Source organism: Oryzias latipes, chromosome 15 (assembly GCF_053564925.1).
Source record: "Oryzias latipes strain Hd-rR chromosome 15, Olatipes_Hd-rR_3.1".
Taxonomy (NCBI): domain Eukaryota; kingdom Metazoa; phylum Chordata; class Actinopteri; order Beloniformes; family Adrianichthyidae; genus Oryzias; species Oryzias latipes.
The window spans coordinates 20,715,208-20,837,913 of record NC_136251.1 but is presented as its reverse complement, the minus strand read 5'-3'; the positions used below and the strand labels follow the sequence as shown (position 1 = coordinate 20,837,913).

Here is a 122,706-nt window from a genome sequence, read left to right as displayed (position 1 = left end):
TATGTATGTATGTATGTATGTATGTATGTATGTATATATATGTATGTATGTATATATGTATATGTATGTATATATATATGTATATGTATGTATATATATATGTGTATATATATATATATGTATATGTATATGTATGTCATCATACTGTACAAATGCTGCTCCGACCGAAACCACCTATTAATGTTTTGTGATTTCTCTCTGTTTGTTGACAATTATATGGCCACACGCCAGAGTTTATGTTGTTCAAATTCATTGTCCCTATTGTCTAACACTTTCCACTATATTACCATCATTTTCTCATATTATTATTGTATTTTATTTTTGTAATTATTTTCTTTTTCTTTTCTTTTTTTTCTTCCGCCACTCATCTTCTGTACTTTTATGCTGGTTTAAATGCTGGACCCCTGATAATAAGCAGCTGCTTCAGGGATGTCCATTTTTTCCACATTTTGTATTATGAGGGGATTTGTTGCTTTTGACACATTGTGGAAAAATAAACTAAACTAAACTAAAACAAAACCCTTGATGAAAATTAGAGCTCAGAGAAATGTGCACTTTGTCTTTTGGTCCCCACAAATCATTGTGGCTGAATGTAAATTATTCAACAGGTTCAGGCTATACTAGAAACCTGAGCATAATTTGCCATAAAACAACACAGTAGTGTGGACAGGCTGGTAAAGAGTGATGTAACATGCTACTCCGGTGGTCACAGTTTAACTTATCAGGTCAGTGGTCTCATGGTGGTCTTGTACATGCACCTCCTAGATAATACAAGTTGACAGACCATATGTTCTGCTGAACCTTCTATGTCTGCATTCAGCTATGACTTGTTCCCCTACAGCATCAGTGGTGTGTGACTGCCACCTAGTGTAGTTTGAATGCACAAACATGTGGCAATCAACCTGTCAAAAGGCTTTCACAAAGGAAAGCTATCACTAAATTTAACAACATATTAGCACATTATTTTCAGGAGTAATTGCTGTAAGTTATATGGTGTCCAAACTTTAAATGAGAAGCTTGAGTTACAAAGAAAAGAGATCGCTTGCAGCAGGTTTAACATTACTGTTGCAATGCTTTTCCTCTGACTGTAGTATTTGTATGCAGTAAAAGGATACATGACTATCTCACCACCAAGTCATTTATCATCTTCACCTCTGTGGTTTTCCTATAAGTTTGACACAAATAGGGCAATGTGATCCACATGCTGCGCTCACTGGTAAATTATTGATTGTGATGAAACATAAATGAACATGTCCATTACTTCTAAGAGTATTGTAGTTGTTTTGCTTCATTTGCCACTTGAGGATAATTACTTGCTTCACATCTTTGAGAGTGGCATGACACAGTTTTAGGTAGACAGGCTTTTAGTTAATTTCATTAGCCAGTGATAAGAGATGGTTTGAATCTTGCATTTCAATACACTGTTCATAAAAACTCAGCTCACTCACAAATTGGAAACACAACTATTTGACTGAATCTAGAATACGTTTCAAAGTTGTGCAAAAGAATTGCAGGTCAAATTGGTAACATCTGACCATAATAGGCGGTTGTGAGGACTGAAACGTGTTCTCACTTCAAAGCCGCTTGTGCTGGTAAATGCATCTTTGATCATTTCTGTCAGCCAATATCAGACTTGATAATTTCTTAACTTTCATCATATTGTAGTGGCGGCCTGCCATATGAAAAGAAACATGGACAAAAAGAAATGCTCCTGCTGAGCCCTAATTAGATCAGGGGACCACGTCCCACAATCCCCTGCTGCTACAGACCTACAATGCACATGACCGCCACTACATAATGTTATAAAGTATTTTCCAAAAGCTGTAATTGAATCAAACTTTAAATTGAACTTAAAGTTTAAAATTTAATACAAACGCAAAATTAATCAAACTATCCTGACTCTTCCCTTAGCAAAAAAGTAGTCTCATCTTCTTTTTTTAACAAAAAATTGCACATTGGAAAGAAAATAATGTCTAATAAATTGTAAATTACCTAGTCATTCTAACATACGTTATTCTTGTAATCTTGTGACAAAGGAAATCTAATACAGGGTTTCTTTTCATTGTCACAATCTCCACGTTCCCCTAGTGGAACCTTTCACGGCTTGGTTAAAGTAGTGGCGGGACTGTTATTGCCGACGCACTGACCTTTAACCTCCGTCTGCTGGTTAATTGTTTTGATTTCTCACGCTGTCGTTATTGTCATATATATTTTCTTACCAGAATTTTTTATTAATGTTAAAACGCCGTATCGTTGACGTTTCGCTCAAACTATTATAATGACGTATCTGGCAAAGTCCAGAGTTCCTGAAAATGCTGATGGTTTTTCTGCTATAAGCTAACGTTAGCCTGCAGGCTAACGTAACGCACGTATCTTTGGTAACAACCATGACGACGAGAAGGAGCTCCGTCTAGAAGCGAGCGACCAGACATCAGATCGTACCGATTTCCTGTTGTACATCATTGACTTGCGGGATTATCCTTGTTTTTTGTCAGGCTCGCTAGTAAACAGAATCCCAGACCTCGTTGGTCTACGATTAAACTGCCGAGTTTGACCAGGTTAGTATACCTTAGGAATAACAAAAGTAGTTCGCTTTTTATTCTAAATGTATTTGTTTATTTTGACATTTTTGGAACTATATATATATTAAAGTGATGGGTATATTAGCGATTCAGATGTTTGTTTCTCCGTAAACAAATGCACCTTGATGTCAATGCCAGGACGTTTTTTTTGTTTTCTTTTCAGTGTAGTTGGCGTTTTGTTCAATGGGGGAGGAAAAACCGGATACACTGGACTTTGTGAAGGATTTCCAGGAGTATTTGAGCCAGCAGACTCAACATGTCAACATGATATCCGGCTCTGTCAGCGGCGTCAAGGAGGCTGACGAGCTGCCAGCAGGTATTTATTTGTTTGTATCTGCTGTCTGAAGCTATGTATGCCATAGGTTCATAGAGGCTGTCATGGGGAGTGTTAGTTTTTATTCGTATTCAATTTCAGTTTTTAGATAACAGCCTTTTTTTTTATCTCTTCCACAAATTTCTTGTTCAGTGTTAAACCCTTTGTTTTAGGTAAATAAGCTGCATGCTGGTTGTAAATTTGGGAGTTCTTCTTAGGTGAAGCACTTTTCAAATGAATACAACTAAAATAGTTTAAGATTCAAGATTCAAGAGGTTTTTATTGCCATATTCTGCGTAGCTACACAGAGTAGGAATTTGTTTCAGTGCAAATGTGCAACATAAAACAGAAGAACAGTAAGCAACAAAATTTTTACACAATGGACAGAACAAAAATATAAATAGAGTCAGTAGTGCAAGGAGTGTCAAAACAGTGCAGACTGAGAATGTTCAAGGTGCAGGTAGTGGGCTGGTGACTGGTTGGACATTGACGTGAAATTTGGGGGGGGGTTACAGGGCGTTTAAGAGTCTGACTGCAGAGGAAAAGAAACTGTTCTTGTGTCTGGAGGTTCTGGTCCTGATGGACCTTAGCCTCCTGCCTGAAGGGAGTAGTTTCAGTAGGTAATGTCCAGGGTGGGAAGGGTCGGCAGCTATCCGGCCTGCACGTCCCCGGGTTCTGGAGACATATAGTTCCTGGACAGATGGGAGGCTGCAGCCGATCACCTTCTCTGCTGAGCGCACAATACGCTGTAGCCTGTTAATGTCCCTGGTTGTGGCACTAGTGTACCACACGGTAATGGAGGAGGTGAGGATGGACTCAATGATGGCCGTGTAGAACTGCACCATCATCTGGGCCGGCAGCCGGGCTTTCTTCAACTGCCGCAGGAAATACATCCTCTGCTGGGCCTTTTTGAGGAGAGAGCAGATGGACGGCTCCCACTGGAGGTCCTGCGTGATGGTGGTGCCGAGGAAACAGACAGAGTCCACAATGGTGATGGTAGAGTCTGTCAGGATGAGAGGGGGTGAGGGGGCTGTGACTTTCCTGAAGTCCACTATCATCTCCACTGTCTTCTGAGTGTTCAGCTCCAGGTTGTTGATGCTGCACCACGAACCCAGCCGGTCCACCTCCATCCTATAGGCAGACTCATCATCATTAGAGATGAGTCCGATGAGGGTGGTGTCATCTGCAAACTTGATCAGTTTGACAGAGTCAGGCTTTTGATTAAAGCTTTTGATCTTATTCTTCTCAGGAGTCGATAGAATGAACCTTCATAACTCGTGACTTTTCAGTGCCTGCCTTTCAGTTTGCTGAGTAAAATTGGTGAAATAAATCCAAACAATCTTAATTCTAGACGCATTCATGCATGTTTCTTCCAAAACAAGCAGATCTAGGTAACGTTGTCTTTTACAATACAGTACTTACAGTGTACTTAAGTGGTATTTACATGGTACTTATTGTATAACTACTGGGTACTCACAGGGTATTTTCATGGTACTTTTTTATGGAATTTACTGGGAACTTACAGGGTGTTTACATGGTACTTTTTATGGGACTTACTGGGTACTTACATGGTACTTGCTGTGTATTTATGTGTATTATATATTATATTGTGTAGTATATATTAAGTACCGTACTGTAAAAGAAAGCGTTACCCAGATCTATTAGGTTACAGATGTTCCTGCTTGTTCTCTTACTAAACTTGCACTTGTAGCCTCCTATTGGCAAAGCCCACTCGATCCAGGCAACCGATTGGGCAGGGATTTCATAAAAACAGGCCCCTTGAGGCTCAGAGTTTGGCACATACGCTTATTTTTTAGTGTCATAAACTATTGAATTGTCACAAAGTTTTTTGTGTTAAGAATAAATCCTATATTTCTTTGTTTTACTTCTTTTTGCGACCCCAAATACTCCTTGTCCAGACTGTAGTCAGAATGGCCTGGATCACCCTTCAGTAGACATATCGTTGGAGGACAACTCTGGGATCCTGGTGGACGGTTTTGAGAGGACCTATGATGGCAAACTCAAGTGCCGCTACTGCAACTATGCCACCAGAGGCACAGCACGACTCATTGAGCATATCCGAATTCACACAGGTAATTGTTTTCAGGCATAAACTGCGATAGTTGTATTACACCTACGTTTCAGTCTTTTCAGTCACACTTCTCAAGATATCTGCATTTCATTCAGAAAACAGGGTGTGACTCTTTGTTTATTCGCATGCTTCCATCACTGTTTCCTTTCTTTGGCAGTTAACTAACAAAAACTGATTTTGTTGTATCGGACAAACAGGAGAGAAACCTCACCGCTGCCACCTGTGCCCATTTGCCTCAGCCTATGAGCGCCACCTGGAGGCCCACATGCGGTCCCACACAGGTGAGAAGCCATACAAGTGCGAGCTGTGCTCTTTCCGCTGCAGCGACCGCAGCAACTTGTCGCATCACCGGCGCAGACGCCACAAACTCCTACCGATGAAGGGCGCTCGGTCACTTTCCCATAAGAAGATGCTAAGTGTTTTACAGAAAAAAGCTAGCTCTCTGGGATACGGACGAAGGCTCCTCGTCAACTTTAGCCCCCCATCAATGGTGGTGCACAAAGCGGACAATGTAAACGACTTCTCCCACGAGCTGCCACACCTACACCAGGAAACCTATGATGATCAGAATCGAGTGGTTGAAGATGAACTCTCCGCTAATCAAGGTCATCATCCTCGGGATATGGTGATGGATAATCCACTCAATCAACTGTCCACCTTGGCAGGCCAGTTGGCCAGCCTCCCTTCGGACTCCCACGCTCAGACTCAACCTCCCATTTCTCCGGGAGCAGATTCTGTTGTGGACGAGAAGCCGTTCCTCATCCAGCAGCCACATCCTGCCACAACTCCTGTGGCTGTCACGGCCAGCATGACTCATGCTTCTTCCTCTTCCCCAATAACCCCAGAGCCCCGGGCTCCACCGCAAAGTAACTGCAGCCCAGGCGGTGGGCCGTGCAGTGAGCACAGCGGGCGCACCAGCACTCCGAGCATCTCCAACAGCCAACCCAGCACGCCCGCCCCAGGGCTGCCCACCCCACTTCACGATCCTCACATGCTTCATCACTGCCAGCACTGTGACATCTACTTCCCAGACAACATCTTGTACACCATCCACATGGGATGCCATGGCTACGAGAACCCATTCCAGTGCAATATCTGTGGCCACAAGTGCAAGAGCAAGTATGACTTTGCGTGTCACTTTGCACGGGGGCAGCACAAATGAAGGCTCAACAAGAAAGAGAGAAAATGGACAAATTTGGTTTATTCCACAAAGAAATAATATTTATTGTTTTTTCACTTGGCCTTTTATGTAGCTCAGTCTGTGAACAGGAACTTGTTACCACATGTCTCCATGTTTACAGTTTTATTATGTAGTTAAAGGTGCCCATTCCAGTGTATTATAACGGAATAATCAGTGTTTATGACAGATCTATACTGTCATCTACTGCCAGGAACTTAAAGGCATTGATTTCACAGAAAGTCAAATGAGCTTTTAGAGTAGCTTGTTGGGTTATTTTTTTCTCAATTGCTTTGAAGGGGGAAAAAACACTTTGAGCCTTACTCTAAACCTATAAAGTCAACAGATTGGAAATGTTCACAAGTAATCACATCCAGATCTCATTTTTAGAAGCTTTCCTGTTGGTAAAAATGAAGAGCTTAGCTAACAGAAAAATCAAAGTATATTAAAAAAATGAAGGAACTAGTTATCTTTTATTTTCCAGTATAAGTGACCCTCAACTGTTCTGGAGAGACACCTTTTTGATGCTCTAATGATATGAACTTGAACTGACTGGCCTTGAGTGATGTTTTTTTTTTTTCAAATATACATAATGTTTTTTGCCTACTTCAAAGTTTATTTCTTTTGCAGTGCCTAATTAGTCATTGTCTTTATTGTCAAAGCTGAAAAGGACTGTTTCAAAAATAATAAATTTGATATGGTTACAATAAAAAAGTGGATGAGCCAAAACCTTCTGAACGATGGACTGGCTATTTTATTAGTTTTTTTGCTTTGTTTTTCTTTCTTGTGAATTGGGCCAAAAATCTCCTGCTGCTGAGAGACGAGACTTACTCTGCGTGTATAACATCGACTGTAAAATCTGGCCAAACCTTTCCATCTGTAACAGTTTATTTTTATTTTTTTGCCCTGTGCTCTTGTTTACTGTTCTCTTTGAAGCTGCTATATGCAGCCATCTTTACCGTCTGTAAAGATGTTGGTGTGATGTTGCGTTGGTATCCAGCTTCTCCAAGTTTGAGGACAGACTGAATATGTCTCATGTAAAGACTTTTTCCAAAATGCCACGTAGCTGTCCAGTTGCCACGTTTGGACTTTGTGAAAATTCCCACCAGTCATCTAAATCTGTGCTTTAAAAAAAATACGGAGTATTGTTTCATGAATAATTGGATAGATGTTCTGTGTCAAATGAGTACAATTGTATTGCAGTGAAACTGCTACTTTAGCAAGGTCGTCTTTGTCTTGGCTCCTGTTGTCTGTTGCTTAGCAACCCATGTTAATGTCTTTTTAGATGCATGTCCTTGGTGCTGTTCTTGCAGTGATGGGGACATTGGTAACAGTTGCCTTATGCTCTCTGTGTGGTAGATTCATGAAAAATACTAAAGCCTTCTCACATTAAGATCTCGAATAGTAAATTGTTCAATTGTGAGATAAATTCTGTTGACTAATTTCTAAGTGTTTTCTAACCTAACTTTGCCTTAAGTTTTTTTTTCTTTCATCTTTTTGGATTAAAAAGAAATGGATTGAATAATTATTTTGTGTCTTTTCTGTTTTCCGAGTTTGGCAAAATGAAACACAAAAACGTTTGTTTTTTGTTCATGCCTTTAATCAAGTTAAAAGAAAGTAGAAGAAGAATAGAGATGGTGAGTATAATTCAGTGTAATGGAAAGTTGATTGAAGTAGACTGCAGTGGAGTTAAGCCTCACTCTGCTTTTCAGCCCCTTCCTCACCTTTAAGCTCTGGCAAGGACGATAGAAAAAATCTTATTCATTAGGTAATGAATGTTCTCTATTTACATTTACAGAACTTGTCATTTTTGCAAACTGACCTTTAAGCTTGATGGGACCCACAACCAGCGTGTGGCTGTCGTGGTTCGACCCCAGGCTTCTTTTGTTTCGTCTCCTGCAGCCACGGCGGCAGCGGGAGTTGTAGTCGGAGGCAGGACAAATCAGGACTTTGCATTGGATGTACACTTCATCCGTAGCTCGGAGGAACTGGAAGGCCTTAAAGCTGAAACGGGCCAGAGGTTGAGAACCACTACTAATGGAGTAGTAGGTGCTGTCAACAGGACATCTGAGGATAAAACATATCCCTGTTAGATGAAAAATAACCCAAATAGGCCAACTTTTTTTTTTCTTCATGATTTAAGATGAGCTATGTGGGAAGGAAGGGGGCATTTTAAACTTACCCATCTTTAACCAGGAAGTAAGGTCTGGAATAGAAGTCAAAAGGTGATGGAGAAGTCACACAGGTGTCGATGAAGAGTACCAGAGAGCTGTCACCTCTTCTCAAGTCCACTTGGACGTACAGGTTTTCGTTGACGCTTACTTCATACGGAACTTGGGTCACCTGAATGTGTGTGAAAGTTTGTCTCTCTTTACTGGAATTTTTCTCTATACTCAGAGTTTTCAACCCACACCACAAACACACCTTATTGTAGAAGCTGCTGGACGTGTAGAAGTCCATGCTTGTGTTGTATCTGCCTGAGCCGGTGATGGTGGTGTTCAAACCGGTATCGGCAACAAACATGATCTGGGAAATGGAGTCCTGCTCCATTATGCAGGTGACGTTCATCTTGAATTGAGATTGCCGTGTGATCTCTCCATTGATGGAGGAGTAGGCGTAGATGTTGTTGGTGTACACAATTCTGTCATTCATAACCTGATCAATGTAAAGTATGTTAGAAAATATGTTAAGATTTACACATGTTATTTTTGAAGGAGAAATATTTTTAAAAAAATGTCATAAATAGCTTACATCTCTAACATTGCCGCAAGTGTTGAGCGGGAAACTGAAGACCACGTTGTAGTAGGAAATTTGTGGCCGGCAATAAGGATCCCTCAGATACAAACTGTGGCCGTCGTAACCCAATGAATTTAGATAAGAACGGTCCAGGACAATGTGCATGCTGTCTGAGGAGCAATCCACTCGACCTAGTAGAAGAAAGCAACACAATGCCAAAATAGTCTTTCATTTTTTACAAGAACAATCCCTAAAAGATTTCTAAAAATTGAAAGAAACTGGTGGACATATTCATGTTTGATAATTTTAGGATTAAAAATATATATTTAAAATATAATTAAAAAAAATATTGAAAACAAATTGAATAAAGTTGTAAAGGGAAGTTTAGACTAAATTTAGAAAGCTACTTTTTTTTTTAACTTTTTTTTTGGTTTAGGATCCCCAAGTATTTATGGACTATGTCTGTAAAACACACAGTGACACTATGTTATTATTTGATGACAATCAAAAGTTTTTATATTTGTGTGGCATGCTTAACTTGGTTTAAATGTGTTCAGAAAACCTTGCACAATATTTTGTCAAGAAATGGTGTAAAAAGCTTATTTTATTTTGTAAATATTTTTTCATTCAAACATTACGATTCTTAAAGATGTTTTGCAGATTCTACAAGAAGAAGAAGTCCATCGTTGAGGAACAGAAGCAGGAAAACCATCTTCTCCATGCTTATATTCCTGCAGATTTCACGAACTTACTGGTACATCAGATCCTCTGGTTGTCAAACCTCAAAAAATTAACATGGAAGCCATAAAATTATGCTAAGTTTGACGTGTGAGAATTATGGTCAAAGTATCCTCAACTTAACTTGAAGAAATAAAAGTGTTATTTTCTGATTTACTATCTTAAAACCATCCTTTTGTTACTTTTGTACATGTTTAACTGGTGAATACCCTTTAACTGTTTCTATTTGCACCTGAGTTTGGTTTCAAAGAGCTCAAGAACTCTGCAGTGAATCCTCGGGCGACCACAGAGCCGTCGGTCTGGAAAACGACGGTCATGTAGTTGGAGGTGGAAAAGAAAGCGCTCAAGCTGGTGTTGTTGTTGCAGACCCTTCCCAACTGTGGCGAATGGATCGACGGTCCATCATAGACTGAGATGTGGTCACAAGAGCAGCAGTTTTCCAGCCTAGGAAAACAGGAAAACGATTGCTTTTGTATCACAACTTAAATAATAAAAAATTAGTCTTTGTTTTTTAAACATCGGGCTTACTGCAGGAATGTGAGGGCCAGGTAGATTCTTTGGTCATGTGAAGCTCTGAGCTGCCAGACACAGTAGCTATTGTCGTAATAGTAAGAAGGATAATTAGGGCTGGAAAAGGTGCCAGAGCCGAACAACGAGCCTCCGCATGGTCCTAGTCAAGAAGAACAGTTCATTGCAAAGAGCCACAATGTCATTGCAGAGGACAAATTGCACAGAGTCCTACCTGAAGGTGAAGGTGTAGATGCTGCACAATAAGCTGTAAAAAAAAAGAGACATTTGTGAAATTCATTTTCAGAAAGACTTTTTAGTTATATACTATGCACATTAAATGATACAATACTTACAGTAGTAGTCATGACAGCAGTTGCCGTAGTGCTCACAGGAGCTGTAGCAGGAACAGCTTCCCTGATGGCTACCGCAGTTGTAGCGACATGTGGGCTGAGCTGTAATACAGACAGTTCCAATTTCTTAATAGCAGCATGAACAAAATTTGGGTTTATTGATGTGACATGGCTAATGAGCATTTCATACCTGTCGTGTGGGCAGGAGCTGTCTGGCAGTAGTCTGAGAAAGGAGGTAAACAATTACTCATGCAAGACCATATTTTGTGCAAAACTTGTAATGCTTCATACTGTAAATGGAGATCAAAATGATGCAGGCTAGCAGATAAATTCTTTTACAGTAATATGTTAAGACAAGCAAAGGCCATTATAAAGTGACTTTTTTGTTTGTTTTGTCTTTCTTTTTGAAGCTGGACTCTGGATGCTGTTTGTATCCAGACATAGGTTGATAGTAATTCCGTTTGCAATATGAAATTGCCAGACAAACAGTAACTGGTTCAAAATGTCTCTAAATAACAGAATTAGACTCATTCTTGCAACATTTTTCTGTGCGAAACTAATGTTTGCTCATTGTGTGTTTTATTTCAAGAAATAATATTTTTTATTTTCAGATCTTTTTGGGCTTAATCAACATTATTAGTTTATTTAAATATACAGCAAATATTTGTATATAAAAGTGAGACATTTTCCTTGTTATAGTTTAATGCTTTTGTCTATTTGTTTGGTATACTAAAAATGGAGACTATTATTATAATGATTCTTATTTTTGAATATGAATGGCCAAATTGGAGATGTGGAATCTGATTACAGTAAGTCAATAGATTGGTGTTTGCTTTGACCTTTGTCTTGCAGAAAGGTAGAAACCCTTCTGCTTTTATCAGACACCACACAATTTAAGCTTTTCGGTCTGACACGTCATGAGAATGCTGCTTTCCAACCTAGTGGTCGCCCTGGTACTGTTTTTTATTTTTATTTTTATTTTTTTACTGCATGTTTATGTTGTTTTCTGTGTGGAGTTTGCATGTTCTCCCCGTGCATGCATGGGTTTTCTCCGGGATCCGGCTTCCTCCCACCGTCCAAAAACATGCTACATAGGTTGATTGGCAACTCTAAATTGTCCATAGGCGTGAGTGTGAGAGTGAATGGATGTGTGATTGAGGATATTCCACCCTGCGACAGACTGGCGACCAGTCCAGGGCATCCCTTGCCTACGCCCAAGTGGCCGGGATAGGCTCCGGCAACCCCGTGACCCCGAAAGGGAATAAACGGTTAAGAAGATGAATGAATGTTTATGTTGTCCCATGTTCTGAATTTTGAATGACACAATGCTTACTATAGTAGGCTTACTATAGTAGTCATGGCAACAGCTGCCATAGTACTCGCAGTCACTGTAACAGGAACAGCCTCCAGGGTAACTGCCACACATGTCCCTACATGATTGTTCAGCTATGAAACACAGACATGGGTTTTGTGAGATTTCCTGGCATCATTGTGAATTTTTTTGTGTTTCTTTTACCACCTTGTCTGGTATTTCCTACCTGTGACAGGAGAATGAGTTGTGTAGCAGTGATCTGAAATTTGAGACAGAAAAGTACTGTTATAAAACTTTTAATCGATTCTAATTTCTGTAAAATACACATGAAAGTGATCGAGAACAAGATGCATTGATCAGCAAATGAAGCAATTTAAAAAAAACAACTTTATTTTGTCTAAAATGGATGTTTTTGCATCTTGTGTGTAAATCTGTGTGTTTATATTTCTGATGACAGTGTGCAAATAACACATCACTGTGAGGCAAACTGCTTTTCAGCAGCAGGTGTGATCAAAGTGTGCCTGTTCTGTTCTTTAAATGACCCTTACCGTAGTAGTCATAGCAACAGTTGCCATAGTATTGGCAAGAGCTTGAACAGGAGCAGCTTCCTAAGTGACTGCCACAGTTGTAGCGACAAGAAGGCTGAGCTGCATGTGGAACATAGATGTCATTTCAACAAGATTCCCTGATGGCAGATTACGACAAGGTTGTGTTGAGAGTTTCATACCAGTTGTAGGTTCACCGGTTGTCGTCTGGCAATAAGCTAAAGCAAAGAAACAAGTAGTTAAGAACTTATCAACCATCATTTTTGTGTCAAATATGTATGTACATCCTGTGTTTGTCGCAACCGGAAATTTCAAAACTTTACAATAATCTCCAGAGTGCAAAAGACAGTTTTAATAGTGTTAAAAAATTTCATCTTAGTTTTGAAAAGATTTTGATCCTGGCCTGACATCTTAATTCAGTTTGATTTAGTAAAAAAAGAAAAAAAAAATTGCAATAGATATTGCCTCTTATAATTTGTCTCTATAGTACATACTGCATCATACAGTTATCTGAGTGAAGCCAAGTGTAAAAATCTAAGTTTCATTTATTTATTTATTTGTAATTAAATATATTTTACTGCTTTGCTTTGCAATTTGTGTTGAATACTTTTCTGGGTAGTGTCGCCATCTGTGTAGCTTTGAAAGATGTACTGAAAGCATATTTTGTGGTTGAATGTGTAGTGCTCTTATGTAAGGAATAAAAAATTAAAATCAGGTTTACATCTATTTTTTATGAAAAAACAGAAGACTTATCGTTTTAGTATTGCTTTTACAAAGTTTTTGCATGTCAAAATTTTAATTTGATTTTGTTAATAATAATTTGATAAATTTTGATTTTATTTGTGGGATGTGTAAGTCTGTTGGATTTTTTTCTATTTATTAGTATTATGATTGCTATTTTAACTACTGTTTTTATCTTATTATTTAGCTCATTATGTCAAGCACCTTAAGATGCTCAAGCAGGAAAAGTGCTATAAAGTTAAATTTAAATGTTTTTCTGTTTTGTTTTGTTCAGCCTAATTTTAGCTTATTGCAGGTTTTGCAAAAAATAACTAGCAGGACATATATTTCTGAACAGAATTTCATTAATCACATTCAATTACTTTGCATTAATTCATACCCTCGTAGTCCCAACAACAGTCTCCTCTGTCTCTGCACCATGAAGAGCAAGAACAGTTTCCAACCTGATAGTCACAGTTATGTTGGCAGGAGCCTTCATCTTCAGAAAAAAAGATGCAAAAATACATCAATAAAAATCTAAAGGTGAAAACATTACATCTTTTTCTTTATCAACCTCAATAGATTTGTATAAAAATATAAGTAACAGAGTTGCTCACCAACTACTCTGTAGTAGGCACTGAACCCTGAGAAAGTGACAATGCCATCACTGGTGAAGTGCACGGTTAGATGGCGACCAGTTGAATAAAAAATGGTGTTCCTAGAGCTGCAATATGTTCCCAAAAGCCTGGATCCGGTGCTAGAGCCATCATAGACCCGAATGTTGTCATAACTACACTCAATGCTGTGACAAGCATAAGAAGAAAAGAAAAAAAAAATCAGCTTTTACTCTAAAGTACCCCACAATGTACCATAAATAGTTTGCCACCAGACACATCTCACTTTGCACAACATTTACTTACTCTACATTAGAAAATTCCAGCTGCACAATGCCTCTGCTTGGTCTAATGTACCATATGCAGTTGGCATTGTTATGATAGTGGTTTGGATAGTTGGGGCTGTAGAAAGTGTCTGAGCTATTGTAAAAGTCGCCACCACAGGGTCCAACTGAGCCAACAACATCAATTAAAGGGAAGAAGTTAGAATGTTACACCATGGGAATGTGGAAAACAAAATCAGCTTGATGGAGAAAACTTGTATTTGTTTACCTGGTGGAAAATGTGTCCAATCTGATAAACAATAAGAGAGACATGATAAAGAGTCAACACATGAACAGTAGCAAGCAATAATATTTAAATCCCCAGAATATATTAAGTGTGCATTTATTAATGAACCAGTGAAGTAAGATTTTGGAATGATGTTGTTTTTGCATGTGTTTCTTTAGAGCTGACTGTAAAGGTTAACTTTATGTGGTATAAAAGCACAACAGAGTGTTTCAAATGAAAGAAAAAAGAAAGTTTTATAGCCTTCTCATTGATGATGTTCTATTTTTTTGACACAAGGTGAAAAAGACTGTCATACCTGTCACATCTGTAGCTTGCTGGTCAGTGGTTGATGAGCAGTACGCTGTTTGACAAAGGACAGAAATAAGTCAAACCTGCTTTGGAGATCCTCTTTAACAGATAATTCACTAACTTTATATCAAAAAGTGTCAGGAAAAGTAACAAGATCATCGCAAAGAAGGGAAAAGAATTTCAACAAATGTGATAGATTTCCCCTATAAGGCAGTTTAGATTTTTGATTTTTTACACCTTCCTAACATTTTAAAATCCTGAGTTGTCCAAACTTTGTGAAATCTCTTGTTTCTGTTTCTTTTTTTGTTTTGATTTGTTTCACACAAATTAATGCTTGTTTATATATAACAGTAAGTCATTTTTGAGTCAACAGTGGCTACAATTAGAAAAAGGAATTGGCAAAGGATTTTAACCCTTCTGATTTTTATTTTCTTAAAGGGGAGCAGTTTATTTAGCAATTTTTTTAAGAATAAAAACTTTTCCCACCAGTGGCTCGGCCAGGCTCCAGCAACTCTGTTACCCAAAAGAGGATGAATTAAGTATCGAAAATGTATGGATAAAAACATGTAAAGAGCCAATTCACCATGATTTGACACATTGATAGTTACAGAGGAGTAATTTTGTAGTTAAATATAAAGCCATTAGTGTTTGCAATATCCAGTGTCAATGGTAGTGTTTTTTTTTCACTTTATCTTTTTTTAAGAAACTTTAGGTGTTCACCAAGAACCAAAAATGTTTGTTCTGACCAAACAGTTCAAATTAAGTTGCTTTATTAAAAATAAATTTCCGAATCATCTAATTTAGTCTCACAGATTTAATGCAAAATACAAATTTAAGTATGATAGTAAAATCTAATAGTTTAAATATTACAAACAGAATGCATTTGCAAACTATTTTCTTTTCTTCATGCTGCATCTCACAGTAAAAAAAAAAAAAGCCCCAAGCCTCAGAGGGAAAAAGAATTGCCTTTGTAAATAACATTCTTAAGCAAAATGATGGAAAAAGACATTATGAGTCTTTGTATCCTGATCTGTTAAGTGTTAAAGGGCTTTGAGGGACAAAATACTCACAGTAATAATCATCGCAACAGTTGCCATGGTATTCGCAGGAACTGCTGCAGGAGCAGCTTCCCTGGTAACTACCACAGTTGTACTGACATGAAGACTGAGCTGTCACAACACGAAGACATTAAAACTTAGACTAAATGATTGAGTACTTTTCTGTAGAAACACAAACATATAGTTAAGAGAATGTGATACTTGTGGCAGGAGACTCCGCGGTAGATGAACATTGCCCTGCATGACAGATACAAGAAATCAACATTTTCTTATCAGGTGTTTATTTTGAAATTTAGATTACACTGAATTCTATGTGAACACTGCTGCTGCAAAAACTAGTGATGTAAATTGGTGCTTACAGCTGTAGTCATAGCAACAGTTGCCATAGTATTGGCAAGAGCTTGAACAGGAGCAGCTTCCTAGGTGACTGCCACAGTTGTAGCGACAAGAAGGCTGAGCTGCATGTGGAACATAGATGTCAATTTCAATAAGATTCCCTGATGGCAGATTATGACAAGGTTGTGTTGAGAGTTTCATACCAGTTGCAGGTTCACCGGTTGTCGTCTGGCAATAAGCTAAAGCAAAGAAGCAAGTAGTTAGAAGCTTATCATTATCATTATTTTTGTGTCAAATATGTATTTACATCCTGTGTTTATCGAAACCTGAAATTTCAAAACTTTACAATAATCTCCAGAGAGCAAAAGACAGTTGTGTTAAATATTGCAAGAAATAAATAGAAATTTAAATGTGATAATAAAATATAATAGTTTAAATATTGCAAACTGAATGCATTTGCAAACTATTTTCTTTCCTTCATAAAAATAAAAAATAAAAGAAAACATTTTCTTATCAGGTGTTTATTTTGAAATCTAGATTACATGGTACCACTAAATTCTATGTGAACACTGCTGCTGCAAAAACTAGTGATAGTAAATTGGTGCTTACAGCTGTAGTCATAGCAACAGTTGCCATAGTATTGGCAAGAGCTGGAACAGGAGCAGCTTCCTAGGTGACTGCCACAGTTGTAGCGACAAGAAGGCTGAGCTGCATGTGGAACATAGATGTCATTTCAATAAGATTCCCTGATGGCAGATTATGACAAGGTTGTGTTGAGAGTTTCATACCAGTTGCAGATTCACCGGTTGTCGTCTGGCAATGAGCTAAAGCAAAGCAGCAAATAGTTAAGAGCTTATCAACCATAATTTTTGTGTCAAATATGTTTGTACATCCTGTGTTTGTCGAAATCTGAAATTTCAAAATTGTACAATAATTTCCAGAGAGCAAAAGACAGTTGTGTTAAACATTGCTAGAAATTAAAATAGAAATTTAAATGTGATAGTAATATATATTAGTTTAAATATTAAAAACTGAATGCATTTGCAAACTATTTTCTTTCCTTAACAAAAGGAAAAAAAAGCATTTTCTTATCAGGTATTTATTTTGAAATCTAGATGACATGGTACTACTGAATTCTATGTGAACACTGCTGCTGTAAAAACCAGTGATAGTAAATTGGTGCTTACAGCTGTAGTCATAGCAACAGTTGCCATAGTATTCACAGTGGCTTGTGCAGGAGCAGCTTCCCATGTCGTAACCACAGTTGTAGCGACATGAAGGCTGTTCTGGAACATATAAAGGAGCATATAAAGTTGTAGAAATGTGTGACAGTCTGTTATGAATAGATTTGCTTTTGGCAGATCAGATGTCAGCAAACCTGTAGCGGCTTCTGTATAAGCTGTTTCTGTGTAATAAGCTCTCAGCTTTTCGGCTCCAGTTGCACTGGCATCTGCACGAGAAATCGAGAAGACTCAAAATTTCAAATTTCAACCTCATTCTTCTCGCTTTGTTTTCTGTAAAGGGAATAGTTTAGTTAAATTGATTGTTCATTTTGAGGATCAGCAATTCATAAACTAAAAAAAGTGAATAAATAAAATTAAAAAACAGCGGCCACATTCAACCCTGTGGGTTTTCTAGGGTTAAAATCATCTACACCCGTGCTGTCAAGAAAACATTGCCACACAATATAATCACTCTGGTGCAAATTGAATCAAAATAAAAAGCATACCTTGTGTGGCGAGCACAATGCAAAGGAAAATGAGAGTCCACATGATGAACTTTCTCACCTTCCAACTTGGTTGAAATGTTCTTCACTGCAGCTTATATACACAGTGGTAACCCCGTCGTAACTTCATAAAATTCATGATTGACAATAAACATAAAGTTTTATGACTTTGTGATCAATGCTCATGGGAAACACACACTTGATTAAACATCATAAACTGTACATGTTTACAAGGACAGCTGTAAATGAGGACAGGAAAAAAAAGTTTATTTTGAATAGCTTTCTAAGTACTAAATAACCACGCGTTGATGTAAGCATTTATTTACAAAATAAACAGAAATTAGGCTAAATACGAACCCTCAAAAGGTAAAAAGGTATGACTGTCAAAATTTAAGTCAGCTCAATGTAACCAGCTTTACTTTCCTGCAATAACTAATGCACTTAAAGAGAAGTGTTATTGCTTACACTTTTTCTGTCTTTTTTTATTCAATGCAAAATAGAAACATTGTTGGGTTGTTTCTTTGGTTGTGTCGACAGCTTTGACTTCATGTTATCAGCAATTTGAACAATATGGCAATTTGAATAGCACATTCAAATTTGGCCGAGGCCCAACAATTGTTCAGTAAATTTCAGGGGTCAACATTTCTATATATATATATATATATATATATATATATATATATATATATATATATATATATATATATACACAAATTGAATCATGCAATTATACATATCCTTAATCATAAACAGAAATGCATACAGCACACACAGGACATATTGAATCCATTAAATATATTGATATAAAAGTAATTTGTCAACAAAAATTGTATTAATTGCACAAATGGGAGTTTTTCATCTACTTTGTACTTGTTTGTACATTTCTAGCATTTTCTCAAAAAGTGAAACAATCTTTTTTTTTAAATACAAAAGTTTAAAGAAGAGGAACATTCCTATTATGAAGTTTTTAAAATTAATTTTAAGAGTGGCATTTAAAAAGTAATAATTGGGCTCTCATGTTGTAAATAGTTTTACACGTTGGTATCGACTGTCTTCTTTCATTTCCATTTTGTTAGTACTACAGAAACCTTGTTTGAAGAAGATAAAGGCAGAAGTGAAAAGCCCTGGACATGATCGCGTCACTCTTTCTGGTGAGAAAATCTGCTGCAACTTGTTTTGTTGAATCAGGTGTGCGCTGGAAGGACTTCCTACAGTTAAATCACGGATGTTGAAATAAGCAATAAGGATTTCGCTCAATAAAAAACAAGTTCAATATTTGACTTTTACAGCAAAAGTTTCTTTTCAGGACCGGTTAAAGTCTTTTGTGTTTTTCCAACTGTCCTCAAATGTACCAGAGTATTTTTCTCTAATCAGTAAGATATCTGCAGATATGTGTTTATGAAGCAACAGAACTGTTAGTTTTCAGGTAGAGGTTTGAGTTATAATGAAAACATGACTTTTCAGGTATTTCTGTTGATGCCTTGAGTTGCATTTCTTTTAAAATATTTGTAAAAATAAATGTGTTGATCAAGAGAACAAAGGGAAGTCTAATATTGGTGTTGCATACTATGTTTATGTACTATTTCATCAAATTGTCATTTAAGTATTATTTATGCTGATAATCTACCTCATCTTGACATAATACTGTATATCATATTATTATTGTTACAATAACCCTTGTCACCTAACTTATTCTATATTTGTTACCTGTAATTATGGATTACTTTAGCTATATGTATGATATTAGTTTTATTACAGTGAAGGGTCTCACTGTTTAACTTGTGAAATATATGTTTAAATTTCTGTATTCTCATTTAAAAGTTGGCACAACTTTTAAAATTTTTAGAATATACAGTTCTGTATATTCTAACATCCTTATTATTATCTGTTTGAAGGACTAATAGTTTGAAACTTCTCACACGACCTTGTAATTTTGATTATCTAATGTTATTATTAACTTGAAAAAATAGCTTTTCCAGTGTCTTTTTTCTTGAAGATTGGTTGCTCAAAACTTTAAAATTACATGTTAAGGAGTAAAAACATCAAAAAAGCGTTATGAGTAGAGACAGGTTAGCCTTCTAGCCTCTGAAATCGTGTAAGTAAAAGATACAACAAATCTCCTGTAGTATAATTTATTGCAGTATCTGTAATTGTGATAATAATAATGAATTATGCAACAATCGCAATCTTCATGAAACTATTTTGGTTTGGTTACTTGCAAAATTAAAAGGATCATGGGTCCGAAACAAAAAAACAAACAAACATCATTTTTCACTGCACAAATAAACATTGGCAGTATCTGGTGTAATTCCAGTGAGTCAGTCTTAACAGCTATAGTACACAAACTAGGATTTCTTTCAACATCCGACCTTGTGTCATACAACCTTTGTGGTAACCCTTCCTTATCTTTAAAGTTTCTGAAAAAAATCTGAAATCACTATTTGTCTCAGATCAGTACAAAGCAAGTTGTGAGTCAGTGATGACAGCAGAGCCCCTGACTCAGATGCTCTAGTTAATCTGTAACCAGCTGGGTTTAAGAAAGGGAGCAGGGGAGCCAGAAACTTAGTTTGAACCTGACACAGCAGCTGCAAGGACAAAAGGTAAATGCCAAATTTACTTTTCTTGTTACTATATAAAAGCACTTTAAATGTGATGTTTAGAATTCGAGAAATGTTTGTTCCATATATTTGACTAAAGTCTAGGTTGGGAGTTAGCTGTTCCCCCAAAAGTGCATTTGTCTTCAGCTTTGCATGCAGGATCACTTTTTCTCACCTTCCTTAACTTTTTATTTTCCAGAGCTTGGCAAAAATCTCAATCATTTTAGGATTTCTCACTAAAGCATGTAGTATAATTGTGGATGAGATCTTTTGTGACCTAGTTTTACTGATCAGGGACCAAGGCCACGTCTTGTGGCGCATGTCTAAACAGCAGCGAGATGTTTGCTCTTCTACTTAAACAGTTCATCAGTCCACACGTCTCTGTGTTCAAAGGAAAAATTAAAGTACTATTTTCTTTCTGATAAGGATAAGCCTAGGAGAATCTGTTTAAGTTAAAATACATTAAAACCACAAAAAAATGGTTTCAAATCAGTTTTAGCTGAGACTGCAGGGAAAAGGCCTTGCTCTCATGTACTGATCAACAGGAGGGAAAACAAAGATCAATCGATCAGTGACCAGCACAGAACTCAGAGCCCAGTCCTCCTGCCAGAAACCCAAAACCAGACTCAACCAGATTTATTTCTACATTTTAAACTTTGAATTTGTGAGGAAGCTATGCTAGTCAGCTGAAACACCTATAGTGACTCAAAATGTTTCTTCCCATGCAGCTTTTAGACAAAATCAACCAAAAGTAAAATGCAGAGACTACAGGCACCTCTTCTGGTCGTTCTTCTATGCTGCTGCTTGTCGAGAGCCAACCGGGTCTACGTTCACCCCTTCTATCTTTTTGCTGCTGAGAATGTCAGCTGTGAGACCCTGCACAACCAGATCAGCAAGCCTCTGGAAACACTCCCTGTTAGCCCCCTCGACAGTGAAGTCTTAACACCAGACAACAGGGACCCATCAAAAGTGAATCCACAGAACATCACAGAAAGGACAGCGGTTCTGGCTGGGCTGCTGAACCCTCTAGGCCTGAGGATGTATGTTGCTCTCAGCAGGAAGCAGAGAAGTGAAAACACCCTCTTTTCACCCGTCAACACATGTGGCTCTTTATTTAGTTTCTACCTGGGAGCTTCCAAGACGACGGCAAGCTATTTTCTGGTACTTGATTTAGCTTTTTTTTCCTCACAATAAAGATCTTTTTTAAGAGTTTACGTTACAAAAGATTGTTTTTCCCTTTTAGCGTCTTCTGGGCCTCAGTGACACCGACAGAGAGGAATGTTTGTCCATAGTGGATGGACACAAGGTTCTGGGCACGCTACAGAACATTCATTCTTTGGTGGACGATGGACCCAAAGAGAAAATTACCACCCAGGTCTGGGCCTTCGCTCGCAAGGGTGCTCAGCTGTCCAGGGACTTTATCCAAGGAACACAGGACTTCTCAGACTCTTCATATATCAGAGGAGTGGACTTCTCCAACCCTCAGGAGACGGAGAAGTTGTTGAACAGCTTTGTGGAGAAAACATCCAATGGAAGCTTGAGGAACGTCTTTGCTGACCTCAATTCCAGCAGCAACATTTTGTTCCTCTCCTCCTTCAACTTTCAAGGTCTGTCTTTGTTTTTCTATTTCTATTTCACTTTAAAGAAAACATTCCCATCATTTTACAACATAATTACCGTACGACCGTATTCTTCGGACACATAGGGAAGTGGAAAACAGCTTTCCAACCCGAGAAGACTTCCCTGCAGGAGTTTTACGTGAATCCAACAACAACAGTGATGAGTCCGATGATGACGCGCACAGGCCACTACCACTACCTCAACGATAAGGTAAGAAGCAGTACAAGAAAGTTAGTGGCTGCTTTTATGCAGGAATTCAACTGACATGTTTTTGGTTTGCCAACCTGCAGTTGAGGAGGTGCACGGTTCTGAAGCTGTCTCTGAGCAAACAGGCCTACATGATGCTGGTCCTGCCTCATGAAGGGGTCAACCTCAGTGACATTGAGACGGAAGCAAACTTACATACAAATGTTTTTTCTGCCTGGCATCAGAACCTACAGGAAGGGTGAGTACTGTCCTGGTTTTGATCCAGTGTTGAGGCACTTTTAGGAATCATTTTGTTTTTGTTCAGAAATGTAACTTCATTAATCTATTTTTTTATAGTCCATTGGAGCTGTCACTCCCTAAGCTTTCCACATCTTCTGTGAATGACTTGAATGAGCTGCTGACCAACATGAACCCGGAGATTGAGGCCAAGCTGCTTGGCTCTGAGGCCGAGTTCAGCCAGCTCAGCAACATCACACTATTCAGCATAGATAAGGTCAATTTTTTTAAGAGGCCAACTTCAACAAAGCCCTCAGTGTATGTATGTGTGCATCACAAAAAATGTGTTTGTTATGCTCTCAGGCTGTAAACACGGTGCGGTTCGACATGTCAGAAGAAGGAGCAGAACCTCAAGACAAAAAAGAAGCAGCAGGCGTCCCTCTGAGATTGTCATTCAACAGACCGTTCTTCTTCTCCGTCATTGAAGGATACAATAACGCCATTCTCCTCCTGGGCAAGATCACCAACCCCTTACTTTGAAGATGGATAGCAGGATGAACAATACTGTACTCAACTAACTGTATTTAATTATTATTAAAGTATGTCTACAGCTTACATTTCTGCAGGAAATTGCCTTTTATTATTTTTTACGAGCTATAATGATTGTGAGGTTTTACTGAGAGGTGGAGCTCATTAAAGAATGACTTATTGAGAATATTTTATTAATTTTAAGCCAGTATTTAAAACATTACCTCACTGGAGGCTGATGCTTTACAGTCAGCTGAAAATGTAGTTTATTTCTTTTGCAGTAAAAAGTTTTGTACTGTATTTTCCAGTGGGATGGGTAACATGAACCATGGTTGTCTATTTTGAAGGAAAATCTGTTTTTCACTTTGATTTGCAATGGCAAAAATAAATGGATTTTGAAAACTGAAAGTCATTTTTTGGAATTATTTTTAAATGAAAGTGGTGGAAAGAATATAGAGAGAGGACTGGTCATGTGAGTCTATGGAGTTACTATTATTCATAGCGTTTATGCTCCTTTTAACATTCAGGGGATAAAACTCAAATGGAGCACTAGTGCTATTGTACCTGTCATAACTGCACCAAATGGACAACTTTGCGAGAATTAAGTCAATTTATAAATGTATGGAGTGATTTGCACTGGCAGAGAGTTTTACGCCGGATGCCCTTTCTGACATAACCCTGTATTATATCCGGGCTGGGGACCTGCATAGGGAGACTCAGACTTGGGCCCCCTTGAGGCTACGTAGTTAGGCAATAGCGTGAAGAGTCTTCCCTGAGCACCCACACTGAATTAAGCTCATTGCACACCCTGGGAAGCTAACCTGAAACATATTTTTGTAACAAATAAGCATTTATTATAAAATAAAGTAGCCGATGCGAGGGACAAAAACACTCTCCCTTTACAAAGATCTGAACATTTACAGCACAACAGAAAAGCATTTTTCCCCACACAACAGAATCCCATTTTGTCCCAAGCATTCCTCCAACCCGCATTACATTCCACATCTCATCTTCAATTGTTTCTTCAGAGTCTCTGAGGTTTGCATAAAGATTCAGTAGTGTCTGCTCTTGAACTCTCCACCTGTATGATCCTGGAACTATTTTACCGGAGCAGAGTGGGAGGCTTTGGTCAATGTGGATTCACATTTTTACTGGTTCTGTTCGGCAAGTTCTCGGGCTTCTTTGACAAGATCCATCAAAGTGGAAAACATGGAGATGTCCTCTGGCTGAAAACCCATTTTTTGGATCTGAGGCAGCAGAGAGAGAGAAATCACAAGTTACAATCTTTTTTTATAACTTTACAATGGAACAATAGCTGACATTTGTAAGCAGCACTGCCTACATTAAGTATTGCTTCTATTACTTAACTTAATTATGTCTTTGTGTGTTCATTTTTGCACTTACCTGTTCCCCCAAGTATTCCACATCGAGAGCCAGCTGAAGTCGAATCTTGGTGTCATCTGTGGGTCCCCCGTTTGCTCCTGTCGTTGTAGTTGCCGCTGCCCCCTTTCTGGCCTGTTTCAACCGCTTTAAGCTCTCCTCCATCTTTCTTACTGAGCTCAGCACCTCTGATATTGTCTCATAATACCTAAGAACAAGATGAAAAACAGAAGGTAACCCTCTTTCTAACGCTTCAGGAGTAAGTGTGGATGTGGGTTTACAGACTGTGTGTTGGAGCTTACTTCTGCGTGCAGACAGACAACACCACTCGCAGCCATGCTTGTGCCGTAACGGGGGTGACCAACCCCGTGGAGTCGGTCAACAGCTGGTGGAGGGGACGCAATGCGTTGTCCATGTATGCGGATGCACGCACCGGCATATCCTTTGAGAAAGGGGGGGCGGGGGGGGGGGGGGGGGGGGGGTTAACAACATATGGTCTTTGAGATTTTGAATAGTTTCACGTTTTCTTTTATGGCCTAGTAAATGGCCGTAAATATTGGCTGTTTGTCAATTTTCGCACCCTTCTGGGCTTTTTTGTTTTACTTCTTCTGCTCACCATTAAACAAAATTAGTCATTTCTAAAATCAAATTCCTAGTTTGCATTGTAAGGCGGGCAACCATGTTTACCCTGTGTTGATGGTTGTAGTGCTCCGTCACACTCAAATAAAAGTTTATTAAACACTATAACAGGATTTATCATCATAATACAGAGATTAATCAGGAAAAATGAGCCCCTGATTACAAATGTATGGCTTTCAGGGTAATGTAATTCAGAGAACAACAGGCATCATCCTCATGTCACATAATGAAATAGGGGAAAGATCATCTGCTTACTTTATTAGTCCTGCGGTACAGACGTGGGACCTCAGAGGCACTTTTCAGGAAGCGGCAGCAGCGTTCGGTCAGATGCTGCGTCATCCTGGTGTTCAGGGAGGGAATGCTGCTCGACAGGCAAGACTTGGAGTCCGCTAGAGCGTCTGACAAAGAAGAGAAGTCAAAGAGAAGCTTAAATGATGACAAAAGAATCCAATAAACAAAATACTTTTTTTTTTTACTTTTTTAAAAAGACTCAAAACACAAGATCAAAAATATTGTCGCCTGCATGTATAGAACTTACCTTCCACAACACTAAAGTTCTTGAATCCAATGGCTTCTAGGCGTTGCCTGACCATCTCAGAGAGTTGTGGGATCTAAATATCAATTTTGCACATGGAAACAAAAACCAGGACAGAATAAACTTTTGTCCTTTAAATCACAGTATTTCTTTCCTCCTTATTCTGACTCGTAAGATCGTACGGAGTCTTTTATTGCATTTTCTGATCACATTTTCAGCTTTTTTGGTTTCATCTTTTTGATAAATGTTGCAAAGGAAATATATAATCTGAGTTTTTATTTAACCATTAAAAAAACTAGTCAAAACTTGTTGTTTTAAGTGCAATAAACTCTTTCTTTGTGTATGTTAGTTTTGCCTCCACCTGCTCCTGCAGCTTCTGCACATCAGCGGCGATGTAAACCAGCTGTTTAGTGGACAGAACAGCCGGGCTTCCGCTCTCACTGCCACCATCATCCATGGAAGTCCGGCTGGACGTCGAGGAAGCCGAGCTGGGCAGGGGCCTCGCCTGCTCCTTTGGCCCCTCAACGGGAGGACTCTTTGTCAACACCTGACCATCAATGACGTTAATTAGTGTTTGGATTAATTAAAAAGTAGTGACCAGTAGTAAATGATTTTTTTGTTTTACCTCATCAAGAAACCGGGCATATCGTGAAAACAGCTGGAGTGTGAGCTTCCAAAAGCGATGGGTCAAAGGGGGCAGATACACTTTGTCTGCCCAGCACTTCAACAAACAAGACCACAACACTTCAGACACCTGCAGATGGTATGTGCTTCCAGCTGAGAATGAACAGACACGATTATTGTGGGGGTTTTATTTGCTAAATAATGGCTTGTGGTGGAACATAAAGGCCTACCTGGAGCTGCCTCTAATCCATCACTTATGGAGTTTTCCAGCCGTCCTGCTATTTCCTTATACCTAGAAACAAAACAAATGAGTGTGCACAGAACACTGTGTGACAGTTTGCATTTTGAATACAATCATGCTCGAAACACGCATTGGAAATTTTCTGAGTGCTCTGAAAGGCGAAACAGTGGGGGTTATCGTTGTGAAACGGGGCCACTAGACCTTTGCTTTGACGCAGAGCTGTGTATGTTTTTGTACTTTACGCTGTGCGTGGGTCTGTGGGGGCGGTGGAAAATTCCCAAGCAGCAGATAACTTTGTTCCTTTTTCAAGCAGATCAATGACCAGCCTGTCAAAGCCTTAGAGTGGCACTATAATCATTGTTTGATCTATTTTAAACATGTTCCCAGTGGTCTGTTAATTACGATTATGCCCTTATTTTTAGCCAAAAAAACCAACAACTTTTTTTGTTTTCTAGGACGTAGTTTCTGAAGAGCGGCAGTACTGTCTTCCATCATCAGAGAAATGCCACAAGAACCTGTTAACCGTTTAACTACCAGTTTAACCAGACGGTAGAGCAAAAATAGGAAACAGATGAGAAACGTTGTATGTATTACTCCCTCAAGCCAATAGGCAACAGAAAAAGAAAAAAAAGAATTTCATTGATTTTGTCTTGGTTGGGTGCTTAAAGGGTTATAACACCATTTTCATAGGAGTGGGTCCTTATACAACATACAACATACTGCTAATTCTCTAATGTTTTTTCTGTGGTCTTCGACAGACCATTGCAGTAAAAAGGAGTTCTCTGATGACGTGGGCTTCGGCTTCCAATAGCTTTTCTTATTTTTCTAAAAATGCTAACAGGCTGCTTTTATTTTATTTATTTTTTGTCAAATACAGTCTTTTAAGCCCTTGTAGAGATAACTGCCTAGTCAGGGAAAATCAAAGTTTGCAGAAATGTCGTTAAAATTTTCAAATGCTACACTTAGAAAAAGATTTTTTTTCAAATCAAAAAATGGCTGCACAATAATGTCTTATTTAAAACAAAAATTCTATAAAACTGAAATGACAATATTTACCGTAGCTGAAAGTAAACTGGTAGGTTCCATTTGTTGTGGAAGCTGGTATATGATGGGTGAACCCTCAACCTCTTCACGCTGGCCTGAGAGCTGCACTGCCTCTCAAACCGTCGCACAAACTCCATCGTTGCGCTGTACCGCTTGAAAAGGATGACATCCAAACATCATTAGGGGAAACCAAAAAGGATCAAAATTGTGTTTTTTTTCTCTTTCAAACAGGCTTAACCAAGTTACTCTAAAAGCACCTCAAGCATGGCAGCAGTACCTCAAAGAAAATATCAGGGTTTCCAGGGTTGAAGATGTACGCCAGCCTTTCTTCTATTCCTTTTATCATCTCTGGCCACACAGAGTTCACCAGGAAATCGTAACCCGGCACTGTGTCAGCTTTGTCACTGAAGAATAGAACATGGAAAATTTAGTATAACAAGAGAAAAATACGACACTTTTTAGTAAAGGATGCACATTAAAAATAACATAGACAAAAGAAAAAGTGCGGTCATTTATAACACAGGTTTGAAATGACAGAAAATAATGAAATGCTTTAAATCTGCAAACATCATCTCTTAATCACCTGGATATTGTTCCTCCAGTCACTTCTCTGAGCAGTCTGCAGTGAAGAGGAACAAACTCCAAGAGTCTGGAGTACATCAGCTGGAGACCATTTGGGCTGGACTTCACTGCCTCCTCTATTATCACCTGAGAACAGCACAGATTCTCAGATACATTCATTTTATTCCTGCAAGCCGAAAAATTGCCAAATTATTGCTTAACCGCTGTTGTGAAGGTGACACTTGGGTGTTTACCTGATCCATGTACGGTTTGACAAGAACCTGTCCCACCAGAGCTTCAGCATCTCGTGTCTTATCGATGGTAGCATACGTCCTCAGGCAGTGACGCACCATGTCCACGTTGGACGTCTGCAGACCCTCAATCAACAGACCCTCAAGTGACTGCTGCAGCATCGAGGTGATCCCTGCAATACGCTTTCATAGCGAATCAGAGGTGGATGAGCATTCAGAGCTTTGACATGCTGTTATTAGATGGATTCACTTTGTTAGTATTCCATAAGTGCTGCTTACTGGTCTGACTTTATCCAGAAGGGGCATGCCTTTGCTTTGCACTGCATGGAACTGAAGTTGGTTGAATTCTGTAGCGATCCTCTCCAGAATCTGACCTGCTAACAAGGGACTGGGCAGAAACTCGTGGTCAACACATGGATCGAAACATTTTAATGACGTCTATCTATTACAAAGTTCTTAAATTATTGAAAAGAACCAAAGAAAACCAGCAAAATACTTGTGCAAACCATGCCCTGACTCTGGTTAACTTAACCATGGGACTATTCTGGCATTTAACATGTCATACGATTAAATAATAATCTGTAAAATAGTACAACTTCCTGCACTGACAGACAATGAGTTCCCCACCTGCTGAGTTCCAGAGAATTGGATTCTTTGGAGTTCTGTGAGTGGAGAATTTTCTCAATCTTCTCAACTGAACGAACGACTTGAATCAACCTCAAAACACAATCCTATCGTGAAGGAAAAAAAATGCATATATTTAAACTGAATTATTGGATAGTTTCTATATTAGATAATTGAGCAGAATGAAATAATATCAAGTTTTTGGTGTTTTAACCAAAAAGAAAACTCATTTTATTACATGTGGCAATAAAAAAACATGTTAACTTAAAGGTAACAAAGACGACAAAATATGATAAAAAAAATGTGATTTAGTATTGATGAGTTTTTAATCACAAATTAAATCAAAATGTGCCACTAAACCTTTTTCTTTTGTATATCATCCTGCTTGGACAGCTCGTTGTCAATGGCCTGTATTACTTCACTGACACAGGACCGCAGACTCTAAAAGAGCAAAAAGAGCCAGAAACATACATAAACATTAAAACAGGACTTTTGAAAAGTAATTATTGATAATACATACCATGACTTCCTCTCTTAACTGTCCTAAAGGCACAGATAGCTGATTAAGGGCCTTGTCCATTCCCACCTGAGACAAAAAAAATCAGATGAGATCAAAATCCATCCATCCACCAAACTGATGCACTTTTAAAGTTAGGAATCAGTGGGTAGTAACATGAAAAGTGTGCATTCACACTGGATTTCAGAAATAGCCATCGTAGTTTTGTCAGAGTACAAAAACACTTGCAGTTTTCCCTGAGGAGAACCTTTGAATATGCATACAATTTTTTGTAGTCAATTATTTAAAAAAATAAAAAAGCAAACATTTCAACGAAAAATAAAGAAAAAAAATGCAGATGAATAACAGTAGGTGGATACCAAAGGTATCTAGGTTGGTAGGTATACCAAAATTACTGTCCAAAGAATAACCCAATATCACCTAATGTAAAAAATATGATGTGAGGGTAAATGGAAAGTTGGCTAGAATGTCCCATATTAAAACAAACAAGTCTTTGAAAATGTTCTGTCAAATGTTAGTTATGACAAAAGTCGTAGATGTTTTGATTTATTTAAAACATTTTGCTTCTTACATTTTACCCCCTCCCTGCATTTTCTAGTTCTAGGGCTGCCAGAACAGATCAGACAACTTACCAGGTTGGTGGAGAGATTGACAAAGTCTGCATAGTCCTTGTTGATGAGTTCTACCATGGCAGTTTTCAGTAACTTGTAATAGAGTTCCAGATCTTCTCTCATCTCCTCCAGCTGGACCTGCTTCCGACACTCAGCCACAAACTGGTCAACATCAAAGTCATCCTGAACAAACGGAACAAAGGTAGAAACAAACGTGAAGAACTGCGTTTTCGGTCTTATTTTAATATTTAATTCGATGACACACACTGTGTCGTGTCAACAGAGAAAAGCTGCACCTGGCTTGATAATACTGTAAAAAAATAATATTATATTGTTAAACCTAATTGGGCTACGTGTACATTGTGTTCAATACCACCAGCAAAAACAACAACAACAGATTGCTTAATTTATTCATTCACAATTGTTTGAAGTCTTAACGTAATTTAACGACGTCAGGCAATCATGAACATCACATCCTTTAGTTTTGCTACCGGACAAGGTGAAGGTATTAAAACGTGACAATCACAAACTAATTCTCACCTTCATGAAGACATCCTTATCAAAGCAAAGAGAATCTGGTCCCTTTGGAAGATTCATTTTGGATTGTAAAATATAAATTAGGAAGACTTTATTTTTTGTCGGATGAAAGTGACAAGCTATGAGCTAGCTTTTCCTATCTAGCTTCCGCAAACATGGCACGAATACCAACGAAGAAGAATAATGACCAACGCACGGGACCTAAAGCGCCCTCTGCAGCTTGATGCTGGTACTTCAAAACAGTACACGGCTTGGTCGTGATGGTTATGCAGCTGTTGTCTAACACTGATATATGTATGTTTGCTTGACGGAACTTAAAGTGATGATTATGAAATATTTTTTTTGGTTAAAAAAATACTTTAGGCTCTATTTTGACACCATACAAAAAAGTAAGATTTTTTTTTCTTAATTACAAAGCAGCCATTCATAACATTATGTGTGATGGATGAACACACATTTTGCTTATTATCTTTTGCTCCAGAGTAAAACGAAACAATTGTTTTAGAGTATGAATTTTCTCATATATAAGTGTTTTATAAAAAAAAAAATAATAACCTCAATATCTTGTTTACAATTTTGGAAGATATGGACAAAAAAAGGAGCTCACATTTTAACACTGTTTTGCTTTGCTACTTTATAATTGCATTTTTATTTCAGCAATTTGGTTATTTTTCAAAATTTCTATTTTGACCTTCTATAATGCTGTCTTAAGCTTTGTGGTTTTCATTAAAGCCCTTTAAATATCTTTTTTAAATGAAAGAAAAAAAGAAAGAAAAGCGCTTTCAATTTTTAATGATGATCATTAAAAATGAATCAAACTGCTGCAGAAATGACCTAATGTAAACCTAAATATAAATCATATGGTTAATATTGGCTCATTACTGTGTAATATTTATCTTCCAAACCCACTGAATTCCCTTTGGGGTCACAGTTGTTTGAGCTCTTCCAAGCTACTCTTGGGCATATGTGGGGTACACTCTATACAGCTAACCAGTCTGTTGCACGGTCACACGATCGCACATGCTCACACAAACGGACAATTTTGAATCATCAATTAACCTATTAGCATGTTTTTGGACTGTGGGAGGAAGCCAGGGTACTTGAAGAGAACCCACCCATGCACAAGGAGAACATGCAAACTCCACACAGAAAGGTCCCTGATGGGATTTAAACTAAGGCTTATCCCCTGTTAGGTGAGAGTTTTTTGTAGTTTTACTGCAATTCTAAAACTAAACAATTCAGAATACCGTTATTAAAATAAATCCTTATGTTCAATTTGTCAAATAAATACAAGCAGGATGAATGTATGTTGTTCCTTCTGTGCCAAAAATATATTGTCCACTGTCTATGTGACTCCTTTGGGACTCATTCGGGATTTGGCTTCAGTTTTACAGCAGATACCCTTCCTTACTGGACACACAGCATTTGGACTTGGGGCTAGCACTTGAAAAAACCCAAAGAGCACCCCCCATATGGTTACAATGACTCACAGCACTTGGTAAGCCTAACTGTCTCTTTTCTGAGGGCTATCATGGCATAAAACTGCTTAGCTTTCAAATGATTGAGTGTATTCAGGGTAACAAAGAAAATAAAAATTTAAAAGAAAAAAAAAGATTCCACTAAAATATATACAAAAATAAACACATGTCTTTACAGATGGTAAAAGTTGTGTAATTTAATTTATTTATAGAAAACAAAATGAGAGAAAAGCTAAAGAGCAGGAGAATTTAAATTGTAGTCGCAAAATAAATGTGAACTGCTTTTACAGAATGAATCAAATACCACTTTAATCATCTTTTGATTCATTATAAAACCGCTCTCATTGGTATTTTAATTATAATTGTGCTGTATTTAGTATAAAAAAACAACAACCTGTGTCCATCTCCAGTTTTGAGCCAGATGCCAGTTGGGGCGAGGTATAGAAACATGTACATGGATCTGCAAGTGGATGCATCAGAATGGAGCTGAGCAAGGAGCTTGTGGCCTGCCAATTGTATTTTGTACATAACAACTGCAATCTTTTTCAAACTGCATTTTTTTTTCATCTGCTCCTGATTCACCACAATTTGAATTAAAAAAATACTCGGAAAAACTATTTTTATCTTAATTTTTTATAAATGTCCTCCATCCTGTAAACAATGTTACAAGATCATGTTAAAAATACAGAAAACACGATTTTAATTGAAGTGGGTATTTTAGTTGATAATTATATGTAAGGAATCTAATGTGACGTGTGTACTTTATGTGTTCCTGCAAAAAAAACAGTCTAAGTATGAGTAATGACACTGTTAAGAAAAAGGTAACCTCTTTTCACTTTCTTTATTTTCAAATCAGTGTATCAATTTGTACCTGAAATGGGTTTGATGTGTTTTGTAACTTTTATTGCAGCATTCAGTTATTTTTAATGCTTTAAATAAATCAATCATTTCTAACATATTTTATTTTGGGCACTTTCGTGGCTTCACATTTTGCCAGTATGGAGGTTCCATATACCTCTCCCCCTGGTTTGGGTTGAAAGGTGCACTCTGATTGGTTGAGGGCTGCAGGCTTCGGTGTCAGGTGATGCAGCGGCAGAGACCCACTACTTTACTCCCTTTTTCCTCCGTGATAATTGGTCGCTCCTCAACCCGGATGCTGTGCGTGTGGTTTCGTTATCCGTAGGTTTAGCCTCAGTAAAGGGAAATTATTTCCATATTTGCTTGAAGCAGAAGCTCCACAGGGGCAGGTGGAACATAAATCATATTTATTAAAAATAAAAAATAAAAACCGGAAGAGTTTCATGCACTCTTCTGCACAGATCGTGACCAGCAGCTCCGCCGTCAGACGCCGAGGAGGAGACAGGAAGAAGGAGGAGAACGGGTGAGGAGCATCGCTACCGAGAGAGATGGCGGAGTGCGGGAGGAAGGCGCTGTCTCTCCTGGAAGCGGCCCGCTCCCGGTATGAGAGCCTGCAGATATCCGACGACGTCTTCGGCGAGTCCGGGGATGACAGCAGCGACAACCCCTTCTACAGCACCTCCGGGGACTCCGACTCCGACAACTGCATCGCCGAGGTGGGAGAGGAGCAGCAGCCGCAGCACCAGCACCATCATCCGAAGCGAAGCGGGAAGGATGGAGCGTTCGGTGGGGGAGCCGGGGGGAGCAGCGGCGCGGGTCCTCCGGGCTGTCTGTCCCACACGCAGGCGGAGGAGGAGGGCTGGACGGAGACCCTGCAGGATGTCACCGTGCCGCCCTACAACGAGACACATGGTGAGACCACAACTGCACGCACGAGACACTTGATGCAGGCTATTGCATAGATCGGGGTTATGCTTTGAGAATAAGAGCATCTAATGTTTTTTTTTAGGTCATTTGCTGTCATGCAGCTGCATGCTGTGTGGTTTTGGTGCATGTGCAGCCAGTGATGGAGATGCATGACACTGCATCAGCAGTTTGGAAATAATGACAAACATCTTTGATACTTCACTCTTTGGTGCTGTCTTTTCCATGGATGTTCATGTGTCTGGAGAGCAGAAACTACTGGAATGATTAATCTGTTTTATGCATGCATTTTGAAGCATAGAGCTGCAGCATTTGTCATTAGTCTTTCGCTAATTAAGTAAAATACATTTTTTATGCAGAAATGCCATCCTCTGCAGGATTCAGATTATGGCTGTGGCAGATATAACCCAAGCCCCCTCCTGTTGACTTATTCAAACAACTAAAAACACAATTGTAAACATGTCTCGGTTTGCTAAAATGTCATATATGAAAGCATAGAAGTGGATGTTGTTTTATTCTAAAAAAAAAAAAAACACGCCAATAATTAAAAACGAAAGCCCTTGTGTGATTCCTCCTCCTTAGTTTTTGGTTTGAAATTAAAAGTAAACCCATTTTTTTCCAGCCTTGATTATTGAGCCAATTCTGTTAATCCTGCTTTGCAAATATCCGACCCCATGTGATGCCTTGTCGTTTCATCATTATTTTTATATTCAGAGGTGGCTCAACAGGTCACACACAACGTTCTTTATTCACATCTTGAGCTCTCTGAGTTGTTTGCTTCTATTGACTCAGTCTAAGGTGACAGTAGATGTGCCATTTAACTTTGTGTGCTGATAGTTTCGTAACAAACACCTTTACTGTCTATTTGGACAAGCAGTGCTGGTCTGCCATCGGTACTGGGGTGATAATGGCTCCTGCCACTGAGCATAATCTCAGCAGATGTCGAGATGACAGGATGGGACTCAGATTTACCCGTCCCGAGCTGTTAAGACATTACCATATTTATATGAATGTGCACCCGTGCTGAGTTTAAGTGCACAAAGAGCTCTTAACGCTAGACGAGTTACTCTGAGTTGGCTCATGCTGAATTCATCCTTTGGACACTTATCAGCTCCAATGCCTTGCTGTGTTAGTTTTTCATTTTTATCCCACTTCTCTTTGCTGACGCAGACACACTCAGGACGTGACAGCTCCGCTTTTTTTGACGATAGTGCATGATGTGCGTAAATCAGCCACTGTCAGAAGTCTTCAAGTCAGCGTTTTATGACCTGTTATGGGTGTGAGATGGTTTGCTGAAGCAGGTGTGGAGCATAGGAGACATGCTGGTTCGTTTGCTGGTTTCTGAATGAGGTTTTTAGACAAGGTCGGTCTTGAAGGTGATTGGTTTTCCCTGAAAGCGGAAGCAGGAAGTGGGGGCTCTGGATTATAAAGCACACATACTAATGTTTTATTATATAAACACTTCATCATGAGGTTTTAAAGGATTTAAAAAAAACAATTCCTGGTTATCTGAACAGGTCTGCTGGATTATTGCTTTTCACCATATGCAGCATTTTGAGTTTGACTCTTTCTTTTACTCTATTTCATTTCCACTTTCCGCTTAGTGTAATTCTTTGTAATGAAAATGCAGAAATTTAGCATTAATGAAATAGTGCATCAACACATATTTAAATATATCTGGCATAAAAATATATTTTTCTTTTATAATATGCATTCTTTTATGTATGTTTGCTGCAAATAATTTCAAGCCAAATAGGAAATATTCTTATGTAACCAATGCAATCCACTAAGACATTATTTATAAGTTGTCCCACATTCTGTTTATGGGTTACAGATTGGCATCAGAAATGTTTATCCCAGAAAAAAGTCCCCTGTTTTGCCTCTAAAGCGGAAGCTCACAGTTGCCGTCTGCAGAAACCCCTTAATCCCTGGTTACGAAAGCAATTGCGAGCCAGCTGTTTGTCCAGGAGGAGCAGATATGCAATAGTCGTCTGTCTTTTGCAACATGTTGCACTGAGTGATTCGTGAAATTAATACGTTTGAGCTTTTGAATGCTGTGTTTTATTTGCTGAAGCAACACAGGCTGAAATTGCAAAAGGAGAGGATGGAAGCCTCGCTTTCCTCTGTTCACTTATAAAGAAACTGAGCTGCTCAATTGAGCTTGAAATATACTAGTTACCTCACAGGGATCCGACAGGCTCCAGGAAAACCTCTAATTTGCCAGAGTCAACACAAGCTAGGCAGTGCATTGCGTATGTAGTGCATGACTGCAATATTCTTGAAATGTTCCAAATATACCGCCGCATTGGAGGTAAATATCCTATTTGTCTCCACCTCCTGCTGTGATGGGTGGATACTTTATTTACATCGGGGTTGAGGAGGTTGATTTCTCACTGTTGTGTTTAAACCAGTTATAATAAGTACTTATATGTGACACTATTATGTTACAAATGTGTCCTTTTTGTGGTTCTACAAGATTAATGTCACCATGTTTGTGGCTGAGTCTAAGGACTTGTCCTATTCGATTAGTGGAAGTCAACTTATTGGAGGACTCCTAGAATCACTACAAAGTTGTTCACTGATATTGTGGCAGCTCAATAGATGTTTAGGAGTATGACGGGGCACTTTTCATGAGCATTTAGGCGGGACGAGTTAAAGGCATGGCTCCACCCATTTGTCAATCAAATAAACACGCACCTAATAAAAATGGAATAAAACCCCATCCTCTCACTTGTCATGAATAGAAAACAAAGCAAGAAACCATTAAAAAGGTTGTGGAGAATACACTCTACATTTAAAATGGTCCAGGTTGATGAAATTAAATCTGGTTCAATCAGGAATGATGGATTCACTTTTAGTCTGACTTGTTATCAAATAACTTGAGATCTTGTTGGTAAAGGTATAAAGTGTGAGGTAACCACTCTGACTCAAGTTCAGAGACAAAGTTAGGATATAGATAAACAGCTTAAATCGTTTTTTTCTTTTTACACATTTACCAAAAATGAATACTCGAAACTTTCCATGTTTTATTATTTTGGAACGTTCAGATTAGTGAAGAAAACAGTGTAACAGAATGTGGAGAAACCTAGTAACCAGCCAATTGTGTGAGCTGCTAACCTGTTCCAGCCATTGTTTTTTCCAAGCAGCTTTTTTGTTACCTCTCTCTTTGAACACACGTGATCAGGAGGTCCAGATGGTTGGTCCAACATTATTTTGTGGTTGTGGTGCCGAAAAGCATTCACAGATGATTAAGCAAACAGTTTGCTTTTGGAAATGAATTGGCAGTCTTATTTTCTCAGATTCTTTCAACAGTGACACAGATAAGCGCTGTTGAAGCATTGCCAGCTTAATAAACCAGAGCTTTATCGACAAGCTGCAGATGTTTTCTCAACAACTGATTTGACAGGAGCAGAAAATGTTTTGCGCCATTTCCTACGCTGAAGCATTGAGACACTGAAACCGTCTGCAAGCAGAGAAATGCCACTCTGACATGCGCCGCTCTGTGGTGGCTGTCAAGTCGCGTAAACTTACCAACGGCTGCCCTGGGCTTCTGACATTCATCCCAAATACTGCTGTGGCTGAAGAGCTAATTCTGATTTTGTTGTCATGAAGTGTCCGTGGAATAAAGGTTCATTACTGCCCGTGAACATTTACCGGTAGCCTGTTTTCTAGAATATGTCACTTCATTTTCCCCTCTCCTGCCCCAGGCCCCGCTCAGAAGATGCCTGCCACTGCCACAGCCTTGGACTTCTTCCAGCTCTTTGTTCCAGACAACTGCATCCAGAACATGGTGACCCAGACCAACATGTACGCCAAGAAGTTTCAGGAGCGTTTCGGCTCGGATGAAGGCTGGCGTCCCGTCACGGCCCAGGAGATGAACGCCTTCCTGGGATTTGTCATCTCCACCAGCGTTCATCGCTGCGAGTCGGTGCTCAGCATCTGGAGCTCGGGCTTCTTCAGCAACCGCAGCATTGCTTTGAAGATGAGCCAATCCCGCTTTGAGAAGATCCTCAAGTACTTCCACATTGTGGCGTTCCGACCATCTCAAGGAAGCAACCAGGGCCTTTACAAGATCCAGCCTTTCCTGGACTTGCTGCAGCAGTCATTCAGCTGCACATTCAGACCCTCGCAGACACAGGTAAGTTTAGGTTGTAGTTTTTTCACTTTAGAATTTTTACTTTTGTCTAAATGTTTACTAGAAAAATGGCAGGTTCTTAACATTTGCATGCCTGTGCTGAACAGCTAACAAGTCAGTTAAGGTGGCAAAGTTACACCTCATGCTGAAACTAGCATGGTGGCAAAACCACAAGTCTTAAAAGGAAGTCAGTCTAAACAAGTTTACCTTCCAGAAATACAGTAAGTGTGTCCTTCTCTAGAAAAATGCCACAAGAACATGTTAAAAACACCAAAAACACAGTTTTCATTGGAGTGGGTGTTCAAAGACAAATGTTGTATGTGCTGTTCGGGAGGTTTAAGTTTAAGTTTGCAGTTTGTCAGAAAGTTAAACAATAAGGTATTTATTCAAAAATCTAAAACACATCACATAAAACTTTAAATGCGGATTTAATTCTTGACGCACTGCTAATATTACATTTTTTAGTTATGTTTTTCATTTTTTCGCTTATTGTTGGCTGTTTTCTTTTCCAGTATTCATAATAAAAAAGTAATAAATTCCTACAGCTAAGCTTCTCCAAAGCTGTATTTAGCTTGTTATCAGTTTAAATGAAAAGTCTTCACTGGAAGGCCCGCTCTGCTACGCCCGACATCTTCCTTCCAGAAGCTGAATAGCCTCTTTATTTTCCATAACTGCATATTTGACTAAGAAATATCTTCCCGCTGCTGGTACAGTGAGATGGAATGAGGTGGAATGTACAACTTTGCTGTACAGTGCACTCGCCGTTATGGGAGTTGCAGTTGCTGGTTGTGTTTTAACACCTATTTGGACTTGACTACAACATTCAATGTGTCTAAAGTGTTTGCAATGGTGGATTAAAACACACTAATGTCACACAATGTGATTTTATTTCTATTCACAAGTTTTACACGATTTTGATCATATAATTATCAAAAAACAAAAACATTTGTTCTTGTTTCATAAACAAACATTTATGTAACACTGTTTAAACACCAACCAGTGATTGAAATTGACACAGATGGAACTTTTGCTTTAAAAATTGTAAAAAGTGACACTAGAAATGAGCAGAAAAGATGTATTTTGTCTTAAAATGTACAAAAAAGGACTAGATTTGAGGAACTGAATTTACCTTCTGTAAGAAAGATTACGGTAAGTCTGTTATTTTAACCCAGCTTTATAGGAATGTGGTGCATATAACACAGATCATAAAGTTTTGCCAGTTTTGCTTGTTGGAGATACATCAGCACTATAAACAGATCCCTCCTTTAAAGCTGTGGTGGAAGCAAATACAGATACTATCTTACTATCTTTTAAAACCAGTTTTGATCAAGTCCACCAGAAATGACAAATACCAGGACATTGGGGTTTTTTCAAATTATCATAAATGCAAACTATTTAACACTATTTTTTTTTCTTTGCATGTCAAGCAAATTTGAAATGTAAATGAATCACTATAGAAGTTTTTTATCAGCCTTGACCCTTCTGATGTCATCACTTGTTGCTTTTCACCAATGGAGCATTTTTATGGAAGGGTAACATAAGAGGTTCAATCTGATGTGTCAGTGAAGTACAACACTTTGCTATAATTTTTAAGGAAAAGCTACAATATTAGTGATCGATATTGCAATGATGATATCACTTGCGATACATGAACAAATAGCAAATCAATCAAAAACATAATTTCCATTTCACTGCAATAGTTTAATTAAAATAACAGTCAGCATTCCTTAAAATAAAAGGGCTCCATCCGATTGATCAACAATGTGAGGTTCATCTGATTGGTCAAATGCATAAAGGAATTTATTTGATTCGTTAAATACTTCAAGCTACCATAAGATTGTTATAGCACATTTAAGGTAACCATTTATCGGAATTTCCGTTGTCTTTTGCGATATGCATTTTGTACAGCTTGATATTGCTGCTAAATTCGCCAGTTTCTTTTGTGCCGGCCTACTTTTGAGAGTTTTATTTAACCTTAAAAAAGACATGTAAGCTCCACCATTTAATGAAGTCTTAAATAAATAAAAATATATTCAACGTATATTTTGTATTTTTATTTTACTCTAAACCGAAATTATTATTATTATTATTTTTTATGTAACTTTTCTTTCTGGGTCAGTTTTTTCTGCAATTTGATACATTATATTGTGATATAAGGATGTCGTATATTATATTTTCTTTGTATTTGCTATCCGGAAAGTACAGTATCGCTTGCAGACAAAGACAAGACTTGTGCAAATTTGAATCAGCTGCTTTCTCTTAGCAACTCTCTTAGTAGCTTTATTGTCGCATCACAAATAAAACCTGGTTGAGGTTAGCTTTTGTCTGCCTGCTGCACCTTCTGTACTTCACCATGGTTACCCTCAGATATAAAGCTTGCTCACATGTAAAGCAATATCCACTATTTTGGTTTTCAGGTTCTTCACGAGCCTTTGATCGATGAAGACCCAGTGTTCATCACCACCTGCACAGAAAGGGAGCTGAGAAAGAGGAAAAAGAGGAAGTTCAGCCTCTGGGTTCGGCAGTGTACCTCCACTGGGTTCATTTGTCAGGTATGCATGAATGTGGGATGAAAGAGATGGAAATCAGCCAGGTTTCAAATAGATTTCCTGCATTGTAGGCTTTTTTTCTGAAGTTACTTTCAAAAGAGTGGCAAACGTTTCCATTATGCCTGAAGCAAAAAGGAAAAATCAAGGAGTTTCATCTACATATAATTTCAAGTCTCAGTCAGTTCATTTTTAGATTCAGTTCCTAAAAATTCAAATGTATATTTAAATATAAATAATATAATTATTGTGTGCAGAAATTTTACTTTTTCGAATGTTAGAGTTCCCATCAACTCTAGTTTGTCACTGTAAAAATATTGTGTGTCAGATTTTCTGATTTGTTCAAATCAGCCTTAACTGAAACAAATGCTTTGATCTTTTTTTTCAAGTTGAACGTCTTCTGCTTTAGGATAGGATCTGTGTTGTCAGATCTCAGACAGGCAGAGCTGCTCCTCTAACAACCTTGCCCTTGAATGCAACCTCCACCTCCTACACTGGTTGCTTATATAACACCGATAGGCAGCAGAATCACAGACAGGATTTTCCAACTCTGCGAAATTGAATACTTGTATTTAAAACCACTCTAATACAATTTGATGTCACATGTGGTCTCTGGTTTTTCTTGCTTCTGGCTACAGACAGTTACAGCAAGATAATGTTCTGGATCTTCCATTTTGCCATCCACACACATCACGCATCACGCACTCGCATCACGCAAATAGTTTGCATATAGTTTGCATATACAAATCATGAATCAATCTTTGACAGTTCTATTTTGAACCATTTAAAAAAATCGCAAAAATATAAATATTAGCATTTTTTTTACTTAGATAAAAAATGAGTGTAACCAAAAGGGAGATGATCAAAATTTGGATTTAAATCACTCAGTTCGTATTGGCTTCATACCCAAATTAAAGCCACAGAAGCAGCCGAAGCAGCTGAGACCTGTTGATCTCTTCCAGATCTTCCAGAGGTTCTGGTGATATTAAGAGTTTCAGATCATTTAACCCCTGAAGTTGAGAGGTGGGGCCCTTTGTGGATTTGATCATGTGCAGAACATTTTCAAAATCCAAAAGAAAGTAATAGTTTGCAATATTTTATCAAAGTTGAAGAATTGGCAATTTCTGAACTTATCTCTCAAGTTTTTGTGGATGAATTCAAATAATTTGGAGAGCATTTTGCTCTACTCACAAGGGTTTTGCACATTTGGCACGTTGGCGAAAGTTTTCTTCACTCAACTCAACAGGGTTGTAAAAACCACACTTGGGTGAAACAAACATCCACCTGTAAATCAAGTAAATACTGCCTTAAATCTGTGCAAAGCTAAAAGCGCAAAATATTGCAAAAAAAAAATGTGTTTTTATTGAACGAATCTCCCCCACATGAAATAAGAAATAAAGCATTTTATTACCCCCTTCCTTATATAACCTCATATTAGGGTGAGGGGGTGGGGGGTTTAGCCTGCGATGCGCCTTGGGGGGGGGCTACTTGGGAGTGGCCCCCCTCCTATGGTTGCCGTATGGAGTGGGCCCCCCCTCTTTCGGTTTTATTTGCACCTTAGACACGTAGGGTCCTTGGTAGGGGGGGTGCTTGGACATCACTGCCAGCAAGCAGCAGATGTCCTCCTGGCACCCTACCCGCCAATTTTAACCGCACCTTAGACATTTAGGGCCCCTTGGTGTGGAGGGTGAGGGGACATCACTGTGAGTAATCAGGAGATGTCCCCTTAGTGCCCTACTCGCCAATTTTAACTGCACCCCCCTTAGTACACACACCCCTCCCCCTTCAATATATACATTCAAACATAAACACACACACATGCACACAAACACCCTCTCAAACACCCATACACGCACACACATTTTACAAGGAAGGTGGGACCTGGGTCCATCTGTCCCCTACCCCGTCCCTGGTGGGGGGTGTGGGCCCCTTGGCGATGGCGGCCGTGTCCCTTGGGTGCCGGCTCCCTGGGCCCGGCGGTGCTCTCTCCGCACGGTGGGGGGGTTCATATTACACCTGAGCCGGGGGTGTTCGTGTCCCTGGGGGGTGGGTCCTGGTCCTTGCCCCTGGGCGCTGGGCCCCGCCAAACTTCCAACATGGCCGAGCCTGGTCGGGCCATATTTATAACATCCCTTATGGGCCGCCCTTTTTTCCCCGGGGTTCCCCCCTCCTGGGCGGGGGCGGCGGGCCCCTGCCTTGCTCCTACCTGGACCAACCGTGGGCCGGGTGGGTGGCTGCCTGGAGTGCGGAGCGGGTCTCCCTTGGGGGGTCCTGGCTCGTACCTGGGGTCGGGGCGGGGGGATGCCCGGAACTCCTGGGTGGTGGTGGGGTGCTCGTCTGGGGCTGTGGGCGTCCCTCTCCGGTGGGGCCCTGCGTTGGGCTCTTCCGGCGCGGCGGGGGGCTGCTTTCCTGGCTGGGCTGGGGCGGCGCTCTCTTTCCCTCTGCGCCTCCCTGCTCTCTGGCTCTGGGGGCCTCGCGGCGGTCCTGCTGGCCCTGGCCTGGGTGGCGGTCTTGGTCGCCCGGGGGGCGGTTGTTCCCTGCCTGTTCCCGTGTGGCGCTGGGGGAATTCCGGCTGCCGCTGCTGCTGCGGCGGGGGTATGGGTGTGGGGGTGGCTGGGCGCTCCTCCTCCTTCTTTTCACATTCCACCATCCATTTTAGAAGAACATAAACACTCACCTGAGCACAGGTGTTAGCTCACCTTTGCACTAATAGTTTGCATGATTGAATGAATGAAAGATTTCACACTAGTTGGTTTAAAGGCATAAGTATGCGTTCGTGAACACTATCTGTTTTGTGTGCATGTTGACATGTGGACATTTCTGCGGCTAGCAGGTGTGTTGATAATATTTGAGTGTGTGTGAACAGGCCCCGCCCTTTTTGTACTACATTTGAACTGTACCGTAACGATAAACAACCAGTAAACCTGCCTGCTCTATGCTGCTTCATGGTCTTACCCCCCTTCCCCTCCTATTATCACCCTCCTACCCCCCCCTCTCTCTAACGTCCCTCTCTCTTGTTCCCCACTTTCCTTTTCCGTCCGGTCCAACACCAAAGATTTTCAAACATGATTGAAATTAATAAAGTTTGGCCTCAATTACAAAAGGGGTTTATTCAGACATACCTTTGGTTTGTCTGAAGATGAATAACCCCTCTTGTTAGAATAAAATATGTCCAACACAAGAGGCCCTCAGCTCTCATCTGTTTGCCTAGCTGTTGGACAGGACAAGTTAAAAAAAAAAAAAAAAAAAAAAAAAAAAAAAAAAAAAAAAAAGCATTTTATATCAAAAAGATAATTGAGAATAGACTAAAAATGTGTCTGTTTGGTGTAAATTGTACTTTTTAATATAGGAGTCAATTGGAACTTACAATCTTTTCAATCCAGCCTCCATTGTTATTTTATGGAACTGCAACTTTTGGTACTTTCCGATAAATTCAGAAAGCAGGGTTTTGTGCAGAAAACATCTGTTTCTTAGTGCTGTCAAAGATATCAGACTTACCAGATGTTTTTTGCGTAAAATTTAGCCAAAAGTTCCTCGGAATAAGATAAGATAAATTTAGTGGGGAAGAAATCAAACTCATCGGTCCACACGTTGGACATAACTGTCGATCAGTGGTTGAGGATAGAAGAAGCACTGTTTTTGCCAAAAAACATTAAAATATTTGCAAATGTTGTTTTTTTTAACAAGTGGTCTACTACAAATTGATTCTTGAAAATGTTAAGTCAACACATCCAGAGGAAAATGAAAAAATATATATTTTTGTCTTAGTTCAGACTTGCACCTCCAGAGAAATTTGATCAACGTTCAATATCCAGTCCTACTATTTTTTACATTTTAAAATTAGTTTTTCACTTTTAAAGTTCTTAAAAATAACGAAAATAAGATTAAAATTTGCCCCAAAATGTAAAAGTACTCTTCAAACATTTCCAAAATTAATGAAAAAGAAAGCTTAACTGTATCAGTTACACAGTGGCACACGCAACCTATAAAAAGGACTGAGTGAAAGATGACAACATGGACAGACAGAGGAAGAACAGATAGGAGGAGAAATGGGGACAAAGACAAAGTCAGCAAGTGTCATGACTTGCAGCCACTTACTACCACCTTGAGAGTTGTGGTGGCAGCAGTGCTTTGATTTCATGATGGCCTGTCCAACCTCAAACTGTGATAGATTCCTGGAGCAAACAGAGGTACAAGAATACAATGTTGTAAATAGTCTTTACTGCAGCGAGCCATAAAAGATAGATAGCAGGCCGCATGAGCTTCAGGTAAAGCAGATTTTTCCTGCAGACCAGAGCTGCTTTAATGGAACGAGGAGCCATTCTAAGCTCAATATTATTTTTCCATTAGCTTTTCCTTTTAGTTAGTTTAGTGATAATTTCATTAATTTGCTTTATAAATGCCCCTTGTTATCCCACGTGGCCATTACAAGGCAAAGAGCTGTGTGCATTAGGCATTAAAGACTGCCATTCAAAGCCACATTCCATTATACCATCCATTTAACAAATAAGCATTAGCATTCACCGTGACTGCAGCCATTTAGTTTGAAGTCAATCTTTACCAGTCCACTCCAACATGCGTTTCCAATGAGATCTTCTGTGTCTAAATGAATTATGATGGTGAACTGAGGGAGAGAAAAAAACATGAAAGGAGGAAAATGAGTCAGTGAAGCGAATCAATGAGATGCTATCAGCCAGTGGAGTGTGCAGCGATGATAATATTTATACACACACTCACAGATACAGAGATGACCTCTTGACCTTATATCTGCATGTTTGATTTTGCTTAGTCTCAGAAGAAAAGCTAAGGAGACTCAACCTCATAAACTGTTTTTCTTAAAGCAATTTTGCTTTAAGACATTTTTTTACAAAACGTGAGCAGTACAAACTTATTAGGGCTTGTATGTTAGAAGCATTCAACATACAAAACTCAAGGGCCAATCCTATTCCAGCAATATTGTTCCTGATATCTCTTTGCTTTTGGCCACATTAAAGTAAGATTAGGTCTGTTTAAGATCAAGTCTCACTTTAGTTTTAATAGGAAGTGGGCTTGTTTTAAGGAATAAAAATATAAATATTGCAAAGATTCAAGAATTAGAATAAAGGGGTAGAACTCATTCATAAAAGCAATTGTCAAAAAAATTAAAAGAACCCATTAATTATAATGTTTTTCACCCCTCACACACAGAGATCTCTTTTAGCCCACAGACTTTGAAGAGGATTTAGTATTTCATGTATTTAAATTCCTCCATAAAAAATGTGCTACTTCTTTCTCTTTCGGCTTTTCCCATCAGGGGTCGCCACAGCGAATCATCCTTTTCCACCTCACTCTATCATGAACATCTTCTACCCTAACGTTAGCCAACTTCATGTCCTCTGTTAAGACATCCATGTATCTCCTCTTTGGCCGTCCTCTTGCCCTCCTGCCAGGCAGCTCCATCTCCAACATCCTTCTACCAATATATCCACTATCCCTCCTCTGAACATGTCCAAACCATCTCAGTCTGGCTTCTCTGACTTTGTCGCTAACACAGGCAACATGAGCCGTCCCTCTGATGTACTCGTTCCTTATCCTGTCTAACCTGGTCACTCCTAAGGAGAACCTCAACATCTTCATCTCCGCTACCTCCATCTCAGCCTCTTGTCTCTGTCTCACTGCTACCGTCTCTAACCCATAGAGAAGAGCTGGTCTCACCACTGTCTTGTACACCTTTCCTTTGAGTCTTGCTGACACTCTTCTGTCACACAACACTCCTGACACTTTCCTCCACCCGCTCCAACCTGCCTGCACTCGCCTCTTCACCTCTTTTCCACACTCCCCATCACACTGAACTGTTGACCCCAAGTACTTAAACTCCTGCACCTTCTTCACCTCAGCCCCCTGTAACCTAACGCTTCTACCTTGATCCCTCTCGTTCAGACACATGTATTCTGTCTTACTACGACTGACCTTCATGCCTCTTCTTTCCAGAGCAAACCTCCACCTCTCTAGCTGTTCCTCCACCTGCTCTCTACTCTCACTGCAAATTACAATGTCATCCGCAAACATCATTGTCCAGGGAGATTCCTGTCTTACCTCGTCTGTCAGCCTGTCCATCAGCATAGCAAACAAAAAAGGACTCAAAGCTGATTCTTGGTGTAGTCCCACCTCCACCTTGAACTCCTCTGTCTGACCTACAGCACATCTCACCACCGTCATACTTCTCTCATACATGTCCTGAACTACTCTGACATACTTCTCTGCCACTCCAGACGACCTCATACAGTACCACAGCTCCTCCCTCGGCACCCTGTCATACGCCTTCTCTAAATCTACGAACACACAATGCAGCTCCTTCTGACCTTCTCTGTACTTTTCCATCAACATTCTCAAAGCAAAAATGGCATCAGTGGTGCTCTTACGGGGCATGAAACCATACTGCTGCTCACAAATCTCCACCTTCTTCCTAAGCCTGGCTTCCACTACTCTTTCCCACAGCTTCATTGTGTGGCTCATCAACTTTATTCCTCTGTAGTTGCTGCAGTTCTGCGTGTCACCCTTGTTCTTAAAGATCGGGACCAGAACGCTTCTCCTCCATTCCTCAGGCATCTTCTCACTCTCTAAAATCCTATTGAACAACCTTGTTAGAAATTCCACTGCTGTCTCTCCTAGGCACTTCCATACCTCCACAGGAACGTCATCAGGACCAACGGCCTTTCCGCTCTTCATCCTTTTCAGAGCCTTCCTAACCTCATCCTTTCCAATCTCTGCTACTTCCTGCTCCACAACAACCACATCTTCCTCCCTTCTTTCCCTGTCATTTTCCTCGTTCATCAGCTCCTCAAAATACTCCTTCCATCTTTTCTGTACACTCTCCTGGGTTGTTAGCACCTTTCCATCTCTGTCCTTTATCACCCTTATCTGTTGCACGTCCTTCCCATCTCTGTCTCTCTGTCTGGCTAGCCTGTACAAGTCCTTCTCTCCTTCCTTTGTGTCTAACCTGTCATATAGCTCATCGTAAGCTTTCTGTTTGGCCTTTGCCACCTCTCTCTTCACTCTACGCTGCGCTTCCTTGTACTCCTGTCTACCTTCCTCAGTCCTTTCTACATCCCACTTCCTTTTAGCCAACCTCTTCCTCTGGACGCATTCCTGTACTTCCTCATTCCACCACCAAGTCTCTTTACCGTCTTTCCTCTTTCCAGATGACACACCTAGCACCTTCCTACCTGTTTCCCTGATAATCTCTGCTGTAGTTTCCCAGTCATCTGGAAGCTCATCCTGACCACCCAGACCCTGTCTCAACTTCTGCGTAAATTCCTCACAAGTTTCTTCATTCTGTAGCTTCCACCACTTGGTCTTCTTTTCTGTTTTCCCTCTCTTCTTCTTCCTGACCTCCAGAGTCATCTTACACACCACCATGCGGTGCTGTCTGGCTACACTCTCTCCTACCACCACTTTGCAGTCATTAACCTCTCTCAAATGACCTCGTCTACATAGGATGTAGTCCACCTGAGTACTCCTACCTCCACTTCTGTATGTCACTCTATGTTCCTCTCTCTTCTGGAAGTAAGTGTTGACTACCGCCATTTCCATCCTCTTCGCAAAGTCCACCACCATCTGTCCCTCCAGATTCCTTTCCTTCACACCAAACCTGCCCATCACCTCCTCATCACCTCTGTTGCCCTCACCAACATGCCCATTAAAGTCTGCTCCAATAACAACTCTCTCTCCTCTGGGGATACTCTCTATGACCTCATCCAACTCACTCCAGAATCTCTCCTTCACTTCTAACTCACAGCCAACCTGTGGCGCATACCCACTGACTACATTCACCATCACCCCTTCAATTTCTAACTTTAGGCTCATCATCCTGTCTGAGACTCTTTTCACCTCTAGAACACTGTTTACAAACTCCCCCTTCAGAATCACTCCTACCCCGTTTCTCTTCCTATCAACACCATGATAGAACAGTTTGTATCCTCCTCCAATACTACATGCCTTGCTGCCCTTCCACCTTGTCTCCTGCACACACAGTACATCTACCTTCCTTCTCTCCATCATGTCTGCCAGCTCTCTGCCTTTCCCTGTCATTGTGCCAACGTTAAGAGTCCCTATTCTCAAACCTATGTTCCTGCCTTTTCCCTTCTCTCTCTGGCCACGGACCCTTCTGCCTCCCCTCTTTCTTCCACCAACAGTAGTCAAATTTCCACCGACACCCTGTAGGTTAACAGCATCGGTGGCGGTCGTTGTTAACCCGGGCCTCGACCGATCCGGTATGTCTAAATCTTTCTCGTGGATGATTCGCATGGTTATTTTGGCAATTTTTACGCCGGATGCCCTTCCTGACGCAACCCTCTCTATTTATCCGGGCTTGGGACCGGCACAGAAGTTACTGGCTTGCAACCCCTGGCTTGCAACCCCTGTGCTACTTGAGATGTGCAAAATGTCACATCTTTGATGGCCTGCCCTGTTCCATGTGCTTCGTAGATCTACGTGCATCTGAAAGAGAACCAGGGTGCAGACGGTCTGGCTGCACTGAAGAACAAACCTCAGCTCCATAGCCTCGTGGCTAAGCAGCTGTGTCATAACATGTCTGGCAAGAACGTCATCATCTTCACAGGACCTTCCATTACAAGCCTCAGTCTCTTTACTGAATTCAGCAAACAAGGTAAATAAGTCAGAACAGAAGACCTGATTTGACTTTATCATCCTGCATCTGTTGTTCTCTTCCTTCCTTCTGTCATTTGTGCTTTGATGGGCAGAAAACTCTTCATCTCATGTCCTATGTTCTCTAGTTTTTATTTTCAGTATTTTAGCACTAAGAATAGCCTTTTTACATAGTTGGGAGCAAAGGTTGATCATCTTTTGATGAAAATTTGGGCTCTTTAAAACATTTTCTACTTTATCTCTGTAAATTAAACAAGACAAACACCTGAAGTTACTTTTTCTTGCTGTCTGTATGGTAGTTCTAAAGAATTTTTTCCTATTTATCATTTATTTTAATTGAAAAAGCCTGGAAATGGCAAATAAGAAAAACATGTTTATCTATCAAATTGACCTTTTTTACCCTCCGTTTTCCTGCCCGTAAGTAGAACTAGAAGCTCATTCGAGCAGTTGAAGCTGCGACAAGAGAAAAAAACAAGTGAAGGCTTTGTCCAACATTTCCCTCTTTCAAATTTATCTTCCAGGATTAATTAGGAGAGTTAATTACTTTGCAGCTTTTGGATTCCCTTTTTTTTAAGCTCTCATTTGCAGTTCTGAGATAGAAACCGTTTTCTTAATTGAGCACACTTGATTGTTGATTGTATTTCTTTGCAAATGAAAAAAAAAACAGTAAATGTTTTTAAGACAACAAACAACCCTAAAAATTAAAACAGCTCTAATTTACGAACTCAGTTGATCCACTAAGTGGATTTATTTTTATACACTTGACAGTAGTTTACTCCTATATAAGTAAGACGATTATTCTTTTCTCTCTGACTGCAGATATCTATTGCTGTGGTTTGCTGAGCACCAGGAAAAGCGATTGCACTGGCTTACCGCAGAGCATGCTGGTGTGCGGCTCCACACCAGCGCAGCGCGGTCAGTCACGCGTGATGATGAAGGGCACCATGTCCCTGATTAGCTGGTACAACAAGGGACATTTCAGGTTTCTCACCAACGCTTATTCCCCAACAAAACAAGGTAAGGATCATAAAGCAACTCGATATGTCTCAGGTGTCTCATTTCATTAATACCTTGTTGCGAAAAGACATTAATTCCTTTTTATAAGGATTATACTAATTTAAGAATTGCTTGTTTATTCCTATCAGGGAAAAATATTTACAATCTTTTTTCAAGAGAAGACTTGATTATGACATAATGCACAATGATATCCACTCTTCAGCAATCTATTTTGCTGGTTTTAAATCATTTGAAGTGTAAAAGCAAAATCTTGGATTGTTTATACAGTTGGATTTATTTATACGATTTTCTTTGCCACCTGCACGCTCGTGTGGGGAAACCATTCAATTTGTGCAAGAAGATTACATCAGTCATTAAAATTAGTCCCTATTATGCTTATAACTAGAGATTTTCAATAGTTCTGGGTAAAGACCATTCAAGGAATATTGGCTGATTGTTGTCTTTCAAGCATTCATTGTAGACAATACAACAAGCAATGACATATATTGTATAGCAGTCGTTTCTTAAATAAAGAGATACATCGATAAAAAACAAATACTATACTATGTGGAGTTTTTTCCAATAAAATAGATGAAGAGGATAATGATTCTTCTATCTTTGATTTCAGTCTGACTACTAAATTACTAAGAAAGGAAGACATCTCACGTTTTCCACTGATTGTTGCGTTTGTGTTTTCTACAGGCATGATCATCAAGAGGAAAAGTGGGGATATACCATGTCCGTTGGCCGTTGAGGCTTTTGCAGCACATCTGAGCTACATCTGCAAATATGACGACAAGTACAGCAAGTATGTGCAAATTTTAATCTGCCTCAATCCAGACAAAATAAAGTAAACAAATATTCAATTAAAGCCCATTTTTATGACATATATAGCTGATAACTTATTATTAACTTATTAAGACACTCAACATTGAGAAACTTTTATGAAACTTCTAGACTTCTAAACTTAGGGGAAAAGAAACATATTTAGCTGAAAAATAAATACTCAGTTGATCTATAAAAATAAAAGACAGAAAAAAAAATCAATCAGCTGATTCAGTCTCTTGACCTTACTCCCATAACTGATATAAATAATTTCCTGATTTTTTTAGGATTTATTGCAGTTTCAAAACAAAAAACCCTTTAACGTTGTTTTTTTTTTCTCCCACAGATACTTTATTTTCCATAAACCCAACAAGACCTGGCAGCAGGTGTTCTGGCTGAGCATCAGCATCGCCATCAACAACGCGTACATCCTCTATAAGATGTCCGACGCCTACGCGGCCAAACGCTACAGCCGGGCACAGTTTGGAGAGAGACTGGTCAGAGAGCTGCTAGATGTCGGCGACTGTTCCCCCACCCAATAAGGAGGAAGAGGAAGCTGATGAAGACAGGAGCAAAAACACCAATACAATCTCCTTGGGTTTATTTATTCTCACACATAAGGGCGCCAGAATCTATGTCAATGTGATAATATAGAAGCAGTGCCAAGCACCTGTTCTTTTTTTTAATTTATTTGTTTCCTTTTTTTGTGGTCGTGTAAATAGTCACTAACACACAACTGCACACCATGCAATAACAATGAGCCATGGGGGTATTGAAACGCCTCTCAAGAAATGACTGACACACTTTTCACGGCAAATTTGTCTGCAGGAAGCAGAACGACGGAAGGAGAAGGGAACTGATGAAGATTTCTCTCACAACTGATGTCAAGTTAAAACTAAAAACGATGTGCAATTATTTTAACATCAGATGTGTCGAGTCAAAAGGCTACATGTAGCTCAGTCGTTCCACCCTGCAAAAACATCAGAATTCTAACACACTGCATGCATCGGAAATCTGGTTTTTGGTGTTTAATTGTCTAAGTGTGAAAAAAATGTCTGCTCCAGGTGAGTTGCTAAAATGTGTATGTATGTGTTTAGTAAGTGGAATTTTTTTGGGCGTGATATTGAGCTTTAGGATGTAAATGTATGGCATTTGTGAACCACATGTGTTGCTGCACACTGTGTTTCTCATAAGGTGATTGTAAGTTGTGACAAAAACAAAAACAAAAAAACATGGAAAAGCTAGTAAACCTGAAAAACACTCCCATAAAATTAGGGTCCTTTAAAAATGGTTCAAAAATCTGTTATCTTATCATCATTCACTTAATGTTCATATTTAAGAGCAGAAAATGACCTTCTGTGTTGCAAGACAACAAATCCAGTCATGACCATTGGGATTTGTTTGTGACGATTGTGTCACGACCGTGGAGCGCTGCTGGAAAATAAACAAGACCATTTCAATACAATTGCACCTTATTTTACAAAGTAAAATCATATTTCTTACCTATATGAAATCAATCTATTCAGAGAAATCAGTTTCTTCCTTTGCAATTCTTGAAATTGGGTCACGGAAGCTTTGAGACAGCTTTGACTAACGGGCACATAATTAGTCAATGACCCTGAACCTTTGGGTGTGTCAAATCTTTGATCTTTAGACATGCCTCACCTCGGTGGCCCAAATCGAAGGGGGATTAATCCCTCAATCTGTGACCAAGCCACCACATCATGGATCAACCCTTTCTCAACCACGACCACTGGAAGCTCTCTGGGAATCTTTACTTTTGGCTCCTCTCCACTGCAACCCTATTCCATAGAGGAGCCTCAACTTGTTCACCGTGGGAATAGAAGCTTTGACGATTCTCAACATGTGCTCGCTTTTATCAGCATGGCTTAGTGTGTAAATATATATTAAAATAATATGAAGGCGTTTATTGAGTGATTCCCCTGCAGGACTCATGCACTTCCTCTCCAATCACAGTCTTGCACTTTGATGACACTTTTTTTAGATAATTATTTTACTTTCGACTAGAGATATGATTTACACTGTTCTTATAGATCAGGTCTGTAAATATAATAGATTATTGAGATGGTTAATATATGTAAAATCATATCAATGAAGTAAGGTGGATGATTGTAACCAAAATAGAAGGGATATCTATCAGAATTAGAGTGCAGGTATGTGTTTTGTTTACAAATCACAGTGAATAAATGTCCACGTTTTCTTTGTTTGGGAAAGTCAAGATTGTGTTCATTTTTGCTGATTTCAAATATTTTAGTAATACCGAACATTGCTGTTGATGTTGTTGCTCCTGTGTGTGAACCACTGAATGTGTCTAACCACAAGTCCTTGCAGACTAACACTGTTCATCTTCGGATGCACGTCAGCCGTGTCACACGTCACCTTGTGATTTTAATACAACATTTGATAACATGTTACACAATTGTCATCACAGTTGGTTTTAAGTTGTCTGGACTTTGTTGTTAACATAAAAATACAGCAAAGACCATGGTAGATGTGTGGTGTTCTTCTGTATGCACAACTATAAGGTAAAAGAAGCAGCAACACTGAAACATTAAGTAAGGTTTTATGCCTATTTTCAGAAAACAATTTAATTAGCCCTGGATTTAAAAAAATTAAACAAAAAATGTAGAATCTGAATTTATAAATACAAATGTAAGGTTTTATGGTTTGAAAAAGGCAAATTGAATAATGAATGCAATGATTTTTTTTATGCCTACATGCTCATGAAGTAAAGTGAGTTTGGAAAAAAGGCTCAGAACATCAATAGAAGTCTTTTATTTTCCTGATGAATTAAATGGCCTTTCATTTGTTTTGCTGCAGTTTTGCGTTTTGAACAAACTTCTAACAACTCTTTCAAAATGATCACAAGGCGTTTAATGTGGATTTTAGGGTTTAGGTTTTTAGAAGCTCATTAAGTTAAAACATTATTGAGCTGTCTGTGAAAAAAAAAAAGCCACGACAAAAGATAAAAAGGAAAATAAAAAATTGTACAGTGCTGCAAATTGCTCATTCCCCTGTGGGACATAAGCAGTTTGGGCCAGAATTAGTAAGAGACAGTTAAAGAAGCATGGATGTACACTGTGAGAAGAAACAAGGAGGCGGTCTGTGAGTAATTGTGCTTGAATACACAAAAAACAAAAAAAAATGAGTACAAAAAATATGAAAAGTAAATACAAACCAGTGTTAAATCTTTAGATTGTGCGCAAGTGTTTTCTAACAACTCAAGATAAAACTGACCAAACATGTGTCACTCCTGCAAATTTTCTCTGTCGTCCTCATATCACTAAAATTATTCCTTCTGGTACAGAACCTCGGTTGCTTGGCAACAAATTATATATGGGAAGAGGGTCAGTTTTTGAAGTTTTCCCACCACAGATGAAGTGTTGTTATCAGCTCTAATACAGACTGCAGAAGCACTGTAATGTGGTTTTATACTTCTTATCTAGAGCAAAAGGTTCTACATGATAATGCTTTCAAATATTACCGTTTTTTTTTAGCTCATGTGAATCAAAAATTATGGTTCTATTTACATCAAAGCTAAACTTTTAATGGATTTTATGAAAACTCAACTAAATGATTTTGTCCTTCAATATCTAATAGATATCATCGTATTTAGAAAAACTTTAAAAAAAATGTGTACAACCCGTAAAAACTATCCCAATATGTGACATTGTTTTTATTGTATGGATGCATGCACAGAAAAGCAAAAGAACTCATTATACTTTAAAATACTCTTTGTAATTAAGAGATTTATTTTTTTGCTGAATTTGAGTGAAAACTTCAAAAATGCTGCTGCGATAAAGAAAAGTTTTCTAAACAACAAATGTCATATTTAGAACATTGAAGTGGAGCTTTCTACACAGATTCTGGCATAAATCCTTAAGAAAAAGATTTATTCTTTGACGCTCCACAGCAATATTTTATAACAGTAACTTTGCTTTAGAGGCAGGAGAGGGAGAGGATTTCAATGAAAGAACACTGACCCTTTCTGAGGTTTTCTTAGGAATAAGAAACTTAACAAAACCAAAGAACAGTTTTTGTAATAAATAAAAAAATATTATTAGACTGAAAACAAATCAAAACACTCAAAAGAAAGACTATCTTAATACAACTAAAATTAACAGAGCCTCAAAGAGATGAACAGGTGCACTTGAGAAATTTCACAGATTTTTCTATGACTATAAAGACAATTTAAAATCCCAGCTGTAGTAAAAATATTGGATTTAGTATTTTAGGGGAAAAGAAACTAAACGACTACTTTATTACTGAATAACAGCTGTAATTTTAGCTTTGACCAGTAGGTGGCAGCACATAACAATTTCATTATGTTTTTCAAGCATTGGCAAGTTGATCTTCAACATAGCTAAATGAATTATAACCGGTCTGAGCTCCAAAGTGACATTCTAGAACTGAGTTAGTTTTTCGCCTTATTGATGACATTCCTCATAATTTCCTCATAAAAGTCTGGCTGACAAGCCAAAACTGGAGCTAACTGAACATCCAGAAAAACACGGTTTGGCAAGAACAGTGACTTGTTTTCCCATCTGCAAAGTTCAAGAAGCTTTCGAGAAAAATATTATTTCTGTCTCTGGCTGTGTGTGGTGGAGCATGGGTGTGTGCACCAGTAAGTGATGGAGACTTGAAATAGTGTCTCTCCTCAGGCTGAGAGGCCTGAGGAGAAGTTACACAATTGAAAGATCAATAGAGCCGAGTGATGGGCGTCAGTTTCTCTCAGGGGTTCATAAACAAAACAGTTCCCAAGGGCTGACAAACAGGGAAGGCCTGTGCAGAGGAGACGGATAGAGGCTAACCTTGCAAGATCGGTGGGCAAATGATTTAATAAGAAGCCACTGTGTGAAAACTTCAGTTGTGCACTCCTTTTCTCCCAAATAATTATCCATAAAAAAAGGAGCTGCTCATCTTATGTTAGTCGCATTGTTTTTACATTTTTACACCTGTAAAAACACATCAAAAATATTAGGAATCCCCAAGTTTTAGAGTGTCTACCAATGTCATCCTCTCCTGTGTTCAGGATTCTCCGACATTTGTCTTCGACTCTAATTTAGGCCTATATTTATCTTTGCATATTTTTTATTTTATAAAAAGAAAACACTTACATTTCAGAATGTTTTTTATTTTTTTATTATTTTTTTTTTTATAACTTGTCCTGTCCAACAGCTGGGCAGGCAGATGAGAGCTGACGGCCTCTTGTGTTGGACATATTTTACTTTAACAAGAGGGGTTATTAATCTTCAGACAAACCAAAGGTATGTCTGAATAAACCCCTTTTGTAATTGAGGCCAAACTTTATTAATTTCAATCATGTTTGAAAATCTTTAGTGTTGGACCGGACGGAAAAGGAAAGAGGGGAAGAAGAGAGAGGGATGTTAGAGGGGGGGGGGGGGGGGGGGTAAGAGGGTGATAATAGGAGGGGGGGGGGGTAAGACCATGAAGCAGCATAAAGCAACAAGTTTACTGGTTGTTTATCATTACGGTAAGGTTCAAATGTAGTACAAAAAGGACTGGGCCTGTCCACACACACACTCAAATGTTATCAACACACCTGCTGGCTGAAAGAAAAAAAAAAAACGTCCACATGTCAACATGTACACAAAACAGATAGTGTTCACACACGCATACTTATGCCTTTAAACCAACTAGTGTGAAAAATTTCAGTCATTCAATCGTGCAAACTGTTAGTGCAAAGGTGAGCTAACACCTGTGCTCGGGTGAGTGTTTATGTTTTTCTAAAATGGACGGTGGAATGTGAAAAGAAGGAAGGAGAGTGCCCAGCCATCCCCACACCAAGACCCCCGCCGCATCAGCAGCGGCAGCCGGAACCCCCAACGCCACACGGCAGCAGGCAGGGAACGACCACCCCCGGGCGACCCAGCCCGCCACCCAGGCCAGGGCCAGCAGGACCGCCGCGAGGCCCCCAGAGCCAGAGAGGGTGCCAGGGAGGCACGGAGGGAAAGGGAGCGCCGCCCCAGCCCAACCAGGAGGGCAGCCCCCCGCCGCGCCGGGAGAGCCCAACGCAGGGCCCCACCCGAGAAGGGCGCCCACAGCCCCAGACGAGCAGCCCACCACCCCCCAGGAGTTCCGGGCATCCCCCCGCCCCAACCCCAGGTACGAGCCAGGACCCCCCCAAGGGAGACCCGCCCCACACTCCAGGCAGCCACCCACCCGGCCCATGGTTGGTCCAGGGAGGAGCAAGGCAGGGGCCAGCCGCCCCCGCCCAGGAGGGGAGCGCCCCGGGGAGAAAGGGGGCCCACCAGGGGTGTTGTTAACTTGGCCCGACCAGGCTCGGCCACAGTTGGAGACTTGGCGGGGCCCAGCACCCAGGGGCAAGGACACCCCCGGCTCAGGTGTTATGTGAACACCCCCCCCCCGTGCAGAGAGAGCACCGCCGGGCCCAGGAAACCGGCACCCAGGGGCCACGGCCACCGTTGCCAAGGACCCCGTACCCCCCACCAGGGAAGGGGTAGGGAACAGATGGTCCTAGGTCCCACCTTCTTTGCAAATGTGTGTGTATGTGTGTTTGAGAGGGTTCTGTGTGTGCAGTTGTGTGTGTTTATGTCGGAATGTATATTTTGAGGGGGGAGGGGGGTGTGTACTAAGGGGGGTGCAGTTAAAATTGGCGGGTAGGGCACTGAGGGGACATCTCCTGATTACTCACAGTGATGTACCCTCACCCTCCCCACCAAGGGGCCCTTGATGTCTAAGGTGCAGTTAAAATTGGCGGGTAGGGCACTGAGGGGACATCTCCTGATTACTCACAGTGATGTACCCTCACCCTCCACACCAAGGGGCCCTTGATGTCTAAGGTGCGGTTAAAATTGGCGGGTAGGGTGCTGGGAGGACATCTGCTGCTTGCTGGCAGTGATGTCCAAGCACATCCCCTACCAAGGGCCCCACATGTCTAAGGTGCAAATAAAACCGAAAGAGGGGGGGGCCCACTCCATACAGCAACCATGGGAGGGGGGGACCACTACCAAGTAGCCCCCCCAAGGCGTATTGCAGGCTAAGCCCCCCACCCCCTCACCCTAATATGAGGTAATATGAGGAAGGGGGTAAGTTGGGGACAGCACATTTCAGAATGTTTTTTAATTTGTTCAAAGTGTATAAAAATTGAATATTTTACACTCATACTTTGTTTGCTTCTTAAAAATGCATTTCAACTTGATTCAGCTCACCACTACCTGATGATGTACACACCCACAGTAAAAAGCTTTACATTCATGATTGGGATGAGTTTTACTTTTTCAATACCTTTATTTCCCTTTTATGTACCTTTATCCCCCCTCTTTAACATCCCACTCTGTCATTCTTCTGTTTTCTGTCATGACAACAAGAAATGTGCCCAATGATTGATAACCCGTTATTGTAACTGTAAAATGTGGTCAACACAAGAGGCCTTCAGCTCTCAACTTTTTGCTCCACTGCTGGAAATGAAAAGCTAAAAACAAAGGAAAAGTTTTTCATTATGGGGTCAATTAGAATGAAATATAACAAGATGTGAAAAAAATTGTAAATATAGAGAAGTACAAAGATCTTGTGAGTTATCACTTTATTAATACTATTCCATTAGACAAATGTCTGTCATCAATTGGGGTTTTCTGTGTCAAGAAATTTATCCGAAAAACAGTAAACATGCTGACATAGAAACAAGAAACCAGACTGAGAGCAAACCTGAAACTAATGAAACAAACGGCACGTTTGAAAAACAATTTTTTTTACAACTGGGTTTCTGCAACATAGTCTTTGGCCAAACCAGGTGTATATTTGTTTAAACCCCTCCCATATTTAAAAACTTAAATTTGGTTTTAAACCATATATTTTTTTATTATTTATTAAATCATTTTCTTTCTCTGTTTTTGGAGGTCTCGGACAAGACAGAAAAAACGGTGAACATGCATAGATTAGAAGAACGAGGGAAAAGGGTACAGGGCACAGAAAAACAAAACTTCAGATATAAGAGAGAAAAAACTTTTTAAAAATTAGCTTAAAGCTTTACATTATCAGAGTCATAATTAACTGTTTTCAGAACCCCTAGCAAAAAGTAGTCGTCACAGCTATGATGCTAAGGTAGAGCGGTCAACCTCTGATCGAAATATTGCAGGTATGCTTCCTGCCCTGCCCGCCCATGTGTTGAAGTGTCTTTGGGCAAAACACTGAGCCCCACATTGCTCCTGGTGGTTAAAGGTGGGCGCCAGTGTTCAGCAGCAGAGCCATCAGTGTGTGAATGTGTGTGTGAATGAAACTGTGACTGTAAAGCACTTTGGGCCTTCTAGTAAAGTGCTAATTAAGTATATGCCATTTATCATTTACACCTGAAGTTTATTTTATTAAGTACTTGAATATTTATCATGTACATGTAGTGTAGGAAGATTATTATTACTGAATACTACTTCAGAATAAATTGGAACATTTTCAGTTTACAATATATAGATCTATATATCGATATCTATATGTACATAGTATATAAAAAGTAAACTTCAAGTATACTGGCTCACTTTTAGTAGCCTAGACTAAGTATACTTGTTGTACACTTGAAAAGACTACTTTTTGCAAGTGCTGTATTTTTGTGCACAACAGCACACATTTACATACTCAAATGTCCATGCAAACACAAATAGGCATGCACATTGTCTGCATAAACACACACAAACACTTATTTATGCACATCCACACAGACAACTAAACCACAAGCTACCTCACATACAAATACATGTCTACCAAATCTAACATAGACACATTTCGAACATCATTCAGGCGTACAAACATCTATGTTTGTGTAGAGGTAGACTGGCATGTTTGTTCAGGAAAATGTAAGTTACGAGAATGTACGATGTTGTTAGTGAATGTAAAGAGGAAGGTATAGCTCCCCCCTGTACAGAGTCCACTGAATGCATTCATCTATAAAGGTTGTGTTACTGGGAAAGGTGGTATCTTTTGTAAAATTTCAAAATCACATGCAGCCTGTAAGCACACTTTAAATTAAAACTATAAAATGTGTCAAATTTGGAAAAACCATGCTGTGAATTGATTTAGTGGTTGAGAAACACCTTCAAAGACACTTGTAGTTTCTTTACATTTTTTCTCATTTTGGAGCATTCCTTTTGGCTTTACATCATGCTACAGGCTTCTGTTTCCCAGAAGTAAATAACTGAACGTTTTAAAACCTCTTCTTAAAGAGACCCGCCCCAATGAAGGGGCAAGTGGAGGTGAGTTGATATACTAACTTGATCCTCTGAGCTGTAAAAAAGCGGTTGTGAAAGAAGTTTTTGTTACATCAATTTTTTTGTCTTAAGAGTTACTTAAAAGTTTTTTTTTCTTAAAAAAGATTGAAAATACAAAGCAACACATCTTAGAATCTGCTGTTTAGTGCAGTATACTGAATACTTTTACAAATGAAGGCAACATTTTCCTAATAATGTAAGGAGTTAGTAATTTTTTTTAGTATTTCAGCAGTGGATACAGAAAGTCATGCAAGCATTGAAAGAACATTTAAAGCAGATTCTTTGGTTAAATGGAGACGTAGTCAAACATAACAGTAGTAAAAAACAGAAAATTGTTTGGATTTTTTTTCCAAAAAATAAAACATACCTGTCAAAAGACAAAATTAAACCGAAATTGCATTCACTTTAGGAGTTTCAGTAACTGCTAATAACAGTTGGGTGTTGACAGGTTGAAGAATTTCTGGAGTTTTGCTGACATTTGTGCTGCAAGCATAATAAACACCTCACATAATTTATGACATTTCCAATAATTGTCTTTCATGGTAAGTCAAGGTATTTTTATTTTGATCCCCTGCCCTTCACCTGATTCTTGTTGGCAATTAGCACACCTGTTTCCACTTAACCTACTGATGTAAAAAAACAAAAACAAAAAAAACTTCAACCTCCAGTTTCTTTAGCAAATTCATTGATACTGCTCTCTTTCTTTGCTGCTTGTTTTTCTCAGTCAGATTTACAGGTTTTAATTTTTTAGATCTATTTATTTTTTTATTGGATCATTTCTCAAGCTAGAGGTTTTATTTCCAATTTGAAATGATTTTACTTTGTTTCCTTTCATTATTGTTTCTACATCTTAACATGTCATTTGTTAGTTTTTGCTGCCAAAAGACTTTTCTTTGTGTTTTTTTTAAAATAATGTTTCTAAAAACTTTGTTTTGTTATAATTTTAATTTTTTTGCTTGAGCAATTTTGACGTCACTCTTGCTGCTGCAGGCAAAAAGTTACGGGAAATAGGTAAAGGTGACATTTAGGCTTTAAAAAGGTATTTATGAAAACAGAAGCTTTCTTGTTTGACCAGTGTTTAAGCTAAAAGTAGACTCAGTCAGTTGCATTACAGCAACTTTTTTGCTGTCACACTAATAGGGACACTTTGCTCTTTAACTTACAAGCTTTGTAAATAATTTATCTTGCAGATAAATACATTTTTATGTCCCTCATCACATCTCAAACATCGTGGCCACATTTTAAACTTGATTCTGTCAATTTCTAGGACAGTAATCTTTTGGTGGACATTGGATTACATTGATTCTCTCATTGGGTTGTGAAATGTGACATTATTTACACACTCATTGGCCACAAGTGAGTGTGTGAACAAATATACTTTCACCAAAAGGATTCCATTTTTAGACACCATCAGATGGTCTTTTTGCATGTATCAGATGCAAAGTACATATCTATAGATGTTAATTTCAAAATAGCCATGGTTTATATATTAAATATGTGTGTCCATACCCAGTGGGCGGTGATCATTCCATAAAAAGTGTAATTATGTCTGTTTGTCCCATTATCCAATGATTTCCAGCTAATTGTTATTTTTTATTTAGCAATTTTCTGATTCATTTTGCCAGCTTTGAACTCAGACTGGACTATTTAAAAGGGTCTAAGAGCACTATCTATCTGCTTTGAAGATATTTAATCATAGTTTGTTATGAAAACCACCATGGCGCACTTTTTGAAAAAAATGTTAATGATTCATTCCTAGAAATGAAAACAATATAAGTCTGCACCCTAACTGCTATTTCTCACACCTGTAAGAAATTGTGTCTGACAACCTCCTACCAAGAAATATTGAAGTGGACTTCAAAACTATTCTACACGGTGAGATAATTTGCCAAAAATAATTTGCCTCTGGGCAGAAACTGTTACCTATTTGCTTTTTGGGGATTTTCTTTCAGGTATAGTGTGCCTCCCATGGCTTACTGTTCAAAGCCTCTAATTTTTTCTACCCAATCCATGCCAGTTTTGAGGCACGTGCATGGTTTATGTGTTGATATGTTCACCTGCCCTCACACGTGCCAAATGAATCACATGCACCTTTCCAATGAATGGATCTTTTTTTCTCTCAGTGTGCAAATGAAAGGAAACGAGAGAATTTAACACACACCAACGGCTTTCAGAGCCATGCTCCAATAAAACATTAGTCATCTGAAACACAAAAGTCGAGTCACAATGGTGTTTCATGAGAAAACACCTTGCCAAGTGTATAACTTCTGTCTCCACAATGTCTGCAGTCTCCACCCATCCTATGTGTGTAAGGTTATGACATTCTCAGCCCACGCTCTTTTAATCAAGCCTTAACTCCGCTCACACACACCTGCTGTACGCCATTAAGTGATAATCAGTGATCTAATGATTATATTTATGGATTTGTTTTGACATCTTGCCTGCAAAGGTTTGTGTGGCGTCACCTGTGAATTGATACCCCTTTGGGCTAAAGCATCCTTTCATGCATATCTCCTGAAAACAAGAGAATTCTCTCATTAACAGTGCATTTGTGTGTGGCTGGTTACATATTTATTTGTCAAAGAAAGGAGTTGATTGCATGCGATGTACAATGATTAACCCCAGTTAGAACATTTTCTGTGTTGTATTGCAACACTGCTTTGAGTGCCTGAAGGTGAATTGTTTAGAAATTTTAATTTTGACTTGAGTTATGTGAGGCTAGCCCTGATAAGGCCACTGGTAGACTTTTGACACTTGCTAACGGGGCTTTTTTTTAATAACAGCTTTACACAAAGGTGCTGAGAAACTCTCAGCTTTCCAACCAGGTGGCATGAGTGTGAGTGGATCTAACACCTAACCGTCATGTTTCCTGGTGGCTCCCTCGTCTGTCTTTTCCTTTCATGAGCTGTTTTTTTTTTTTTTTTATCGATAGATGGATGTTCTCTCATTGAAACAATGGCTCCCAGCTGTGTGTGTGCGAAGGGAGCCTTTCGCTCTCCCACTCAGGTCACATCTGAACAACAGAGGCGGGTCAAGACCGTACAGATTAGACTATTATGATGTTAGTAGGACTCCAGGGTGGAATCATAACCAGCAGTTATGAATACCAGGTTTCATAGAAAATACTTCAAATGACGCACAGCTGCCAAAGGAGAGCAAAAATGAAGGAAGGAGGGGGCCGAGATGTAGGAAATGTGTGATTCGCAGCTTTTCTGAGCCATGTGTTCGCTCATGGTGTGTAGGTGGAAGCTGCAGCAGGGGGGTTCAGACATGAGACAAGCCCTCATCATATAACACGATAATCTTACATCACTTGGGAAGGAGGAAGTAAGGGGGAAAAAGGTGTAGAGAAAAAGGACCGTGGCTGTCCATCCACGTGACCTGTTGGATGAGTCGAGCACTCACGTTCACACACACAAGCTTTAACAGACGAGGTTAAATCTGGTCAGACGGGTTATGGCAAGCTCTGATTGCCTTTTCGTTATGTTGGAACCACTCACAGAGAATTATGAGCCTAACTTAGTTACAAGATGCTGCTTGTTTGCATCCATGTGTGTTTGACACTTGTGCAGCTACTGCCTTGGGATTTGAACTTAAATCGTCACTGTGTTTAATTTTAGCACCCCATCCATTAGAAAGAGGTACTGCAGAGCCTCACTTTTGTAACAATCCACTGTGTTCCTGTAAAAATGGTGGAAGTTGAAGTGGACACTCCTTCTCACTGCAAATACACATTTGTGACAGAGCTGAAAATAGGTGTGAGCTTAGCCGAGTGCTGGTTTGTTCAGGGAACAACTTTCAAAGTTAAATGTATTTGACCGAAGAAAAGGTTAGTTTACTTTTTGTTTGTTTCTTTACATTTTGCACACATGCTTCACAACAATTTCAAAATTTAACATAGCACTAATATAAGTTAAAAGAAATGATAAAAGAAATCAATTTTTTCAAATTTCTTTCTTACTAATCTTTCTAGGTTTTGAACATACTTAAATGGGAGATTTTCTACTTTTACTGTTATTTTTTTGTCATGTTAGAAATGTAAATTTCCTTGTATGCATGAAGAGTACTACTGATTTTTGCACCCTCACTGCTATGTCCAAAAAAACATGTCAGTTCCAAAATCTTTTAGATTATGTTGTTTTCGTAAAATAAAAATATATATCAAACCCGCTGTTTATTTTTTTCAGCTAATTAATCATTTGTTTCTTTTTCACTGACCTACAGATATGAGAAGAAAAATGTTGAATTGTCCTGTTCATGTCACAGAAAATGAACTTGGTACACACAACTAAACATTATTGTTTTTATTTCCCCCAAAAAAGTTATTATAAAAATATGTTATCAAATTAAAGATTATTTCATAAAAAATTAAAAGCAATGCAAAGAACAAACACTGTTGATTGGTCCACACTAAACAGCTCAGCCTGATGATAGTGGATCTAACCAATAAAAAGTATGTATTATCACTTTATAACTTCAGAACTGAATTAAATGAAATGTACATATTTTTACCAATAAAAACAATCTAAAATGCATTTGAGAGATCTATAAACGTCTGTGCAAAATATTTAACAAATATACACTATATAAATACAAGGCCTGAGTCAGCTCATAGCTGCCAGAGTGGATGTTCAGTCCTTCTTTTGACCTATATGTCAGTTCCATTCAACCATCGGTATCTTCCAAACCCACCGAATTGCTTTTGTTATCACATGACTGCTGGAGCCTATCCTAGCTGTTGTTGGACAAAGGTGTGGTTCACCTTGGACAGGTGCAGGGCCACACAATCTCACACACTCACTCACATTCCCACCAAAGGACTATTTAGAAAATCCACACATGCCCGGGGAGAACATGCAAACACTACACAAAAAGGTTCCAGCCAGCTTTTGAGCCTGGGCCCTCTCACTGTAGTGTCATCCACGACACCACAGTGCAGTCGATGACACTATTTTGGTGCAACTTTAATTTTACTGAACTGACATTCAATAAAATTGGAAGCTATAGTATGCTTTAAGCTACAGCCTCCTTTACACAAATGACAATTTGTCTTGTTAGGTGTTTTTTACTGAGCCCTCCAGGTTGACGATTTTCACGTCAGCCTCTTTAAAAAAAAAAACATTAAAGGAAAAAAAAGTAACCTACAAAGACGTTCAACAGCCTTGAAGTTTCTTAAGTTTCACCTTAATGATTTCTAAAATGACTGTGAGGACAGGGAATACTTTTAGATGCTTTGTCATAATTTCTTTGAACAGCTGACATTAACTGACAATTGAGTGAACTGACCAGTGAGTCATGGTGAATCATATGGGAAAACATTAACTTTTGTTTGCGAAAGACATTACAATGCAGTTATGTAACAAATCAGAGGCATAATAGTGATGAAGACAGTAGACATTCACAAAATATGTTTTTTTATATAAATCATAGAAGTACTGAAATTAATTTGTTAAATAAAAGAAACAAAGACAAAAGTTGGTGAGTAATTGGTGTGACAGTTCCTAATTTTTCAAACTTTTAAATGATTTTTAAAATATATATGCAACTTATTTAGTGATGCATAATTAACAAGCCAACCTTTTATTTGAAGGTTTGTTTTTTTTGTATTATCAACACCAAATGTCTCCTAAAGTTCTTTAAATGCTGTTCTATTGGGTTATTTCACATTGGAAAGAGATGTCCAAAGTCACAAAACAAATTTACTTCAAAATACACAGATTTAAAATATAAAATATATAAACATATACAGTTTTTATTTTTGACAAAGCCTCATCTTGTTTGTTTGTTTGTTTGTTTAACTGTCCACACTGACAGATATTTTGCCAAATTAGGCTAAGTGCTTCTCTAACGGCTGCTTAGGATAAAAGTTTGAGTTTTAAAAGAGATTGGTACAATTATAGAGTTAGACACTTGGCTTCAAAATGATTTGGACTAAACTACAGATACCTCAATATGGAAAAGCTGGGATTTACTAACTCTGTCATTGAAAAAGGACACTACTTAGGATCAAGTTTAGGTCTATAAGGATTTTTTTTCAAGGATCTTATCATGTTTTTTAATAATGAAATTGTTGGCTCTAAGGACTTGGCTTAATTCTCCTTTAAGCAATTCATTACAACAATGAAGTAACAAAAAAACAGAAGAGCTCAGAAGGACGGAGCTTTAAAAAAAAGGTTATACTTTTTATATGTCACCAACAACATTTTTTTTACCATACTTAAGAAAGCCCATTGACACAACTGTGTTGTGATATTGGGCTACATAAATAAAATTGAATTGAAGGAAGCTGTTAGAATTCTGTGGCTTAGTTTGGTTTTTAAGTTATTTTTGGTCGTGTTCTGAGCTGCCCTTTGTCAGTCACTTAAGTTCCAGTTTTAGGTTCATCCTGATCCACAGCTGTCTTCATTTCACTTAATTGCTCTCAGCCTATTTAAGTGTCTGGTTTTCAGGTCATCCGTTCTGATTTTTGTTTCTTCATGTTTGTTTTTTTCCCGATCGTCGTGGCCAGTGGTTGATTTATGAAATGTTTAAATTTGTCACCAACCCTGGTCTCCTGAATTTTGGATCCTACACCACCAACTTCTGGCAGAAGCACATTTTAGATGTTTTAGCAAAGTGGTCAGATTTCTCTACATGTTTTGGATGCTTCAAACACAAAAAAAGAAACAAGAGGGGGTATTGTACTATTAATTCTTGTTCTCATATAATTGACTTTAAAAAAAAGTAAACACAAAAAGGTGTTTGACACAAAAGTAGATAAGGTTGTGTTAGGTTAAACAGCTACAAATGAGTGCTTCAGAAGCAGGGTAACTTTATAAAATAGGATGACATCAGTAAATTATCTTTTAGCATTTTTTTTTTCTAAAAACGTACCTAATGAAACATTTTACAATCACAAAGCAACATATGAAGGGTAACCACAGATAAACTATATCAAGCATTGTTGATGAATGTAGTGGGAAATATTCAAGTGGGAAACAGAAAAAACTTCCAGAAAACCTGCAAAAGTCTGTTTAACAGTTCTGGAAACCTTTTAATACATGATCTCAAATGAAGAAATGATTGATTTTATTTTGAAAAAATTGTACTTGAGTACAATTACAGGCAGTACAGGCAGAGCAAGATTCAGTGGAACAACAAGTGGTAGCATTCCTAAATAAAAAAGGCATTGCAATCAACAAGAACGACATTGAAGCCTGCCATCCCCTAACGAAGAAAATGAAAAATACCCCCCCAGCAATAATAATGCGATTTTCAAATGGAAAGCATAAAAATGCCCTCCTAAAGCAAGGAAAAGAACTAAAAGGAACGAACGCTTACATGAATGAACATCTAACCAAGAAAAATGCTGACATCGCACGGAAAGCACGTTTTCTCAGAAAAGAAAAATAAATACAATCAACGTGGACAACAAACTGCAAAGTTTTCATTGAACTAAACAGCCCACCTGAACAGACAAAAGTAATTGCAATCAGAGAAATGGAAGAACTGGATCAATTTTGATAGAAAATGGCAAAAGTACAGTCCTCTTTAACACAAAAAAAATAATAATACACAACTATGAATGTAGACATTGACCCAGATGCCAATTTCTTTGACTTTGTGAGGAACCACTGCAGTTATTACACAGAAGAAGAATACAATAGAAACACAAATCCTAATCACGAACTCTTAATCATACTTTTCAACAGCAGAAGCCTATACGCGAATCACCAAACCATTGAAGAATACTTGCAAAAAGTTAACAAACCTTTCAAAATAATTGCAATTTCAGAAACCTGGCTAAAGGCAGAAAAGGGCTTACACTTCCAGCTTGAGAGCTATGATTTTCACTATGTGAACAGGAAAAATAAGCAAAGTGGGAGGTTGGCTCTTTATATACACAACAATCTTAAACACAAAGTTGTGGAGAAAATGTCGGGCTGTATTGATGTTGTCATGGAATATATATACGTAGAGATTAGTATGGAGAAACAGAGTAACATCATAATCAGTTGCGTATATCGAGCCCCCGCATCGGACATGGAAACCTTCACAAGTGCTATTGAAAACATGTTTGCCAACATTTCCAAGAAGGTCATATTTATTTGTGGCGATTTTAACATAGATTTGATGAACCCAAACAATCACACCAAAACAGAAGATTTCACACATACAATGTACAGTTTAAGCTTTTATCCACTAATCAACAAACCCAGCAAAATAACAACAAACAGCGCAATCTTGATAGATAATATTTTCACAAACTGCCTAGACAACAGAATAAAAAGCAGACTACTAATGGCAGACATCAGCTACCACCTCCCAGTATTTGCTTACTATGACTGCATTTGCAAAGAAATAAAAGAGAAAAAGCAAATAGTTTACAGAAGAAAACTAACATAGGAATCAATAAATGCATTTAAATCAGAACTACAAGCACAAACCTGGAAAACTGTATGAAAGCAATGATATCAACGCAGCTTATGAAATATTTATGCAGGAGTTTACATCCATACATGACAAAAAATGTGCACTTACAAAATCCTGTAATAGAAATCAACATAATAAAAACCCATGGATGACAACTGGACTGAGAAACGCATGCAAAAAAAAGAACAGTTTATACAAACAATTCTTAAAAAACAGAACTGTTGAAGCAGAACAGCGATACAAAAAATATAAAAACAAACTAACCAGTATCATGAGAACATACAAAAAAGACTATTACACAAAAATATTAGAAAAAAATAAATCAAACACTAAAGAAATTTGGAAAGTACTGAACAGTGTCATCAGGAAACACAAAGAGAAAACAAAGTACCCAGACTCTCTAGTTGGTAAAAATGAGATGTGCAACAATATTCAGGACATGACAAAGGAGTTTAATCAATATTTTGTAAAAATAGGGCCATTGCTAGCCGACGAAATAAATTGTTCAAAAATATCAGAAAAAGAAACTGTCATACATCGCATAAAAAGAAATCTAAACTCGATCTATTTGAGACGCCGAGGCACAAGAAGTCCTTGAAAGCGTCAACAAATTCAAAAACAAAACATCTACAGACTGTAACAGAATCAATATGATGGTGATAAAAAAAAGGTCATTGATTCCATTGTTGACCCGCTAACCTATATTTGCAATTTATCCTTTCTAACAGGAACATTTCCACAAAAAATGAAAATAGCCAAAGTAATTCCATTACACAAATCAGGGGACAAACACCAACTAAGAAATTACAGACCAGTGTCTTTCCTCTGCCAATCCTCAAAAATACTCGAAAAAGTGTTCCTCACGAGGCTGGAAGGTTTTATAGAAAAACACAAACTATTATCCGACAACCAATATGGTTTCATAAAAACCAGATCTACATCCATGGTTACGCAACTAACCGAATAAATTATAAATGGCACTGACAATAAAGAGTTCGCAGTAGGAGTGTTCATCGACCTGAAAAAGGCTTTTGACACTATTGATCATAACATTTCAGTAAACAAACTTGGAACATATGGAATACGAGGACCAGCATTAAAATGGTTAAAAGTTACATTAATAACAGGCAGCAGTTTGTCCAACTGGATGACTGTAAATCATCCCTGCTAAATTTAAGTTGTGGAGTTCCACAAGGGTCAATATTAGGTCCCACACTGTTCATCCTTAACATTAATGACATACGCTTGGTATCAAATGCACTCAGATACTTTTTACATGCAGACGACACAAGTATAGTCTGTACAGGGGAGAATCTCAGGGAAATTGTAAAAACAGTAAATACAGAATTAGGGATACTAAAACATTTGTTTGACAAATATAAACATTCACTCAGTGTTTACAAAACTAAATTCATGATTTTCTGAAATCGCCACATTCCTGCAGATTTAGAAATAAAAGTTGCCTTTGATAACCATGTTCTGGAAAGACTGTCTGAAATCAAGTTCCTTGGAATAATTATGGGCGACAAAATAAACTGGAAACCACAAATAAACCATGTCAGAGCTAAAATTGCTAAAAGCATAGCAGTGTTGGGAAAAACGCTAAAGCACGTTTGCTAATATATTCATCCATAATACTTCCATATTCACAGTACAGCGTAGAAGTTTGGGGAAATACTTATAAAACAAACCTACAGTGTTTATATATCTTACAAAAAAAGCTGTCCGAATTGTTCATGGAGTGGACTGTGGGACACACACAAACACTATTTTTAAAGTTGGGTTTATTGAAAATATGGGATCTAGTGAACTGAAAACAGCTCTCATCATGTACAAAGCCAGATACGACTTACTTCCAATAAACTTACAGCAAATGTTCAAAGACAGAGACGGGAGTTACAATCTAAGAAAAAAACTGAATTTCAAAAAGCAGTGCATTCGAACAACAAAAAAGAAAATGTGTTTATCTAATTGTGGTGTGGATTTATGGAATGGATTGGATGAAGGTTTAAAACAAACCGAAAGTTTACGTGTATTTAAAAAAACCTACAGGAAGTCACCAATAGTACTGTATAAGGCCAGAAACGATTAATTAAACAAAAAATGTGACTTTAGCACAGTTGCCATGCAGAATTGTACCGTGAATGTTTTGTACCCATCTGTAAATAGCGTATACTCCTTTTCAAGCACACTGTAATGTTTTATGTCTTTTTAAACCACTGTGTTGATTTGTCATTTGTTTTGTGTTTGAAATAAAAAAACTAAACTAAAAATAAACTAATTTATTAGAGCTTATTCAAGTGCTACTCAGAAGCACTTGTCAATGCTCACTGTGTTAAGTATTTCCTGAACTAAACAACGTTCTTGGTATAACTTAATTAATTTTACCCCCAAGCTGTGACCTTAGCATTGAAATGAGATCATAAAGATCTAAAAAAAAGGAGTTGTTTAAGGAACTGCTTTACTACGAAGAACGATGGTCATCTTCAGACAGGTGGTTTAAATCATTTTTAGCATTGAGAAAGACAATCTGCTGGATCATTCTGTTGTTCTAATGCTTCCATGGCAAGAAACCAGCTGTGATTAGAGGCAATAACAGGAGGGCTGTCAATATTTTCCAGAATGCAAAATATTTCTTAAATGTCAGACATGCCAAAAAATGATAACAAACTGCTTGGAGTAAATGAAACTGGTTTGGTTTGATTGAAAGAGTTGATAACAAAAGAAAAAAAGTTCTTTCTAAAAACGTTTACAAAGCTGTGTCTTATATTCTGAAACTTTTCGAAAAATGTGGAGCTTTCTAGCCGCAATGCACAATTCAACATTTGCAGAGGATAAAAGATGCCAACTGTGAAGCACGGAAGTGGAGGTATGATGATTGGTGTTGCATTTCACACAGTGTCGACTTGTTGCTGTTAATAAATAAATGATGAAGTGACCCAGATTATGCTAGAAGCACCATTTCCTTGTAGTTTACTACAGAAACTGGGTCATACAGCAGTAAAGTGACAAACCTGAAACTGGTTTGTTTAAAGCAAAAAAGAAACTGTGGGTCAAACCTCCCCCCTTATGATGGGACAATACTACAGCAAGCATTGAACTGAAGTAAATTTGTCCATAATTTGTTCTGAATAATTTGAGAAACAAGAAAACTTTTGTCGGTAATAAAGGTGGCCCCAAAATGTAGTGATTACTAAATAAAAACACAATGAACTTTAATTTTCCCATGATGCCAAGCTTCTATTTCAATTCAAATCTTGCAACTTTTTGGAAAAAATGTGAATGTGAGAAGAACTCTCAGTGAAAATACCTTACCTTCATTTTCCTACTAGTATTTCAGCAGCACAACAGCAAGCTGACATTTCATCACGTTTCATACGAGTGTGTGTTTTCTACAGCAGTAAATTCATGGGGCCCTTTGGGATTTACAGAGGTACAGAACAAATCAATTTAGGCAAAGGGAAAAGTGTTTTAAAGCTGAAGTATGTCATCACCAACAGTACATTTTTACCAACCAATCTATGGCCCATTACTGTATGTTTTTTTTTTGTTTTTTTGTTTTTTGCCCTGTAAAAGTTTTGGCCTTGACTTGAAAACTGGAAAGCACAGGATCAAAAGTAAGTAAAAACGAAAAAGTATAGGATAAAGATCAGCAAATTCAAATCTAAGTAAATTATTATCTTTAAGTACTATAATTGACTAAAAAAATATTGGCATTTCTTTTTCTGTGGTTGACAATGGTAGGCACCAGTGAGACTCCAGCTATGTAAAGTATGACTAACCAAACTATGACTCCAGACTATGTTTGTATTCACTTTTAATCTCTCAGAGCATAAAGCACTCAAGAAATCAGGTGGCAATCATTACCTGTTTGATCAAGGAGGTCTTTAGTACACACCAGCAGTTTACAGTCAACAGCTTTAACTTTAATATGTGAGAGCAATACTTTTCTTTTCTTGAATCACATTTATGATCTCTTGTCTCTGGCTCCACACATAAAGTGTGAAAGCAAAAGGTTTCTGTTGTACTCTCCTAAGGCCCTCTTCTAGGGTGTTTCCCTGGGTGTTTTGCAGGTGCAAAGATATTTTGATTGATACGAAAAAAACCTAATGGAGTTGTTCTTTGAATACATACAGTGGGAGAATCAGCGAGTCAAAGCTTTTACGACAAATTTGTGATAAAATAGATCAATTGTTATCAGAATTTTTTCTCCTTAAATAGTCATTTTCCTGGAAATATGATGACCTATGACTCTCTTTCTGGTTTATGGTTTTTAGGATTTGTCCAGTAATCTTTTTCTTGTTAGTCACAGTTGGTTTCCACTCCCTGACAACCAGGATATGTGTGTATTTGTTGGGACACATACACTTGTAAAATTGTGATCTCATTTTTCTGCTTTTTTTTTCTTCTTCATAAAAGCATGCAAACAAATTTCATCAAAATTTAACTTTTTAGGCAGAGACAACTTCCTAAAAAACAACGGAATAAATAACAGAATAAATAAATAAAAAATTCTAACTATAAAATGTAGACAAATATGTAAGTATCTTCCAGTTTGGGATTTTGAAAATAGTATTATTAGATGTTTGGGCCCTATTTATTTATAGCTTTTTCTATTTATCTAAGTTTTACGGTTTTCTAGGAAGCACGACTCTTTGGTACCACAACTTTTTGATTTATTTACATCCCATGTCCTCTAACATTTGTCAAAGAAAAAAGGCTTGGGTTGAAACCGTTTTGGTGGGGTCAACATTTAGAATGCATTTTTTTTAATGCCAGGAATTAAAGACAAGCAACTTCTTTTTAGTTAAGGCATTTTTTGTTGGCTTTTTACAAACATAAATGCTGTAAGGATGTAAACTTCTCAAACCCCTTCAGATCCTGGCTTGACATGTTCCCCTAAATATTGTGGAAGGAGTCAGAGGTACTTGGTATTGTCCATATGTACCATGAGATATAAAGGTTGGTTGTTTTGTGATAATGAATACCTGTAGTCTTTTTGTTTTGTTTGTTTAAATGATCTTAGAGGAAAAAAGACTACTTAAGCAAACATGAGAGAAAGATAGTGAAAAGGAATGATTGTATTCACTCTCAGAAAATGCAGCTCTTTCCTTTTTTCTCGAACTCTTCCTCTTTTCTTTAAGACGTTTTTACTTTCTTTTTAGTTCTTTAGTCCGGCTCAGGATGACTTGAGCATGACCATTACATTCAAAACTGTCATAAAACCACAATTTAACTATAAAAGAAAACAAAAATTAATGGGACATAGGTGTTTTTTCTTAAGTAATCGCCAGCTCTGTCTTTTTGGTTGAATTATTTAATTAATTAATTTATTATTTTATGTAACCTTTATTTAACCAGGTAGGTCCCGTTGAGATTAAAACCTCTTTTGGAAGGGAGATCTGGCCAAGACACAGCAATTTCTGAAGAAGAAAAAAATGGCACATGAAACAGATTACAATACAATTACATTGCATTAAAATTTACATTAAGATTACTGAATTTTGACACCTCCAATGTCTATTTTTCTGGTGCTCTGAAAAAGAATTATTCAAATACTCTAGAACCACCAATTTTTCATAAATAAATAAATAAAAGTAAAAAATAAGAAAAAAGGTGGAAGAAAAAATGAGCTGTTTACTAGTTTAAAAACATAACGGGAATTTCTTCAATAAACCACAAGTAAAACAGACAATTCATTGGCAGCAATTTATTTCAATTAAATTAGGATTATTAACAGAAAAGTACACAAAATCCTGCCAAAATAAAAATCTATATAGAGTGGGACCCAACAGTTAAAAGTACTCAACCAAAATAATACATTATGAATAACCAACTATTACATTTAGCTGCTGGCAGACTGAAGTCACAGTCTGTTCCCACTAAAACTAGGTTAGAGTTTACTTGGCATTGCAGAGGGGCTATCCACAATGCATAATTCAGAGTCCACAATGAAGTTTAAAGATTTCTTCTTTTCATGGTGAAAAAAGGATTTCTAAGACACACAACCAGCTGGATGTAGGCTGTTTTGATTCCAACAACATGCAGAAACAACCTGATGGCAGGCAAAGTGAACCTCAAGGCTTAGGTCTTTGGTTGGCTGATCAAACTTGGGTGTACGAGCAGGTTGTTCAGGATCTAAGACACCCACGCACACATGAACTCACATGATTACAGAGTAGTGGATAGAGAGGGAAAATGGGAATCAGAAAATTGAGGAAAGCTACCGGAGCTTCCTTACAGTAACTTTGAACCCTTGCACTGAATAATTTGCTTTAATTACCAATATGTTCCTTGTTCCAAAACAGTTTTGGGTAAAAGAAAGCACACACCTTTCCCATGTATTTACCAGTCCTGTCAGACTGGTCTTAATCTCAGCCTACAAAGGGGATTACCAGGAAAAGTCAAAAACTCCCTCAGTTCAAAAAAATCTACCGCTTTCTGTTTCAACTTTAACAAAAAGTCAGGACGCTTGCCTCCTTTCTTTGCCCATAAATGGGCATGCCCCATGGTTAATTTGCTGAATAAATGAAATGAAATTAGTTCAAACCGAAACGTATTGATATCATGTTGAAGTCAATCATGTTGAAGAGGAAAAAAATACAGTTTGATTGTAAAAGGTTGACAGAAATTTCTTTAACAAAAATTCAAATAGACAATTGGTTGTGCGTTGATTGTGCAGTGTGTCACATCTTTTAAACCCTACAATAGTCCTACCTGTGTCCATGTTACCCCCCAAAACATACAATCATTAGCTTACTTTATTAGGCACACCTGACCAACCGTTTGTTAATGCAAATTTTCCATCAGCCAATCACATGGCAGCAACTCAACCCATTTAGGCATGTAGACATGTAGACAACTGGGGAAGTTCAAAATGATCATCAGAATGGGGAAAAAGTAACTCTGAAAGTGTTATTGTTGTTGGTGCCAGACAGGCTGGCCTGATGATTTCAGAAACTGCTGATCTACTGGGATTTTCATGCACAAACGTCTCAAAAGGGTCTAAAAGAGAAAATATCCACTGAGCGGGAGTTCTGTGGCAGAAATGCCTTGTTGATGTCAGAGGCCAGAAGAGAATGGCCAGTCTGGTTTGAAAGGCAAACAGTAACTGAAATGACCACTGGTTACATCTTAAGTAAAAGCATCTCTGAATGCATAACACGTCCAACCTAGAGGCAGATGGGCAGCAGGCCCAGAAGACCACACCAGGTGCCACTCCTGTCAGCCAAGAACACGAAACTGGGGCTAGAATTCACACAGGCTCACCAAAATTGGACAATAGAAGGTTGGAAAAATGTTGTCTGGTCTGATGAGTCTCCATTTCTGCTGCCACATTTGGTTGGTAGGGTCAAGATTCGGCATCAACAACATAAAAGCATGGATCCATCCTGCATGGAATCAAAGCCACAGCCTACCTAAGTATTGTTGCTGACCATGTCCATCCCTTTATGACCACAGTGTACCCATATCCTAATGACTACTTCCAGCAGGATAAGACGCTTTGTCACAAAGCTGGAAGCATCTCAGACTGGTTTCTTGAACATGACAATGAATTCACTGTACAGTACTCAAATGGTCCCCACAGTCACCAGATCCCAACCCAATAGAGCACCTTTAAGATGTGGTGGAACATAAGGTTGGCATCATGGATGTGCAGCCGATAAATCTGCAGCAACTGTGTGATGTTGTCATGTCAATGTGGACCAAACTCTCAGAGGAATGTTTCCAGTACCTTGTTAAATCTATGCCACAAAGGATTAAGGCAGTTCTGAAAGCAAAAGGGGGTCCAGCCCGGTACTAGCAAGGTGTACCTAATAAAGTAGCTGGTGAGTGTGTGCTTACATGCAATCATCAAAAGTGTGGCCTTTATATGTCTTCCCTTTGAATGGCCCATCTGAAAAAGCACATTTCCCACAGATGTTCCAGAACTGAAGAGGACACTCAAAAAAAGAAAACAATGAAGTTCACCTGCAGTGACTTCTACTGTATAAGTAGTTCTCTGTCATTTCTTACAAATCGAACATGAAAGCTTGATTTTTCAACTATTAATCATGGTTCCCAACTGCTGAGTAGTTCACCTGAGGCAACTTCTTCTTTTAGTCAGAGTAGCATGTTGCTCAGAAAACCCTCCTCAGATCCTGATGTTATCTTGAACTTGGAGTCAGCATGACAGCTGTTGTGGTATCTCTTCCATCTCTGATAACAACATTTTCTATTCTGAGAATATTGGGAAGAGTTGATCTTGGACGGCATTGCACATGTGCAAGTGTGCGTCTGTGTCTATCTGGTCTCCCCCCATGGTCACTCTATTGGTCTTCTGAGTGGGTGGTCTGTTCCAAGAGAGGTGCACTGGAAACTTTATACCAACATGTGCACACACACAAACACACACAAAGGGAAACTGGGAATCACACCAACGCAGCACAGCAGAGGGTGGAGCAGGCAGGAGCCTTCTTCCAGATGTGTGACATTAATTTAGTTGATCCCAAACATGAACCGGTAGCTCCCACTCACTCATCACAACTGTGTGGGTGTTTTCAATCCCATGAATTGATGTATTTACTTGTTAATATTGGAGACTCCAAAAATACCAAAAATTCTGTTTCATTCTCGTAACTTTGTGAAGGGTTTTAAACAATGAAAGTAGAATTGACATGAATTGTCTGGTTGGCTTCTGACAGATGAAGCTGTAGGAGGAGGAGTGAAAGATTTAAAAGGGGGAGAAAAGATGAGGAGTGAAGCAGGTTATGAGAACAGCCTCCACTCTGACCTGCGGAGCTGCACCCCTGGACTTCCATGCAACACTTTCCCCCCGTGAAGCAGAGGGGGGATACGGTGCATGGAAAGACAAAGAGAAAGGGGAAAGAAATGAAATCAAATAAGAACAGCGGAGGAGGACACGGAGAGGGGATGTAGGAGGACGGAAGTGGTTGATTGAGTCCCCCCAGAGATTCTTTTGTTTAGATTGTTCTACATTTCACTTCTTTCACTTGCTCCCCTTCTCTTGCCTCCCTCTTTTCTGACATCTGAGGTAGATTACAACAGAGACCCTGGGTTACATTTATGGCTTAAACCAAGAACATATGGTGCTGCGCGCATGTTTGAACACGCTTTGCAATGCAGTAGGATTCCCCTCCGGTCCTCAAGTGTTGGTCAGATTTATTTTCTTGTCCGTTGTCTCTTGCTGGGATATCAAAGGACTATTGTTTGTTGATCTGCAAGGGTGCTGCAGGTTACTCACAGGCCCTGGATGAGAGTGCTTCACCTCTCCTCCACATCCCACTGTCTTATCTCCTTGTGCTTCTTCTGACCTTTCAAAATATGTCAGAGCTACCACAGAAAATCCCAGGAACAGAGGATCTGAGCAAGCACAGGATCCTTGCTTTAGATTTTAAAAGATGAACACTGTTATGCGTCATTTGTTTTATTTAGTCCTTGATGAGACATGTTTTAAAGTCCCTTAGGCTCCTCACTTTCTATCTGCACAGCATGTCTGTGCTTTGATGTGAAATTTACAGAGGGAACATGAGCTGCAGCACCCATTAGTATCATTGCCACGTGTAGGAACATTTTAAGATGGGATCTTATCTTCCATTGATTTCAGAAAAAGACCACATTGTCAGGTGTCAGTTGACTTTATTAGCAATCGCTTCACTCAGTTGAAGAAAAACAACTTTTGTCTTTGGAACGTTTACCATGAAGGAAAAAAAAAATCTACAAAAAAGTTGCTGGAAGGACAGTGTATGAAACAATAGTATTAAAATGAATTTGGACTAGAAAACAAAGAGGGGAAATGCTCCAATATGCTTTGATGCAGGGCATTATTTCCTTTTTTTGCCCTTTTGTTTACAAAAAAATAAAAAAAAAAAATATTTACAGTGCATATATTTACATTAAGGCATATTTCTTTGAGGAGGGGGAGGTGTTTTGATTTCATACGACCCCAACATTTGCACAATCAAATAAATAGATTTACCATGATACATTACAGTGCTATATTATTTGTATGCTACCTGCAGTGAATGAACAAATACAGTTATAGTTGCAGGCCAAATCACACCATCAAACGGACACTCAGACATACGTTAAAGGACAGATTCGCCATTGTTTTTCTATGTACAAAATAACATTAAGACCCAATACAATGAACACATCTGGTGAGATGTGAGCACCTTCTTCAAATTTTGATCAGCTTTAGCACACAGGTGTATAGTTTTATTTATATAAAAAATAATGCTTTTGAGGCTACAAAATAAAAAAGAAGTTGAGAACTTGTATTTTTCATGAAAATGTTAGTATTTAAGTTAAAAGAAAAGAAGAGTTTTTTGCTCAAATTTAGCACAAAAGTAAAAGAAGTGAACTTGTCCTTTAACAGAGCACTGGTCCATGTTTGATTGACTGATAGAGCCAAGATGCTAGTTAGCTGTTTAAAGAATCAAAGAGAAAGGAGAGACTGTTTCTTATATGCAAATGTTTCACACAACACTTGGATGTCTGGGACGTGGCCAGAGCTGAGAAGTTGCACTACAATGAACTTCAAACTATTGTTTTACTGTCAAATCCGGAGATTAATTTGAAAGAAAAAGGGAGAAAAAAAACAGCACCATGAGCGATTCAAATTGCCTAAAAAACACTAATCCCAGCTCTTTCACCACAGAAAAGAAACACATGAACCACAGAAGGAGGCACTTAATAAGGTGGTGATGATTCAGATGAAACTTTGGTTAAAACATTTAAAGGAAGTAAACCGCCGGGTGAAAACATTTGTTCAGAAATATGACTCTGAAGGCTTAATTCAAGCATGTGTATCAAGTACAGCCCACTCTGTCTTAACTTAGATGGGTCCTGCTAGCATTTCTGTGGATGGAAATCCATCAAAAAGACGACCTAAATAATTCATCACTTAATTGCTGCTCTTCAGTATCCGTCCAAGTCTTTCTGTGACTTTGCAGTTCTACCCTGTAAAATCAAAAAATATTCTCCCTCTCTACACTTCAACATTCTCCATTTTCCCTCTACTTTTCGCATCTCCAGATGATAAAAAACCTTCAAATCTTTATATCTGAACAGTTTGGCGATCCAGTTCTGTAGTAATCATGAACTTTCCAGTGGTGTTTGAGATGCACGCTCAAAAAAATAAAATAAAAAAAGCTGAGAGATGATTGATTCTAGTGCAAACCTAAGGATTTAGTAAAAAAACAAAACAAATTTAAATCTGGATTTTCCAGTTATAGAAACACACAAATATTAAGTAAACATGGAATTTGTCTGGCTAGTTTCGAAGATAATCTATGTTACAACAATGACTGATGAAGGTGTATAAATGCTTACATTCCAGTCACACAAAAGAGTCCACATAGACTGGAAATGCATTTAGAAGCTACCTTTTTTGTTATTAATCATGTGCCTTCTTTGTAATTGTCCAAAGTAATCCAAACCAAGACTATTTGAAGATTGTGGGATCAGGATCTGGTCCCTTTCCTCCTCTTTTTTTTTTTTAATTGTCCCACTCTGGTTTGCAAAATATTGTTCAGCAATCATAGTGTGAGAGCACAATGTAGCAGCACCAGGAGGAGCTGTGTTGTCAATGAAACCCACTCTGCAACATTGTGGCTGGGGAGACTGAGTGAGTGCTTGACGTGAGTCAGGATAGTGCTTGTTCAGGGATGACTTTAGTGTGTGCAAATGGTGCTAGTTCTGGTGTCTCTTCATGTGCAGGGCAAGGTGGTCAGATCGGGAGAAGGAGCGGGAGCAGACGGCGCACTGGAAGGGTTTGGCGCCCGTGTGTTTCCTGTAGTGTCGGGTCAGCTCATCGGAGCGAGCGAAACGCCAGTCGCAGCTGTCCCACGTGCAGCGGTACGGCTTCTCACCTGCAGAGAAAAAAAAAAAAGAAGGTCTTAGCGAGACCAGCCAGCTTAAGATGAGCAAAGAAAACACACGTGGAAAGCTGAAAGTCTTACATAATCTAATGATCACCAATACTTAGCAACTGAGCGGGGCTGAGTCAATTCACACAAAGCGATTACAATGATTTTTTAAAGAAAGCAAGTTAATTCCCTGAATTATGCGATTTACAGAGCTGGGTGGAGGAACTGGGAAAGCAGGCTGTACTGAAAACTTCTGTTGTCAAACAGAACATAAAGTCATGCCGTTGTCACTTACAGGCATTCATTAAACACTCAAACACAAACACTGTTCAAGTTTCCCACGGCAATAGGTATGTATTGTCTGCTTTTGCTCCTGGCGTGCCTCTGAATGGTTTAGCCTGTTTGTCTGACACTTTGTATTTAACGCTGCAGGTGGTTTACTGCAGATCTGATCCATCAGGTCACTCTGCCTGACACAGCCTCCAGTGTGTTCTGTGGTCAAGACAGGGGGGTTGAATCTTGCTTAAAACTACATGAAACTCAGATTTTCCTCTGAGGCAAAGAATGTGAACAACTTGAAGTATTTAGATTTTCATACACTTTAAGTGTTTTCTCTGGACTAATCTTTCAACCACAAGGAAAAATGCACACATTTCTTCATCAGTTGAGCTCAAATGCAAAAAATACCTTTTATTTTAATGATAAAAGTGACTAATAAAGGAAAATAATGTTTAGGTGTCAAACACACGACAGCAATCAGAGCCATAACCAGAGTCATAATTATCTAGGATAATGCTGTTCATTGTACATTTGACCCAACAAGTATAAAAACAAAAAAAAAAGTTTGAAGAAAGTCTGCAAATTGATATTTTGCCATTGATTTATAGTCAAGCTTGGTTCCCATATCTACAGGATGTACTTCTATGTTAGTGTAAAAAAAGCAGTTTGACAAACTGCAACTATTAGGGATTCTGCACGCTTGGCATCACCTGCAGATCTGTTTCCGCTTTTTAAATCTTATCAACTTCCTTCATTCTGCTGGTTTAGTGGCAAAACTACTCAAACTAACCTCTTTGAGGAAATGGGGGGCTATACCCTTTATCTTAAATGTTAAAATAAAATAAAAAAATCAGAATTGGACAAAATTCTGGAACTTTTATGCTAACTATTTTTTTCTTTACTTTTTTGTCCTTAGTAGAAGTTCAGGATTATTTGTTTTCGATGCGAGTCACTATGCTAACAGAGCACATTTGCATAAGATAAAATCAAAACTGCATTGACTGTCAAAGTAAAAGCAAGCCTGAAGAGTACTTACTGGGTCACACAAGGCCAACAGGTTTTGCTCTTTAGCTCTAATTCATTACAGTGAAACACAGAAGTGGGAGTGTGATGATATTGGGAAGCATGAGTCAAAGCACTACTGGTTACATTACAGTTCTCTATGTTCTAATGATAAATGTGATCCTTATAAAAATGATGGTTTTACAAGGCGACTCGCACGCTGCCAAACCACACAAGTTCCTACACATTGGAAAAGAAAGAAAAAAAGGGGAAACAACAACATGCCCAAGTATGCGACCTGACTTGAATCTAATGGAACACCTAAAAGGAATTACAGAGAGGTAGAGCAACACAAGCCCTTGAGCAAGGAACAAGTAAAAGAAAGTAGTGTAAATGAGGACAGAACGTTTTTCAATGGATTTACGTCACTGATGGTGTCCTATATTTTAGGCATAAAAATAAAAGTCAAAATATTTTCAAATGACTAGAAGTATTTGAAGATGTACACATTTTCTTAGCAATGGTGATACTTGTGCTACAAAAAAATAATGAAAAAGACTGGTTTGTGACACGTAATGCACGATTATTACGAAAAAAATGTTTCTTTCTTTCATCGTTTGTGTTGTTTTGAACCGACTGTATGAACAGGAAGCTCTGTGGGGGGTGCCAGGAATACCAAAATAAAAGGTGAAAGAAAATTAAGGTTGACAAAATAAAAGACAAACACACCTGAAACACAATGAGGAGAGACAATGAAAAGATGCTGATATGAGAGAAGAAGAAAAGGGGGGGGGGGGGGGTAGAAATGAATACACATCCACTCACACCCATCCTCACACACACACACAAACTGACACACTTACAATCATGGTAATGGATGTTGATGGAGATTAGAGTGGGAACTCCCACTGGGACCCAAATGCATTAGGAATCATCTCATACAGATTACTGACAGGTGTGTGAGTGAGGAAATGCAGTGTGCGTGTACACACTTGTGCATGTGTGTGTATCCCTGTGCATTCAAGCAGCTGAATAAGAGAAGTAGAAAGAGTAACAGACAAAGATAGAAATAAATGGGGGGAAGGGGGTGCAGGGAGGGTTGAAGGTTAAAACACAGCACAAAAACAGAGGAGAGGATGATTAGATGAATGAAAAGAACTGATGGTGTGTGTGTGTGGGGGGGGGGCAAAATGTAAATAACAAAGCAAGACTGACAAAAAAAAAAAAGCTGAGAGGATATGTAGCTGCTGCTGCACAACCATTTATGTGTTGTGCTCTCATCTTGTGGTCTGTAATAACTGCAATAACCACAATCAGCCTGCAGCATGAATGACGCCAGATCTAATTGTTGTGCCATGTTCTTAATGCTGAACTGTAACGCACACGCCCACAGAAAGCCATGTTCGGAACAAGACGTACAGATTTATAAGTAAAACCCATTCCTGTTGAGAGAAAGTTTGTACGTTTGGCTTCCAGATGAGCGAGGAATGTGTAGATATCAACAGAAGCGTTATTTTCTTAGCTGTGGCGAGGTAGGACCCAACACCTAAGCGCTTGTTTGTTGACGTTGCTCATTCGAAAACCAGAACGCAAAAGTGGGAAAGGGGCGATGAAGACCCACTGTGATGAAAATCATGTTTTGAGTGTTTTTCTGATGATGGAGGACATATATAACTAAAAAATTAAGCTTAAAAGTATGTTTCTGAGTGTTTTGTTACTCAAACTGTTGTGAATCAGAGTTGGACAAAAAAATGCTGTTGGAAAAATCTTGTGGGTGTGACGTAAAAGCTACTATGGCAAGCCACAAGCTCCCTGCTCGGCTCCATTCTGATGCATCCACTTGCAGAGAAAAATAGATCCATGCGCATCTTTGTTTTCCTCGTCTGAGCTGGGATCTGGCTTAAAACTGGACAGCCGGATAGCTCCAATATTGCTCGCCATTTTTGTTGCACTATTAATGTTAGGTTGGGGTTGTGGGGGGGCTGTAAGTTAGCAGGAGACATGTAAAAAGAGGGATGATGGGAAAGGAAGGCGGGCTTACTTTGTGCCAACAGACTGGCCAAAGTTTCTAATGAATTTTTACAGCTCTGCAGAAAATGAAAAAGGTATTTTAAATTTGGCTAAAAACAGCATATTTATAAATAAAAGGCCACTTTATTTATATATTAGAAAGATGATCGGAATGGAACTTGGTTAAAACGAGATGTAAAAAAACGAGATGTATAAAAAGGAAAAAGTGTACACTGGGAGGAATGATTGAGGAGTGAGTGCACATGCAAGAATGTCTTTAAACAATTCCTGATCTGGTAATTCTGAGAAAGATGGCACCACATGTCTTGCACTGATCACATACTGAGAGTCATCCCCCTGGCAGAAGTGTGTCACTTCCACCTGTTTTGATGGAATAGTATATTGGGCAGGGGATGGGAATGAGGTAGGATACATTTACACACACATGCCAAGAACACAACACTCTGCCTAGCAACACAGTGCCAGGGCAGGCACTGAAATCTGAGTGCAAAGGGGCAGCTTCATTTTTTTGATGGGTCTCTTTAAAAACATAAATAATTAAAATAAAAATCAGTTTCTGATTGAGGAACATCTTACCCGTGTGGGTCCTGAGGTGGGCTTTCAGGTGGGACGATTTGGTGTAGACCTTCTTGCAGCCTGACAACAGACAAACACACAGCTTAGGCCAAATAACCTGCATGTGTCAGAAATGTACTCACCCAATAAAACCCACTGTGGTATGAGAGAAATTTAAACTAATGAAGAGCAGAAGCCTTTTGGAATGAACGTTTGTGTGTCGTGCAGAAAAGGATGGGATTTTGTGAGGCAAGCGTGATCCTACAGACGAGATTTTATTACACAATTCAGTGAACAATAAGGGCCGAGCAAGTGCAGCAACGCAAGAAGCAGACACTTGTGTGAAATGCTGACCTGTGGAAATGATGGATTTGCTTCATCTAACTCTTCAAGAAGTTAGGCATGTGCTAGCACGCATCGGAGGGCTCTGCTTAAGCTTATTTTACATGCTGCCACAGGCTAACTGACATTACATGTCCTGCAAGTAGCTGCACATTATATAGCTACAGTTTGAGGGTTTTTCATATTTGTGTTTGAGCCAGTTATAAAAAAACCCAAAGCACCTTAACCTGAATGAGCAATCTGAAGTATGCATGCAGCTAGTGTGTGGGAAAAGAAGAAAGATCAAATGACTAAAGCAGAAGATCTATGTAATTAACACACCCCCGCACACAAGGTTCATTCCACAATCATTCCTGTGATGATTTAGAAGCCGCAGCGTGAAGGCAGACTGAGGTGTCCCAACCGTTTAAGTTGCAATAGTAAATGCAAAATACTTTTAGATCTCTCAGCTCAGGGAAAAACTATGACAAACTATTTGCAATCTCATAATGCTATACTTTGGGTGGAGCATGTAGGAAATAGGGTGACCGAAACACCCAAATTCCTTCAAAACAACATATCATTTAAAAAGAAGAGTTAAGGTTTTGAAAATAATCTGCCTGCCATGAAGCTGACCTGCCTGCATGACCGGACACTGACCTGACCACAATGAAAAGAGAAAAAAAAAAGTACTCCCCTAGAGAAGCAATCAACATATACACAGCGGCAGCGTGTTTGGCTAACCTGGATAATCACAGTGGTGAATCCGCCGCTTCTCCAAGTCTGGATTGTTCCTCCGGTTGTAGCGGACAGGGTTCTGTATTGGGGACTCTGTGGGGACTTGGGGGCTAAGCACCGCAGGCGGCCCTTGGACCTGCTTGGGACCTAAAGCGAGGGACATGGACAGGTTGCCGGGTCCAGTGCCGGGTGCAAGTCCAGGAGGACTGCCTGCTAGCTTTGAGGCAATTGTGGCGGCATAGGAGGGTGGAGGAGACATGGTGTGGAGGAGCTCCTTCTGCCTGTCAGGGCTGCCTGGCTCCGAGCTTGGCGGGGAGGGCGGCAGGTACGGCACCTGCTGTTGCAGGAAATGAGGATGGACTTGAGTGTGAGATTGCGAGTACACCCCGTTGGCCATGCTGTGGTAGGCAGGCTTGACAGCCTGCTCTTGCTGGGAAGTAGAGGAAGCAACCGGCAGATCATGAAAAGGTGTGTGAACTGGCGTGGTGGAATTATGCTGTATTTGTTGCTGCTGATGATGATGATGATGGACCTCCATGGCATTGTTCTGATGATCCAACCCAGAGTTCAGGAGCTGGAACAGTGGGCTGCTGTTGTCATGATGGAGGCCATGTTGCTCAAATTGTGACGGCATTTCCTGTTTGACAAACACTTCAGGCACCGAATCCGCTCCCCGGTTGCCTCTTGATTGGGTGAAAACACTGGTGAAGTCTGGCAAACCTGTCAGTGTCATGTTTATGGTTGAGGTTTCCATGGAAACGTTGTGGCCGGATGTTCTGCAGCCACTAGTAGGGGCAGCGTTGGGGCAGAGTGGCTGTAGATTGGGGGAGAAGCAAGAAGGGGCGGCTTCTGTTTTGATTTGCGCCAGCCCAGCGTGGTTCTGGTGAGGGGTGCGAACCTGCTGACTCACACCCATCCTCAGGTAAGCGATGTCAGGAAGGTAAAGATTCATGTTGAGGGTGTAGGGAGCCCCGCTGGGATCATCAGCAAAGAACTGGTCTACGGATGGCGTACCGTCTCTGTTCAGCTTCTGCTGGGTGTCGCCGTGAGCTGGGAAGGGGGGAGGCTGAGGGGAGAGGTATCTGTCCATCTCACATTTTGCCTGAAGAGAAAAAAAGCAAAATTGAAAAAAAAAAAAAAGAAAAAGCTGTTTCCTCAAGAGGCTCTCATTAGCTTCCACTAAACTATTCTTAGGCATTTGATAGAACAGTCATTACTAAAACATTTATCAAGTAGTCATCAATAGGTGGCTGCAACATTCCCTCTCTGGCTGCAAGGCTGAACTCAAAAACCTGCCCTCTGTGAGGCCAACACTCCAAGAAGATCATGCATTTACTAATATGAGGAGACGGTGGATGCCTATGAGACAAAGAGATCATGAGAATAACTTTCTGTTATGGAGATGCAATAGGACATGCAGCAGCAAGATGAAAGAGAATGGGGAAACACCCAAGTCTCCCCGTCCGCTGCAGAGCAGCGGCGGCAGCAGCAGCAGCCAGCAGCAGTCTGGGGATGGGGTGATATTTCAAGCTCCTGATCCCACCAGCTGTTCCATACTGATCTCCTTTGCTGTACAAGTTTTCCACAAACTGAGAAGCGAGTTGCCGGGACATTTCTAATCTGTCCGGAGTCAGTTGTCGTCATCGCGGTATGACGCTGTGAGCCAGGAGGGCACCAACAACTGCTGGCCAACTGGCTGACTGGCACAGCAAACATGCGGCGAGCGCGTCTGCGGGCTCGGCCGCCCTCCAGCTGCTCGCGGATTCCCCCAAATTAGCGCAAAAATAACGCGCTGATTGACATCCCGCAACGAGGCCCATATTTAAAGCGAGGGACCTAAACCGAGATGCCACGCCCATTCAAAAAAATACAAGTGAATTCGGCTACGTTTACCTGCGTGTACTCATGTCCAGCCTTATCCATTTCGGGGATCTTGCAATCCAAGCCGAACAACGCCGAGTCCTCCAGCGGGAATCCGGCCGGCAGGGACGGCTTCTGCAGAGGGTAGAAGGCGTCCTCCAGCACGCCGCCGCTCATCGTGAGTGTTGCGGCCATGAAGCTCCGACGCAGCAGCGTGAATGACCCACCGCGCGTCCTGTTACGCAGAATGGAGGATGGATGCTACAGCGCGAGACGGCGACGGAGTGCGCGTGGCGGAATCACTAACGTGTGCCCGTCGGCAGCATCTCCTTCCACTTGTTCCATTCCTCCGACCTACAGACACTTTTCTATCTCTTGTTGCAGGGCGGAGCCGTCCAGCGTAAATACAGTATGAGCCCCGCCCACAAAGCGTTTAAAAACGCTTTGATCATTCACGCGCCGGCCACCGCCCTTCTTCCCGTCTAATTAACGAGCGTGTAGTTACGTGTGCTGGACTGGATGATCAACTCTCCCTGTTTCTAAAAGGCAAAATGTTCCTTTTTCTCCTGTTTTAACCCGGGATAGATTCCAACGTAACATCAGACTATAAATATCTAAACAACTGGTGCTGGACTGCATTGCAAACAACACACATTCTGGGGAAATGTTACACCACCCCAACCATTAAATCAAATACAATGTAACTTTAATTAATTACATTGATTAAAATATAAATAAATAAATAAATAAATAGACTATCCAATGCGTTTTTCTAAAGTATATAGTAAGAAACACTTTGAAATAAATAATATTAGCATCTTTAAAATTATATAGTGTTCAATGTTTTGGCCTTCAGTGGCTCAGTTTGAAAGGTCTTAAAAGCTCATTTTGCCCTTTTATTTATTTATTGTTTTAAATTTATTTGGTGGGGTGTCAGAGTTGCCAAAATAATAAGAAACAAAAAAAAATAAAAACACAAACTTTTACACTAAAGGCACATTTGAGTGACACATTTAATCCAATGTGTATAAGTAGTGTATTAGCTGAATTGGTCCAAATGTTAAGATGTGGATTATATTGGAACCTGTTTTACATTCATTGTTTTGTTTGTTTTATAAATATCTCTTTAAAAAATTATTATAATTTGTTGGTTTGTTTCGGAATTTTATGCTTATGAAACAAGTATTAGGAGCCATGCGCTAAGAGTTTAATATGACACCAATAAGAACGTGCTCCGAAATAATAAAGGTATGCCCACTATGTCTATATTTAAAGCGAAAGGAGCTTCTGCTTCTGCAAATCAAAGGTTAAGGCTCCTGCTGTGTTGGCGATCTGTAGCAAGCAATACATGAAAACCAACAAAAAAATGAGAATAAGAATAGATGGACCAAATAGACTGGCAACAAGAAAGGAAGATAAATGCATTTTGGGGCATTTGGCAATTTCTTTTCCCTTTCTATAAGGTAATGTCTCTGATTTCACGCATCATTTGGGCAATGCTTGAGCAAGAAGGAAGAAAACAAACCTCTCAGACAAGAGCAAATGTTTGTAATATTGAGTTTAAAAGTTGAGATGTGAAAAACACAGCAGTTTACAATAAAATAAATCTTTAAAAACTAAAACATTTTTTGGTCAGCAAAAGTATTAATAAATGTTTATTTTGGTTTCTGCTTCAGCTTCTGATACCAGTCAGGAACATCCTTTTTAGTCTGAAAAGAAAAGACAAAAGTGTAAGTCAGTGTTTTTTCTAGACACATGCGCACCTATTTGATTTTTCTCATGATTCAACGACATACTCAAAAGCATATCTTTGCTCAGTTGATAGTGCTGAAAGGTTCAAATGGACTAAATGACAAAAAAAGCCATCCATAATTTGTCAGGAGCTCCATTGTCTGAACTTTTGTCAGATCAGGTTGAGCTACAGTGACTCAGAAGAGGGTGTTGCTAATTCAGAAACTCACAAACACAGTGGGTTTGGGCTTGCTCGGTGACTCTGCAGCAGTCCTGTTGATTGGTTTGGTAGCTTTATTAGTTGCCAGCGGGTCTACAGCAGGGCCCTGTCTGGACTGCATGCTGATCAGAACCTGTTTCATCATCGCCAACTCCTGGAATCACACATTGTTTTACAATCTTTAATAAAAAAAAAAAGAACAAACGCTTGGGAGTGTAGTGCAAACGCTGCTATTTGACTTCCAGCTCTTATAACCGTCCCTTTCAAATATTTGTTTTAAAAAAATCTGTTTTGGGACGAACTGTAATAAGTTTAATAGACTAAAGGGGTTTGTAGGAGTGTCAGCAGCAGGACAGAGGAGAGAACCGTGTTGCTGTTCTATTTACCACCTCTCAGGACGTGAGCGTTGGCATGTCACACACATGCACAAGCACTCACGCATCCGCACAAACACACATGCAACCATGGTGGAATCCCAAACAGCCAAGATGAAGAACAGCTGTCTATGACAGTGCACTTACTTTATACAACAAGCGGCTGGCTTGGGGATATACTTACACGCACATACACACACACATGGGTATGTATTCATGTAATTTGAAAGAATTTGTTCAATATTTACTTAGGATTTGTTTGTTTTTTGTTTTTGTTTTTAAAAAAGAGTTATAATCATGTCCAACCTCTTTGGAAAAATGACCAATTGTTGATTTCACACATTCTTTTCTATAATTAAATTGTTGTAGAGTGAAAGCAAATATCTGAGCTCCAGCATCCATAAAAAGACAAACAAAGATTTGGTCAATTTTTCAGAACCATAAGAACAATAAAAGTAAAAACAAAACTAAGTTGTGATCCTGAGTGTTTCCACGGAAATTGGTCATTAAGCCATGAACAGCTGTTAAAGGTAAAATTGCTTCTGGGTAGAGGAAGAGATGACTCATTTCAAACACAGCAGAACGTACCACTGAGTTGCCTTGTTTGATTATTGCATTAACCGATGATTGACAGTTGATTTCATTTTGACTTTACATAATGGTAGAAAAGGAAAAAGAAATGCATTTGACTAACATAGCTTTTGTTTAAAAAATGTGGAGCTTTTCGTGTTTCTTTGCAAGTTCTTTTCTGTAATCCATGAAGAAATAAAAACCTGACAGTTTAAATGACATAATAAATAAAGTAATACAAATAAAAATAACATAATCAGAGAAATGGGTACATCCAGCACCCAAAGACTAAAAGTAAAAGCCCGGATAATTTTACCTCTCTATGGTTGAGAAGTCGCTCCAGGTCGGCGGCCATGTCATTTCTCACTTGTTGCAGGGCTTTGTGTTCCTTCCTCAGAGAACTGGGTTCAAATGTGAAAACAGGCAACAAATAAATCCTACGTGAAAACGTCATGGCACAGGAATTGCCATTACAATTCTTTTCTTTTCAAGCACTTCTGAGTTCTTTTATGTACATCTTATTTCGCCTCAGGGAGAAAATATCAGAGTGAATGCAGACGAAAACAATATTTTATTTATAACTAAACAAAAAGAGAAACAAATGGGAAAGCACTAAGCACAAACATTTAAATTTAGCATGGAGATTCAATATTTCTATAAAAAAAAGTTAAGGAGAATTACAGAGCTCTTCAAATCGTCTGTCTCTGAGACTATGGGACAAACAAGAAGGCTTTGAAGAAAATCATCATAAAGCAGCAGATAGCTCCCCCTCGTTATGCTATAAGATCAGGGGAAATAAAAAAAAAAAGTAAAACATTTGCATTTCACAAAGCAGTCAGGTTTCAGTGTGTGAGGGAAGAATCTCATGTGAGCCTGGTCTGCTCTTAAAAGATAGCTCAGCACAGCCACAGGGAAGCTTCAATATCTCTGACAGACGGGGTGGAGGCTGCAGGAGCTCGACAGCATTCAGGAAGGAGTTTTTATCCCCTCTCCTGCTTGCCCCTAGGTGAGTGCTCTGTAGTCGTGAGCAGCAAGAGAAAACCTGCACCCTGTCTATTTGCATGCTTGTCAAGCTAAAATACAGAGAGCGGGGGCCAGGATTTAGGTCGCTGCAAAGGAAAGCAGTTGCAAACTCCTGCGCGCGCACAAAGACGTGATAACGCAGCGACAGATGACAACAAGAGGAGATAAGGATATAGCAGAGAGACCCACGGGCAGGGGGGCATGGCGAGTGAAGGGCAATAAATGAAGCAAATGTAATTAACAAAGGAGGATCTGCAAGCGTGACTGCATGTGTACCTGACTTCCTCCTCAAGCGAGGAGATGTGTTCCTTCAACGTGCTGATCTGGCCATCTTTTTGTCTCACCGTCTCGATCAGGTAGCTGTGAGGCTGCTGGGCCAGCTGCAACAGGTGGTTGGCTGCAGACAACTGTAAAGCAGGAGATGGATCGAGAAATTTCACATTTATTATTCTTTAATTGATTGAAACTTGCAGGAAACCGCACTGGCAGGTCTGTAAAAGAGGCTCAGGAGGAGGTTTGCATTTTTTTTTTCTGTAAATAAACCATTTTTCAACAGTCATGGCTGGTCAATCCTAATCTCTGATGTCATCGAAGATAACATCCAGTATAGGAAGAGTTTTATCAACAGGAAATCTAACTTTTTTTAATTTAAAGCCTCAACAAAGCCAGCCTGATATTTAAAATTGACTTATCAACAGATAAAGTTAAACATTAAACACATTTTATTGCCTGCTAGTAGTGAATTCAACTGGGTGGGAGGCTTAAAGACAGCAGTCACTTACACAGTAAGTCTGTGTGGGTGGGAGAGTGGTCAACACCCTGCTTCTCTTTAATAAAAGGGAAGCATCATTTCTGCTGTTTTCATTCATACTTCATGAATCATAAGGTATTTCAAGCAAGTCGCTGTCAATCACAGCCGACAGCTGAAAGCCCGGCTTATTTAGTCAACCCTCCACGCTCACTACACTCTGGCTGGCATGTCTCACCTCACCGAGATTAGAAGTGGTGAGAAAAGAGACGGGCTGCCAGAACTCTCATTCTCATTACATTCGGCCTTTTTCCGGGATGAGTTTGAAGCGTTGGTGCACGAGTGACGCACACGTGACTTTACGAAGGCGCACAAAAGATACACACCCAACATTCAGGGCTGATTGTTACAAACTCAGACACGTGGTGTACAAAACACAACAAAGGCTTTTGGTTGTTTGGAGAGAAAAGATAGCCGTTAAGCTTTTTTTGGCTTTATTGTTCACTGCTTTAACAAATGTGACAGATGCAAAAACCAGTTTTTAGATTTAGTGGTGAGCGGTTGAACTTGTCGCATTTTGAAAAGTTTTTACAAGAGACTTTTTTTTTTTTTCAAAAGCAATTTCATTAAAATATAAAAACACCCCCACACACACAATATAAAATGTTTTTCCCTCACTATACATGAAAAAAATCTGCCAATGGAAATAGTCAAATTTGTCCCTGATAAGATTTCTTAAAATAATTAGTGATGTACTGCCCTTTTAAGACAAAATAAATGTTGAAATAAGATAAAAAACGCATATATCTGAGTATGTATGACTATGGTGAAATGTTCTGGGTGAACCCTGTCTTCACCTGATGGTACATACAGTGGACTCCAGCATCCCTGTGACCCCTTACAGGAAATATTGAGTTGGGATAAAGTTTAGATATTGCTCTGGTATTTGGAAATGTGTCACACAGAAAGCATGTATTGCTTGAAGAAAACAAAAGTTTTAAATATTTAAAGTAATTATATTCATACACACTTTCCCCCAAAATGTCCTATTTTAACAGGCAATAATTTAAATTTCTAGACCAAATCATCTTAAAGTAACAAGCTAAGTTTAGATGTAAATGCGTTTACTTTCTGTCCTCTTGTTGTGAAATGAGACAAATTGCATTTTAAAGTTTTCTTTAAATTTTGTAAATTTATTTCTTGAAACAAGACCACTTACCATTCACAATTACTGTTGCTTAAAAAAACAAGATTTAAAGTTTAAAAAAAAACTTTTTTCAGTTGAAATATTGTCTCAAATAAGACGTTTTCAAGATCAAATGACTCAATATTTATTTTCTTAAAAATAAGTCAATACACCTCCCTGAAAAATTACTAGCAAGTTAGTTTTGGGGGCTACAGTGTTTAGCACTCTTGCCTCACAGCAAGAAGGCCCCTGGTTCAAGTCCCGGCTGGGGGACCTGGAACAGAACATCAATGGGGGACCGTTCTGTGTGGAGTTTGCATGTTCTCCCCGTGCATGCGTTGGCTTTCTCCTGGGAGCCCCGCTTCCTCCCACTATCCAAAAACATGCTTCATAGGTTAATTGGTTACTCCTATGTTTGAATGTGCATGGCTGTGTGATTTGTGGCCCTGAGACAGATTGGCGACCTGTCCAGGATGTCCCCTGCCTTCGCCCACGAGTGGACGGAATAGGCTCCGGCTGCATGACCCCGAAAGGGAACAAAACGGGTTTAGAATGTTAAACTGAATGAATGAAAAGTTAAGTTTTGTCTTCAATGGTAAATGGTAAATGGCGTATACTTATATAGCGCCTTTCTTCCTACAAGGACAAAGCGCTTTACAGTCACAGACCCATTCACCCAGTCACACACACATTCACACACACAGTCACACACTGGTGGTCGCTCCGCTGCCAAACACAGGCGCCCGCCTACCACCAGAGGCAAGGTGGGGTTCAGTGTCTTGCCCAAGGACACTTCGACTCATGGGCGTGCAAGGCGGGAATCGAACCTGCAACCTTACGATCATGGGACGACCGCCCTACCGCTGCACCACGGCCGCCCCAAGCGTAATAAGATAATTAAACCAGAAAGTAGACAAAAATACTTGGTGGGATTTGTGCTTTGCATTGCAGTTCCTGGATTCAAAGCCCTTATCTGTGGAGTTTGCATATTCAACCTGTGCATACATGAGTTTCATCCAGACACTAGCTTTCTCACACAGTTTAAAAACATGTTTTCATTGGGATTTTTAGATACTTTTAAGCACCTTTGCCCCCTTTGTTAAGTGGAATAAGCTCACCAAGTCTTTTTATTATATCTAGGATGAAGCAGGTATTGATGAAGGATGGATTTTCTTTTTTTTTTAAGTTTGTTGTAACCAGTTTTCCAAGCTCCTGCTGCCTATTATTTTGGCGTCTTCATGGCTCTGTGGAAAAGCTACCACTTGTTACAAGATTTTCACTCATTTTTCCTTCAAAATTCGGTTTTATCTTAAGTTGTGCACACATGCTCTGATGATAGGCAAAAACTGTCAGCTCTTAAACTTTAAACTCTAAAGTAATGACTGCTTTGTGATGGTGAGGTAGACGCTGGTCCTAATAACTCATTACAATGTTGATAGAAGCCGTTCGGCAGCCAGAACCGGGGTCACTGAGGGAGATTTGTGGTGAAAAGAAAGAATCATTTCTGTAAGCATAGACTTGCAGTGTTTTTATACAAATTAAAAACAAATTAAACTTTATTCCATGTAAATCTACTGTATGGGGTGTACATGTGTGTTTGCACCTCCTCGGATGTTTGCTTGGACTCCGTCTGCAGCCTCTCCAGCTCTCTCCGCAGAGATGTGTTTTGCCTCTCCAGCTGCAGCACCCTGCGGGCCAGGTGGACGCTGCACCACAGCCAAAATGTATGGGAATGGATACAAATGTGGCAACCAATCAAATGTTTTTTTTTTCTTTAACCTAAAACATTAAAGGTTACAAAAATTAAGGGTTTGTACACCAAGCATTCCAGAAAAGTTAACGTCCAAGCAATTTTTTTGAAGAGGATTGCAGAAACTTTAAAAGAAAATTACTAAATTAAATGCATGTTTATTGCAAAACGGAGCACTGACGTTAAAAGAACACCAGGCCTCTTAAAATCTTGAATATAAAGAGAATATTTGCAATAGTATAGATAAAATTAGATTTTTCCCCTTGCTCTGGTATAAATAGACCGGTTATGAACAGATATCACCACATATTCACATTGCAGCTATCATGCTATTAACAAACTTGGATTATTAATAGTTCTGGCCGTCATATTTTCTTGTACAGTCATCTTCTCTGAACTTTACAAAAATAAACTACAGTATATTGTTAGTACTCATTGTAACATCGCACTGCCCTTCATCTAATTGTACATTTATGTGCGGTACGTATCAAATATTATGACACTTTTATATTTTCTCTTTTTTTAAAAGAGAATGTAATATAGAAGCCATGTGACACATTACAATTCTAAGAAGACTATAATGATAAAAAACAAAAAAGGTATCATTAACCTTTTTAAAAAGCAGTGAAACAATCTGTAATATTTTAAAATTGAAGAACACTGGCCAAGAAAATAGAAATTAGATGACAGGGGTTTCTTTGCTTTGTTTTGAGTCGAGGTATATTTTTATTTTTCATCTTTATTTAGTACTTTTTAGTTTGAACTTATTTTCAAAGCTGTAAATGCCAAGCAAATTCCATGTTTGCATTAATTTATAAAACCTCAATATTACAGGAGAAAATTGTAAACATTAAATGTCTTTACTATAAATTGTACTGTTTCATAGATAAACAGGAAAAATGAGGAGCGTTTTGCATACTTTACCTTTGCTTTAGTCTCCTTTTGGCCGTTGTTGGAACATTGGCTCCATAACCGTACGAGAACAAAACCCTCTCTGCCTCCTCGTCATTCTCAACTGGCAACAAAAATGCAAAATTCACATTCTCAAACTGTTCAAAGAAAAGTGAATTTCTTAATATAGTTGGTACCAGCAAAAGATTTCAGAACATTTAATTGTTAAAAGGAAGCGTTCTCATCTGAGTTTATTGTGAAGTCTTTTTCTTTTTTTATTGCATGATTAAGCTTGAATTAAATGTTTCAAGGTGTGTCTTTGTCAGCTTTTTATTGTCTTTCTGTCTTTATAGTTAAGAGCCTGACGGACTGGCTGCTACACTTCAGAGCGTACTTTCAGCCGCCTGCATGGTGACCTGGTCCAGCTCCTGCTCCAGCTTCTCATACGTCTCCAGCCGAGACGCCTGCTCCGCGTTCTGAGCTTGAAGCTTCGCCACCTGCTTCTCAGACGACGTTTGTAGCGTATAAAACTCCTGAGTGAGGAGCTGTGGGCCAAAAGAAAGAGAGGGAAAAAAAGACACTTCGATACCGCACAAGTAAAAAAATGGCTGATGTCATTCTAGATACTAAGCAAAAACAAAACTTAAGATTCCTTTAGATTATTACGTCCATCTTGAGCGAGGAGGAAAAGTGACATTTTTCAAAATGAATGAATTTTTTTGTTATGAGTTGCAACCAGCCTTACTAAAAATAAACCATTTTTACTTTCCAACCTTTGGTGTAGCAACACCTTACAGGCATTGGTTCTTTTAAAAATTGGAATATTTTTAAAAAGGCGCCACATTAAACTCTTGCTTCTACAAAAAAGTTGACAATAATCTTAATATAGATTTTTCTGTTCATACAATGATCAACTGTGCCATTCATTTTTTAAAGTTTGTTACAGAATCGTCATGTTGTATTATGTATGAACACTACAGAGTGCAGAAAAAAAAGGCAGGTAGTCTGTGTACCTCCAGTTTCTTCTGCTGTTTCTCACACTCCACCTGGCACTGAGCCAGGCTCTTGGCTGTTTCGTCCTTCAGCATTTGAGCGCGCTCAGCTTCGAAACTGTGCAGCTTCGTCTGGTTGAGTAATTCTGCTACACGGCTATCGGTGCCCAGCTGGAGCTGACGAAACCTAATGTAGATGGAAGAATAGAATTTTTTTAATGGTTAAAAAAAAGTAGATTTAAAAACAAGAAATTAGGACATTTTGACAGGAAGTCAGATTACAGAAGCTCAAGTTGGACACATGTTTGGCAGTGCAAAACTTAAAAAAAAAAGAAAAAGTTCTGAAGTAGGACCTAAGAGTTTGACAATAGCAGCTACAAAAAGAGTCACCAAGCAGGAAAGCCAAGTCTTAAAAGTTACTGTGCTTCTAAGTACTGCTTACTTTTCATCCCGTTTGATCTCCTCACATACCATCACGCATCAACGGAAAAGGCACTTTTCTCTTCAGACGTTTAAAGGTTGCATGTCTGTCACCAGGACTTCAAATAAAGTAACCACAATGACAAATCGGAAAAAATGCTATCTGTTAGTTTGGCAAAGTTTAAACCAGTAGGTGCAAAAGTTTTGTCATAAACAAGGTACATTACAAGTCCTGTGAATTCTTGTGTTTTCACATCCACTGCTTTATTTATTTCCCGGTTTGACCACGTCATGCATTTCTTTGAAACTATTCATCAAGGTCAATCATTTGCGACCTGAGCTCTCCCCCAACCCTACTTTAGAATAATGTCTTTCTAAAGAGTTCTAACCTACAAACTGAAAATCTCATTTAAGAAAGAGACAAATGATTTACTGCAGTCCTAGCAGTACCAGCAGGGATTTTTTTTTTTTGGGTGCTCCTCCTTAGGCAGCTTTCAGGCATGTACACACAAGCTCCATCAAGCTACGAAGGATGGTTGGATCATATTAATAACTCTCGATTACAGCTGACCTGATAAGATTTCATCATCCTTAGTGCGCAGCCCTCAGCCATGGGCTCACAGTGACAGACGTGTACACATGGTTGACATTTTATGCCTTCTTTTATAAACGTCAGCTGCCATTCAGAAGCGCAGACTCTTTTTTTTTTCTATCCAGAGGTGGTTTGGACAAGTGAAGCAAAAAAAAAAAAAACGAATCAACGGGGTGCTTGCTTTGGGAAACATGACTATACTGCAAACGTTTCTTTTCGGAAACAAGGGTCCAGAGATTTAAGGTCAATCATCTGAAGCCGTATCCAGACTTTCTCTCCCTGATTCTCGGCCCCAAAAATAGGGGCATTGATGGGGTGAGGGGTTAAGGGCTTGAGGCTAGCATCTGTCATTTCTGGCTTGTGATGTGACGCAGAAAAGGAATGTGATTGCAGTGGGGAGAGTGCAAGAGAGAGGGGTGTGTGTGTGTGTGTGTGAGGGTTTATGGAAAGACCAACAGCTGGTGGTTTGGATTCAGAGAAACGACCGGTATGCAGTAGTAAACTCATGACAGGGACACTACGACTACTGCTGCTGCTGCTGCTGGTTTGTGAACATATGTCCATAATTATATCTATAATTATGTCATAAAATACAAAAAAAATGTCATTAAAAACAAAGACTATGTGTTGGAAACACATTTTTGAAGGATGCTCTTCAAAAAAGCACAAATGAATATCATAATCATACTCAAAAAAAGGTTATGAACTCCTTCAGCATATTTCAAAAAACTGAAAATACTTTAGAGTTGAAAGTCAGAAACTCAACTTATGAAGAAAGTAGAGGGCTTTTAAGTTAAATCTTTTCTTAAGATATAGTAAACTGTCTAAAACCTAAAAAAAAAAAACACAATAAAACAAAATTACATAAATATTTTGGCATGCGGACAACAGGAAAATCACTGCTCAGTAAACACAAGCATTGATTTCACATTTATTATTTTTTATGGCACACATTTAAACTTTACAAGTCCATCTATAGAATTACTTCAACAGATAAAATATTTAGTAGCGAATAGTTACACCTGTCCTCATTTGTCCCCAATAATCCGTGTTAAAACGTAATCACAGCACTTGTAGCTGGAATTTTTTAAAGCCCTTTGGCAAAATGACATGGAGTCATCTCGTGTCACCAGTGAAGAAAAAAAAACCTGTTTGTGCCTTTATTTAATTAAAAAAAAGACATATTTCAAAACTCAAAAGGAACTTCCATTTAACTTCAGTGCGTTTTTTTTTTCTTGCAACACAACTTCTACAACCACATCTAAAGGTCAGTGCGAACTCTTTAAACGGAGGCGGTTCCAGTGCTGCCTGAGGTAAAGTGTCCAATCTGAAGCTCTTTGTGTTTCACAATAGAACCAGTTTTCAAGGCGGAGAACCGGTTCTGGAGGGGCATCGCTGCTGAAGCTTTTTTAAAGTCACACCAACTCAAACATTGTTAGCTCAACTACAGAGCAAAAAAACAAACAAAAAAAACAGAGGTGATTAAAAAGCATCTGCACGGACTTGTTATGGAAGAAGAAGCTTGGAGCTGTTTTGCACTCGAGTATCTAACAACTCAGAACAGACTGCAGACTTTTTTTTTTAACACTTCCACTGCAAATATGACATTTAGAAAAACATGCAATTGGGTCCTTTGCGTTTATTGTTTGCACTTGAATGCAACAGGATTTTGAATTTGATCTAAAATATTGTTAAAATCTAAATGAGCAGAAATATGTTTCTTTTTATGAATAAGGTGACCTTTTTGCCCCCTCAGTTCACCATATGACTTATAATCACAGACAAAGGGTTAAAAGAACATTATGAAGCTCCACTAAATGTGAGAGCCCTACTCTTTTCTGTGCCTATCTGCTTTTTAGGCCATTTTCATGGTTCATTCTGCTGCTAAAAACTTCAGAGGGTCGTCTTAAGATAAACTGGGGGCTTCTTCCTCTTGCACACTGTGTACTTTTCCTCGTGTCTACGCATATCTAAGTCATTGTTACAGTTGCTAACATATTGCTCTTGTTTTCTAATATTGGTTCAAGTGATTGTGCGTTTGTCTCTTTTCTGTCTCCAAAGGAGGGATGGAGAACACAAAAAAAGACTTTAAATCAAGATGATTACACCTTTTCTGGCCTTTTTTTTAAAATACCTGGACTGAATTAGAGTTTAATAATCATCTTTTTTGTTTACAACTTACTGGATTTTATTAATCTTTGGAAAAACTTGTTCTTTATAAATAAACTTGAATATATATTCATCTCAGGCAACATAAACAAAGTATTTCAATATATTTTTTTGGAAGAACTAGTGTGTTTTATTTTTTACTTACTGCTCCAGAAGTTGGTCATATCTGGACTGCGTGTCCCTCTCTGCAGCCACCGCTCGCTCTTTCTCCAGCACGGCGTTGTCTCTGGCCTCGCGTAAGCTCCTGTAAAAAAGACCACCAAAAAATGCAGTGTTCCATTCTAATCTTTATTCTTTTGAGGACTACTGTATTTAGATTTTTCTGCTTGATACCTGTTCTCCCTCTCATACATCTCTCTTGAGGTTCTCTGAAGGTTTTCAATCTCCTGGCTGGTTTTCAACCTAATGTTCTCCAACTCTTCCCTCAGCTTGTTCTCATACTCTGACTTATAATGATCTCTGTAGAAGAATAATACACCAAAATGTCAACTTTATAGAGGAAAGTGTGCTATTTAAGTGATGACTTGTCTTAGGGCATCGATGAACTGGAAATATAAGTATTTTATTGAGTGGTGCTACACAGATGCTTAAACACAGTTAAAAACTCCTGAATTTAAGGTATAGATGTGAAAAAGCAGAACTTGACCTGGAAGCTAAATATTTCTCATAGGCCTGTTCCCTGGAATTCTTAGTATCTTCTAATTGTGCCTGTACAACCAAAACAAAAAAAAAAAGATGAGGACAGATTAGGTCATTTCCTCTTGTTACATTATGCTTTTTTTGTATTAGTTAGTGAACTGCACAGACCTGCAGTCTCTCTAAACGGTCTTCTCCATGTGCAGAGCGGATGCTCAGCTCCATGTTTTGTCTATGCAGGTACTCCTTGTCCTTCTGCAGCAGAGCCACAGAATGCTGCAATGTCGCCACCTGGAGGTCGAAAAGAGCAAAGCAAATCCAGGAGTTTCAGAGAAGATATAGACTCAATTTAATCAGGTGTTTTTTTTGTTGTGCACCTCATTGCTAAGTGTGTCTCTTTCTCTGGTCAGTGCTGCGTGAGCCAAGTCGACGGTGTCAAATCTCCTCTTTAACTCTTTCAGCTCAGCTTCAAAGTTGTCCCGCTCTCTACAAACCAAAATGGAGAAAAAAAGAAGAAATGTCAGCCTTTTAAAAATGAAGGGATTTTTCTGGTAAATTACATATATTACAACCAAACATACTTAAAAAATAAAAGATACATTTATTCAAAAATGTTTATTCAATGCCCCCATTTATGGGCCGGAGAATCAGGGAGAGAAAGTCTGGACATGGCTTCAGGAAAGCAAGGTTCCAGTGTTACAGTGCCGAGTTTCCCTGCAGGGATTAATAAAGTTAATCTTAAACTTAAATTGCTGACCTGACTTATTTTCATTCACAAGTTTACAATTGTATATGATTGAATAGATTCTATTAAATATTTATCTATTTTTCCAATTTTCTATTTAAAAACACATTTGTTAGATTTAAAGGAAAGTTTCAATAAAACTAGTGATTTAAAAAGGACAAAGGTGGAACTTTCATGAATAAAATTGCATGATCCTACATTAAATACTGATCTGAAAAATACCGTAAAAGTTTTTAATTAAAAAAAGATTTGTGACTAAATAAATCATTATTGCATTTTCAGAGTTAGGATTTTTTTTTATTCCTGCCTTAGAAACTGTATTACAGATACTGCAATATCTTCTGTAACTGTAGCAGAGTAATTAAGGACATTACTGGCTTTTCTACTGCAATGAGACGACAATGTAAAGTTTTTCAGTCAATCACATCACAAGAAAAGAGCAAATAAGTGAATTTAAACCTTAACTGATGACTTGCAGTGTCAGTGCTTCCACAAATCTACTTCGGTTTAAAGTTAAAACACACACCGTTTCATTTTTGGGTAGTTTTCTTGGCGAAAGTCTCCCTCTTGGATCTGCTGTTTGGTGTCAGCTAACTCCAAGGTCAGCCTCTGGCTCCTCAACTCCAGGTCTGTGCGCAGACGGCGCTCCTCCTCGTAGTTCTTAGGAAACACACACACACTTCCAGATTACTGTCAGCTGCAAAATGACCAACTCCTCACAAAAACTGAACCAAAAACTACAAAACTGCCCCCACATTTAGATGGATTCGATTTCACCTGCTAAAAACCAAAGTTTTACATCCTGTGCAATGATTCAGTTACAAGATTTTACGATTAGAATGTTAACCAGAAACAGAAATGTTTATTGAAGCAGCTGAAGAAACCGTTTTCTAATGATTGAATAGCAAATATGTGACACAAAAAACGCCTCCTTTAGAAAATACACATTCATCAGTTGAAAACAAGGTTGTGAAAAAAATGACATTGCATTTAAAAGTCATCGGGATTTTTCAAGAATGGATAAAAACCAAACTAAGTATAAACATGTGGCAACAAGGATAACAAATGCTCCCATGAATGCACAAAGAACAAAGAAAAGAGTTTTGCATAAAGTATACAAAGGAGGGAAGCTTCAAGTGAACAAAAAAGTGTGTTCATACTTTGATCAGCAATTTGTAGCTAAAAAAAACAAACACCTTCATGAAAGAAAGATAACCAAAACTCAAAAAAATGAAATAAGAAGTGGCAGACAATTAAATTTGTTAAATAAAATAGACCTTGAATGAAAAAAAAGACCCTTTTTAAAGGCGATAATTGTTTACATCGACAAAATGATTCTAGAGAAGTGTTAGACAGTTTGATGTGGAATCAAAGGAAAATTCAATATGTCCTTAAAGTTTACATGATTTCAACTTTTTTGAGGAGATACTGTAAATGTTCTTTAACTTTTCTTCAGTATGATGACATTTACTTTAAGGTAGCAATACTACTAACTGTATTATATACTATAATACTATATTTTGACTCTGACGAGTCAAAAAAGTTAAAAAATGTTCAGAATTTAAGATTGCTGTTTGTCTGTTTGTTTCAGGTGTGTTTTATATGGCTTTATTATTAGATCAGTATCTACATTAGCTGTGATTTCAGTTTTTTTTTAGACAAAATCTGCTCTTATTCTTATGATTCTCCTTTTTTTCTGACGAGTCATCTAGAAATGAAAACATTCAGAAAGGGTTTATTGTAACATTTTAGATTTATTTCCATCAATAACTGGCTAAATAGGAATCAGAAGTAGTGCTCTGTGCTACACAAGTAAGATTTCTTTCTTTTATGCATGATGGAGTGGTGTAGTGGTTAGCACTCTTACAGGGAGAAGGGCCTGGTTGGAATCCCAGCTGGGTCTTGTCTCTGTGGAGTTTGCGTGTTCTCTCATGTGTGGGTTTTCCCCAGACAAAAACATGCTTCATAAGTTCATTGATAGTTGATTTGAAGTGATCCCTAGGTGTGAATGTGGGATTGTGTGCCCCTGCAATTGACTGGCGTTCTGTCCAGGCGATACCTCGCCTTTGTCGAACACTAGCAGGGATAGGCTTCAACAACCCCATAACACTGAAAGGGATTCAGCGAGTTCAGAGAATGGATGGCTGGATGTTCATGTAGGATTTCAGGTGTTAGAAATGATTCTAGAAGCAGAAAAATTCAAATAAAAAAAAGCAGTTAGTTATCTTTAAGCACTTAAACTCATGTTTGCGTTTTGTACCTCTGTCAAAGTCCTCATGTTCGATCTGTGCACGTCGAGCTCATCTGTCAATCGGCCTTTCTGCGCAGTGAGTTGAGCCACCTCCGCTCGCAGGGGAGTCACAGCCTCATAGAAGCGCAACTAGAAAGACAAAGAAGAAGCCGCAGCAGTCAGCGTGTGAAGATCCTGTGGCCATCAGCGGTGTTTTGACATTAAACAAAGGAGGTATGGTCTGATGGACTTACCGCCACGTACTCCTGGATGGAGATTTGGTCATCGGGGAGGCCGCGGAGCTCCTGGTACCTGTCCGTGGAGATGTCCAGATCTCTGAGCAACCTCCGCAGCTCTCCAGCTTTTTCGCCCAGGCGGCGGTTTGTCTCCTCCAGCTGCTGCTGCCTGAGCAAGATGGTCTCCATCTCCTGTTTACGCAGAGCCTGCTGCTTCCTAATGATGACAATAGTCATTATTATAATGTAGATATGCAGAAAACATGTTATAAGTTGCTTATAACTACTGCAAAAGATGCATTTAAAGAACAAAGAAATGAATTGTGTACAATGAATTGAAATATGCAAAAGCAACAGTTTTAGGGTTTAAAATATACTTTTTCTTTATTTTTTTTATTACATATTATTATTTTTTCCAACCTGTTGTCCTCCTGAGCAAGTTTCAGCTGGCTGTCCAGTCTCATGGTTAGCACCTGTTTCTGATGTAAGGCGTCATTCAGCTTTTCCTCCAATTCTTCCACCTAAAAACAGCATAAACCTCAGCTCCAAGAAGCTCTTTCGATCAAAAGTCCATCTTGCTTTTAAAGCCCCTTCTTCCCACCTTAGTCATGTGATCAGCCTTCATGTTATCAATGATGAGATTCTTCTGAGACAGCTCGATTTTCAGCAGCTGGACGGTGTGCAGAAGCTCCTTTCTCTCGATGAGCTGGCGGGTCACCTTCTGGGATCCGTGCCGCTGCTCGTCTGAGGAGGACACATCCTCGGTGGTAGGCATCGTGGTTTCCAGGCTGACATCCTCAGATTCCAGGTCTAGGGAACTTGAGATGTTTGCGACCTGCTTCTTCTTCGGAGGCATTTTTCTAAGGTGCCAAACAATGTTCTGTTCTAATTAAGACAGTAGGCACACCGGTTGCAAATTTAGTTAAGAGTTAATTATCCATTATTTTTCAACATGCTTAATAATAATAACGCGGGTAAAAAGAGGGACAACAGCTAGCTGGCTACAATCTACGGTACACTGTTTTGTTTTTAAGAGTCCCGCCCTAAGCAGCCTTGTAACCGCCAATGGGTGACCTAAAGAAAAGCGTCGATTACAGCGCCTCTTGTGGTAGGAAGTGCGCATTGTCGCCATCAACTGATTGACGCAATGCTAAACTCTTCAGTACTTTCTCCAAACAGATAGATGGCGCTAAACAATTGAACTTAAACCCACTTCAACTGTCTCCGGTTTGCCTTCCTTTACTTTGTTTTCATTGAAAAATTAGTTGAACAACCAAAACCTTACAAACTGTTTGTCTTGTATTAGGTGAAACTAAAACAATCGGCTGTTTTAAATCAATAGTTTTGTAGTAATGTTTAAATTTGTATATATTGAACGAAGAAAAGTGTAACAGTCTGAACAGTCTTTTCTTACAAGCGTTAATGTTTAAACTCTTGGAAACGTTTTTGTCGTTCTACTGAGTTGATTTACACATGTGCAGCGAAGAAATTTGGCATCACGTAAGGTGGTTGGATAAAAAACATCAGGATTTTATGTTTATGGAGTTTTTATTTTCACAATGTTGAAGTCGAAAACATTTGTGAAGAAGACACGGGCGGGCGGCGTGATGAAAATAGTGCGCGAACATTACTTGAGAGATGATATTTGGTGTGGAAGTGAAGCTTGCAGAGAATGCAAACAGGAGTCCACTGTGCTACAGGCAGACGCGTGCATTGAGAGCAACCTGTGCCCCTATCCTCACTATGTGGTCCCTGACACGAATGTGGTGCTGCACCAGGTGATATTATAAAGATAGCAATATTTTTTCATCTTGTTTAGCTTGCCTTTTGTTTTATAACTAGATTCGACTACTCAGATTTGATGTTGGTTTCATTCAACCAAAAGCTACGACAAATATGAATGGATGATATATTTAGACTTATTTCTACATATTACGTTTTTAGTAGTGATGAAGGTCTTTTTTATATTTAAGTATTAAGTTAGATCTAGTAAGTATATTGGATGCATTAGCCATTCCCTTCACATGTCAATTCTTTTTCCTGCAGATCGATGTGTTAGAAGATCCTGTGATCCGTAACGTGATCATCCTGCAGACTGTACTCCAGGAGGTTCGGCACCGCAGTGCTCCTGTGTACAAGCGCTTAAAGGACATGATTCAGGCGAAAGAGAAACTCGTCTACACTTTTACCAATGAACACCACAGGTACAAAGATATCAATTGGTCTTGTAGTGAGCGAGAAGGAGAAAAAAAGTAAATTTAGGGAAGCACTAAGTAAACAAACACAAAGATTACTAGTTATTAAAGACTGAAAACACTTTGTAAAGCGAAAAGTAACATGAAAATTCTGTTTTTCTATTATTTTGTCACCAGGGAGACGTACATTGAACGGGAACAGGGGGAAAGTGCCAACGACCGCAACGATCGGGCAATCCGTGTGGCCGTCAAGTGGTACAGCCAGCATCTGAAAGCAGATGGGCTGAAAGTCGTCCTTCTCACTGACGATCAAGGGAACAAAGAAAAAGCTGAGGAGAACAGCCTAGTGGTGTACAAATGTAATTAACATCCCTCCTTGCTACAATAGTGTTGAAATCCAAGCCTGCTTTTATATTTCATTAGCTGATAACTCATCACAAATATTTGTTTTCTAACATCCTAGTTGATGAATATGTGAAGAACCTGACAGCAAACCCTGAGTTAGTGGATCGCCTGGCTTTGTCAAAAGATGATAAGGTGAACACTGTAGCAGACTATTGGGAAGCTGAACTTATTTGTTTATGGTGCCATATGTTTTCTTATTTATCTTATCTGTTTCTGACTGTTCTTAGGCGGAAATCATAAGCAGTAAAGTGTTGTTTCCAGAACACCTTCCTCTGTCCAAGATCCAATCAGGAATCAAAAGTGGCACGTTCCTCCAGGGCACCTTCAAAGCCAGCAGAGACAACTATCTGGAAGCCACAGTATTTGTCCAGGGAGATGGAGCAGAAAGCACAGAGGTGCACTCGGATGCTTTTCCATGAAGTGTTTTTGAAATTTGATGTTTGTTACAAAGATTGTCAGTCAAAAGCCATTTAGAGACGCGTCCAATAAATTGCTGTTTTTGTTGCTGCCAGGTTCTCATTCAGGGTCTTCAGAATCTAAACAGAGCCGTACATCAGGACGTGGTTGCTGTACAGCTGCTACCGCGCAATCAGTGGGTGTCCCCGTCCTCTGTTGTCCTTCAGGATGATGGCGCTGCAAAGGATGATGACATGGATGAGGATGAGGAGGAGAAAGCGGTGCTTTTTCTTTTTCTTTAAATATATATATGTGTATATTATTTTTAGGAAAAATTGATTAGATTTCTTTCATGTTTTACTTTTAGAATCTCTTTCTATGTTGGTGTGTGCTGATGCAGCACACACACAAAAGCCTAAACCACATATAAAGCTTAAGGTTATATGTCTTAATGACATGCTTGTGTGGATCTGCACAGTTGAGGATCTCAGCAGCAGAAGCAGCCGGAAAACCCACAGGAAAAATAGTGGGAATTATCAAGAGGAACTGGAGGCCATTCTGTGGCATGCTGAATGTCTCGCAAATTAAAGAGGTCCGTAAAACTGCTGCATATGTTTTGTTTAAGATTATATACATTTCAAATTCAGCATGTATTGACAGACAGTGTTTTTCTTTTTTTTTCTCTTTTTCTGCAGTCTACCAGACATCTCTTCACCCCTGCAGACCGCCGTATCCCCCGCATTCGCATTGAAACACGTCAGGCCTCCACACTTGTAGGCCAGAGGATCATGGTGGCAATCGATGGCTGGCCCAAAAACTCCAGATATCCAAATGTGAGCTTGAATCCCTTCAGACTGATGTTTGCAAAACCTAGATGGTGTTTTTTGTATTGGTGTAGGTGAGCTTTACTGACAAGTAATTAAAAATTATGAGCATAAAGAAAATACTTCTCCATCCTTTTTCTCTTTAGGGTCACTTTGTCCGCAGTCTGGGAAGTGCAGGAGAGAAGGGAACAGAGGAGGCGGTGCTGTTACTTGAACATGATGTTCCACATCAGGCCTTCTCTCAGAATGTGCTTAGTTTCCTCCCCAAGATGCCATGGGGCATCACGCCAGAGGTTAGTTGTCCCTGAGAATCTCACACCAAAATGCAGGTTGTTTGGTTCCCGTTTTCTTTGGTGGGTTTGTAAATAAATCAATTGATACATTCGGACCCTGCAGGACATGGTAAAGAGACAGGACCTGAGGCATTTGACAGTGTGCAGCGTGGATCCTCCTGGATGCACAGACATAGATGATGCTCTGCACTGCAGAGAGCTAGAAAATGGAAACCTCGAGGTGCAGATCTTGGGCACACATACTGTCGGTATCAGCACCAAGTTCCTTGCGGTTGGTATCACATTGATAATTCTTGGTGTGCCGTTTGCTGTAGGTTGGAGTTCACATCGCTGATGTCAGTCACTTCATCAGACCTGGCAATGCTCTGGACAAAGAGGCTGCTAATCGGGGCACCACTGTTTACTTATGCGGTAAAGTAAGTAAAGTTATTTTTTTCTTTCTGCCAATACATTTACTGGATGTGTGTGCCGTAAAAAAGAATCTTGAAATTGTAAAAAGAATATAGACTCTTAAAGAGAAGTTCAGGCTTATAATCCTAAAAAAAAGTTGTTTATCTCTTCTTTTTTTGACATTTTAAAAAGAATACAGTATAGATATGGACATATGACAGAGAACACTTGATGTTACCTCATCCCATGTGGAAGCAATTAAAATGTTTTAACTATTGTGTCCAACAGAGGATTGATATGGTTCCTGAGCTTCTCAGCTCCAATCTTTGTTCTTTACGGTCAAATGTGGAAAGGTAAGGATTGAACACACACACTTAAAAATGAAATGAAGTATTTTTTGTTTGTGTGATTGGATTTAAAGTCTCTGCTCCGATAAATATGGAGACTTTCATTCTAGTTTTTTTTGTTTACACCAGGCTGGCTTTCTCGTGCATTTGGGAAATGAACCACAATGCAGAAATCCTGAAGACTCAGTTCACAAAAAGTGTCATTAACTCCAAGGTAAAGTATCCACATCGGTTCCCAAAAGAAAAGAAAAAAACACTCTTTTATGCAATTCCTTTCAAAGGAAATTTTAAAAAAAGTTTTGAAAAACAATGTTTTAGTTATTCTAACTTTGTTTTTCTCTTTTCTGTTAAAATTTGCTCCAGGCATCTTTGACTTACGCCGAGGCTCAGATGAGGATCGATGACACCAACAAGAAAGATGACATCACAGAGAGTTTGCGGGGTCTGAATAAACTGGCTAAAATCCTCAAAAGGAAGAGGATTGAGAACGGGTGAGGAGCTTGAGCCTATTGAGAAGAAATATGTCAAAGCAGTGTAAATGATTTTGGGGGAAAAAAAGTTAAACGATGCAAATAGAGTTTTAACTCAATTCTTTCATTTTTCAGGGCCCTGACCCTGTCGTCCTTAGAGGTCCGGTTCCATATCGACAGTGAAACTCACGACCCCATAGACCTTCAGACCAAAGAACTCATGTGAGCCCTTTTACTTCAATTGCATTTGTGAATAAAATAAAGCTGCTTCACCTATGAAAAATCTGTTACTAGGGAGACAAACTCCATGGTAGAGGAGTTCATGTTGCTGGCCAACATCTCAGTCGCACAGAAGATTTATGATGAATTTCCAGATTGTGCTTTGCTGAGGAAACATCCAGCACCACCTCCATCCAACTATGACATTTTGCTCAAAGCAGCCAAGTCCATGGTGAGTTTTACATAAACGTTTTTTCTGGATCTGTTTAAGTCTCAAAATTAAGAGTTTAACTCAAAAAACTCAAAATTAACTCAGTTTGTCAACAAAATCTTTTCTATTGCAGTATTGCTAATAGTAAGCAGCCGCCCAAGGGCATACAATCATTATATTGTGCTTTCCTTTGCTTTTTTAAACCCTTTTGCCTTTCATCTCTGCCAGAATGTGGAGATTCACACTGATTCAGCTAAAGCACTGGCCGACTCCCTTGATGTGGCCAAAGTGGACGGTTTCTCCTACTTCAACACGCTGCTTCGCATCTTGGCCACTCGCTGCATGATGCAAGCCGTTTATTTCTGCTCTGGGATGGACAGCGATTTCCACCACTATGGTCTTGCTTCACCCATCTATACCCACTTTACATCCCCTATTAGAAGGTACAAAAACATAATCGTAGCCAGAAAATGTTGGGTCTTTCTTTTTTTTTTTGTCTCCACATAAATCTCATCCCTCCTTGTCTGCGTCTCTAACAGATATGCAGATATCATAGTGCACCGCCTGCTGGCAGTAGCCATAGGAGCAGATATAACCTATCCAGATTTGATGGATAAGCACAAACAGTCGGCCCTTTGCAACAATCTGAACTACAGACACAAAATGTCTCAGTATGCTCAAAGAGCTTCTGTGGCCTTCCACACTCAGGTAAACATCCACAAACTCTATTGTAGCCTTAAAAATTCCATTCTGAAATGGGACTAACGATTTCATAAATGTTCCTTTTTCAGCTGTTCTTCAAGAGCAGAGGAATACTGAATGAAGAAGGATTTGTTCTGTTTGTGAGGAAGAATGCAATCATCGTTCTTATCCCGAAGTTCGGCTTGGAGGGAACAGTTTTCTTTGACTCGAAAGACAAAGCCGGTCCCAGCCTAGTTTTTGACGAGGAGGTAAACCTTGATTTCAATTCTTAAATAGTTTTATTTATAGTCGTGGAATTTTCCTATCCAGTACTTTACTGACACCACAAAATGTATTGTTGTGTACGTGTAGGGTCCTACTCTCAAGGTGGAGCAGACCACATTCCACATATTTGATAAGGTTAAGGTCACCATCAGTTTGGATGACTCGAACATCCAGCACCAGAAGATCCGGATGGCTTTAACAGAGCCTGTGGTGAGAACAGACAAGCAAGCCTAAGTGACAAATATTTCTTTTGATTAGATTTATTTTTTATTTTTATAAGAATGTAGTTTAGAAAACTTGATTGATGATTCAGTTCAAACCAAAAGAGCCCTTTTGAAAAGGAAATCTTTGTTTTAGATCCCAGGTGTGAGTGTTGCTGCTCCTGATGTTGAACCTCAAGCCAAAAAACCAAAAGTGGACCACTAAAGTGTCTCCATGGGCCACCAGGACAAGGACACTTCAGAAACAAAAGGACAATAGGACTGGAGGGTTTGATGATTGGAATATTTTTTAGGCTTTGAGTCATTTTCCAAAGTCATTTTGAACATCTCTAAAATAAATGCAGTTTAGTGATTAGAAACAATTGATGTATTGACAATTTTATGGACTGAAAGATGGCAAATTGGAATTATATAACAGAAAGCACAAACGTCATTAAAGGTTGTTTGTTTTTTAGCAACTATGATGGTTGTCATACATGTTGAAGTTGTCCAGGACATGAACAGGTTCAAGTGTGCAGCTCTGCCTTTTCCCAGACTTGAGACTGGCACACAAAAACCCTGGATTGGGCCCTCTTGTAGTTGTATTTAGCAACTATGATATGTATTTTCTAAAAATGTATGCACACAGAACAGATCAAATGTGCAATAAAAATGTTTAACAAATGCAAGAAATTGTGCAAACTAAACCAACAGCCTCAGATCAGAAGCACAGCAGAACGGAATGGGTTAGTAGAATTAACCGTGACCACTTCATTAAATTGTATTTGAGGCCTTTTTGTGGGACCTGAGTCATTGATGTTTCTCTTTAATCTTAGTCAAATATATGTAACCCTGTATGTTCACTTTCAATTGTTAAATAGTCCATTTTTTTAATGGCCAATATAAAATTTTAAATCCTGTAATTTAATTGGCTGAGAGATTTTAGCTATGCTTTCTTACATGATCAGTTAAGAGCTCGCACTAGTCTTTTTATGGTTTAACACAAAAACAATTTTTTTTAACTACCGGTACTTTGTATAGAGAAAGTTTCAGAAAAAAAAAGTCTAGAACTGAGTTGAAGGACTGCAGAGTTTATTTGAAAACACATCAACTAAACGCTTCGTTTCAAAGAAACCCCTTGAATTCACCACAGCATTTGTGAAAAACCATCAGTTACTATGGCACAGAGCAGCTTAAAAAGAAATTCTCAAGTTTCTTGGATTAAAAAAAAGCTTTTAAAAAGTCCCTGCTCCATGTCTCTTGACATATAATGCTGTATGATTACTGTAGAACTTGGAAAATATCAATGATCTCCACAGATAATCGGAATTATTTAACCTCTCAATCATACATGGAATAAAAACATGATAAAAACTTTTCCTTAAACATCAAGAAAGCATAAAATTTCTCCCACCTTAGTTGGTATTCAAGGGTTTTGTCATTTCAACACTAAATATATATATATAAAAAAAATTTAAAAAAAGACACTGGCATTTTACAAGCATTTTACCGTTGTGGAATTTAAAATACAGAATTAATATTTTTGATCCTCTTTTATTTACACCAGTAATTGAATACAAAATGACTGCTGATGTAAAGTAATAATCTTCAGTATCTTACAGCAAGGCTAGTTCTGAGACTGGCATCAAGTATACAAAAAAAGCATTTGCAAAAGTCAAACACTTTTAACCTTTCCAATAAAAATACATCAAAACATTCAAGTTTCACCACAAAAAAAAAAATCATACTCTTAATTAAACTTAGGGGGAAAAAAAACTTTCTTCCTCTTGAAGAGTCCGTCGCAGAGAAGCAAAAAACTCAGTGGTGTGAATACAAGACCTGAAAAAAAGAAGCAGTTTTTAGTTTTAAGCGTGACAGACTGTTTTCTTGAAGTAATTTCTATTAAACAGTAACATTAAATACAATTGCATTTACTTCACAGTGTGTTCTCACTGTGATTCAAATAATGGTGAGATGAAGCCAATTCATTTTTAGGGGGTGCTAAAAGTCCACTTCATGCTTTCTGGTAAGCCTCCCCAGCTAAAGACCCACTCCAAATCGTATTTTGGTGTTTTTAACATGTTCTTGTGGCATTTTTCTGATGATAGAGGACATGTATAAAGAAAATTAAGCTTAAAATTGCATTTTTTAGTATTTATTTAAATTGGTGTGAAGCAGATGGTTTGTTTTATGATTTATTTATTACATAGGAAATATGCTGGGAGGGGCTACAAGCTTCCTGCTCTGCTCCATTCTGATGCATCACTTGCAGACAAATAGATCTAAGCTGGCATCTAGCTTAAAACTGTACGGCTGGATTGCTCCAATATTTCTCACCACTTGGGGTGTGAGGGGGCTGTAACCTCGTAGGAGAACGTGTAAAAGGGGGGTGGGGTTGCTCCGCCCGAAACTCAGAGGCAAATCACTGATGAACTATTGCCGCTGTGCAGAATCTATGTCTTAGAAAACTACACAGGTTTTTATTGTTTTGCCTAAAAACTGCATAATCATAAATAAAAAAAACAAAAAAAAAACACTGGGAATGCTTTTAGAAAAAAAAATCAAAGGATGGTTGGAGAGGGTCTTTATTTATAAATATCTTCATTTTGTTATGTTTTCATATTAACAAAATGTGTTATAAAAAAATCCTACTATAACATCAGAGGTGATTGGTCCAGACGTTTCTTTAGATCAAACAGTAATTCAACTAAGGTATGATAAAGTTTCCAGTTTATGAAAAATATACATTTGTATTAGTACCATTGCGTCACACTAGCTGTAAAAATCAAATAATAAAATGTTGTTCAAGTAGCTCAAGTCATCGACTGATCTTGGGATCCCACTGCTACCAATTTTTTTTTTTAATAGCTTAGGCGAAAAAAAAACAGTCTTATACACGACCTTACCTTAACTTTTGTGTGTCGAATAATAGGGATAGCTTCTTCCACCATGTTAGAGTTCAGGGACTCTTTGCTCTGAAGGTCAGAGCCTAGGCCGTCAATGAGGCTAGCAGTGCCTGCTGAGGTAGTGTTATAGCCGCTATCCACCTGAACAAAAGAAGGGGAAACATTCACTTAGACCTTCATTAAACAATTACAGTTTGTGTTGGAGCAAATGTTTGTTTAAAAAACCTGCATGCTGGAGTCATAGCGGATGCTGCTTCCTTCTGCCAAAAGTGACAGAAACATCTGAGAGCTTTCTGTCCCAGACACATTGCCCATGCGAGAGCTGGTCAGCTGTCCCGAGGGTCGCTCATCTTCTTCCTCCTCCTCCTCTTCCTTGCCCATTTCCTTATCCTCTTCCATTTTTGTATGTTCCACAGTATCCACATAAACTCTGTCACTTTTAGTTGGGTGAAGGTCCTGACACTGAGGGAAGGATGGATCAAAATCCATAGAGGGAAGAAAAGATGGAGAGTCTGAATGTTGGTGTTCTTCTGGCTCTTGACTGTCTTGCAGCTTTGGGTTGAGAATTGGAGAAATGAGTGGAGGGGAAGCCCAGACACGGACTCTAGGTTTGGTTCTGGAGACGCGCGGAGGCTCCTTGTGATGTTGGAGCTGGTGTGGGGAGCAGCTACGAATTGGAGAGCAACCTTCAACAAAGGGACTCTCGTTGCAGGAGCTGACATCTACATCCAGGGGAATAGACAGTGGGGTCACGTTGCATCGCTGTTTTCTTTCAACTAACACGAGAACAGGCACAGATTAAGGATAAAAAGCCAAATATAATCCAGCAATATTTACATTTTTAAAACAGTGAAATGCTCTACCTGAGCCTACAGGAGTGTGTGCAAAATCAGCAAGAATTGGAGAGATTGTTGGGGAACCATGGCCAGCAGGAGATGATCTATCAGGAAACAGAGGGCTGCCAATACTGCCAAGGCTACAGTCCCTGATGCAGCCATGTTGGATAGGACTAGAGGAGAACTGGCCCTTCGTTTAAGAGAAGTAAAGCTAATTTTAGTCATGCATGTCTTCATCTATTTTTATGCAAACATTTAAAGGGGCAAAAGATACTCATTTTTTACAGCTTTACATGATTTCTATCCTATGACCCATTTAAAAAAAAAATACCTGGCAACCCAATTCTCTATTTTTTGACACACTGAAACTTACAGTAGAAGGAGTCGGGGCAGAGATCCCGCATGACAAAGGAGAAGAAAAAACTGGATTTTCTCCCTCAGAGCACATGGGTCTCGGTCCGCTTCCTTGTCTTTTGGTAGGAAGCCTCTCAGCTCGGACATGAGCTCTTTCTGGACTCGGTGGAGTGGAGCTGTCAGAGCTGCTGTAGCTAAACTGTCCATCGAGAAAGAGTTTTCTCCTCAAGGAGGAGGAACTGAGGCTCTCCTGCACTGCATCACAAGCCTCATCGTTACGGTAATATTCTCCTAAGAATAAGAAAGAAATGTGACTTAAAACTTTCATTTCAATGATTCTCCTCTTACATTTAACAGAAGCTTACCAAGTAGTTTTTCCAAATCAAATGTTGAAGGCAGCGAAAGGACCGTCTGGCAACCAACTGTAAGATAAAAAGATGCAGTTTATGGAAAACTAAAGCAAATGAACAAATTTAACAAATTCTAATAATTTTAGATCCCTTCTTTTTTTCTTTTTTTTTAATACGAACATGCACCAACCTGAGATTTTTTCTGTCTGTTCTGCAGCTGTTTCAGACAAGGGACCTAAAACAACAAGACAAAACAACAAATGGTTAAATACACATTAATATTACTAAAAACAAGGAATACTTGAAAGTTATTATTCCAAACAGTTGGATATCTTACTTTTCTTATAAATATGAGGGGCTCTGCGAGTTTCTGCTGCTGCCCAAGGAGAAGGCACTATGGCTCCTTTGGTAAAAAACTTTATTCAGCAAGACAAAAGACATGAGTAAATCAGTAAATTGTCAACAAGACTTCTACTGAATTATTGCAATTTTAAAAAAAGATTGCTTTTAAAGTCCAAAACCTGCTCAATAGCACTCTGAAATTTTTCTTCAACATCAGAATCGGTCCTGAAATATAATAAGAAAATAATTTAGGTATTTAGATCTGCACAATAAATCACAGAGCTATCGCCATCTTGTTATCAGCCTGTGCAGTATGCGTATCGCAGAAGACAGTGCAATAAATCATACCATAAATGTTTACACACATGCCTAAACAATCTTATGGCAGCTTGAAGTGTTTCAAATTCAAAATAGCCTGTTAAGCTTTTGACTAATTGGATGGAGCCCTTTTATGTTAGATGCTTCCCTCCTATCAGGTAAAAGATCATTTGGAGTATAAATCAAGTTATACTGACTTTTATTTTGATAAAACTGTTGCAGTGAAATGAAAAAGATGTATTAGTTGTTTCATGTTTTACTTTGGGTTCATGTATCGTAAGTCACATCGTCATCGCAATATTGATCACCAATATCGCGAGTTTTCCTGATATCGTGCAGCCTTAGTTTAATTACAGTTTGTAATTTGCCAAATATTTAAGACTGGAATGCAATCAAAGATTTGCCACTGTTAACAAAATAAGGGATTCAGGACACACCTTGTCTGGCTGAGGTAAAAAGACTGTCGCTGGATTTCTTCTGGGTCTATGTGCACTGGGAGAAGGCTGGCCATTTCATCAATAGACCAGTTAAATCTTGGAGGGGTCTACAGAAAAGACAAGATATGAGACAAAACTACACAGCAGCCTTAAGACACATTTCTCGAAGTAAAAATTGCAAAACACACTTGCAAAAACCGGTTTCAGCTTGACTGTGTAAATAATATTCAATTTTAGTATAAGTTGTGGGTAAGAAATTAAACTTACAGCTTTACAGGACTTGGATTTAAAAACAGATGGGCTTGGAACCAAGGGTTCCCGGAGATGGTGGTAATCATTTGGACTCTCAAAGGGGTTTCTTATGGAAGGCCTGCCCGGAGTCTCTGGAGTTATCTCTAGCTCGATACGGTCCCCCATCCTGGCTGAAAATTCAAATTCAAGTTATAAAGAAAATGTATTACAAAGTACACTTAAAAACATTTTAAGTGTAAACCAACATGTATTTTTTTTACTCGATCCGTTAGCTAGCTGTGATGTTAGCTTGCAAGGAAAACAACAGTTTTAAAATCAGTTCAAAAACAACATAACACCCATAATTTAATCCTTACCGACACTGACTATGTAATTGTTTTCCGCCCCTGGTACTTACATGTTTTATCTGACTTGGACTGTAAAGCGACTAAATCAAGAGAAAGTCTTCCCCTGTCGACTCCACAGTGGTATTAGGAAGAGAACAATTCAAACGTTTATTTCAATTTCGTCCACGGAGCCAGCCAACCAATAGAATCGTTACAGAAAGTTGTTGAGGACCAATAGCGACATCTGTGTCGTCATTTCCGCTGCTAGTTTGCGGACGGTGCATCAACTTTGATGCAAGCTAAATGCTAATGCGGCATTTTATCGTATGTCAGAATCCGAGTAAAGCAAATATGAGATATTTTAAACGCGGCCGTGTTGTTTAATTGAATTGTTTTCATCAACGTTTTATCAGGGTAACATATAAGCTGTTGTGTATCTGCTAGCAAGTTCTAGCTAGCTAACTAGCGTCATCGTAATGGCAAGTGCAGCTAATGCTAACCTGAACGCAGTCCGGGAGACTATGGACGGTAAATATTTTAACTTGTGTGCACATATTAGCATATTTAATAAGAATTTCAAGATTATCATTAAATCATTCTATTAATTTTAAACTTTTCGCTTTTCCTGAACAGTTCTGCTAGAGATTTCAAGACTGCTAAACACTGGTTTGGATATGGAGTCCTTGTCCATTTGTGTGAGGCTGTGTGAGCAAGGCATCAACCCTGAAGCTCTGTCTGCTGTCATCAAGGAGCTCCGAAAAGCTTCAGAGTCTCTGAAGGTAGAAGAGAAACTACCACATCTCATTACAGACCAAAACTTATGTCCGTGTTTTTTTCTTCTTTTAGTGTTATCGCGAGTTCTATAACCATTTGGAAACCATTTGTTAAGCTTGAGTGTCATTGTTTTTTTATTTTTACATTAAAGTCTGTAATGATAAACATCATATCAGTGTAAATAGTAGTGATGGGTTGATGATGCTTTAATGAGTTTGACACATCTCCCAAACTGTTGACTCTGACATAGTGTTGCTCCCTCTCTAGTGACCCCTGCAGTAATTCTGAAATCATTGCAGGTAAATAAAATAAGAACGGCATTTTTGGTGTTTTTAACATGTTCTTGTAGCACTTTTTTATGATTGATTACATATAATAGAAAATTAACATTAAAACAGCATTTTTGATTATTTCTTAATTAAGAAACCGGAGAAGTCAAATAATGCAGTTTGAAAAACTTGCAGTTGTGACATAGAAACAACAGCCATTAGGCCAAACTCCCTGCTCTGCTCTAGTCTGATGCCTCCACTGGCAGATGAATAAATTTATGTACATTTTTGTTTTCCTCGTCTGAGCTGGAATCTGGATCAAAGCTGTTCAGGTGGATGGCTCAAATATTGTTCACTATATTTGTTGCACCGCTAGTGTGAGCTTGGGGTTGTCAGGGACTCAGTTAGCGGGAGAGTGTAAACAAGGTGTCGCTCGTCCCATCATTAGAAAATAGAGCTGTGGTATTAAAGTATTTCAGTATTTTGACTTTTATTTAACACAAGTTGTTTGATTGATGCCCACATACTAGTGAATCCTTAAACTTGATTTTTTTTTCTCTTTAGAATATTTTCTACTATTTAAATTTATTAAATATTTTATCATCCTTGCCACATCAACCCAACGATACTCTAAGCTTTAAAGTGTAAACTCAAATATTTTAATTTATAATATCTTGCTTTTTTTATGTAAAAATGGCTAAACCTGCAACTAAATCTATGAATGAGAAAAGCCGAGGACTGAAAAACATTTGGCGCATACAGATGAATTAATTCTGTTACTAAACGTCCTGAAAACAGATCCTTATGGTTTGTAAATAGAAATATAGACATGAGTTTATTTTTTAAAGAAAATGTAATTAATTAAATTTTCTCTGAGCTTCAGAAAAGCTCAAATATACTTAACATAAGTCCAGCATTCAATTTGCACTTTTACAGAACTGGCTTTGTCTGGTTTTGCAAAGTGCTTTACAGCTTCTTTCCCATTCACATACACACTTGCTGCAAAACCCAATGATCCACATGCCGAAATGAAAGCTGTTAGACTTTTCATCTGGAGTACCTCGTGCGTAAACGTCAAGCCCAACAAGACACCGACATCTAGAGGGACTGGGATCAAACTGTTTTCTGTGTGATTAATAGACTGCCTTGTGTCCCACCTGAGCCACAGCCACACCATTTCAAACAATAAATCATGATGGTTTATTACTTTTTATTTTCAGGTTTCTGAGAATTGCACAACCTGAAGATGGAATCGGAGCCCATCTGTGCAGGACTTTAATAAGATCATCCCCTGTTCCTGGATCTTTACCAGCTTTCCCGCCTCAATCCCAATCATTTTGACAGTGACTCAAATGTTTTCTACTTTTTTCATTTGTTTGTTGTTGTTTAAAAGAAAATGACTTACATTTGTTGTTTTTCAAACACACAAGACACAGATCTGAGCAGCACTGTCAAGTTTAAGCCTTCTTTTGTTTTGTTTTTTCTCTAAGCAGCATGGATGTTGGGTTTGACTGTCAGAATGTTTTATATCAGAAACATGTTGGACATTATATGTTAAAATCTTTATTGATTTTTTTTTTCAATGTATATTATTGCACTATCATTTTTTTTCTTGGTCATTTATTGGCACAAATCTATTTCTGAAGGTCCTGTAAGTTTTCAATGGAATTGTGGGAAATAAAATGTTACCATCAGTGACCACAAGGGGGAGTTCTAGTCTTTGTTCTCAGTATTTATTTAATTGTTGGGATTTTAAAACAAATACCACTTTATATTATTTCTGATTAAAAAAAACTGTAATATACATTTAAAAAAATAATATTTGGCTTTAGTTTCTTTTTTGTACGTGTCATGGTCTAATTTTGGGTCAGCAGTATAACATAATAACCTTATTTGGTTGGATTTTACAACGGAAACAATCTTTCCTGTCAGACCAGGTGAAAGGGAGAACAGACTTGAAGAACAATGCATAAATACAGAAACAATGGAGGAGTGGCTGCCTCTCCAGCCAACAACATACTTCACAACAAAAAAGACACAAGCAAGGGTCATTCTTTACTGCAGGATATCCTGTAAATCCTTGCTCCTTTATGCCTGCACTTCATCCACCTAAAGGATCTAAGATATACTGCAAACTTGACAAAATAAAACAACTTTGATCTAGCTGTAATAGAGACCCTAGATCACATGTCTAACCAAACACCATTGTTTTGTTTCTCTGCTGTCTTTAGAGTAACTATTCATCTTCCATACAAGGGAAAATGCTGAGATCACAGAACATTTCTCCACAGGCCAATGTATGACCAACCCCTCATCCATACAGGCTCAGTTCAGTAATGCGTGTGTGGCTTTCCCTGTTAGAGACGTGTTTGTACAGTGTTGCAGATGTCTACAAATGAGTAACCCTTAAGCCATCTGACAGTTAAGCCCGACTCCTTCCTCACAGGCAGAGCCAGCATGTGCAGGACTGTGTGTGTAAGCATTTCTGTTTTCTGCTTTGTCTCGCCATCTTGACTGGCGGCCTGCGAGTCTAAATCTCCCCATCGCTGCTTTGATCTCTTAAAACAGTATCTCTCTCCCTCTTCTTCGATACCAGCACCGTGTCAGGCGTGCAGGACAGACGTGGTGCAGTCCTTCTTCTTGACAGTTCACAAACTTAAGCAACCTCAGGTCTCAGTGGGGGGCGAGCGGAGAGGTGTTGATGGAGAAAGAGCCACAACAAAATTTCTTTTTCTTTTGGAGTTATTCAGGGCTTGATTGGCTATTATGGGCGTGGGATTCAGGATGCATTGCTGTCTGTTTGATCTGTTTGGAGGGTTTCTCTTTATCCAAGCGAGTTACTTTGATCTCTCTTAAACAAAATATTCCCAAATCCCACAGTCCTTGCAGAGATTAGCGTCCACATATGCATAAACATCTAAGAGGTGTTGAACTAGGGCACTGGACAGATCACATGACTATATCAACCTAACAGGCAAGCAGGTCTTCACATCCAAACTTCTGAAGGTGTTTATATTCGAACGTCTGATAATTATCCGGGCTGAGGTTTATTTCTTTGATAAATGAGGGCAGTCTCATTTAAAAGTGAAAGATCTGAGTGGAGCTGTTGTATTTAAGGTATGTGCCTCGAATATTTTGATAATAATTAGACTGGTCTGCTCAGAGGTTCACCAAGTTTTATGTTTTCTAAACCTAAATTTGGACCTTGTTGTGCCTACTTTTTGGCTTTTGATTGGGATTTTTTTTGTTGATATTTTAAGATTGCTTTTAGGAGATACTTGTGTTCTGACAAAGTGCACTTAAGCAATCAAAAAAATTAATCCATGCATTTGTGAAACTTTGAAATTAGACTTTAAATTTACCAAAAAAAGCTGTTAAAACCTTTAAAATAGTCTTATCTTCACCATTATATACTCAAAATCATTGGCACAGCAGGATTTCAAGTAAAAATTAAAAAAGAAAATCAAAAATTAATAAGAAAAAATGTAAAGTTCCATGATCAGTTACTTACAAGTTTAGTGTTATTGAAGAAATTAAAGATGAAAAAGATAAAAAAATTAATTAGCACAAAAAGAGCATGATTGTGACCTGACAGTGCTGTCACTTTGGCTTGATAACATTCTTTTAGATTCCTAAAACTTGCTTTGTGACATAGCAGCATTTTCAAGTACGTTTTAGAGTGTAAAAATAGCATTAAAACTATGAAATATTTAAAAATTGAAAAGTAGCTGGTAAAGTACTGTATTGTGTTAATCAAAAGTCATAGAAAGCAGCACATTTTAAGTTTGAATTTAGGTTTTATTTAGTAGACCTGGGCTCATTAGGAAGCTGGTTCTTTCTGTGTGCAGCATCTTTGCTGCCTTTGCTTTTGCTTCCTACAGATCCCAGAGTCCCGCTGAGTCTGTGTGCCACAGGGAGATCAGAGATGTGTTTAGGGGGATTAGAATCAATTCTATATTTAACTGGAAGTCTGTGCAGAATATGAGTGGTGGGTTCAGATCTCCAGATTCCATTAAAAACTCTGAATGAGCTGCAGCTGTCTGTTTATAAAGACTAAATGAAAGACTGGTAAGTGAGTCCAACCTGCAGGAAAAGAAGGTGCAAATGAGCTTTGATGGTTAAACGCTGCTTGAGTTGTGGCCTTGATGCGAGACCTGTAGGTGGAGTCAATTGCAACTTTAAAAGAAATTAACTTGACATTTCATTTTTTTTATCCTTTAGAACCGAACTTATCAGAAATGTTTACCCTTTATTCCTTTTTTCAAAGATAACCTTATTGCATTTGTGTGGCTCTCGCTGCTGTGTCTTCCTGATTATGAGATTTAATTTAATTTTAAATTTGAAATTCTCAGTCAAAATGTCTTATTTTTGCTCAGTTTTAACTTAAATTAATGGCTTTCATTTTTTTTTTTTTGACACATCAAGGAGTCTGTAACTTTTTGGGCACCCTTTTTTAACTTTTTTATTGTTATTAACCAGGATAATCCCATTGAGATTAAAATCCTCCTTTGCAAGGGAATCCTGGCCAAGAGGCAGCCACAGTCAGTTTATAACTCACAGATATATTCAAACAGAACAATAAAAATATAATAAACATGATAAAAAAATATGACAACATAACATTTTAAAATTAAAATACTGAAACATAAAACAGTGAATCTTGAAAATAGTGAAATCGGTGATCAAGAGAAACAATTACCATAGATTAAAAAGTTCGTTTATATATATTTCGGATTTAGTTTCAGAGGACACATGCATCAAAATGCTTTTCCAAACAACTATTATTAATACATTAATTGTCAAAGAGGATTTACATATCAAAAGAAAAATGTGCTTCCATTGTTCTTTAGAAAGTTAATAATGGTATGTATTAAATTTTTTTTAATTTTTTTGTGTCTCTGCCTTTGCCAAAGTGACGTTCAACGCTGACATCCAGTTATCCAGCAGCATGTTTCCCAAAGACGTCAGGTGTGGGTGT

The 122,706-nt window shown here is 38.8% G+C and overlaps 10 protein-coding genes across 15 annotated transcripts; 5 read left to right on the top strand and 5 right to left on the bottom strand.

Moving 5' to 3' along the window:
- Positions 1–2,095: 2,095 nt before the first annotated feature.
- On the top strand, positions 2,096–7,689 carry ikzf5 (IKAROS family zinc finger 5). The gene is made up of 4 exons (XM_004077073.4): positions 2,096–2,558; positions 2,746–2,898; positions 4,815–4,988; positions 5,185–7,689. Exons 2-4 carry the CDS (start codon positions 2,766–2,768, stop codon positions 6,147–6,149), a joined length of 1,272 nt encoding a protein of 423 aa, XP_004077121.1. The 5' UTR covers positions 2,096–2,558; positions 2,746–2,765; the 3' UTR covers positions 6,150–7,689.
- Positions 7,690–7,742: 53 nt separating this feature from the next.
- On the bottom strand, positions 7,743–17,806 carry cuzd1.2 (CUB and zona pellucida-like domains 1, tandem duplicate 2). Of its 3 annotated transcripts, XM_011484373.4 has the most exons (28): positions 17,671–17,806; positions 17,320–17,391; positions 17,129–17,227; positions 16,730–16,765; positions 16,551–16,649; positions 16,145–16,180; positions 15,965–16,063; positions 15,807–15,842; positions 15,618–15,716; positions 14,555–14,599; positions 14,242–14,262; positions 13,996–14,140; positions 13,693–13,877; positions 13,476–13,574; positions 12,538–12,573; positions 12,359–12,457; positions 12,037–12,069; positions 11,846–11,944; positions 10,689–10,721; positions 10,502–10,600; positions 10,381–10,413; positions 10,167–10,308; positions 9,871–10,082; positions 8,916–9,091; positions 8,589–8,819; positions 8,347–8,507; positions 7,987–8,231; positions 7,743–7,897 (listed from the first exon to the last, which is right to left on the bottom strand). In XM_011484373.4, the coding sequence occupies exons 1-28, from the start codon at positions 17,711–17,713 to the stop codon at positions 7,854–7,856; spliced, it is 2,757 nt and encodes a 918-aa protein (XP_011482675.1). In that variant the 5' UTR covers positions 17,714–17,806; the 3' UTR covers positions 7,743–7,853. The 3 variants fall into 3 exon arrangements, with proteins under 3 accessions (XP_011482675.1, XP_020565152.1, XP_078788302.1); XM_020709493.3 differs by lacking the exon at positions 14,242–14,262; XM_078932176.1 differs by lacking the exons at positions 15,965–16,063; positions 16,145–16,180.
- A 2,339-nt stretch (positions 17,807–20,145) lies between these two features.
- On the top strand, positions 20,146–23,243 carry agt (angiotensinogen). The gene is made up of 7 exons (XM_004077072.4): positions 20,146–20,267; positions 20,993–21,425; positions 21,508–21,871; positions 21,970–22,094; positions 22,175–22,329; positions 22,428–22,584; positions 22,671–23,243. The coding sequence occupies exons 2-7, from the start codon at positions 21,021–21,023 to the stop codon at positions 22,845–22,847; spliced, it is 1,383 nt and encodes a 460-aa protein (XP_004077120.1). The 5' UTR covers positions 20,146–20,267; positions 20,993–21,020; the 3' UTR covers positions 22,848–23,243.
- Positions 23,244–23,666: 423 nt separating this feature from the next.
- cog2 (component of oligomeric golgi complex 2) lies at positions 23,667–30,575 on the bottom strand. Its single transcript, XM_023963229.2, has 18 exons — positions 30,403–30,575; positions 29,884–30,045; positions 29,255–29,320; positions 29,095–29,175; positions 28,738–28,841; positions 28,390–28,498; positions 28,114–28,293; positions 27,882–28,006; positions 27,576–27,702; positions 27,311–27,450; positions 26,244–26,305; positions 26,015–26,166; positions 25,751–25,936; positions 25,393–25,465; positions 25,110–25,252; positions 24,518–24,657; positions 24,240–24,423; positions 23,667–24,082 (listed from the first exon to the last, which is right to left on the bottom strand). The coding sequence occupies exons 1-18, from the start codon at positions 30,457–30,459 to the stop codon at positions 23,984–23,986; spliced, it is 2,190 nt and encodes a 729-aa protein (XP_023818997.1). The 5' UTR covers positions 30,460–30,575; the 3' UTR covers positions 23,667–23,983.
- Positions 29,938–53,315, top strand: pgbd5 (piggyBac transposable element derived 5). Of its 2 annotated transcripts, none has more exons than XM_078932175.1 (8): positions 29,938–30,064; positions 33,197–33,647; positions 37,367–37,797; positions 40,212–40,346; positions 48,807–48,987; positions 49,806–50,003; positions 50,685–50,790; positions 51,154–53,315. In XM_078932175.1, the coding sequence occupies exons 2-8, from the start codon at positions 33,284–33,286 to the stop codon at positions 51,347–51,349; spliced, it is 1,611 nt and encodes a 536-aa protein (XP_078788301.1). In that variant the 5' UTR covers positions 29,938–30,064; positions 33,197–33,283; the 3' UTR covers positions 51,350–53,315. The 2 variants fall into 2 exon arrangements, with proteins under 2 accessions (XP_078788301.1, XP_020565150.1); XM_020709491.3 differs by lacking the exon at positions 29,938–30,064 and adding an exon at positions 32,918–33,056.
- Positions 53,316–78,098: 24,783 nt separating this feature from the next.
- On the bottom strand, positions 78,099–87,559 carry klf5a (Kruppel like factor 5a). The gene is made up of 4 exons (XM_011484372.4): positions 87,169–87,559; positions 85,282–86,377; positions 84,238–84,297; positions 78,099–80,352 (listed from the first exon to the last, which is right to left on the bottom strand). Exons 1-4 carry the CDS (start codon positions 87,328–87,330, stop codon positions 80,174–80,176), a joined length of 1,497 nt encoding a protein of 498 aa, XP_011482674.1. The 5' UTR covers positions 87,331–87,559; the 3' UTR covers positions 78,099–80,173.
- Positions 87,560–88,678: 1,119 nt separating this feature from the next.
- On the bottom strand, positions 88,679–104,724 carry pibf1 (progesterone immunomodulatory binding factor 1). Of its 2 annotated transcripts, none has more exons than XR_002291837.3 (18): positions 104,250–104,724; positions 104,069–104,169; positions 103,667–103,865; positions 103,443–103,562; positions 101,709–101,842; positions 100,815–100,923; positions 100,609–100,728; positions 100,448–100,509; positions 100,135–100,260; positions 99,947–100,045; positions 96,642–96,807; positions 96,023–96,173; positions 95,662–95,752; positions 94,591–94,766; positions 91,330–91,460; positions 90,347–90,431; positions 89,097–89,240; positions 88,679–88,844 (listed from the first exon to the last, which is right to left on the bottom strand). XR_002291837.3 is itself a non-coding variant. In XM_004077069.5 (18 exons), exons 1-18 carry the CDS (start codon positions 104,502–104,504, stop codon positions 88,791–88,793), a joined length of 2,250 nt encoding a protein of 749 aa, XP_004077117.1. In that variant the 5' UTR covers positions 104,505–104,724; the 3' UTR covers positions 88,679–88,790. The 2 variants fall into 2 exon arrangements, 1 of the variants encoding a protein (XP_004077117.1); XM_004077069.5 differs by having other exon boundaries at positions 94,591–94,693.
- Positions 104,725–104,809: 85 nt separating this feature from the next.
- On the top strand, positions 104,810–111,359 carry dis3 (DIS3 exosome endoribonuclease and 3'-5' exoribonuclease). Its single transcript, XM_023963783.2, has 21 exons — positions 104,810–105,426; positions 105,695–105,852; positions 106,021–106,202; positions 106,307–106,380; positions 106,476–106,643; positions 106,761–106,925; positions 107,123–107,236; positions 107,340–107,477; positions 107,615–107,761; positions 107,865–107,981; positions 108,076–108,177; positions 108,440–108,504; positions 108,628–108,712; positions 108,862–108,989; positions 109,104–109,190; positions 109,263–109,419; positions 109,627–109,841; positions 109,938–110,106; positions 110,190–110,348; positions 110,452–110,574; positions 110,722–111,359. Exons 1-21 carry the CDS (start codon positions 105,208–105,210, stop codon positions 110,788–110,790), a joined length of 2,841 nt encoding a protein of 946 aa, XP_023819551.1. The 5' UTR covers positions 104,810–105,207; the 3' UTR covers positions 110,791–111,359.
- A 280-nt stretch (positions 111,360–111,639) lies between these two features.
- Positions 111,640–116,935, bottom strand: bora (bora aurora kinase A activator). 2 transcript variants are annotated; one of them, XM_004077325.5, is made up of 12 exons: positions 116,757–116,935; positions 116,375–116,529; positions 116,108–116,214; positions 115,532–115,577; positions 115,348–115,426; positions 115,201–115,245; positions 115,026–115,082; positions 114,680–114,951; positions 114,334–114,496; positions 113,696–114,246; positions 113,471–113,611; positions 111,640–112,403 (listed from the first exon to the last, which is right to left on the bottom strand). In XM_004077325.5, exons 2-12 carry the CDS (start codon positions 116,522–116,524, stop codon positions 112,383–112,385), a joined length of 1,632 nt encoding a protein of 543 aa, XP_004077373.1. In that variant the 5' UTR covers positions 116,525–116,529; positions 116,757–116,935; the 3' UTR covers positions 111,640–112,382. The 2 variants fall into 2 exon arrangements, with proteins under 2 accessions (XP_004077373.1, XP_011482673.1); XM_011484371.4 differs by having other exon boundaries at positions 113,696–114,192.
- Positions 116,936–117,026: 91 nt separating this feature from the next.
- Positions 117,027–119,432, top strand: mzt1 (mitotic spindle organizing protein 1). The gene is made up of 3 exons (XM_004077068.3): positions 117,027–117,213; positions 117,319–117,464; positions 118,949–119,432. The coding sequence occupies exons 1-3, from the start codon at positions 117,162–117,164 to the stop codon at positions 118,970–118,972; spliced, it is 222 nt and encodes a 73-aa protein (XP_004077116.1). The 5' UTR covers positions 117,027–117,161; the 3' UTR covers positions 118,973–119,432.
- Positions 119,433–122,706: the final 3,274 nt, after the last annotated feature.

What these genes read in the sequence shown, in the direction of transcription:
- klf5a (XM_011484372.4), bottom strand. Translation starts at nt 87,330, where the DNA reads ATGGCCGCAACACTCACGATGAGCGGCGGCGTGCTGGAGGACGCCTTC. An exon ending in CTGGACATGAGTACACGCAG is followed by an intron (nt 86,378 to 87,168) that starts GTAAACGTAGCC and finishes TTTTCTCTTCAG; the next exon opens with GCAAAATGTGAGATGGACAG. An exon ending in TCACCACTGTGATTATCCAG is followed by an intron (nt 84,298 to 85,281) that starts GTTAGCCAAACA and finishes GTCTGTTGTCAG; the next exon opens with GCTGCAAGAAGGTCTACACC.
- cuzd1.2 (XM_011484373.4), bottom strand. Translation starts at nt 17,713, where the DNA reads ATGTGGACTCTCATTTTCCTTTGCATTGTGCTCGCCACACAAG. An exon ending in TGCCTACTACAGAGTAGTTG is followed by an intron (nt 13,575 to 13,692) that starts GTGAGCAACTCT and finishes TTTTTTCTGAAG; the next exon opens with ATGAAGGCTCCTGCCAACAT. An exon ending in ATCTACACCTTCACCTTCAG is followed by an intron (nt 10,309 to 10,380) that starts GTAGGACTCTGT and finishes CTTCTTGACTAG; the next exon opens with GACCATGCGGAGGCTCGTTG.
- pibf1 (XM_004077069.5), bottom strand. Translation starts at nt 104,504, where the DNA reads ATGCCTCCGAAGAAGAAGCAGGTCGCAAACATCTCAAGTTCCCTAGAC. An exon ending in CCAAGCAAACATCCGAGGAG is followed by an intron (nt 91,461 to 94,590) that starts GTGCAAACACAC and finishes CCTGCTTTACAG; the next exon opens with TTGTCTGCAGCCAACCACCT. An exon ending in TCGCTTGAGGAGGAAGTCAG is followed by an intron (nt 90,432 to 91,329) that starts GTACACATGCAG and finishes ATTTGAACCCAG; the next exon opens with TTCTCTGAGGAAGGAACACA.
- mzt1 (XM_004077068.3), top strand. Translation starts at nt 117,162, where the DNA reads ATGGCAAGTGCAGCTAATGCTAACCTGAACGCAGTCCGGGAGACTATG. An exon ending in AGTCCGGGAGACTATGGACG is followed by an intron (nt 117,214 to 117,318) that starts GTAAATATTTTA and finishes TTTCCTGAACAG; the next exon opens with TTCTGCTAGAGATTTCAAGA. An exon ending in AAGCTTCAGAGTCTCTGAAG is followed by an intron (nt 117,465 to 118,948) that starts GTAGAAGAGAAA and finishes TTTTATTTTCAG; the next exon opens with GTTTCTGAGAATTGCACAAC.
- agt (XM_004077072.4), top strand. Translation starts at nt 21,021, where the DNA reads ATGCAGAGACTACAGGCACCTCTTCTGGTCGTTCTTCTATGCTGCTGC. An exon ending in CGACGGCAAGCTATTTTCTG is followed by an intron (nt 21,426 to 21,507) that starts GTACTTGATTTA and finishes TTTCCCTTTTAG; the next exon opens with CGTCTTCTGGGCCTCAGTGA. An exon ending in ACCACTACCTCAACGATAAG is followed by an intron (nt 22,095 to 22,174) that starts GTAAGAAGCAGT and finishes GCCAACCTGCAG; the next exon opens with TTGAGGAGGTGCACGGTTCT.
- ikzf5 (XM_004077073.4), top strand. Translation starts at nt 2,766, where the DNA reads ATGGGGGAGGAAAAACCGGATACACTGGACTTTGTGAAGGATTTCCAG. An exon ending in GGCTGACGAGCTGCCAGCAG is followed by an intron (nt 2,899 to 4,814) that starts GTATTTATTTGT and finishes CTCCTTGTCCAG; the next exon opens with ACTGTAGTCAGAATGGCCTG. An exon ending in GCATATCCGAATTCACACAG is followed by an intron (nt 4,989 to 5,184) that starts GTAATTGTTTTC and finishes TCGGACAAACAG; the next exon opens with GAGAGAAACCTCACCGCTGC.
- pgbd5 (XM_078932175.1), top strand. Translation starts at nt 33,284, where the DNA reads ATGGCGGAGTGCGGGAGGAAGGCGCTGTCTCTCCTGGAAGCGGCCCGC. An exon ending in TCAGACCCTCGCAGACACAG is followed by an intron (nt 37,798 to 40,211) that starts GTAAGTTTAGGT and finishes TTTGGTTTTCAG; the next exon opens with GTTCTTCACGAGCCTTTGAT. An exon ending in TACTGAATTCAGCAAACAAG is followed by an intron (nt 48,988 to 49,805) that starts GTAAATAAGTCA and finishes CTCTGACTGCAG; the next exon opens with ATATCTATTGCTGTGGTTTG.
- dis3 (XM_023963783.2), top strand. Translation starts at nt 105,208, where the DNA reads ATGTTGAAGTCGAAAACATTTGTGAAGAAGACACGGGCGGGCGGCGTG. An exon ending in CTTTGTCAAAAGATGATAAG is followed by an intron (nt 106,381 to 106,475) that starts GTGAACACTGTA and finishes GACTGTTCTTAG; the next exon opens with GCGGAAATCATAAGCAGTAA. An exon ending in TTTACATCCCCTATTAGAAG is followed by an intron (nt 109,842 to 109,937) that starts GTACAAAAACAT and finishes CGTCTCTAACAG; the next exon opens with ATATGCAGATATCATAGTGC.
- cog2 (XM_023963229.2), bottom strand. Translation starts at nt 30,459, where the DNA reads ATGAATCTTCCAAAGGGACCAGATTCTCTTTGCTTTGATAAGGATGTC. An exon ending in ACTGGAGGAACAATATCCAG is followed by an intron (nt 27,703 to 27,881) that starts GTGATTAAGAGA and finishes TCTATTCTTCAG; the next exon opens with TGACAAAGCTGACACAGTGC. An exon ending in TGTACCGCAGGACTAATAAA is followed by an intron (nt 24,658 to 25,109) that starts GTAAGCAGATGA and finishes CCTTTCTCAAAG; the next exon opens with GATATGCCGGTGCGTGCATC.
- bora (XM_004077325.5), bottom strand. Translation starts at nt 116,524, where the DNA reads ATGGGGGACCGTATCGAGCTAGAGATAACTCCAGAGACTCCGGGCAGG. An exon ending in AATCCAAGTCCTGTAAAGCT is followed by an intron (nt 116,215 to 116,374) that starts GTAAGTTTAATT and finishes TCTTTTCTGTAG; the next exon opens with ACCCCTCCAAGATTTAACTG. An exon ending in ACAGACAGAAAAAATCTCAG is followed by an intron (nt 115,083 to 115,200) that starts GTTGGTGCATGT and finishes TTTATCTTACAG; the next exon opens with TTGGTTGCCAGACGGTCCTT.